Source organism: Amblyomma americanum, chromosome 5 (genome assembly GCF_052857255.1).
Source record: "Amblyomma americanum isolate KBUSLIRL-KWMA chromosome 5, ASM5285725v1, whole genome shotgun sequence".
NCBI lineage: Eukaryota > Metazoa > Arthropoda > Arachnida > Ixodida > Ixodidae > Amblyomma > Amblyomma americanum.
Genome location: NC_135501.1, coordinates 132,300,301 through 132,444,479, shown reverse-complemented (window position 1 = coordinate 132,444,479; position 144,179 = coordinate 132,300,301). Strand labels below are relative to the sequence as shown.

Below are 144,179 nucleotides of genomic sequence, written 5' to 3'. Positions count from 1 at the left end.
GCCAATTGGTTTTGAGAACTTAGTGGCATCTTGTGAGAGCATGATTTTCTGAGGGCGGATTTGAGACAAATTGAAGCAAGCCCCCTTTTAATTAGCTTGGAATGAGCAGAGTCATATGGCAGAAGCTCCTTTTTTGCGCGCGGAGCATACGCCCAACAAACCTGTTCCTCACAAAACTCAGTACTAGGATGTAAAAACTGCAAAACGTTACCTTCAGGTACTTCACAAGTAAAACTTAAGCGATTTCCATGTTGTCTAAATAAGGATGAAACATCGCGCGCACATTCTTCGAAGTTCAAACTTCCGTCCTTAGTAAAAATGATTAAAAAGCCGTCCACATACCTTAACACTTTAAAAACGTTGCTAGCTGTTAAACTCTGGTGCAAAACTTGATCCATCTGGAAAAGAAAAATATTACACAAAACAGGGGTTGTCTATGAAATTACCCTCTCGTGCGGACGCTCTTAAAAGGGGCAAACAGGGCGCCGCGTTAAAGAGCAAATCAGGGAACGCGAAAGAAACGTTGAGCAAGATGAAGATGGCTCAAATATGCCTAAGCATATAAGGTCCTGCCTGTCACGCGCTTGTGAGCCATGCTTTTCCGGTGTGCGAATTCGATCAAAAAGCAAAGATACAAAAGCCAGGGAATTAATAGAAGCTTTTTACATTGCAATGAAAGGAAGCATATGCGTCAGCGACACGCCCATATCTTTGTACAAGGCTGAAAACAACTTTCTCACTCGTTCGCTATCATATCAATTTTGAAGATGATAGTATTCCTTGCGTGGAACATGGTATATATTTGTCCGTGATGCCTTCAAATAAATGAGTTGTGAGTGGAGCTCCGTCCCGTCCTTCTGCCTTGTGTTGTGTCTGTTTTCGCGCCTGTAACCAAAGAGGTACAGTTACCAACTTGTCCAGCAAGACGTTCTTTTAAGCCACTTATAGATGCCTTGGTATTTAGGAAAAACGGCAATTTTCCATTTTACCTCCCATAAAATTTAAAAAAATTGCGCGCGTCCTGAGGAAAGACTAAGACCATCAAGTGCGTGCAAACTCTTTGCATTTTGTTCCTCAAGCAAGCTGCGCAAAAACTAGAGGCGAATTCTTGAGCGCTTTCTTCTGGTCAGTAAAATGCAGATAGAGCAAAGATAAATAAAATATATATTTTCCCATAGTATTCATCGACCATTATTGTAGACGCAGTCGTTTATAGCGTTGCATATCAAAGCGGCCATAAAATATTTTCTTTCGCACGGCGTCAACAGTACTAGTTAATCAATAGGTAAAAGAGTTCTCGCATTTCAGTGCTTTGGTTCCGTACTCCCAGCCTAAAACACCGCAAAGGGACCAAAATAAAAAAAAGACTATAAAAGGAAAACAAGGCTAACAACCACAGTCCCTTTTATTAAACAAGTAAAACTGATATACTAAATCGAGTGTGCGCGCACCATGAAAAAAAAAAACACGCGAAATGCGGGTATTCTCAAGTTTATTCCTTCCGGAAGCTCCCATCCAGAAAGACTGTTTCCTGTTGCTGACCAAGGACAGACAGCTATGCGATGCACACGTCATGTTTCCTCGCAGTAAAAAGTTTTTATGATGAAAGTATTTTCTTATTTTTATTTATTAGAAGCCTCACTGATTCTAGGCCCGGGAGAACTGCTATTCAAATTTTTAGAAATTTTCGGGAAGTCAACAATTGATGGTCGGAACCCACCGCCAACTGCACTCATCTCTTCCACTCCACCTCATACAATCTGTGAGGCGAAGGGTGAGAAACTTCAGTTTTCTCATAGCAGGCTCTTACGTACGAATGCAAACACTCAACTGTTCTGTAAATTTATTCTGTTAAAATTCCAAGTTACAGAGTATTATTGCGTCGTACTTTTTTTTATTCAAGAAATTCGAACACAGTGCGTTGGTGCAGAGGGCGAACAAAGGGCGAAAATTGTCCGCCTCACTGGGCCCTAAGCACCACTCGAACACAACAGTAAGCAGCACTTTTATACACATACATAAACCATATAATGATCACAATGTAAATGTTTGCATAACACAACTTTCTAATATAAACTTTAACTCTATTCTTATTATTCAGAAAACACGTTAAAAAATAAAAAAGGACAGTGCAAGAGAAGGAGGAGGAGAGGTAGGGAGGTTAACCAGACGAATAGCTGGTTTGCTACCCTGCACGGGGGGAAAGGGGTGAGGGGAGAAAAAGATGACGGAGAAAAGACAGTTGCAGGAAATTTAAGTCACTATGTAAAGTCCCAGCGTTCAGTAAAATCACAGCCTATCGTGCACACCACAAGTCTTCAAAGAGCGGAGCAGTGCCTTCGACGCTTTCATCGCCGACGACCACTGCGGCCAGTGGCCGATAATCTTCGTTTCCTTCAGTGGCGCAGGTCGAGATGCTTCAGTGCACGGCAGAGAGACAGTCTTTCGGCGCTGTAGGCAGGGCAGCCACAAAGAATATGGGCTATTGTCTCATCACACCCGCAGATGGCACATGCAGGGCTGTAAGACATACCTATTAAGAAGGAGTAGTGCTTCGTGAAAGCTACACCAAGCCACAGGCGACTCATCAAAGTTGCTTCACGTCGTGGTAGGCTGGATGGAAGCCAAATCTTCAGATCTGGGTGTAAGGTTTTTAAACACGAATGTGAGAATTCGCCTGAATTCCACGCGGCAAACGTGATGTCCCGCGACAGTGGTCTAAGCCTATCCGCTGCGTCGGCTCTCGAGATGGGGATGGACACGTAATCACCCTCATGGTGAGCAGTTCGCACGGCCTCGTCCGCGTGGTGGTTGTTTGCGATGCCGCAGTGTCCTGAAAGCCATTGGTAAACAATATAATGCCCTTTGTTGATGGCTGTGTGGTGGAGTTCTCGGATTTCGGCGACAAGTTGTTCATGGGACCCATGACGAAGAGCAGATTGTAACGCTTGAAGGGCTGCCTTTGAAACAATGAAAACTGACCATTGCTGGGTTGTTTTTTCACTGATATGCTCAATGGCGACACGAATAGCAACAAGTTCTGCGCCAGTCGATGAAGTCCGGTGTGATGTTTTCACTTTCTTAACTATGGTCCTTACGGGAATGACTACGAAGCCCGAGGAACTGGAAGGGGTCACTGAGCCATCGGTGTATACGTGCAGTCGGTGTCCGTGTTTCTCTTGCAAATATTCTAGGGTTGTCTGTTTTAGTGCTGCCGTCAATAAATAAGCCTTCTTTTTGATGCCCGGTATGGAAAGAAACACACAATGTTGTTGCAGACTCCATAATAGAGAAGACGGTCTAAAGGCTGGTCTAAATTGGGTTGGTAGGAAGTCGCGATGGACATCAATAATTTTTGCAAACGATGTACTCGGCCGGTTAGCAGGAAGACTGGCAAGATGGTGCATGGGAATCCGAGGGAGGTGACGAATATGCACTCTCAAGGCTTCGATTGTGACATAGGCAGTCATTGGATTCTCCTGAGCGATGAGTACTGTTGCGGCTGTAGACGCGCATTTTGGCAGTCCTAGGCACGTCCGCGGAGTTTGAGCCTGAACACTTTGCAGACACCGTATGTTCGTTTTCCTCAAGTCTCCTATTGCAGGGATTCTGTGCCGAAGGAATCCCATGAATAACGCGGTCTACACCTGGATCATCGACTGCACTGATGCTCCCCATGACTTCCCTCTGAGAAAGGAGAGAACGTGAACAATCGATGTCAGTCGCCCTTTCATGTACGAGACATGTGGACCCCATGTTATATTACGATCGATGGTTACTCCGAGGAAGCGATGGCTTCTTTCATAGGGTATTGTTGACCAATTTATGAGTACGGGGTAGTGGGACGTGTCCTTGCGTGTAAAGGCAAAAAAGGAACATTTTTTTTCAGTAGAAATCTCCAGGCCTTGCAGGCGGATGTAGGCCGCAAGAATGCTTGCCGCCTTTTGAAGCCCTGCTCGAACTTGTGGTCGCGTAACTCTTGATGCCCAGATACAAATATCGTCTGCATAGACTGAAACCCTCGCCGACAGTGATAGTACATCGACAACGCAGACAAGCGCAAGATTGAAAACCGTTGGGCTGAGTACTCCACCTTGTGGGATCCCACGGGAAGTGTAATGTGAAGATGTTGGCCCGTCCTCAGTCTGCATAAGTAGTGATCGGTTGGATACATAACTTCGTATCCAGCAGAACATGCGATCACCAAGTTCTGCAGCTTCCAGAGAATCCAAAATAGCTTGATGAGTGACGTTACCATACGCCCCTTTAACATCCAGAAACAACGCCGCGGTCAAGCACTTCAGATGCTTCTGATGTTGAACTGATGAAACCAGGTCAATCACGCTATCAATAGAAGAACGTCCCCGCCGAAACCGGGACATTACATCTGGTTATATTTGATAGCGCACCAGAGACCACTCAATTCTCGTAAGCACCATCCTTCCCATGAGTTTGCCCACGCAACTAGCCAATGCGATTGTGCGGTACGATGCTAGGTCAAGCGGCGATTTTCCATCTTTAGGGACTGGAACCAGACGACTTCATTTCCACACGTCCGGAACTGTACCCGCACACCATGATGAGTTGAAGTGGTCTAAAAGAACACGTCGAGCCTCCAGACCAAGGTTTGCAAGTGCAGAGTTTGTTACTCCATCGGGCCCCGGCGATGAAGACCATCTGCACCCGGCCATGGCGGCGTCTTGTTCTTCCATGGAGAAAAGAAGGTCCATTAGTGAATCCTTAGATCTAGGCACTTCGCAGCAATTCAGACTTGTTTATTGGTTCCTGGGACTTGCTATTCTTGCGCAAAAACCTTCACCAATCTCCGCTTCGTTACGTCCTTGGTGAAGTGCGAGAGACTTGAATGGTTGGAGCTGCAGAGGAGATGTTCGCAAACCACCCACCACACTCCAGATGCGTGAGAGAGGCTTTCGAGTATCCAGTGATTCACAGAATTCTTTCCAACGGTAAGCTTGCAAGATTTGAATTCTGCACTGAATATTCTTTTGTGTGCGCCTTGCACCCCTTAAATCGTGCAGCGACTTTGTGCGCCTGTAAATTCTCTCTGCTCTTCGACGAACTGATCGGAGGCGCTGCAGCTCCACATCGTAGTCTGTGAACTTTGGCATTGGAGTGAAGAAGCATCTGGCGTGTTTCATACCCTCCTTGATGCGCTCTTCAATTCATGTAATGTCTTCTCTGCGGGCTTCTTCCATACAGGTTTTAAAAATAGACCAGTCTATTCGGTGCAAACGTTTGGCAGATCTGCATCCAGCGAGACCAGGAACAATAATATATGTGGAAATGTGGTCACTTCCATGCGTTTCCACGTCGACAAACCACCGGACGCGTCTCGAAAGGCACCGACGCACAAACGCCAAGTCCACACAACTACTGTAAGACAGCCCGCGAATGTACGTTGGAGAACCGTCGTCAAGGAATTGTAAGTCGTGGTCAAATGCAAAACAGACAAGACTTCTCCCTTTCGAATTCATCTGGATGCCTCCCCACATCGCGTGATGCGCATTAAAGTCACCAGTGACAATCCAAGGCCCAGGTGTTGCAGCCAACAAGTCCCTCAGTCTGTCGGCGTCAAACCTTGTTGTTGGAGATAAGTACGCGCCCACAAGCGTAAATGTCAGGTTACGCCTTTTCACCGTCACACAGACATACTGGTTACGGTCGTGAGGGGGAACCGTATGGTGCACGTAAGCAAGCTCGCTTCTAATGTAGAGGATGACCTTGCTATTTCCCCTGCGCGTGGTGGATGCAAACGCTTCACAGCCAGAAATTCGGATGGGATTTTGTAAATTGGGCTCACAAATCACAAGGATTGGAAATCTGTGTTTATAGACGTATTCGCGAATGCCCGAAATGCGGGAATTGAGTCCACGGGCATTCCACTGCAAAATTGACGCTTCTCTGACTTGGCTTTCAAATGGTAATGCTGGGAGAGCCATTGTGTCTGCTATTGGAAAGCTGGAAAAACTGGATTTAGCGCGTCGAGTACCTGCAATGTATTCCGTGCATCTGGCGAGTGAAAGCTAGACAGCATCGCACGCATGGCGTTCATAAGAGACCTCAAGATGGTGAACACCTGCACTTCCTCACCTAGGGCTGGATCTATGGCTTGGGCTCGCTCAGCTGTAGTCGTGGGAGAGTGGGGGCGTAGTGCCTCTCAGACACCAAGGTCGAGGGTGGCTTCGGCAATGGTCGTCATGTCACCTCTGAAGCATTCGTTCCGGCTTTGCCAGTCACCGGGCTTACATTACTCAGTGGAGGGGGAGGACAAGTAGCAGAACCGATGGGGGCTTCCCTGCCGCTGTCGGCCCTTTGTCTAGCAGATTGTCGACGACGCGAACGACGCCGACGCACAGTAGCTGCAGCCACTCTATGTTTTGAATGGCCTCGCACCATTTCATTCAATACCGCCCGTTTTTTCTTCAGGAGGGGACAGACTTGCGAAGAAGCGTCATGAGGGCCACGGCAGTTGGCGCACTTCAAGACAGTAGCGCGGAAACTGTCACCGCTATGTGCTTCAGAGCAGCGCGCATGCTATGGTGTTATTACAAAAACCACTTATATGCCCAATTTTCATGCACTTGCGACACCGAAGTGGCTTCGGGACGAATGGGCGAACTGTATGTCGAAAGTGGCCAACCTTCACGTGCGATGGAATACAATCGTCCTTAAAAGTGTGCTTGAGGCACCTTTACTTGCCGAAGCGCTGAACCTTGCTTTTTTCCATGCTGTTCATGGCTTTTTTAATGAGTATTGTCAGGTCCGAGTCAGGGATGTTCACATCGATGTCGTAAATGACGCCAGCGGTTGTGCCATTGTCTTCAAGAACAAGAGAGCGGACGGGAATGTCTCCGATCTTCTTGATGGTGGCTAGACTTTCCAAGGCGCTCCGCTCCGTTGCATCGATGGCAAGGAGGTTCCTTCGGCTGTTCATCCTGGCGTCCTTGATCACCCCTGGGATGCGAGCCTCGAGGAACACCGACGTAGCCTGCCTGTTCAGCAGGTTGAGGTTGTCTGTGGGCGATTCAGGCGCAAACAGGACTGTATGCGCCGATTCAACACGCGTCGTGATGACGGTAGATGTGCTTGATGAGGATGAGTCCTCACTCTTACGCAATCTTCTCTTGGCTTTCTTGCTCATCACTGGGACGAACCCGTGGTACGCCGAAGAGTCGTCGCTTGTGGCTGAGTGCAGCACGGTGGCCTGGCTGCTTGCCTCGCTCGATTGGGGGAAGCGGTTCCTCTGGGTGGCTGCCGCCTACCCGCCGGGTTCGAGAGGAGGCCTGACGTCTTCCACTTCCATCGCCGTCACGAAGAGGGAGCGGCGTCTCCCTGATTGTGGAAAAAGAACGATAAAACTTCAGAGGCAAAGAGATAGCGTTCTGATCTGTAACAACTTCTGACAGTGCAAGAGAAGACAGATTAAACATATTATCGCCACGCCTACTCTTTGTCAGTTTTTTTATATTGTAAGAAATTTGCTGTACGTAGAGTACAACAGCCAGTTTTTTGGTACGACCCCTTACGTTGGTCGGAGAGTGCTTGCTGAATTTCTTTGTTTTTAACGTTGCCTGTTAACGTGGTGAGTACCAGGATTAAAATTCTCTCTGCACCTTGTTCAGAAATTCGGTCTGTAGTCCTCAAATGATTTCGTTAACGCGTTATTCAAAGCAGATTGCACAACAGCTCGATTAACTACTTTGCGTGAGCGGAGTCGTACGGTGGGGCAAATTTTGCTTTGTTTGAAAGACCCAGCACACATGCCAAGATGAAAAAGGGTAGCTTGGGTTCCAGGAATGGGATGAAGCTATTTGGCGAACTTATGCTTTTTTGCAGTTTAATATACAGTAAGGGACACTTTACTGATATCACTACTGGAACACGAAAGCTTGACTAGGTTTTACCGTGGCCGCAATTTTTTTACACTCACTTTTTAAATTGGATAAAGCTACCTTTATGAATTTGTCAAAGCAAGAAACTGGCGCTTAGAAAGCGCTCCAGATGTACACAGCAATTCGCAGAAGTGCAATGCCAACCTCCTACTTCACCGTTTTAGGGGGCTGATTGTTGTTCCTCACGTAGACTTTCCATGGGAAGGCCTCCTTCTGATTTCACAATATCGAATTAGTACATTAATGCCTTCGGTTAAACAGACTTAGTTCAGTTACAGCAGCTTACTTTGATAGTCAGTAAACTTGGAATGGACTGCCTTGGTTCAATGGTGAATTGGGACCATGCTGGGAAAAGCACGTGATTTCCTTGAGACAGTCCTTGACCCTCCTACTGCATGAACTTGATTATTGGTCGCTGTTCGCTTTTTCGGTTAAAAAAACTCAGTATGCTTCGAAACCCCTGGAGCCAAAGGAGCTTCATGATGATATCGAGTACGCGCGAGAATTTGAGCCGCTTATTCCACGAGGCGGACGCAGTGGGTTAATGGAACAGAAGTTGTCAGCCGATTTTCACCGTGCAGACTGGCAAAGTGCTGCGATTTCGACCTCATTCTCTTGCAAATTCGTTTCGCATTGCTCGCTGAGGGGTATCAACAACACGGAAGCCCAGAACTTGAGGCGGCAAGAACCTTTAAGGGATGCAGAACCAAGGAATCCGGGCCTTGCATGTTGCTGTTGAGATCAGACTGCGCGAGTGAAGAATGAATGATGAGAAAGGGTCCGCTGTACAGTAAATTCACTCAACAAGGGGATTAGTTGCCTATGTGCTATAAAACCCACACAACAACAACTTGAGAAGGGTGTGTCGCAGCACTACGTGCTTAATTAATATGGAATATGCAGCATTGGCAGACAACGAACATGGATGAAAAGGAGACACAACTGCGCTTAACTATCAACTTTATTATGGAAAGCAATATGCATCCTTTATACTTCGAGCACCCTTTATACTCTGCAATTTTTTGGGAATTTGTGCTATAATCAAGGAGGCGCCGCTCCCTTCTTGCCACGGCGATGGAAGTGGAGGCTGCTAGGCTTCTATTGGAACCCGGTGGGGCGGCAGCAGCCGCCCAGAGGAAGCGCCTGCACCGCCAGAGTGACTCGAGCAGCCAGGGCACTGTTGTGTACTCGGTGCTAAGTGAAGATTCCTCGTCCTCAGGCGCCGAAGGTTTCATACCGGTTGTTGGCAAGAAGGCCAAGCGCAGACTGCGTAGACAAGCCGAATCGTCTTCATCGAGCAAGTCAACGGTGTCCTCATCAAGAACGCCAACGATCATCACGGCGCGAAGCTCCTCGGAGCATACAGCCTTGTTTGCGCCTTGAACCCAACAGACAACTTGAACCTCCTTAACAGGCAAGCCATTTCTATTTATCTGGAGAGCCTAGTACCGGGAGGCATTAAAGATGTCAGAATAAACCCGTTCAAAAACGTCATTTCCATTGATGTGATGGATCGAAGTGCACTAGAAAGTTTAACCGCAATCACCAAACTCGGCAACATCAGTGTACGCCCCCTTATTCTCCAGGACAGCGGCACTACGGCTGTCGTAATCTACAACGTCGACATCGCCGTCAGTGACGCAGATTTACCGATGTTGATCAAGCCGGCAACCGGCGGCATTTCCATCATTCAAGTTCAGCGGTTAGGAAGATCTACATGAACCAAGCTGACCTTCAAAGGTGACTGCATAGCATCGTACGTGAAGGTTGGAAACTTTCGTCATCCAGTTCGACCGTTTTTTCCTAAGCCCCTTCAATGCAGGAAGTGCATGAGGATCGGCCACGTGAGCGGCGTCTGCATCAACTCCATCGTGTGCCCGCGCTGCTCCGGAGTCACACAGCGGTGACGTTTGCCGCGCGACTACCTTGAAGTGCGCCAACTGTCACGGCCCTCATGACTCTTCCTCGAAAGACTGCCCCCTTCTAAAGACCGAGCGGGCGGTACTGAAGCAAATGGTGCGAGACCATTCTATGCACAAAGTAGCCGCCGCAAAGGTGTGACGATGTCGTTCGCACCGCCGAAGGTCGTCAAAGAAAGCAGTCACATTTGAGAAGAATGCCCCAAACGCAACTGCAGCTTGTCCGCCTCCCCCAAAAAACCGTACCAAATCAAGGCAGCCCGGCGCTTGGTGAGGCTGGACCTGCTGCCTCAGATGCAATTTGGCCACCACTGCCAAAGCCTTCTACGCCTACTGTGTCAGGGATGTTGGTGCACTCAAGGCAGTGTGCAGCGCCTACGACTGATCCAGCCAACAGGCACGATCAAGACCATGACCCAGATATGCAAGTGATTGCAATGCTAACGTCACTAATGAATGCCATGCGTGATCTGCTTTCCAGCCTAGACACGCCAGCAGCAAACAGCCGACTTCAAGTCCTGGACGCGCTACATCCAGTTCTTGCGGCTCTACAGCAGAAGGCATCATGGCTCCTTCGTACCTGTCTTTTCAAAAGATAGTCAAGCAAGCTTGCATTTTCCAATGGAATGCTCGTGGACTACAGTCCCGGATTTCCGATTTGCGGTACTATGTCTACGAGAATAACTTCCCCATTCTTGTGATTTGTGAACCGAACACCCCGGCAATTTTGCGAACATCCGGTTATGAAACATTTGCATCACCCACGCGCCACAGATCCAGCAACGTCATCGTCTACATTCGGTGTGAACTTACATACGTGCAACATTCAGTTTCTCCGAACGAAGACAATCAGTACGTTTGCCTGACAGTGAAGAGCCGAAACCTGACGTTTACGCTACTGGTGGTGTACTTGGCGCCATCAAGTCGTTCGACGCCAGAAGTTTGAGTGGTTTGATGGCAGCTACACCTCCTCCGTTGGTCATTATGGGTGACTTCAACGCTCATCACACCATTTGGGGAGGCGTTAGGACGGACGTTAGGGGAAGACAGCTTGTGTCCTTCGCCTCTGACCATGACCTCCAGTGTCTTAATGACGGAAGCCCGACCTATATTCGAGGGGTGACTTTTAGCAGCTGCTTGGACTTGACTTTCGTTTCACAGTGCCTTACCAACAGCGTCCGGTGGTTTTCGAATGTAGAAACGTATGGCAGTGACCACATCTCAACCTATCGGATTATTACCAGCCATTCCACATTTTCCCAAGGCACGTGTAGGCAGCGCATTGACTGGAAAGTTTTTAAATTACTTATGGAGGCTGCTTGCACAAAGGGCTTCTGTACCGGTCTTGAACAAAAATTAAGGAGGTCATCGAACACGCCACCTGCCCCTTTATCCCTGTCGCTAACTACACCAATTTTGACTTCGAATTGCAGCGACTGCGATCACAACGGCGCAGGGCAGAGCGCAGATACCGACGCACAAAGTCGCGCCTAGACCTAAGTGATGCTAGGCGCCTACAGAAGAAGATTCAGGGCAGAATTCAGGCACTGCAAACACAACGCTGGATGATATTTTGCCAGACACTTGATCCGCGGAAGCCTTTGTCACGCATTTGGAGTGTAATTCGGGGTCTTTGCACACCCCCTCAACAGCGCTACCGTTCAAATCCGCAGCGCTCCACCAAAGGCGCAGTGTGGTTGAGGCAGCCGAAGATTTCTGCGCAAGAATAACAGGCCCTCCAAATCCAGGCGCACCGCTGCACTGCAACAATGTTCCATCTTCACGGGATTCTCGGATGGATGTACTATTCTCCATGGAAGAACTTGATGCTGCGCTGGCTTGTTGTAGACGGTCTTCATCACCAGGGCCCGATGGTGTGACGTACTCCGCACTTGCCTACCTTGGCCAAGAAGCTCGACGGGCTCTTTTGGACACATATAACAAGTCATGGACTGCTGGCATAGTGCTTCATGACTGGAAGACCAGTCGTATTGTTCCACTTCTTAAACAGTGGAAATCACCGTTCGACCTTTCATCATACAGTCCAATTGCACTCGGCAGCTGCGTCGGCGAAGTCATGGAAAGAATGCTGCTCACACGCGTGGAATGGTACTTGGAACGGTATCATATTTATCCAACCTCCATGTCTGGGTTCCGACGGGGCCGCTCTTCTATCGACAACGAGGTTGACATTGTAACGTCGGTGCAACACAGTAAAAGTTTGAAAAGATTGACGGTGGCATTGTTTTTGGATATCAAGGGCGCGTACGACAACGTAACGCATCAGGCCATTTTGTGCGCAATGGCAGCTGCTGAGATCAGAGGCCGCATTGTCAGCTCGATACGCAGCTATTTTTATCAGAGAGGTCGTTTTTTGTCCTCACTGCGGACGGACCAACGTCCTTACACCGAAATTCGCGCGGAGTCCCGCAGGGTGGAGAGCTGAGCACAGTTCTCTTCAACCTTATTCTCGTCGGCCTGGTCGACGTATTGCCACAATCTGCTCAGAAGTCTCTATATGCAGATGATATTTGTATTTGGGCATCAGGGGTGACCCGCCCTCAAGTTCTTGAAAGACTTCAAAAGGCGGCATCGATATTGACACCTTAACTTCGCTTGCATGGCCTGAACATTTCGACCGAAAAGTGTTCACTTGTGGCGTTCACCCGCAAAATAATGTCACGTTACACCATTCGCAGCAATGGCGAAGCCATTCCCTATGAGAGAAGCCACAGATTCCTTGGCGTTGTCATCGACAGGAACCTCTCGTGGAGTCCAGATATCTACGACATGAGAAAGAAACTAATTGCGATTGTCCACGTCCTCTCCTTCCTCGGGGGAAAGTTCTGGGGCGCATCAGTGTGCTCGATGCTACAACTGTACCGTTCCCTATTTTTGGGCTACATGCGGCACAGTCTTCCGATATTCAGTTCCATAATAAAGACAAATATCAAGACTCTTCAAATTGTGCAAGCGCCAGCTCTCCGTATCTGCATTGGGCTGCCTAAATGTGCATCAACAGCAGCAACTGTTCTTGTTGCCCGGGAACATCCTGTTACTACATACATTGCTGTTGACACCATGAGAACACATATTCGGCACCTCACACGGGTTCCCTGACATCACCTCGCAAAGCTCCCAATAAATAGGCCGCTTACTTCATTCGCCAAAGTCATTGAAGCCCATCGCGCATATCTTCCATTGGAGTTCACCCCTGCCTCAAGACAGTGCTCACCCTTATAGAGCCTTCATGAACCTCGAGTTCACCTCAGTATTCCTGGCATTACGAAGAAAGCTGGTGTATCACTGCCCGCTCTCAAACAACTGACATTGGATCAGCTGCATTCATACCACAGTCACCGCATACATGTTTGCACAGATGGATCAGTTCACTCGACCAGTTCTGCGGGGTCGGTGGTGATACCGGCCAGATCTATCTTCATGAAAGTGAAGTAGACCTATCCAACATCAACTGGTGCGGAACTCGCAGCCTTACGGGCTGCGGCAGAGTTCATCAGCAAAGAACCTCCACATGACTGGACGGTTTTCACGGACTCTAAAGTAGCCTTTCAAGCCCTGCAAGCTGCGCTACGCCGCGGGTCGCAGGAACAACTTGTTGCTGAGATCCGTCTACTGTACCACAGCACCGTATCAAAAGGTCTCGACATCATTTTTCAATGGCTGCCAGTACACTGTAGGTATTAACGGTAATCACCAGACCGATGCGGCTGCGGGTTGCAGTTTTTCCACCTCCGCCTCAAGGCACTGGACCTTGGACTGTGCCTTCGTCTTCCACGTAACTTATCACGTCGCGAAGCAACATTGTTATGCCGTTTATGGATCGGTGCTGCTTTTACCAACCACTATGCTTTCCAGATGGGGATTGCCGACAGTCCTGCCTGTGAAAGCTGCGGTTGTGAGGAGACCATCGCTCATCTTCTATGTGAGTGCCATGCATTTGCGAGTGCACGATATACGTTGTGTTGTGCCCTGGACCGCCTGGATCCTCGCCCATCAACAGAGCAAAAGATCCTCGGTCCGTGGCCGCAGCGGTCGACTGCCCTCAAGGCATACAAGGCACTCTTTGCCTACTTGAGTGCGACTGGATTGAGTGACAAATTGTGACAGCGTTCTGTGTGTGTGTGTGTGTGTGTTATGCCTTTTTCCCCTTCTCTCTTCCTCCTTTTAGTCACCTAATTACTCTTTCCCAGTTCAGGGTAGCCAATCGGAACCCCTTTCTGGTTAACATTCCTGCCTTCCATCCTCCTCTTTATCTATCTATCTATCGAGCAAAAAATTGGCCAGTGAGGATCGGAAGCGTGTTGCTATGCAAAAAAAAGAAAAATGATGCGCAGATAAATATCTTTATTTTTTGTGCGTATCAAATAACGTGTGGCCGACTTAAATTGCTTTTGCCTTCTTATTTGTTTGGCCATGAGTATTTAGTACGCTGTGAAAAAATATGCGCAGATTGGTCACTGGTTTCTTTTTACATTAGTTGAGTACAAACTTGTGCCCAAGTATCACTGTCTAATAATCTGGTCTCAGTATTAATAGAGCGCATGGATCGTCTTGGAAAATATTTACATTTAAGGACAGCTGTCTGCCCTTCGCGTATAGCTAGAAAAATTTATATTCCCAGATCAAGGTAAGTTAGTCAACTTGATTAAACACTACAGCTAAATTTATTCCTATGATCCCCCGAAGTATATAGACGATTTTTTTTTCAAAGATGTGAGGACTCTGACATCTTGCCTGAGCGCTTGTTTTCCACAGCTTACGCTTCATATCTTAGTACCACATCCCGTCAAATAATAAAAAAATTGGGCTGAAATTTGTATTGGGACAAAACGCTTGTTCGTTTCCACAAGATAAATGCCAAGGAAAGCAGGTGAAATAGTTTCTGTACAAAGAATAACAGTCGTGAAGCACCCGGACAACCATGCTGACTTTTCAACACCTTCAAAAGGGATAAAAAAAAGCAAAGCTATGTCGTAAAATAGCATTTTAATTGACTAATGCTATAATAATTTTCTGTAATGATTAATTGTTACGTGTGTAAACACAGCTTCCGGAAGCTCTGAACAAAAAAGTCTTGTTGCGAAAGCTCCTGCTAGCATGACAGCGTGAGAACAAGAGAATATATTACTTCCAATCACGCATCGATCGCAAACATCTCAGTCTGCCCTATTAACCTCTGACCGATCTGGAAATTTCTTCTTCAGCATTTTATTTGCTTTTGTGTCAGGTCTGGAAACTTCTTCTCGGAGGCTTATTTAAGGACCAGAGGTTGCAAGAAGCTATTCGAAGCATTGGAACTGCTTCCTCAAGAATTTCAAGCCACTTAGGTTTTTCTAGAATTCACCCTTTTCAGCTACAAATAGGACAAAACTTTAAGGCTTCAGACGTGTGCGGTATGTAGATACAGGAATGCACACAACGACAACCAAGCAGTGCTGCTGAAAAAATAGACAAGAAAAAAAAAACTTCCTGTGCATTCTGACAACAAATCTCCCAGGTTTTTATGCAGCTATATTCGAGAACAGAAATAGGAAATGCCTCATTGAGATCGCATTCCGATAAGCGTTTCGAACTACTTCCATTTCAGGGATACTTATAAAACAATTTCTGCCGCTTTCAGAAAACAAGAGCCAAGTTACGTGCGACGTGTGATGTAAGAGCTGGCTCAGTTTCGAAATGCGCCAGTGGCGGACGAGCTTCGGCGAAAAATAGTTTCGAAAATCCATTGCGCACTTCCAAACATTGTTCAGCTGACATCAATATAAAGACGACCGCTTTCGTGCCATACGAATAAAACTAGTAAACTTCTCGAATGAAGGTCTTTCATCCTTCAAAAAAGTGGCTTTGAAGGATAAAAGGAACCACTAGACAAATTTTCTTATGTGACTTCTTCGGCCTGCACCCAAATAGGAACTGGGATAGAGAATTTGTCCGTGTATAATAGCCCTAAATTGAATGCCGTGATATTAATTTCGAATCGAAATATTTATCTTGGGCTGAAAGCCGCGACGAAATACGAGGCAGTATTTAGGTAAAATCGAACACCTTTTTTTCTTTTCGTCTCGCTTCAACTCCATCCAAACTGCCAGGAAGCAAACACGCTTTTCTACTAAGTGAATAGAAATGATAGATCACGTGTGACTTTTATTATCTGGCACTTTCAAGGGAGCGCCTACCAGCTCTGCTACTCATTGTGCTCGTCGGTGCAAGAATAAACTTATCAAATCTGAAATTTGCGCGAGATTCAGGAAACACGGGTGTCTTTAAAATAATAATGTACATTACGAAATACGATGTATGGACTGCATTTTGAGGCTTCGTTCGCGGACTGCTTCAGATTGTATTTCGTACCGGGATATTGATTATGAAGGAAATACAGTTCAGCATCAAAAAATAAGACGCCAGTTTGATAAGACTGTTCTTGCGGGAGTACAGAATTTGGGGGGAATAATTCCCATTGACTTGACTTTCGTGACAGCTAATGAAAGTTTTCTCTACTCAATGGAGAACTGCAATTTATAACGGCAGCAATGCTAACAGAAACACTATGAACCAACGGTCGTAATTACGTTATTGCCTGAGATATCGATGCTAATGCTAGCACTTTTTGACATGCTGGTAGCTCGTTGCTCTAGCGGATGGTTAAGAAGTCAATATATTCAGATTATAGAAGAGCTCACAATAAGTTATGCGTAACAGGGATATTTTTTCGCTGAGATTCCATTTTACTAAAACTATATTGATGTTTTTCTCTAACTGCCTGTCCCCTTCACTGTTTAATTATTACTTCAGTAATTCACCATTGCACAGGACGTTCAAGTATAAGTATCTCGCCGTTATATACACCACTAACATGCCCTGCTGGGCGAAACATAATAATTTCATTTGCAGTAAAGCACTAAAAATACTCGGGTGTTTGACGAGAACGTCAAGTAATGCACCAAACGAAACTAAGCTCTTAATCTACAATTACTTAATGCGCCCGTAGTTGAATACGCGTCTTCCGTCTGGCATTCTCATAAACAATGTGAAATTGATAAAATCGAGAGCATCGAAAGGAAAGCCATCATGTTCATATATCATAAATATGATCGCTATCCTTCACCTTCTCATGCCTTGTTCGCTTTGAATGTAATTCCCTTGTCCGTGCGCCGACACGTGGATTCAATGAAGTTCTTGCACTGCATCGTCAATTCATTCTTGTCACGTCACATCTAATGTCTATTTTACCCCAGATATTATCCGATCAATCAGGAGTCATCACGGCCTTCATGTTAAGGCGTACTTCGCCCGTGCTAATAATTTCAAACCCATATTTTTTCCTCTTACTATTGAACCATAGAACTGAAATTCTGGCATAACGCGGTCCCTTTCATTAAACTTATTTTTAACAGCTATCGGTGCCACATGATGTTTTCTTTGTGTTGTGTTCATTGCACATTTTTTAAGTCACATTAAAGCATATCAGCCTCTCACATTGTTCGCGCTATGTAGTCAAATGTTAGATTCAATTTTTTATGTGTGTCTGTCGTACATTGCCGTTTTTTCACGAACTGTTAACCCCCTTCTGCAATGGCCACGTTATGGGCTGCAGTATGTGATAAGAAATAAAAAAATAAATGTATGAATATATAAACAGGGAAGGCTAAAAGTACGCATGGTTGTCTCATGCAGGGAAGTCCCTATATTTATTAGTAGACCGTACATAACATGAATTTAATGAGCGTATGCAATGAGTAGGCAAGAACATCGAGGAAAGAAAAACTCAAAATTAGAGAGTGCGACTCACTTAACCGCCGTTGGCTGCATGCCATAAACTCTTACCTTTTCATATTGTTTCCACCGAAGCATAATTGACACCGGATCACAGGGACGAAAGCTATGCCAATGAAATGATGTGACGCGCTACAGATTCTTTCAGTATAAAATCTATTCTATTCCAGAACGGTACTGCTGTTTGACAGCCTACTAAGCTGATGGCCCTTATAAAGATCGTCTTAAGAGGGTCTATAGACAATTTATAGACTCTGTTGCCTTTGTATAGATATTTATTTCCGTATATTCACAGTGTACATACTCTCTAAGGAAAAAAAGTCTACTAATCTTGTGTGGCCATAAATCTCTACATTGACTATCGACAATTAATTATCTTTGTCTATAGAAAGTCTACTGAGTTTATATATGGAAGTCGATGGACAGTCTATACACTGTGTAAAAAATTTTTGTAGGGTCAGGAAGTAATATATGAGAGCGCATGGCGCCCAAGCAGAACAAAACACACAAGTGCCGCTCCGCGCTCCTCATGCAAGCTATGCATTGCATACGCTTTATGGTTAAGCATAACACACAACATAGGTATGGCTGGAACGAGCATAAAAAAATGATCTAAGGACGCAGTTTCTGCGGATTATCTCAGTACGCGCTATGCGAAAGATAATGGAGGTTTAGTTTCAGAAAACGATCTGGCGTCCTTTGGGTAATGGCATGCATTCGCTTTTCCGGCTGCTGCATAAACGTTGACTGCAATGCTGCTCGTAAAGCGTAGCGTGTAGGCGTGCTTTCCTGCGCTGCAAAACTAATGCCGGAGAAAGAAGAGTCCCCTGCGCCATCTAGAATCTAAATTACTGAAGTGAAGGACCCCATCAAACGAGAAGCAGTCACCTTGAGGTTGTCTGATTCCATCAAAATAATGTAAAACAGTCAGAAACGACTTCGTTGAATTGTCGATGGAGAGTTTGATCACATATTCTGAGTGGCTTTCTTCTTTGCACGCACTCTCTGGGAAGTATTCCACGCCGATCTCTGTGAAAAAATACCGCTGTGTAGTCATCTTCTCCTCATGTTTTTTTTTCGCATTTCGTGCTAACCATACAGGGTTATATCATTCCACTTTACACAAACAACAGAGAATCAATTTTTGATGTTTATGTATCCGCAGTTCTGCCTTCTGACAATAGGCAACAATGGCTCTCACCAGCCTCTGCAATGAAAATGGCAGTTCGCGGAAGCCAATGCTGAGTATCTAGAAAGTCTTCGTGGATGTTAAGCAGGCTTCGTCTGGCAACCGCCACTGTTGGCTTAATGACTACGTGTTGCTGTTACGGCCGCCAACGAGATTTTGTGCGGAAATTCGCCCTGAAAACATTGAGCTAATTATCTGTTGACGTCCCTGACGCCACCATGTGACTTCACATATCACATTTTGAGCGATGAAGGAGTCTGGCGGCGGCAAAGTTGCAGTTGCAGACAGCCAATAACTTAGGGCATGCTAGAGAGCTAGAGTTCAAATGAAGGAAGAAGTTGCGCGATAACCACCAATTGAAGCGAAGGTGTACTACGGTCTGTACTGTACCTGTTCACATCGTTTTTAAAAATAATATATTTTTCACACTTTCTGCACTTGCTTGTCCACCACGCTAAGTATTTGATTGACATTCCAGAATTACAAAGGTTTTATGATATGGCCATTCTACGCTTTCAATAAAGTGACAATGTTTCAATTGAAGGGCATAATGTTTAGGCTTTATGCTGTTTTAACGTCCCAAAGCGACTCAGGCTATGAGGAACGCCGTGGTGAAGGGCTCCGCAAATTTCGACCAAGTGGGGTTTTTAATCGTGCACTGATGTCGCACAGTACAGGGCCTTTAACATTTCGCCTCCATCTAAATGCGATCGCCACGGGCCGGAAAGAACCCGCGTCTTTCCGGTCAGCAGCCGAGGGCCATAACCACTCAGCCCCGCGGCGGCTTGATGCCCATTTTAATAACACTTGGTGCATGTAATGGCTACTTGGTTAGACGTACTTTTAAAAAAGTTAGCGCCAAAAAAAAGACAAACACAAGGCGAGAGAACGACGGCACGACACAGAGGAGCGCACCTAACAACTGGTTTTATTTTTCGCTCCAGGGTACTTATTTCAAAGATTGTCACATCTGGAATGGAGAAGATGAACCAGCCCCGAAGCCATCGACGACGAAGCGCTCGCGCCGCCGGTTGAATGCTCGTGCTGGATGGAACACTGCCGCTTGTGTCTGGTCTCTCGGCTCTCTGCCTCGTAGATTGCCTGTGCCAAGGTCTTCGTAGCTGGCGCTTCCATCGTGCCAATAAACCGCTCTACATTTGGTGGAGGTTGCTGTGTTCCCCTTTTCACCATCACCGTGGACCTTCGCAGCCGCACCATCCCGATGTCCACTACCAAGGCCAGTCAACAGCCCGCCGCCACGTCGCAGCCAGTCATCTGCTCCGGTGCCGTCCGGCAGCGCGACCCCACTGTCTTCAGAGGCCATAGCGACCAGGACGTGGAAGATTGGCTGGAATCATACGAACGGGTGAGCCGCCACAACAACTCGGACGACCGCGTCAAGCTTACCAACGTCATCTTCTACCTCAGTGATGTCGCGAACCTCTGGTTCCGCAACCACGAGGCCGACATTCCCACTTGGGCCGTTCTAAAGAGCACCCTTGCGGAGGTTTTCGGCCGTCCTGCAGTGCGGAAACTGCGCGCTGAGCAAAGCCTGCGCGGCCGAGCTCAGCACACGGATGAGACTTTCACCAGCTACATTGAAGACGTAGTAGACCTCTGCAAGCGTGTTGATCCGGCTATGTCCGAGGCTGACAAGATCAAACACATCGTGAAGGGTATCGATGACGATGCTTTTCAGCTGTTGTTAGCGAAGAATCCCACCACCGTTACCGCGGTGTATACCCTTTGCCAGAGTTTCGACGAGTTGCGCAAGCAACGTCTTTGCGCTCGTCGGCCTCCTCCGCCTGCCGACTCCATCTCCGGCCTGGCCATCAATCCAGATCTACTTGCTACCACCAAATACTTTGTGCGGGACGAGGTCGGCTGGCAGCTCTCGCTCCTATCTCGCCAACATCAGACACCGACCCCCCTCAGCGCTGAGATCCGGCACGCCATCACGCAGGCGGTCGCTGACGCCCTCCCTCCTCTTCCACAAACACCCACCTTGAATCCCCAGGTCGGCCTTCCCCCGACCCCGCCACCGCCTGTTGCTGCTCCGTTGAGCTACGGTCCTCCAGTTGAAGTGCCGCCTGCCCCCACTCCCGTGCCTCTCACGTATGCCGAGGCTGCCGCGCGACCACCGCGACCGCAGGCTTACACGTACGTTCCTCAAGTGGTGCCTGCGCCTGCTGCTCCACGGACCCGCTTCATGCCCCCTACCTACAACCCTTGGCGCACGGCTGACAATCGACCGATATGCTACGCCTGCTGTCTTCCGGGCCACGTCGCGCGCCTCTGTCGACGTACTCTGCTTGCGCCTATCCACCCTCTCCCAGACTACCCTGATGCAGACCGTACCTTTCGCCCACGTTTCGGACCACAACCTAAGGAGACCTCCCCTGACCGCGAGCACGGTCGCCAGCCCTACGTTTCCCACCGCTCGCCTTCGCCTCGCCGCCGCTCATTGTCGCCCATGAGGCGTCGCAACGTCCACGCCGATTCGGAAAACAAGCAGCCGCAGTTCCGGGGGCACGAACTGCGCACTCATCGCCCTGCTTAGGTCCTCGCCTTTCCCCGCCAAACCTTCTTGACGTTTTTGTCGACGGAGTCAAGACACTTGCGCTTGTGGACACTGGGGCCACCGTTTCTGTTATTCACGAAAACTTCTGCCGCTCGCTTCGCAAAGTTACAACCCCATCTTCTGGACTCTCACTCCGTACCGCCAGCGCCGATACCGTTCATCCCTCTGCCGCTTGCACAGCACGCGTCGTCATCACCGATGTTTTGTATGTTGTAGAATTTTTAGTCCTCCGTGCCAGCTCCCATGACGTCATCCTTGGATGGGATTTTCCCTCCCTGCACAGTGCCGTCATGGACTGTGCCCTTGCGCACGTCGTCTTTTATCCACTCTGCGATGCGGTCCTCGACGAGCCTCCGATTCGTTGTGCTGCTAAGCTTGTTGTCGCCGAGGACACTGACATTCCCCCTGACAGTGCCGTGCTTGTCCCTGTTTGCGCCGCCTCAGTTTTTGACGCCACCGTTCTCTTCATGCCTTCCCCTGTACTTGCCTCTCGCCGACACCTATGTCTTCCCTTCGCCGTCATCGACATTCAGCACGGTGCTGCCGCCTTCCTCGTCACTAACACCTCATTCTCCGCGCTCTCCCTGCTCCGTGGCGAGTGCCTCGGCCATTTTGAAACCGCTGCTTTGATCTCTTCCTTCGACACTGATGTAACCTCCTCCAGTGCCGAAGTCGCTGCCCTCACCCCACGTGGTGCTACTCCAGCTTTGTCATCGGACATTTTTGACCGCTGCATTGACCGCGCTCTCGACACTGCTCACCGCGCGCAGCTCCTTGCCCTGCTCAACCAGTTTCGCTCATAGTTTGACCACCAGTCGACTTCTTTGGGCCGTGCGACCACTGTCGATCACCACATTGACACCGGAACCCATGCCTTTCTCCGTCAGCGCCCCTACCGTGTGTCGCCTCCCGAGCGCCGCGTCATAACTGAGCAAGTTGACGACATGCTACAACGCGGCATTATTCAACCTTCCGCCAGTCCTTGGTCGTCCCCAGTCGTCCTGGTTAAAAAGAAGGATGGCTCGATACGATTTTGCGTGGACTATCGCCGGCTCAACAAAATTACGCGCAAAGACGTCTACCCGCTACCACGTATTGACGACGCCCTTGACTGTTTGCAAGGCGCCGAGTTCTCCTCCCTGGATCTCCGTTCGGGCTATTGGCAAGTCCCGATGGCCGAGTCCAACCGTCTTAAAACGGCGTTTGTCACCCCTGACGGACTCTATGAGTTCAACGTAATGCCATTCGGCCTCTGTAACGCTCCCGCAACGTTTGAACGAATGATGGACAACATCTTGCGCGGCCTGAAGTGGACTGTTTGTCTCTGCTATTTAGATGTTGTTGTCGTGTTTTCGCCCGATTTTCTGACGCATCTCAAGCGCTTGCGCCAGATACTGAGCTGCCTCACCAATGCTGGCCTTCAACTTAATCTCAAAAAATGTCTTTTTGGTGCCCGGCAGCTGACAATACTCGGCCACCTCGTCTCCAAAGACGGCGTCCTGCCCGATCCTGACAAACTCCGTGCTGACGCTGACTTCCCTAAACCGACTTCTAGAAAACAAGTGCGCCGATTTGTGGGTCTCTGCTCCTATTTTCGGCGATTTGTTCCCAATTTCACCTCCATCGTCGCGCCCCTGACGAAACTTCTTAATGGTCCCGCCGACCTGTCTACGTGGGACTCGGCCTGCGACGACGCTTTTGCTGCGCTCCGTCGTTTTCTCACCTCACCACCTATCCTTCAACGCTACGACCCCAGTGCCCCTACTGAAGTGCACACCGACGCAAGCGGAATCAGCCTCGGGGCTGTCCTTGCCCAGCGCAAGCCCGAATTTCCTGAATACGTCGTTGCGTACGCCAGCCGTGCCCTCACCAAGGCTGAGTCGAACTACACCGTGACGGAAAAGGAGTGCCTCGCCGTAGTGTGGGCTCTAACAAAATTCCGCCCATACTTATATGGCCGCCCGTTCACCGTCGTCACCGATCATCACGCTTTGTGCTGGTTGGCTTGACTCAAAGATCCCTCTGGGCGCCTAGGCCGCTGGGCCCTCCGTCTTCAGGAATTCGATATCACCGTAGTTTACCGATCAGGCCGCAAGCACTCCGACGCCGACGCCTTGTCCCGCTCCCCACTGCCCTCTCCTGCGCCCTCTTCGCCAATATCTGCATCCCTACTCGCAGCGCTCACTACCATGGACATGCCCCATCAACAACGCCAAGATCCATGGATTTCATCGTTGCTCGACGTACTTCGTGCACCATCTGCGGCCTCCTTCCCTCGAGCACTTCGTCGCCAGGCTTCCCATTTTGCCCTTCGCGACGGTCTTCTGTACCGGCGCAACTATCGTCCAGATGGCCGCAAGTGGCTTCTCGTGATTCCTCGACATCTCCGCACTGAGATTTGTGAACACCACCATGCCGATCCTCAGAGCGCTCACGCTGGCTCGCTGAAAACGTACGAGCGACTACGCCAGAGGTACTATTGGCGGGGCATGTACAACTTCGTTCGTCGCTACGTTCGCTCCTGCACGGCCTGTCAGCAGCGGAAGTCGACACCTCGCCCTTCGACTGCCCCGTTACAGCCAATACCGTGTCCGGCTCGCCCTTTTGATCGTGTGGGCATCGACCTATATGGGCCACTTACTTCCCTTCACGACCGCTGGGAATCGCTGGATCATAGTCGCCGTGGACCACCTCACTCGGTATGCTGAGACCGCTGCCCTACCTGCGGCTACTGCTCGCGACGTAGCCTTCTTCCTTCTTCATCACTTTGTCCTGCGTCACGGCGCTCCCCGCGAACTTCTCAGTGACCGCGGCCGTGTTTTCTTGTCTGAAGTTCTTCACGAGCTTCTCGCTGCGTGCCACACAGTCCACCGCACCAGTACTGCTTACCACCCTCAAACCAACGGCCTCACCGAACGCTTCAACCGTACTTTTGGGGACATGATCGCTATGTACATTCACTCCGACAGCTCCAATTGGGATCAAGTTCTTCCGTTCGTCACCTAATCATATAACACCGCCTCTCAAGCAACCACCGGCTTTTCCCCATTCTTTCTTTTATTCGGACGCGAACCTTCTTGTACGTTGGATACAATCCTTCCCTACAACCCCGACAGCTCGGAATATGCTTCCCTCTCTGACATCACCCGCCATGCTGAGCAGTGCCGCCAGTTGGCTCGCTCCTTCACCGCCGAACGTCAAGGTCTCCGTACCCATGCTTCCGATCAAGACACACCCGCGGTTCACTTCTCCACTGCCTCACTGGCCTGGCTCTCTGTTCCGAATACGTCCAAATTTTCGGTCAAGCACATCGGCCCTTACCGCATCTTGGAGCGTACGTCACCGGTCAACTACATTATCGAACCGGTGACACCTTCTTCGGACCATCGCCGCCGTGGCCGCGACGTCGTTCACGTCAGCCGCTTGAAGCCGTATTACAGCCCCCTCGTAGTCTCCTCTCTTTGAGTCGCCAGGATGGCTCCCTCTTTCCGCCGGGGCACTTGGAATGAAGAAGATGAACCAGTCCCGAAGCCAACGACGACGAAGCGCTCGCGCCGCCGGTTGAATGCTCGTGCTGGATGGAACACTGCCGCTTGTGTCTGGTCTCTCTCTGCCTCGTAGATTGCCTGTGCCATGGTCTTCGTAGCCGGCGTTTCCATTGTGCCAATAAACCGCTCTACACATCAAACGCGCACAACCAGGGGACGTAGACAATTTTTCATATGAAATGTTTTGATGTATCACTCGCTAATCTTGAGTTTATGGCACGGCAAGCAACAAGGAATGAAAAAAACACCAGTATTGAACAGGTTGAATCTGTTAAAAGCATATCTGTGTCGTGTCGTCGCTCTCTCACCTTGTGTTCGTCTTTTCTGGCGCTAACCTAAGACTGATACCCATAACTAACGGTATGATTTATGAAGCAGTGTTTAAGCATATGGTTTAAAGATTGTGGTGAAAGGCCTGGTTTGGTACAACAGAAACGTCGACTTAACTTCTGATATCAATGTCATGTCAACAACATCAATAACACATTTCTGGTTCTTCCAATGTGCCTATGAGCTTCTGCCTACTGAGAGCTCGAGCTTTCGTTTTTTGCAACCTTATTACGCGGGGTTGTATGAAGCAGTTCTTAACTGTAAATTTGTCGAGCTGAAGTAATTTATACCTGTTACTTACTTTTGACTAATAAAAGGAACAGAATAAATGCAAACCATGGAAAAGGCTACTTATTATATTTCCTTTTCATATTTGAAAACTCGCAGCGAGATAATTAGAGCAACGTTTGGTTGCTTTACAAAACTTGAGCATGAAACAGAACCTGCTTAAAATGAATGAAGTAAAGCAACTTAGACAAAACTCTAATCATCCTATAAAACAAAAAAATCATGGCTACGTTATTGAGCTCGATATGCCAATATCACCGCCTATTTCATGACAAAACTAGAAGATTTAAAGCAACACGCTATACATTAGTCAGCCTTTTTGCAAAATGTCTGCAATATAATCTGAAGCCTACTTTTCTCTTACCTTTCACTACGGTTTAGTGGCAAAGGCGTGCGGATGCTGAGAACTTGCACATGAAATGGGATACTGGCTGTAGCAGCCGCATTTGTATTGACATGAAATGGAGAAACGACCTTTTATTGGGCATTGTCAGTGCACGTTAAATAAACCCGATGCAGCCAATGTAACCCGGAGCATTCTCATGTGGCTTCTATCGAAGCCTCCGTTCCGGATTGGGAAGATTATTCGATATCTCACATAACACAAAATCTTTTATCTTAAACTGCGGAGATCGACGCAAATTCCGGGACGCAAAATTTGAAACAAAAATGCTTCCTGAAGTGAAAAGGATTGTTTTAAGGGAACCCAGCATACTTCACGGCAATTAACGCTTCTCACTGCATGCAAACACATCTTCGTGCCTACGCACCTGCGCTCGAATTCACTGGACTCCAAGCTTTCGTGATGACCTCATTAGGGAAGAGGACAGTGGCGTGCACGGGACACTGAGAGGCGAGCGCGCGGACTGGATTTAAGTAATGAGCGCCTGTATTCGTTAATTAGGAAGTTGTGCTTCAATCCATCGCTGCCGGCTTTCCTCAATCGCTTGTTGGTTAAAGTTAGCTATCAAGTAAACCACAAGTGTTGCCGACAGTTCTGCGGATCCACCTACGGTTCCCGCCTATAGTGCCCCTCTGTTTTGGCCGTTCATTATCACTCTGAGAAAATTCGTTTTATGACCAGGGATTTTTATGGCTGGTTTAGAATGCCATGTTTTAATAAAACCTATGGTTCGAACTCTCGGCACTCATTCCTGCTGGTATCTAGAAGCTTGTGTTCTTTGGGCGCGTGATTTAGTTTCATTTCCCTTTTTTTCGGTGTGATCTGACCGCACACGCAAAAACTGGGTTCCTCAAGCAGATAATTGCTGCGACATGACCAATCGGACATCCACCGATCTGCCTATGGTTGAGCCAGTAGAATTGAAAGCACACAAAAATGCATCAGATTGCGAGCGTACCATAACGCTCCGCACTGCACATTCATTCATTTATTAGGGTAAGCATTGAAGCGAGCACGTTAGCCTTCTTACCTCAATTTCATGATTTTTTATTCCACCCCCAATATTTAGTCATAGACCACAGCTGTACTTATTGAGGCTCGGGATCTTCCCTAACACTTCAGTGTACTGTATGTACAGGATAAAACTATGTACAGGATAATGAGCAAGGGGCGGGTGTTTGAAGGTTACCTCCCTGCGTTTCTCTAATCTTAAGCCTCTTTATATTTTCTAAGAACGGGATATCAGTCCTCTCATTGCGTATTCCACATTTTCGCAATGTTTAGCCGGTATGAAACGGTCTAAATTTTGTTGTCACGACGTATAATTCCATTCTAGAGCAGACGTTGCCCTTTATTTATAAATAAAAATTTTCATGACCAAAAGTTCATTGCCTGACAATTTTAGAAATCATTTTGGTAATCAGAAACTTACCAAGGAGCACAGGTAATTGGCCCAACATTGGAAAAAAGATGGTTTCACGCTGGTACTTTGTAGGACCAGCATTCGCCAATAGATTTACAATAATTGGCGGATTACCTGTGCTATTTGGGTTAAGCGCGTATTCTATTCTAGAGGTCAGTAGTGTTCCCTCTGCCCGAATAACGGAGGCGCGGATTTTTTGGCTCCTGGTATCAACGTCGCTTACTTTCCCAGGTTTTAGAACTTGCGCATGACGCAAACAGAAAAGTGACTGCTTTGTTTTTCGCACCTCGCGGTTTCGTGGAGGAGAGCAAAAACAACCGACCAGAAGTTTCGGAGGCAACAGCTTAATGGCCTCCCTCGCAAAGGTTATAAAGGTTAGCACCGCACCCTACTCAGATAGAAGCTCGAGAAAACAATTAAATCTATCGCGGATATGTAATAAGAAAGTGGAATGTAGCAAACAGCTTCTGTGATTTGCTGGATTCAAGGAGTTCGGAAATTATTGCGATCTGCCGCAAAAGAAAAGAGCGAGAGTTTCGAAACATAGGTCAAGAAATTACAGTGAAGGCGCAGCGGTGGAACAAGCCTGCAAAGAACGAAGTGGAACAGTTCAGAATAGAACGCGGAACATTATAGAATGACAACTTCGGCGAAAATGCTGGAACCTGGCTCTTACGACAACTGCAGATATACCACTTACTTTGCCAGCCTAATTTATGTTCTCTTGGATCTGGGAATGACACTTTTATATGTATGAAACAAACAGCGGCGAGCCGGAGGAGTTCAAATTTCGCTTTTTGTGGTTGGCATATGCCATATGAAACCAAAAGTAATAGTGATCGAGTACTTCAAAAAGGAGCACTCATTACTTGGGCCCTCCTATTCTGAATGTGCCGGCCTTAAATATTTCTTCATGTTACCATAGTGCCACGTTTTTACAGTGTTGCAAGACATTGAAGTGTGCGCCCGAAGGGGATAGGTGGCTATGTTGATTTTCTTCAAAGTACTAGCTGAAGTCGAGAAAAGTATATCGGCGGCAGGAATGCGAACGGGACAAAATATTACTCATACGTTGAAAACAGAGGCGGGTGATCAAGAATTGAGGAATGATTTTATTGTAGTGCTTCAAAAGTTGGTCTATTCTTCTGCCCTAGAACAGACAGAGACACACACAACTATAGTTGAAAAAAGGCGTTTATTTGGCTCATATTAAGATAATAGATATCCCACTCCTATAGCCAGCGCTGTCGACAAGTCCGGGCGAGTGAAATGGCGAGCCAAGTTTGAGCGTACATACTGGTTGCCGCACTTAGAACCCCCCCTTTCGCTTTTCCCGGCAGCGGCATGAAGGATAAGTGGCAGCCAAAGAAATCCGGAGGCGGAGGACTGTGGCGCGTAGTTTGAATAGTTGACGAGACGCGGGCTCCACAACACAAAAAAGCTTCCGATCTTACCGCATAGCTCACACACTGCATGCTCCATCGCGTCGATTGCAAGCAACATGCGCAAAAAGTTTTGCACTAATTTTTGTAAGGAGTCTGCTCGCTGGGAAATTATATTTAAGGGTGAAAGTATTTAACATTTGGAGCCAATGGTTGTGGAATATGCGCTGCAGTGAACAGACAGAGTAGTAAATTAAAACAGAAACTATGAATTTTATTCCAATAGCAGCAAAGTCCTCGTTCACCAGAAAATCGGGTGTTGCAGGTTGCACTCAAATTTTGCATCCCTTGAGTGTTTGCGAAGGTGTCCCTCTGATTCCGTAGCTTCGGCTCGCATATTTAGCTTTTTTTCTTGGCAAACATTGTGAAGGAGATTATAGGACACCAAAAAAAATGTTTTGCATGTTTGACATATCGCGATGAAGTTTCAGTCCCTGTAGCTGAGCGGACTGTATTGGGTGATAATATGCGCATTGATTTAGCTCCGATTAATAGTTGAAAAGAAGAGTGCGTATGCCTCACATTCATTCACTATTAAAATCATTTTATAGCCACGATAACCCTGAGAATAAGACTCTGCTAGAGCTGTAGCTTACTGCTGCCTTCTGTCTCCTTCTTTAACTCTCTTCATCCATGCTCACACAGCTGGTTCAGGTGTCCTTCTGGTGCGAGGAATCTTTAGCGCCTTTCTTTCCCCTAAAACTAGAACTGAACTTCTGCCAACCCTACGCCCCACATCATAGTGCCAGACATGTATTTTTCTATCTAACATTTCCTCACTTTACTAAGCTGAAATCTCTCCTTTCCCTCTCAGAAAGCTTATGCAGCAGCACTGAATAAATGATATATTCCCATTGAAAGCGCTGTTTTATAACGACGCCTATATTTTCGGAATTCAAAAAGAACAAAAGAAAAAGCTGCCTCATGCCCTTGGCCCGCACTACACTTAATGCTGCATTCTTTCTTTGTTTCACCTCCCGTCTGTTCATAGCTGAACGTAACTTTCGGCGCCATAAGGGAAAACAAATCTCGTATACTTTTCGTGCTCTTTTTTTACGGCTCAGAGGTTGCAAAAGTTACTGCACCCGGCTGCAAGAAACACCCTCGACGCAATGTGTATGCGGAAACTCGAACATGGGGCAATCTGAAACCACAAACGACACCACACCGGCTCAACGAAAGTCCCCCCCATCTCCTCCATTCTCACGGCTGTTTATCTCATTATATGTGCCTAAAATGGGCCGCATAAAAATAACCACAGCTTTCGCTCTGTGGTACCTTCTTTGCTGTTTCAGTATGTGACAGCGTTATTTATTACATGGCCGCGTTCAGCCGGCGAGAATTCGCGAGATTAATGCGTGTAAGTCTCATCTTCGGGAGTGGATTGCAGTTGCAAAGTTATTACAGTGGCCCTTGACTGTCTGGGAAAAAAGAGCCGCGTATGTTTTCTTGTTTAGCGTGTTCTTGTCTCAGGAGATGCCCGAAGTTTCCGAATGAATTGTTTATCAAGATAAAAAATGACACTCCAAGCAACGCGCTTTATAATTGGCGTGTTCGATCGTGTTCGGATATGATACTTGGGATACGCCGTGCTGGCAATTAAGAATTTCTGCATTCATTCTGCGCCATCGCACAGTAACCATATCCTTTGCCGGTCCTCTGAGTTACAAAACCTAAAAAAAATTTTAACTTTCTTAAACTGCGACATTGCCGCCAATTGTCCACCGAGATTTTTTGGTACAAGGTAAAGGAAAGAAGCACCAAAGCACTGAAACTTATGATACTTAGTAGCAGCTAGCGCCTTAGCAGTATTGTAAATCTTCGGCATATGAAAAATACCTATTGTCACGTTTTTGATTTCGGCGACGTCTTGTACCTTGTTCTACACCTATTTTAATCTTTTCTTTTTTCGCTTCGTTAGCAGCACAAAGAGTAACTCAATGTGATGAAGAAGAGGATTATAAGGCGATTTTCATTACATGTTTCACTTGTACTAGGTTGATACCTCGCATAGAGAATGTGTTGTTTTACATGTATCTTCTTCATAGAAAGGTAATACTCAGGTGCACTTTTCTGCTTTGTGAAAGAACGAGTAGGTGTTACTCTGATTCACTTTTCCTTTGTGTTGTTTTTTTTGGGTAGCTATGTATATTTCGGGGTACTGCAGATGGTGCTTCCCCAGTCCAGTCTGTACTCGCAAGTGCCCAATCGCACCCCACACATCGTAGGGGCAGAACTGCTTTCCCTTGTGCTGAAAAGAGACAATTCATCCTAGGAATTCCCTGACGTCAAGCTGTTTCTAGAAAAACGAACACCCAAGGTACAAGAAGATAACCTTGCTGTCGTAGCTTCAGCTACACAGAAGATGGCTTCTCTGGCACGTCCAGCACCGTATCTATGAGACGTTCCTTCGTTGCACCTAATGTAAACGAAGGCAAGTCTTCGACGCACTGCAGAACTTGTGTCGTGCGTTTTAGGTTCTTGTTAGTGTCACATACATGCCCAGAAATCCTTGAGATGTGCAGTTTTCCAAGGAGAAGTTGTTTATGAACATAATTTTTTAGCATATCGCAAGATCACGTCATAATAATCACTATAACCACCTATCCTTCTCGGGACGCTCTTCGTTTTCAGCCGTTCTTTATGATAAAACGCGCCATAGGTCTTTACGCAAGTTGAATTACTCGGTGCAAACGCCGGACAAACTTTAGGTGAGAGCTTTTATTATGCAGCGGAAGGATAGTCCACTTACATCGGTATGTTTGAGAGTTTCTTTCCATATGCCACAACTGCCACATAAATAAAATTGATGGCCCAAAAAGTTACAATTCTCTTTATCGTTATCCACATTATTGTTCACAAAAAAAGTCTGAGTTGACGACTGCATTGGTATCGTATGGCACTTGCTGAAAGATCTCGTGCTATCGACTTAAGAACATTCTTCTAGGACAACGGAACACAGCTACGCATTTCAATAATTTTATATTCCTTTCTCCTCGCCCATGTGCAACATGTTGAAAAGGTTGACCATGAAGTGTGTGTGGCTCAGTTATCACTTCTCTGAGGAGTAGAGTGGTAAATCATGAAGCCCATATGACACAAGCCGGAACTCGTACCTTTGCTCTCGTCTTTGTTAACGTCATTCATTGTCTTTCTCTGCTCCTTCGACCAGGCACCGACGAGCAGGTCATAAGCTGCATATCAGTGTGAGTGAACTCGCGAGACTAGCTGCCGTTGAGAGCCAGTGAGAATTCTGCGCTGATAATTTCATCGTGACACTTTACCATATTGCGAAGATTCTGTGATGCATATGCGCCTCACGCTACAACAAACTTCATAACTTCTACTGTAAAACAGGTGTAACTATTTGACATGAACACACCGCAAACTAACTGCGCAATAAAGCTACTCACTATCTGTTTGAAAGCATTTGTCTCATGCTATCTCTTTTTTCACTCAAAGGTGGAGAATGAGTGCCACGATTTTATCTGTATATTGTTTTTCCACGGCTCCGTGCGATGAGCTCCTGAAACACGCATGGAGAGGAGTGTGTATTAGAGAGTATAGGGAGAGAGGGGAGGACTTTTGGAGTGCTAGGATGGTACCCAGGATGATGTCTTGGCTTTTAGCCCTGAAAAGGGGGAAATTTATCTGGGGATATAAATGAGAAGGGGAAACAGAGCTTAGTTCAAAATGAACTACAGGTTCGAATTGAGGACAACGCGCAGCGAAGTCATAGCCTTTGTCGCCAGCGCGGCGCCCTCAAGAAACAGAACCTGGTAGGCCTTCAATATCAAAACACTGCTGCCATAGTCCGATGATCTTCGTAAATGCCAGCGGGCCAGGGTGGAGCGAGTCGATTGGATAGGACAGTGGTCGTCCTTCGCCTCCAAGATTTGGGCATGCACAGAAAACGCGTCCGATCGTTTTCCCACACCTCTGTCTAATGAGGGAAGGGCTATCCACAGTGTCGATGAGAAAATAGTACTGGTTTCTGAACGCAACGCCACGATACACGTCATACAGGAAGGTTGTCTCACCTTGTAGTGGGCAGGGAGCAGGGCTGTGGGGAGGGGGGGTGGTGGCAACAAATCAGCCTCATCCCAAACGTCAAGTTCTCTGTGTACAAAAAACAACACCCAGGGAATTCCTTCGAATTTTATGAAGCATGCATGGTCCCGCGCGAAAGCATTCAAATGCATCGCACTTTGTCTTTGCTCTTACCGACACATATACTTCATCGGGATTATCCACTTAACCTTGGAAGATCCCCCTGCGTTAGTATGTGCCATGCTTACTGAAGAAGAAGAAGAAGAAGAAGAAGAAGAAGAAGAAGAAGAAGAAGAAGAAGAAGAAGAAGAAGAAGAAGAAGAAGAAGAAGAAGAAGAAGAAGAAGAAGAAGAAGAAGAAGAAGAAGAAGAAGAAGAAGAAGAAGAAGAAGAAGAAGAAGAAGAAGAAGAAGAAGAAGAAGAAGAAGAAGAAGAAGAAGAAGAAGAAGAAGAAGAAGAAGAAGAAGAAGAAGAAGAAGAAGAAGAAGAAGAAGAAGAAGAAATGCGATCGTTGAGGGCCCATAGAGTGGCTTCGTCCGCACGGTGGTTTCCTGCGATGCTGCAGTGTCCGTGCAGCCGTTAGCCGGATATCCTCTTCATGGCCATTATCATAGTAAGCCTTGCGAAGCCCACTGCAGTGCAAATCCCTCTCCTATATCTCTCCTAGTAAGCCCGTCCTATGACAGCTGAGCCAACCTCATCCCCGCAAAGTTCCTAATCACATCTGCGCATCTAACTTTCTGCCACCCCCCTACAGCATTGGACTTCTCTTGGAATCCAGTCCGTTAGCGTTAACGGCCATCGGTTATCTCGCGTTCGCATTACATGGCCTGGAGATTCCCATTTATTTTTCATTTCGACGAGGATGTCGTCAACTCTTGTTCGGTCCTTTTCCTCGCTATTTTTCAGGGCTATGTACCAGCTAACCCAAATTTCAACTCTCCTCATCCAGTTCTCATATTTCAGTGCCCAGCCTCGTATCCAACAGCGGCGAAGAATAAATTGTAAGCCTTGGAAGGCCGCCTTTGATTAATAGAAAATTCACCACTGCTCAGTGCCGCGGGCCTGAGGTTACAGGGCTCCTAAAGTCGTTGTTTGAGGACGGAGCATTGAGGTGCTGGGCCATTTCCTGAATGCAGTATAAATAAAATTGAAGCATTAAATGGCGCACAGAGCGTGGGAAACTGAGCATATAATAAATTACTGCCTTGGAGACTGATGATCACTACACTTCGAACTGTACTTCTTCCGGTCAACAGGCTGCACGCTCTCTTACTCGCAAGAAAAGAAAGAAGTTCCTTTCAGAAAGGCATCCGCGGGACATCATGAGTCTTATTACCGCTCAGCGAACACGGAAAGAGGACAGATGGTGGAACCAGCGAAACTGACGCAGGACAAGAACAAGTAGTTTCGCTGGTTCCACAGTCTCTGCATTCTGAATAAACTAGCCGAGTAATTTACTGTTAAGGAAAGACGAGCGCGCGGTCTCTTTGATAACATTACAAAATTCCTTCGAGAGTTTCACCCAAAAAGAAGTCGTCAGTTTTTTCACACGCATGTCCTATTAGAAACAGTGCTCAAGGAAAGAAGTGAATATGCTTTCTTCGGCAAGTCCACGAGTGACAATGCTTCACCTCATTGCTATTTCATAACGAAGACACTTCACCATTGATTTCCATTGCTTTGCAGCTTATGGCAGTTGGAGCTCAAACATTTGACGTGAATTCTTCGGCAGGGCAATGCGGCACGTTTAAGCCAATAGCACTTACTTTCCTCTTGTTTTCATGCAAGCATGAATGAAGTGCTGACGCGAAGCATACAAAGTTACACTTCATTTTTCTCTAGAAATAGGTCTATAGACTTGCCAAGCGCCTACATTCTGTACCATTGCGCACATAAAACATTTCTTGCAAGAATTTATTGTTGCTCATAGGCGATAAACAAAATGAGCACCAAAATAATGTGCCGAACATTCATGGCTTTAGTGTAAATGTTCGCAGCTAGGTACATCAGCGCGTCTGCTGTACTAAGTCGCACAAATGCAGAATAAAGGTGGTGGGAAGGGGCCTTGTGCGCGTGGGCTGCTTTCTAGTGATAATATTTTATAATTGCTTTAAAACTGTGACCCAACGAGTTCCGTCATATTTTTCGACCGATCAGTGTAGCATGTTGCTATGACGTCGCTAAGTTATAACTAATCAACTTGGCTTGTGGAACTTGTGCTACGCCGTCGAGAGCACGGAAACGAGAAGCGGAACCTTAACAGCTGTCTCTGTAAAAATCTTGTCACACGCTGGACACTGCCCGTAATTGATGTTCTATGGGAGAATATTGATGACATAAATTTATCTCGCTTTCCCGGGCAATAGATGGCACCTCCCAGTGGCACTGAGAAAAGTGCGGCAGGGGAGAAGCGAAGCATGACAGGCGAGGCTCTTCAGACACATACAATCGCCTCATCATCCATTTTGCGCAGTATTCTACTGGGCTTATATTATCCCTTCGGATTCCAATTGCCTGTCTTACCTTCTGCTTTATCACCTATTTACGGGCTGCTTGTTATCAAGGCGAAAATATTTCAACGCACCGTTTATGCATAAGTACACGCTTGCCACACCACTGACAAATTTGTTTCATAGCAGCAGTGGAAAGTCTTGCTGTATGGACAACTGAAAGCACGCCGAATGGTGGGGAGTGTGAGGTACGAACTCATTTTACTTTAATTTTAGAATTTTTGTTGTTGTGTATTAATAGGCTTCCATTTTCCGCCTTCTACAGCGCTGCTAATGTCACGTCATGTCACTTTGAAACGTGAAGGAAAACATGCCTGTCTTCGTTGTTTCGTCTAGATGCGGGGGAAAATATTTTTCTTCTGTGTCCTCCATATATATTCTTTGCTCGTATCCACTTACTCGATAGTAGTGCTGCCGCCGTGATTTCGTTTACCCTAACAGATTGGTCATGCACCTACAGGAGGCCGGCTGGGACGGCGACTGCCACTCTGTGCCACTGAGAGATATATATTTTTTTTTTGTTCTGAGAGCAGCAGCAATAATGAGCGGCGGCCGAAGAAGCTGGATTTTACGCGAAAGAGGTTCCTACTATCAATTCAAGGCTTTAGAACGGACTCGGCATCGAGTTGGAATCTATGTGTTAGCGAATGCTTCAGCGTTTCTTCGGTATTACTTCGGTCGGTGTCATCCGTCAATCAACATAAGGCGTGTGCGCCGGACTGTAGCTTGACAGGGCTTAGGTCGAATCTGTTTCATCTTGTGAAATGGAGCGCAGAACGAGTCAGCTCCTTAGGGTATCCGCTTTCAAAAAATTAAACGAAGGCGACGGTACGTTACCAAGAACAAAAGTGTTTTATAGGAAAAGAACTCCTGAAGCTGGGTAAAAAGGGCTTGCGTCTCCTTGAGCAACAGAGAAATTGAAGCTTCGAGCCTCAAAACAGGGAGGCTACGATGTGAACTCTTTTCGTTCATTGCTTGTTCGAAAAGAATTGCATTATTTTTGAAGGTTAATAACGAAGCCACTTTCGTGTCCGCTACGTGGACCAGCTCTGAAAATGTATAATTTCAAGTACACGAGCACAACATGTCGAAATAAAAAGCTCCGAGTGCCTGCAATGGCACTTGTTATTATATTTATTGCGGCCAACGAAAGCATCCGCATAATGTTCATTGAGCCTAGCTGTTATGTTGAAAAAAGTGAGGACCTGACATTCAGCGTTCGTTAAAAAAGCTAGGAGCAACGCAACATGTCTGTGCACTATGACATTCAAGTGGCAATAATTCCTACTGAGCTGTGATACTAGATATACATGAAATGAATATGTCGACAAGGTAAATATTCTGGAAACAGGCGCCTGGTGCCAGCTCGTTGATAGAGAAGAGTTATAATGCATTTGTGTCGCTATTGCGATTATGCGCACTTTAAGCTTTCTAATGACAGGCCGTCTCTGTTGTGGCCATAAAAGAACAAATAATTGCAACTTCATCATTCGTACCAGAAAGCATTTTCTTTTTTTTTGTCATCAAAATGTACTGGCAGTTATACAGAACAAGCAACTCAGGTGCCGCATTTGCCGCCCTGCTGTTGGGAGGCAGCACGTCTAAGGCAGCCTTTCATGAGTATAGCGCGCCGCCTTTTGCCCTTGAAACGTACCGAGTTTGGTATAACCAAGGGAACGGAAGGATCATGAGATTGCCCCCATTGACCGGCAACATTGACTTCCGTCCGTTTTGTAAGGTCTCCAAAGGCTACCTGTCAAGGTGGGACAGTTTACGTGATGAATAAACAATAAGCTGAACTGATCAGAAAAGACGCTTTCATTTGCGCGATTCTTTAGGAAACGCCCGTGTCTAATGCGTGAAAAGTTTTTGTCAGGATTTACTTCGAAGAACGTAGAAAATAACGTGTTATTTGGTGAGATCACGAAAAAAACTTGCCGTGGTTGCTGTTTTGTGTGTGTGTGTCAAATGGTAGAAAATTTCGATAAAAAAAATGATCGTTTCAAACTGCCCCTATGTCGGACGAACATATGCTCTAAACGGCGTGCTTGTAAGAGCATAAAAATATATTTTAAGCTGTTGCCAACAACGCCACTTCAATCTTTAAAACAGGTTGCGACTTCTCGCAGGCATTGTTTGGCTATCCCTTTTTGAACGAGAAAAAACAATGAAAACTTATATGACTTTTCTTTCTTTTCATAAACTATGTATAAAATGTAGAAAAAAGGTTGGAAATGTTGGAAATGTAGGAAAGGCGCACGTTTTGGGTAAACCACTATGCCATACAGATATACTGTGTGATGTGGTGCTGCACTACGCACAGAAAACCCTTGATAACAAGGCAGAATTTGCGCCCTCTTCAAACAGCAAGAAGAAAAAGAAGATAAAGGAATTTCCTAGGAACGGCTTCATAGCGATGTGCAATGAAACGGCGCTGAAGACTATGCACAGTCCTAACTTAGGAAGTTTCAAGACCTCGCTAAATTTTGACGATAATGATGATGTGAGGACGAACGTTTATGGTGTATGGGCAGATTTTGCCAGATAGCCCGAGGACACAAGGTATTTTCGCCCACACAAGGTGAGATCAAAGGCCCATTTTCCATGTTTTTCACCCCAGGTAAGCAGAGGAACAAGCCAGGAAAAGCCGGCGGTACCTATTGTCTCACCGGTAGGCACTCGGCGGCGCCCACCTTCTGCACATGAGGTGGCTGCTCAAACTACTAGTCTACTGCTATGTTCGAGGACAAATTTTAAAGGGAAATTACTGAGAACGCATTTCTTGTGCAGGTAGACAACATTTTATTCGAAGCGTACCGTTTACCTTAATTTTTTTTTAAAATTTACTACATGCATAGCACTGTACTCAATTTTCTTTGTTAGGATGTTTTTGACGTTTTGAACTGGTTTGTTTTTAGACGAGTTGAAATATTTAATTTTTTGCAATTAAAACAGTATTTTTTATTATCGATGAAGGCTTACAACATTACCTTCAGTAAAAGCGCACACTTTTGGGGAACAAATGGCACATTGAATGGAGCTTAAGTAGCCATTCTCGATATATTCCTTAATTAGTGCAAAAAAGCTTAAAATATTATCGGTACGTATTGATGTTTTTTTTAAACTCTCTAGGTGCGATTCCGGAACATATTGCAAGCGCTTCGAAAAACCTAATTAGTTCCCTGAGGCGCAAGCACATAAAAACGGAAATAAAATTCAATGTTAGCTTGCTATCTCTAACATTCGAGTATGTTTTCTTTATATTGTCACATCTCAGTTGACAGCAGCAGCGAGCTGACCTAAGAATAATCAGGTGGTAAACACCTTACTTCGAAAATTTTCAATGAGCAAAACGAACAAAGCATCTTTTCGCCAGCAGCACCGTTCACGCAGAGAGCGGTCTTCGGTGTTTGAGCAGTCATCACTGCTAGGCACATTACGTTTCGAGATGAGTGGGAAGCTAATAGGAAAGTCGTCTAAAGCACCGAAAAGAATGCCAATCACGGAAGGAGCTATCAGCGGGGATATGATAGGTCGAACGCTATCTCTACGTGGATTAGAAAGCAGAAAAGAAAAAAACTTATAATGCTTGATAACATTACATCAATCTCAAAGAAGCATCTTTAGGTGATCGGAGAAAGAATACAACGTAAACAGAGCAAGAAATCAAAAATAGGAACTGTACTGAAGTTGTGCTGTACTTTGGGCAAGAGGTCATGAACTTTGTTGAATGAGGAAAATTGCCGCAAACGGGCTGAACATTATTCCATACGTAAACAATGCTCATGTACAAAAGAACATAACATAGTAAAATCTTTCAAGTGCTGTATAGTATGAGAAAAAGACTCTGCAAAAGCGGATTCAAGTCAACTTAAAAAAAACGAAAACCTCAGTACAGCAGATACATGTTTGCAGCGGCCCTTGTGAAATCTTTTTTTCGCTCTTACACTTGTTCCTGGTGTTCTTCCTGAACTGGCGAAGAGTAATTTTGATTTTGGTAAGAGATTTCGTATTTTCGAAGAAAAATGGAGAAAATAAAATCATGGAATAGGACATAAGCTTGCGAGAAAGGCTCCTATTTTTATTCTGTGCATTTTTTTCTCGTCTGTAGTCCTTCAATTTTCAACTAATATGCAAATGGCATGGTAATGTGTTCCTTATTTCATCTAATCTCTCCTTCAAACTTTCTCTCCCTCTCGGGTGCTCTGTATGAGGCTGCTACACCATCATGTCGTTGATTCACTGTTCTTCACAAATGTTTAGCTTTGAGAGAATTTTACGCAGTCCATTGGCATGTGTTTTCATTCTGAGGTACCACGCCGGACGGACCACCATTCATATGGTAGGAAAAACGCAACTTGAGCGGCCCACTCGAACAGCGAAGATAGACAATGGATTAATGTCTGCTCAATCTTTGGTGCGAACGGCGTCCACAGGTGCAGGAACGAGTCGTGTAGTTTTGACGCGGCGTGTGACCTAGTGGCTGGGTTCCTAGATGGTTCTGCACTCTACCTCTATTCAGTGTGGTCAGACATTATAGGTTGGTTGTCAAAGCACATTAATAGTATGTCTAGAATTAAAGTATAATGGCGCAAACTGCCAGAGCAAAGCTGCATCCTGTTGTAGGTATTTCACAAATACGGTGCTGTTTTCACGTGCACGACTTGAAAAGAAAGCAAGAAAAAATTGGCACTCATTTTTGCTTTGTATCTGTGGCTGAGCCTCAAAAGTGTTGGGCATATTTATCTCAAAAAAAGTGCAAGACGACCTCACCCAGGTCAGCAGAGGTTCCGAAAATGTTCCATTTTTTTTCTTGCCTGCAGCCTGACCTTTCACGTGGAAAGATTAACCACTTTTAGCAGTGGATACTTATGAGGTTTCAACTTCCAACGATATATGAGACAAATACTGCGCCATTTCCTTTCCACAAAAACCAATTATTATTATATTTTTCCTTAGACGAGGAAAGGGCAGTGATGGAAGTACCATAACCCTCAACGAAAGCGCCCACCTCTCTGTCATCATAGTGCTCACGAGCAGGAAAATGCATTCCCAGTTTGGTTCAGCCGCCGTCTTGTTTGCATGTGCCAAATCTGACTTGGTCACACGCACATGAGGAACTAGGTAACGTCGTTGTCCTGAGTATGAGAAGATCGGTGGCAACACGGGATTACTTTCCTTCTTCTAACTTCTTTCTCTATAGTTAATTATGAAGGCGTATTAAGGGCAGTCGTTTTGAGTTCTTTCAGAGCAACAATCAGCTTGTGGCGAGTACGATAACGTGAAAGGCTGTCGACAATCCTTCATCGAATATAGGTAATTGTTTAACATTAACGCTTTACGGGACAAGTTTTTCCTAAAAAAACAATTTTGCAGTTGCCTGGTGGTCTGTTCGCCCACTATTGAAACTAGTGGATGGCAAAATTGAAGTCCCTTGATGCACTTATGCGTTTCGGGAGATTCGCTTTAGTGTCTGCTCCGAAATATATTTTTTTCTGTGCACCTGGAGACAATAAATTTCTCTGTCAGCAGTAAACAACTGTGCAATGTAAAGTTGTAATATTTACTGCCAGTGTTTTATACCTGACTCTGATTTAGTAGTCTGAGGGGAAACTGGTGTCCCTCATAACGCGAATGCAATATAATTAGTATTGGTGAAAATTCTGTTTTTGAGCACATCTTTTATCGTTTTCGCGCACGTAGATTTATATGTAAGCAATATTAACAAGTGTTTGTTGAAAATACCAAGTGCCATTCGCAGCTTCACGAAGAGCAGTGAATTTTGTTGTCGCCGGGATTGTCTTTGACAAAACTTAGGCCTTGATGTATTTATAAACAGGCAAATATTTCCTTGAAATAAATAACAAGTGGCGCACGAAGACGATAATCATGCCTTTCTTCAACCCGCCGCGGTGGCTCAGTGGTTACGCGACTCGTCTACTGAGCCGGAGTACCCGGGTTCGCACCCGGCGACGGCGGCCGCGTTTCGATGGAGGCGAAACGCAAAAGGCGTCCGTGTGCTGTGCGATATCTGTGCACGTTAATGATCCCCAGGTGGTCGAAATTATTCCGGAGCTCTCTCCTACGGCACATATTTCTTCTTGACTTCCTCCTTTATCTCTGGCCTTACTGCGCGGTTCGGGTGTCAACTGAGATATACGAGACAGAGCGTCATTTCCATTAAAAAAAAAAATTTCAATTTTCTTTCTTCTAAACAATGAGGTGCATTTAGCATTTTACATCCCATGATACCTCACGTGCAGTAGGAATTGCTACTCTAATTTAATAAAACTTTGCCGCAGCACAAGAGAGCTCTTGTCTAGAGCGGACATTGACGCACTATTCTCGCCTCTTTCTGCATTGCACTGAGCGCCCATCTTTTTGTATTTGTCCGTTGCAGCATTTCAGTGGCGTGCACATGTTCTCCGCGCATTGTAGGAAAACTGAATTATTCGCCAAGCTTGAAGCACAGTTGAGTTTCATGCAACACGATAGTGCTTTGCGCATTTTTCTTTCCCACATTACGGCTCGCATTCAGAATGGTCCTACCAATCGACCGCATGCTGCAGGCGAAGAAATCAATAAAGGAATCATAAAGGAATATGCAGCGCTGGCCATCTTCTCGCATTTTTTACGTGCCATGAAAGGAACGCTTGCTTTTATGTATCCGGGTCTTTTTCGTTTTCAATTTTCTGTAAAAAATCAAAGCAGGCGCACAGGGCGTGGCGAATATTATGTGCAATTGAAGTTGCCGTGGTTACTCTCTTGGTTACTTAGCGCACATATCTGCGACCGATCGATGGGGGGCAGAAAAAAAAAGAATTGAAACTGCAGTCTTAATAAAGACCTTTGATGGAAAGCGCAAAAACATTTTCTGTAGCCGCGTAGTAATATGATAAACTGTTCTAGCCAATTTGGTCACAGGGTTTGCACTTAAAGGGAAGCTGAATTTTTTTTTAAGTTCGAGGTTATTGAAAAACTCGAATGTATGAAGCTTCAAGATCTAGCATGCCAACCAAGTTGGTTTGCGATAGCATACAGAATGATGAAGTAATCGCGTGTAAGAACCACGACGATGCTCAGGCTTCTCATCACGACGCTCGAAATGTGCAGCGAACTCGTAATGACGTCATTGTTGCCGAAATTTAACATGTCCGTTGCCTTCCTTCATATGCTGCCATTTGTTGTCCAGAGCTGCCAAATAATGCTTCGGTTGATTTTCTTCGTGTAAAGTACCGTTTCTTTGCTAGCAACGCAGTGCCGTCGTTGCTAACGTCATCATTGAGTCCTCTTTACTTCGTTGCGCGCTGCAGAGAAGCCTGAACGCGGTCGTGGCTTTATTCGGCGAATACGTCATCAATTCAACTGCTAGAGCACATACACTTCGCAGTCTTTACCTGAACGTTTGACGCAGTCGGCCCCTTTAAACTCCTCGAAGTCTATAATATGTTCAGTGAGCTTTCAACAAACCTTTCCTTTACGAATTTGTTGGCAGCCATCGTTAGCAGCTTCGCACCTATATTTCTGAAATTCTATTATTTTCAATTTAGCGAAGAAGGAATGAAAACAATTGTAGCTAACAGCGCAGTGAGGTTCGTCGAGATGGTCTTGGGTGCATGCTAATAAAATGGAGAAAATAAGAAGGTAATTAGTTCCCTGGCATATTAACAAAACGGCGTCAAAACTGTTGACGGGCAATTGAAATTTGCGTATCAAACAACCATTACGGGTCATCGGGAATGCCGTCCTGCCTAGTGCCGTAGTAAGTTTGGCTATCCAAGATACGTTATCACGCACCCTAGCCTCTGTGCAGCGTTTTAAAACCCATATAAGCAGGAATCTTTCAATATTCATGCTCAAAGTTCAGATATTTTCTGAAAGCCAGAGCGAGTCTGGTCTATAAGAAAAAGAAAAACGACAAAACATGACATTTTTCTTTTTTGGCAATCTGGAAAAATCAGTGACTGCTGATGACACATTTTGAGTCCGACTGCATTTTTTATTGTGCAATATTCCGGGGGAAACCGAAAAGGTTTGCGTAGAAGCGGTGACATTTCAGGAGGCGTTTCCGCGCTGGTGGCTGTCATTGGCTGGTTTTCGTAACGCTTGCACGATCGCTATGAACTTCCGGTTTGCGCTGGTAAGACATGTTATAACCCAAAAAAGAACGAAAATACTGGCGTTTCACCGGTGTGCATTTCTGTTACCTATGAGCTAAGTTGGCACATGTGGAGAAGCAAAATACGCGGTGCATACTTAGTATTTTTGTTTGACTTGCCTGCATTTCAGCCATTTTCGGAGAAACAATCCGCTCTAAAGAGGGCTCCTTGTGCGGAATTCGGAAGTGTTCCCAGTTTTGTAAATTCGCGAGCGGTTTCTGGCTCCATTTGGTAGTCATGTAGAAGCGGTGCTCTTAAATGACTCAAACTAACAAAAATTCCGCATATTAGTGGTCCTAGAGATCCTGATACACCGCTGAAACGCAAGTAAATTTATATCTCGTCCATTTCCACCGCCACAAAATTAGAAAAACTTTTGGACACCCAGCTCTTAGTCATCAAACGTTGGTACCAATCTATGCCTTGAAGTCTTGTCAGTTCGAAACAATTAATGCTTCGATCAACTCTGCACGTCATATAGATCACATGTGAACAACTACAGTTTACTGCAGTACAGCCCGCAAGAGCTGGGGGGTGCTAATAATTCTGAGTAAGCTGTTCTTAAGGCTGCTTTTCAACGGGAACGCAAAGGCACTTTACGCATAGTTATGGTTACTTTGGACAAACCATAATTATATTAATAAATAAGATAAATAATGCGTCGACTGGGATTCGAACTCGTGGCAGCGCGACAGTCCAGCTTCACCGGTCAATGCACGAAAGCGCTAGGCTATCACCGCATCCTGTCAAGATTCGTGGTAAACTGCAGCACACTCTAGTGATCTGCATTGCACATCATCTTCTTCATCAAGCAATACTGCTATCAAACTAATATTTTCGCTTGGAGCTATACGGCGGCATTGACGGAAGGATGTGAACTGCATGTGCTTGCGTGCACAACGTTGTGGCAGAAACACGGCACTACCGGTTTTCCCGCCGAATTTAATCCTAGTGCCGACGGAAATAATATAAGCGCTGGCTGACATAATATGCATTCCATGTGATTTAATCCGAGTGCAGACCATTTAATCTAAGCGCCAGCGTATTTAATCCAAACGCCAACCGAGCAATGCCAGCGCCAACCAATTTAATCTGAGTGTCGATGCAATTAATACAAGCGCCATCGGATAAAGTGTAGTGGAGATATTTTTTTCGGACCATGCGACGCCTAAGCGGAGCATCAACATATTGCATAGCTTTCATCATTATTATAACCAACCCCGTGATGACGCAAGCGTTTTAAAGCGCCGTGTAAAGCACACAATCTCAGCATTAAAAAAGTGCACGAGGGCTCAGTGCTATGGCTTACGGGTTCTTTATTATGCCAAGAAAACAGAGGAGGGCACAAATGTGCGCAGTTCTTTACAGAAAATTTAATGAAACTGTCTTCGATAAATTATACAATTATTTCTCAGACCGTTAAAAACTTTTTATTAAACCGTACCTTAGTTTAGTCCTATGTAATGTCTTCAGAGAAAAAGTTACACAGCCAATGATGGAAAGTTCCAAAGCAGATGGCAAGGAGTGTGCCTCGGTGTCCTTGCTGCTGGATTGTCATCTGCTTTTGCGCTATATGCTAGGACAACGGAGGAAGGCACATGTATGTCCATTCATTATTAGAAATGAGTGAACTTTCTTTTGCATCAAATAGAAATATTTTCTTAGGGAAGTAAAATCCTTGCTGAAAACACAGACGACAAGAGAGTTCCATAGCAGACGGGAAATTTTGCGTCACCGTTGAGTGTGCCGCGTTGTCGGCTGCATTTGCACAATGGAGGACAGCCGGACGGTGGTGGTGCGTACTCGAATACTTCCAGCAGGTGGTAGTGTAGGCCTCTTCATTCACTTCGCATGAACATTAACGCGCAGCATTTTCTTCAATAGAAGCCGCGAGCTGTGCCCTTACGCTCTAATTGGACGCAGAATACGAGCACCACCGTTCAAGCCTCTAGGTGCACTCAGAAGAAAGAACAGAAAAGTTTCCGGACATGAGAGGGTCATAATTCTCGATGTGTCAAAGCGTGGAGGAGATGTCAGAAAAAAATGGCTGACATGCTGGGCATTATTTTAAAGACAGGATGATTCATTGAAGCAGTCGATAGAGAAGCTTTGAAGAAAGGTGAAACTTCGAAGAAATTGGGAAATGAGGTTGTAGCGGCTCTAAAAAAATATCGTTGACAACAACCCTGCTTTCACGCTTAAGCAGATAAAGCAGGCGGTGGAAGAAGAATTGCCCGGAATTGCCATAAGCACAACAGGCATTAATCGCTTACTGAAAGCGCACGGCTACTCTATGAAGTTGGTGACTCAGAGGCCGGTCGACCGCAACAGAGATGATGTAAAACGCACCCGCAAAGCATACGCGCATTGGCTGCAGTGTGAATGATCCCACTTCTGCTGGTGTTACGTAGATGAGATAACTATAACACATAGTGTTCGACGAGCTTCGGTCGTGCGGTTAAGGGCCAGCCTGCGGCGCAGACGACGACTGGCAGCAAAGGAGCAACCCTTTGCATTATCACAAGCCGCCGCGGTGGCCGAGTGGTTATGGCGCTCGGCTGCTGGCCCGAAAGACGTGGGTTCAATCCCGGCCGCAGCGGTCGAATTTCGATGAAGGCGAAGTTCTAGAGGCCAGAAGGGTATATGCTTGGGCTTGTTGGTTCATAACTTCAAGGTGAAAAACGTAGCGCAAAGAAACGAGGACACAGAAAGACGGACAACACACGGCGCTTACTTCCAACAATGGTTTATTTCAGAAAGAAAAAGTGGTTTTATAACGAAATCACGACCAACACGCTGACAAACCATGTGCTAGCAAAGCGTATCAGACAGATATGCGAGCTCTTTCGCCATCAATGATACAGAGGGGGTACTTACACAATCATCTTTCAAAAGTGATATCCATTCAGCTTCTATGATTTCTCGTGTCAACCGGTTATTGTGCACTTTTAAAACCATGCATTGTTCAAGAAGCGGTATGCAGTGACATGACCGGCAGTGGACTGACAACCCTTTTCCACGCATATCATCTACGTCACGCCCATGCTCTCGAAGCCTATCATTCAGGCATCTGCCGGTTTGCCCTACATACTGCTTGCCACAGGAAAGAGGAATTTGATAAATGACATTTTCAATACAATGGACAAACTTTTTCCTATGTTTTTTTGTACAACCAATACCGTTTTTAGATTTTTTGAAATGTTTCGTACACAGATGACTCAACTTCTTAGGCGCCGAAAAAACCACTCTGGCTCCCGAACGTTGCGCTATTTTTTTGAGATTATGAGAAAACTTATGAAAATAAGGAATGACGGCAACTTTTTCTTTCTTACTCATGGCATCCTGGTTATGCTGGCCTTTTTTATTGCAGACTTTCTTCAAAACACCTTCCGCCACAGACACTAGGACATGGGAAGGGTAACCAGCATTCTCAAGCCTCTTACATTGCTGAGAAAAACTTTCATGCATGAGGTGCGGGCAAGACTTCTTCAAACAATTAAAACATGAAAGGCTAGCAATAGATCTTTTTACGAGCTTAGAATGGGCTGAATGTTGTCAGTGCACGTTAAAGAACCCCGGGTGGTCAAAATTTGCGGAGCCCTTCACAACAGCGACTTTCATAGCCTCAATCGCTTTGGGACGTTAAACCCCCATAAATCAAACCAAACATTATCGCCTGCATTTCGGCAAATGGTGTCATACATTGGACGCTGTCGACAAGGTTCACTGGGTCGTTTTCAAGGAATATTTGAGCGACATATCAGCCTGTGTCGAAAGTGAAGAACCTGGTTCGGAAGCTGTTTTTATTTTTGACAATGCTCCCGCTCACAGCCATGCAGAACTGGCAAGCCTGGCCAGTCAGATGCACTCGATCAAGCGGCTGCCTCCACACAGCCCATTTTTAAGCCCTATAGAGGAAGTATTTTCGAAGTTCAAGTCAGAAGTTGAACTCTTCTTCAGTGAGCGAAGAGACTTGGCGCTCATCACTCCGCCCGGAATAGATATAAGGGAGCTCGACACCCTATGCAGCAAATAGAGCGGGTAGAGTGCGCTACTTTCGACCGCCATAAAATTTCTTTTATACCAGAAGCTTTGCGTGAAGATGATATGTCAAAAGTGCGTGGTCACACTTTGAGCGACCCAATGTCCTCCAGAAAATAAAATTGCAATTGGATAACGGCCTTTTCTGTGCATGTATAAGTCTAGGTTGTTAGTAACCTAAACCGCTACAAGATAGCCGCCAGTAGCTATTCTTGACCTAGGCTGTAAGCTCCGGTGTAGGTTCGCTCACCTGAGAAGCTGAAAAAGCGGTAAGTGAAGAAGCGTTACTCCGGTTCTATGACTCGCCCCACCTGGAAGAACTCTCCTTTAAACTACGCCCTCTTGTTTTTGCTAGCGGTGATAAATCGTTCTCAAAATCTCCAGAAATCATTTTGCACCGGTTGCAATTCCAAGAAAACAGCCGGCAGTATGAAAACCGTATGAGGGGCGTAATTGTCATCAGCATGCAGATTAAGCGCATATGAGAATCCATAATAAGCAGTGCTTAACCCGCTAATTACAACACGATAGTGAAATGTTTTTTCTGGTCATGCGTATCAGCTGAAAGCCGCAAGAGTTGTGTCAAATACTAAGGTTTTAGAGCTGCTCGTCACTCTTTGATGTTGCAAGATATGCGATGAAAACGAAACAATGCATGAGGAGGCGACTCTTAGGCATCGCATGTCTCAGAAATTATCTCAACTTAGTGTTACTTCCCCCGCCGCGGTGGCTCAGTGGTTAGGGCGCTCGACTACTGATCCGAAGTTCCCGGGTTCGAACCCGACCGCGGCGGCTGCGTTTTTATGGAGGAAAAACGCTAAGGCGCCCGTGTGCTGTGCGATGTCAGTGCACGTTAAAGATCCCCAGGTGGTCGAAATTATTCCGGAGCCCTCCACTACGGCGCCTATTTCTTCCTTTCTTCTTTCACTCCCTCTCTTATCCCTTCCCTTACGGCGCGGTTCAGGTGTCCAACGATATATGAGACAGATACTGCGCCATTTTCTTCCCCAAAATCCAATTATTATTATTATAATAATGTTACTTCTGGCATTCGTGTTCTGTGCTTTGGAGTCTTCTACCGAATTCGTTTTCAGCATGTGGATTAAATTGGTTGGCACCCGGATTTTAACCTCTGGCTCTTGTATTAATTGCGTTGGCACTCGGATTAAATTGGCTGGCACTGGAATTGTTCTAGTTGGCGTTTGGATTTAATACTCTGGCGGTTAGATTGAGTGCTCAGCACTCAGATTAAATTACACGGCGCCGAGATTATATCTCTGGGCGCTCATATTATTTCCACTGGCACTATGGATTACATTCGATGGAAAAACCTGTAGAGCTATAAGCGTTGGCGTTAAGAATACTGCTGCAAGAACGCGGTGCTGAAGAATGCGAGGCCGGCCTGCATTGGCATTTACGGTTAAAGACTTGAAGACGCGCATAATTGGCTCCCTGGATCAATGGACACCTCAATCTTGCTTTCAGGTACGTGGCACTGGTGCCTACATGAAACAAACTGTTCATACCAACACTAAACCGCCAACAAATCTTTTTCTTCTCCTCAAAGTCTTTGCCACGAAAATTTGATTCCCTAATGCTTTCCTTAGTTTCGATAACTTGACTTCCTTCCGGAATTGACTTAACTTCCGTTGTTGTGCTCTCTCACCTCGAGTTCATTAATAATCTCACAGTATTTTTTTTCTTTACGACATTAAAGTAATGTGAACGCCATCGTAGTGTTGTACTAAGAATATGCTTGTGAGAACTTTTCGCAACGAGGGCTTCGTTCTCGGTAGACAGTACCTTAGTGCATTCCATATTCATGGTATCTAAGACCTAAAGACAACACAGCCACCAACATTTATTGCACCATAAAGTTCTGCCCTCAGGAAATGTTATATTCATCAGGCCGTGATAATCGCCATCATCAAGCTTATGACGCCTACTGCCCGGCAAAAGCCAGCCATATTACAGCATAATCTCAGATATGTACCTCGAAAACGCAATTACGTCCGCCCATGCAAAATCTCCGCGACCTGATTCCATCTCATTTGAGGGGGAGCATGTACAAATGCCAAACAAGTTTTTTTTATTTTTAATACACGGATGGCTTTTTAATTGAAACCTATATCTGAAGTTCAGGTTTTTGCAGTCCAGAAAAACTGGCGTTTTTTAATTGAGCATATGCATGACAACGAGCTGGGTTACTAAAGTGCAAATAAACTGATAACCAACTTGACGTTTCTTTTGCTGGACTCAATTTCCCACCGGCGCAGAAGCCATGGTACAATATTACAAAGTTTCGTAAGGCTGTCACACTGAAGTAGCTATGCCTGTTATAAAGACGGTCCAGGAAAAGCGCACTAGGAAAGGATGCTTTCGCACAATCTCAGTCGAAGATACCTTCTAAAGTGATGCACACTGTAATAAAATATTCATATCAAGAAGCGCGCAGTTTAGCTACTTTTTCGGAAAAAAATAAACGCTATTCAAATCTCCACACATCTTATTAACTTGCAAGACCAATACCGACAACGTGCCGTACCTCTCAAAGCATTTTAACTCGGGCTTTAATTCGTTCGCCGGCCCCGTATCCTTTCCGGTCAATATATATTTTCTGCCCTGCCAGCTGCAAGGAAACTGACTGCCAACCAAATTGACAAAAAACTCCTTACTTTGCACAAAAAAACTCGAATTAGCTTATCCATTTCCTCCAGCCTGTCCGCATTTGTTGTATGAATATAAATGAGTATTTCAGCTTCAAGCCGACAAAGCACCTGATGACGTGAAAAATGGGTGTTCTGCACTATTAATGCTCCTTAGATTTGAGATAGATTTTTGTCGGGCTGAAAAAGTCCTTTAGCATCCCGTAAAATTCTGCGCTTCATTTTATTGCCTCAATTTGGTAGTGGAGTGAGTCTCGGTGTGAAAACACAGCTCTCGCCGTCATGTGTTTAGCCAAAGGCAAACTCGGTTCACACAGATCCAATCGTAGGCCTCCACATTTAAAAGCGCAGGACAAACTATGTGACAGCAAAACGATTGTGAAACCATCAAAGCTAATAACTGAACTTTCACAGATGTTTGCACCTTACCAGAGCATATTCGAAAAGACTGCTGCACTTTGTCGAATCTCTTACGTCAATGTGTACAGCACCTTATTGACTTTTTTAACGATTAAGAGTGGCGCTACTCCCTAATCGACCGGACGCACGCAAGTTTGTTAGCCTGTTGTATTGACGACAACCAGAAAGAATGTCTTCATGCGCGATCGCAAACAACGTGAACAGGTGCCGTTAGGAGCTTTGCTGACGCTCGCGCCTCCAGAAGGCACGCACACTTCCGACTCAACGGATGAGGCTGTCGTCTGCTACAGTAGACAGCAGGACTCACCAGATGCAATAGTAGTGCGAAGGCACTGAAATTTATGAGAGGAGCCAACAGCCATAAAAACCAAGGACCACAGGGGATTTTTTTTTTAATTTGGGGTATTGATCAACAGCAATTATTATTGAATATTTAATGGCTTGATTATAATTGATTAGAAAAGCAGAACAACAACCACATACCACCGATGGGAACCGATCTCTCGACTTGCGAATTGCGCGTCCGGTGCTCTATACCTCTCTCTCTCTCTCTATGTATGTATGTATGTATGTATGTATGTATGTGTGTGTGTGTGTGTGTGTGTGTGTGTGTGTGTGTGTGTGTGTGTGTGTGTGTGTGTGTGTGTGTGTGTGTGTGTGTGTGTGTGTGTGTGTGTGTGTGTGTGTGTGTGTGTGTGTGTGTGTGTGTGTGTGTGTGTGTGTGTGTGTGTGTGTGCGTGCGTGCGTGCGTGCGTGCGTGCGTGCGTGCGTGTGTGTGTGTGTGTGTGTGTGTGTGTGTGTGTGTGTGTGTGTGTGTGTGTGTGTGTGTGTGTGTGTGTGTGTGTGTGTGTGTGTGTGTGTGTGTGTGTGTGTGTGTGTGTGTGTGTGTGTGTGTGTGTGTGTGTGTGTGTGTGTGTGTGTGTGTGTGTGTGTGTGTGTGTGTGTGTGTGTGTGTGTGTGTGTGTGTGTGTGTGTGTGTGTGTGTGTGTGTGTGTGTGTGTGTGTGTGTGTGTGTGTGTGTGTGTGTGTGTGTGTGTGTGTGTGTGTGTGTGTGTGTGTGTGTGTGTGTGTGTGTGTGTGTGTGTGTGTGTGTGTGTGTGTGTGTGTGTGTGTGTGTGTGTGTGTGTGTGTGTGTGTGTGTGTGTGTGTGTGTGTGTGTGTGTGTGTGTGTGTGTGTGTGTGTGTGTGTGTGTGTGTGTGTGTGTGTGTGTGTGTGTGTGTGTGTGTGTGTGTGTGTGTGTGTGTGTGTGTGTGTGTGTGTGTGTGTGTGTGTGTGTGTGTGTGTGTGTGTGTGTGTGTGTGTGTGTGTGTGTGTGTGTGTGTGTGTGTGTGTGTGTGTGTGTGTGTGTGTGTGTGTGTGTGTGTGTGTGTGTGTGTGTGTGTGTTATACAGTTGAAAAAACAACAAAAATGGGGGTGAGGGGAGCAGACAGGGACACGATTGGGGGAGAAAAATTATATGCATTCACTAAAACATGATCATCATCATCAGCCTGACTACACCCACTGCAGGGCAAAGACCTCTCCCATATGTCTCCAATTAACCCTGTCCTTTTCCAGCTGCGCCCACCCTATGCCTGCAAACTTCCTAACCTCATCCGCCCACATAACCATTTGCCGCCCCCTGCTACGCTTGCCTTCTCTTGGAATCCACTCCGTTACCTTTAACGACCAACTGTTGTCTTGCCTTCGCATTACATGCCCTGCCCAAGCCCATTTCTCCCTCTTGATTTCGACTAGGATGTCATTAACACGCGTTTGTTCCCTCACCCACTCTGCCCGCTTCCGGGTTGTTAACGTTACACCTACTATTATTTTTTTCTTGCCTCGCTGCGTTGTCCTTAACTTAAGCTGAACCCTTTTCGCTAGCCTCCACGTTTCTGCCTCGTAGGTGAGTACCGGTAAGATACAGTTGTTCTACGCTTTTCTCTTGAGGGATATTGGTAAACTGCCATTCATGATCTGAGAGAACCTGCCGTGCCCTAAGTAGACGAATTCCTTTACCACTTCCAGCACCTCGCTGCAAATTGTGAACTTCTGTTTCCTTGCTAGAGTGTTGAACATTACTTTCATTTTCTGCATGTTAATTTTTAGACCCACCCTTCTACTCTTTCGGTCTAACTCATTGATCATGATTTGAAGTTCATCTCTTCAGTGAACCAAACAAGGCAATGTCATCAGCGAATCGCAGATTATTTAGGTATTCTCTATTACCTATTATCCCCAACTGTTCCCAATTAAGGCCTCTGAATACTTCCTGTAAACTGGCGGCGAATAGCATTGGCGAGATGGTGTCTCCTTGCCTGACGCCTTTTCTTATTCGATTTTTATTGCTAGTTTTATGGAGGACTGTGGTAGCTTTGCAGTTGCTATATATATCTGCCAGAATTTTGACATAAGGCTCTTCTACACCCTCCATGACTGCTGAGGTTTCCACTGAGTCAAATGCTTTCTCATAATCAAAGAAGGCTATATATAGAGATTGTTTATGTTCTGCGCATTTCTCTATCATCTGTTTGTGGTGTGTATATTAGAATATCTTTTACGAAACCCTGACTGATCATTTGGTTGGTTAAAGGCTAAGGTTGTCCTGACTCTATTTACGATTACCTTAGTGAACACCTTGTAAGCAACGGACAGTAAGCTGATCGGTCTCTAATTTTTCCAGTCGTCGGCTTCTCCTTTTTTATGAATAAAGATTATATTTGAGTTCCTCCAAGCTTCTAGTACGGTCGAAGTCATAAGGCATTGCGTATATAGGGTGGCTAGCTTTCTAGCACAGTCTCTCCTCCGTCCTTCAACAGATCTACTGTTACCTGATCCTCACCAGCTGTTTTTACCCTTTGCATTGCTCCGAAGGCTTTCTTTATTCCCTTTTTTGTTTCTGGCGGGATGACGCATTGCTGTGCGCTACTATCTCCAAAACATAAGCAATCAGTTTGCAACTTGCGCAGTTGTACTAGCCGCTGGAATTATAAAACTGTGCCGCTCGTAAAAAAACAGTCTTTGGTGATTCAATTAGCGGGTTAGCGGGAGCCCGAATTTTACACAGTTAATATGTTGCTCAAGCGGATGATAATCCGAAACTTCTTACTGGCCTAAACTTTTCGCAGCCCCCTCTTCCCGCGGGTTTGAAGCAGGCAAGCGATAACGAGAAAAACACGTTCCCTGCAATTAGGCATTCTTGTGCGGCTGCATGGGATAACGAAATTTCTTGTTCCACGCATATGCTCGTTTAAAGTGCTACTGGGCGCACAATGGGCGTATGTTAATTAAGGGAACCACGGTCGTTTGGCAAGGCCAGCTGTATTGGATGGCCGCTACGTTCTCCCTCCCATCGTCGTTTGTCAGAAGTCAGCGTGAAAACTTTTCGGGAGCCTTCCCGGAAGCTGTCCTGATGGCATGCGTTACTTGCTTGCACAGAAGTTCGGAAAGCCTTGCTTATTTACTTTCGTCTTCTCACGACAACTTTCCCACCAGCCTCCATTTTTCGTGTTTCTGATGGAGCCAGTAAATGAAAGGCACGTGAAAATTGCACATCTCCTAACCGACAGCAACCACGACACAAAAGCAGATTTGCAAGTTTAGGAAATGTTGTGAAGTTTCGTTAATTATCACTTTGAAGAAATCTTTAATATTGTTTGCTGATGGGTCTGGTCAAAGAAGAAGGCGTAAGTTCTGCGTAAAGAACGTGTGATTTCATCCCTAGTAGTACTTTCATGACATAGTTTTTGAACATAGCCTTAGTGCTTTGTATTAAGAGATTTATAGAGAAATACTAGACACAACCCTTTTTATGAGCTGCACACCACGCACAGAACGAATTTTCGGTGATGCTTTCAACAAAATAATGGGCAAAAATGTTATCAGAATTAATGCTTCCTTTGCCGATAATCTACAACAACTTTAGAATTGAGCGTGATAATTAAACAAATCTCAGCCCACATATCGGAATATTTACAGATAGCGTAGCTTAGTTTACCCTTAGTAAAAGGGGGGTCAGTCAATGGAATCTGAGAATAGAATAGCTATACGGGAAAGATAATCACGAGGAATTAGAACTACCGCAAAAGTGCTAATGGTGTTACAATAATTACGATAGTTAAACGTAGCAAAACTAGTTAGGTCCTTAGTTTTGCATATTTCATTTTGGGTCATTTTTTTCGTTTTTTTATTTATTTAAAAGATACTTTACTCATGAAGATCGAACATGAGGATTATACAGCATAAAGTACATAAATGCAAAGCAGGCTACCGTGAGCAAGCCGCAAAACAAAAACAAAACAGGACTGTATTAGCCAAAGAAGACCGCAAAAAGTGGAAGAAATAATCAAACAGGCTATTCAAGAGATTCCTTTCCGTGCTTTTTCCTCGAATGTGTTTGCATCAGCAGCAGCGAAAGCTTCTATTGGGATCCAGAAGAACTTGCTTTGGGGCTAGTTGGTTCATGATTGAAGTTCTGACTTAAACGGTTAAACTGGTTAAACGCAGCATCGCCATCACGCACGTGCCTACACGCAGCTCTCTGGAAAACCTGTGATCATTGTGTGCAGGCCGGCTTCGACAAGCAGCTGCTGAGACTGGGTTGCGCTGGCTACCCGTATCTGATGATAACTGCGATATGTGAATCTCTGCTACAAAGAATCAAGGTCACTTCTAGCGGTGATACGCAAAGCAAGCAGAAAGACAAGAGGCCTACGGTGGTAATACCGTACATGCATAAGATAGCGCACAACATCAAGAAGGTAGGGGGTCGATATGGTGTAAATGTGTTGTTTTCAGCACCATGCAAGCTTGCAAAAATTTGCTCCATGATGAACAGACGACCCCGAAGATGCGCTATCAAACATCAGATACGGTTCACCGATTGCAAGTCCGAAGTCATATCGCATACCGCTCAGCTGTGGATCTGCTTACATCGGCCAGACTGGCCGGTGTTTCAACGAGAGAGCTAGCGAGCACAGAAGAACAATTACAAACAATGACAGGGGCAACCTGCCGGATCACTGTAGGGAATGCAGAGATTGCGGACCGGTGTTGGAACAGGCAACGTTTATCGGCAGAGGCAGGGAGCGATTTGAAAGAGAGATTATCGAAGCCTATCATATACAGAAAACTAGGTCCTCGTGCATTAGCACTTCATCGATTAAACTCTGCCGCTAGGAGCTGGGTTTCTTAGACGGCCACGTGTAGTTCTAGATTCTGGTTTTTTTGTTCTTGTGGCTTTTCTTTTCTGCCGATGGTGTTTTGAAATGTGAATTCAAACAATGATTATGTGTTTTCCTGCTTCCGGTTCGGGGTTGATATGTCTTGGCTTACAAAAAGAGGGTGTTTCCGCAATAAACTCGGTCGGTAGTAGGCGCTCTTCGTGTCATCCCCCTTTTTTCCTTTGTGTGTGTCTTTTGCGCCTTTCAGAACTTCATTCAATCATGAACCAACTAGCCCCAAAGCAAGTTCTTCTGCAACACATTTTTTCTACTCTGGGCTCTTTTCTGTGTTCACCACTCGCACATACGCCTGTCATATCCTGCACGAACCTCATCGCAGTTTCCACATGTCATGCCAGGATCTTTACCTGCTGCCTCAAGCATCGCATCATCCTACCAGAAGTACAAGCCGTTTTTGGTGGAGTGCAACCATCATGGGGCCATACGAGACGGATCTACAAGATCTTCAAGTCAGAATAGTGGAGACAGGTGCGTATGCTACAGGAATGGATGTTAATCCTGGTGCATGATGCCCGCAACCCTCAAGACACTGAGCGCAAGCTGCAGGCTTTCAAGAAGCAGGCATCCAACATCAAAGAGTTCATCTGGCAACAGGCTAGACTTCACCTTCCTAAGAAACCAAAAATACCCACTGCTCCCTGCCAAGACACCGTGCTCGGCAACGCTGGGCTTCCCCGTGATGTTATGAACACTTTGCAGCTAGGCCCTAAATTTTCTTTCCAGCCATCTGCTTCCAGACCGCATCTCCTTGGTTTGGTTCGGCAAGTCGCCGGCCGTGCAAGCCACCAACAACGTGAGAGAGTTATAGGCGATGGAGTGGACGCTGTTATCCGATCCGTGAGTGCAAGCTATTGTAAACAACCGCCGTTGAAACATATTGTTAAAACTTTGAAAGAGGCCAGTGTTTCTGTTATTGAAGCAGATAAGGAAGGAGGATTTGTAGTTATTCATAACGACATAATGCGAAGAAAATCGGAACAAGCCATTGCAAAGAATTTCGAACCTATCAAGTTAGGTTCTAATAAGCAGAAGAAGGCTGCTTTGAAATTACTAGAAGATATGCACCTAGAATCTTTGCATAGGCTTGTAAACTCAGCTAAAAAAGGTGTTTTAGAAGTGTTTTTCAATGGGAAAACCCATAAACCTGAATGTCCTTTCGAGTGATTGTATCAGAAAGAGGAACGTGGCAATCCCATATCTCCCATTTCTCACAACGATCTTTGAAGCATCTTTGTGTGGATGACCCTTTCCTTATCCGGAACTCTGACTCCGTTTTGACTGAAATGAAAGCAAGGTTGGACAAGGCATCGTGTGCTTTTTCAATAGATGTAGAAAACCTTTATTGCTCTGTTCCTCACGATGGACTCTTTACAGCTATTCGTGAGAAGTTAAACGAGTCTGACGAAGTAGATTTTCAGAACGCCTGTGGCATAACCAGTGACCATTTTATATCGTTGCTAGAATTTTAGCTTCACTCTACAGTATTTGATTTTAACCAGAAGTTTTATTTGCAAAGAGATGGAATATGCATTGGCTCGTCTATTGCCCCTATTTGAACTGACATCTTTCTATCATTTATTGACAAGCGCATTAGTGCGCAGTTGAACGGGACTCCTGTTAGACGGGTTTTCCGTTTTGTTGATGAATATTTTATTCTTTTTCACGGGACCTCTCCCTTTATCTTGACGATGCTGTTGCTGAAGTTCTTCACATTTTTAGAGACAGTTCTCAAGGTTTTACTTTTACTTGAGAACTGCCTCAAGAGGGCAAAATCCGGTTCCTGGACATTCTGTTTGATTTCTCTAGAAAAAACCATGTGTGTTGGGTGCACAATCCTCGATCTAAGAAAAGCCTCATGCCGTTCAGCAGTGCCCACTCCAAACTGGTTAAACGCAGCATCGCCATCACGTGCCGACACGCAGCTCTCTCGAAATCCTGTGGTCATTGTGTGCAGGCCGGCTTTCTACAAGCAGCTGGTGAGACTGGGTAGCACTGGCTACCCGTATCTGATGATTACTGCGATATGTGAATCTCTGCTACAAAGAATCAAGGTCACTTCTAGCGGTGATACGCAAAGCAAGCAGAAAGACAAGAGGCCTACGATGGTAATACCGTACATGCATAAGATAGCGCACAACATCAAGAAGGTAGGGGGTCGATATGGTGTAAATGTGTTGTTTTCAGCACCATGCAAGCTTGCAAAAATTTGCTCCATGATGTACAGAGGACGCCGAAGATGCGCTATCAAACATCAGATACGGTTCACCGATTGAAAGTCCGAAGTCATATCGCATACCGCTCAGCTGTGGATCTGCCTACATCGGCCAGACTGGCGGGTGTTTCAACGAGAGAGCTAGCGAGCACAGAAGAACAATTAAAAACAATGACAGGGGCAACCTGCCGGATCACTGTAGGGAATGCAGAGATTGCGGACCGGTGTTGGAACAGGCAACGTTTATCGGCAGAGGCAGGGAGCGATTTGAAAAAGAGATTATCGAAGCCTATCATATACAGAAATCTGGGTCCTCGCACATTAGCACTTCATCGATTAAACTCTGCCGCCAGGAGCTGAATTTCTTAGACGGCCACGTGTAGTTCTAGATTCTGGGTTTTTTTTGTTCTTGTGGCTTTTGTTTTCTTTTCTGCCGATGACTATGTGTTTTCCTGCTTCCAGTTCGTGGTTGATATGTCGTGGCTTATAAAAGAGGGTGTTTCCGCAATAAACTCAGTTGGTAGTAGGCGCTCTTTGTGTCATCCCCCTTTTCTCATGTGTGTGCGTCTTTTGCGCCTTTCAGAACTTCAATTCTATTGGGAGCGCGTTCCATAGGGTGACAGTGCGGGGGAAAAATTTAATTACAGGAACCAGGAGGAACACAATATATAAATACACCTTAAAGCTATCGCGTTAGTATTGCCACCGAAAGTTTCAGGGTGGGCCAAACCCATTCCCTGGGTGTCTCAGGTCGGTTCTGAACATGGGTCAACTTAGTTTTCAAATTTTCAGGGGAGGGGCACTGAAATCTTAGGGGCTCAGCCAAGCTCATTTTGGGGGCGTCCAAGGTCAGTTGCGAACATGGGTCAATTCAATTTTCTTATTTTAGAGCCCAAGCCAACGAGGTTTCGGAGGTGGGGTAACCTAATCTTGGAGGGGGACCTGTTCTGTTTTGAGACTAGGCTAAGCCTGTCTTTCATCGGTACACACCCAGATTCATTGGCAGTCAAATTCGACCAAGGACAATCCGAGGGCAAATTTCGAGTCGTACAGGCCATATTTTGGCATCAATCGTGCCAGCGTATGCCATAGTCACATCAACCAACCTCCCGGGTCATTGCCAAGTCTCTTCACAGCTGTATTAACAGCTACTGCAAATTCAGGTAAACTCCAGGTTAGTCATTCCACAGCTTTCGCCGAGAATGCAGCTAGAAATGCTTCCGCACCGTGATTACCGTGTCCTGTGCAATATCAGCGCAGGTTAAAGATCACAAGACGTTCTAAATTATTCCCGAGCATTCCACAACGGCGTTTTGTAGCGATAGCTACATTACGGTGGAATTTTGAGCCTTCAGGGTGGCCACCGGCACGCTGTCATGCGGTTGGTCACGTGGTGCAGAGCAGCTGCCGGCGGCGCGGCGCCGTGGCTGATCACCTGGTTGGTTACGTAACCAGCCGCGTGGTGCGGAGCAGCTGCTGCTGTCGGTGGCGCTGCTCGCCGGTGAAACCGAGCTGCCACAGCTGTGCGCATGCGCCGTGTCAAGTGGGACAAAGATGAAGAAAGAACGCACAGCGAAACGGAGCGCCGAAAGACTGACTTTGCAATTAAACTCAGCAAGTTCCACTCGGCCAGCTTTAGCTATCGCGTCAATCCAGGTTTATCCAGAGCTAAACCACCGCCAATTTATTTAGTTCCCTACCTGTAAGGCTTCCACTCCGCTCAAAGATCTTTATCTGTTCGTCTGTACAAAGCCTGCTTCTGGTAGCTGGCTGACATGCCACGATGGGCGGGTAGCAACCTTTCTGCTTTTGTCTGTGTGGTCTCTCCGCGACCTGGAAGAGCTGCCAACGCCTGGGTAACAAGTGGGCCCTTTAGGTCACGGGACCGTTTGACGTCTCAATACCTGTTTTCCGGATTGTGAGGAAAGTTCTGACTATGGCAGGTCGCAGATGAGTTAATTATTAGACACGAGATGTTCCTCAGGAAGATCAACCTGGGTCTCACAAGCCCACCCAATGGCAGCACCTGCCATTTCAGGGCACTGGCCCGTCGCTTAACAGCGTCACTACGGCGCGAAAAGTGGTACAGGGGCTCCCAGGGATTTCGGAAGGTAGAGAACGACCATTTCTACTGCAGTACCAGTATAAAATGATGCAATATCACGCAAACGTACGTCATATGTTAATCAACCAAAGTAAGCCAGTCCGAATGGAGCAATATCATCTAAAGTACAGACAAACCATGCAAAACCGGTGCTAACCATGCTATCGCACGATAATTCGTGATTAGCTCCAAACTTGGCAACAGGAGGCTTAATCCAGGAAGGGGGGTCCGTACAGAACGCTGACTGCACGCTGCCGCCAGGGCGAAGTGGCGACGCCGAGCCGTTGCACAAGTCTTATTCATTCGAACGTAGTCATAATGATCGCGTCTTGGAGTATCTGAAGTGCCGAGCACGTCACTTTGCACCCTAGAGCTGAGAACTATCACTGTGGAAATAGCTGAATGCACAAAACACGACAAGCGTCGACTGCCACCGCTGCGTCTCATCACCGCAGCGCGCAGAACCACCGTTCGAACAGTCAGCGGGGCTGTTTTAGGGAGTTCGGTAATAAATAAAACTACATCCCGAGGTGCACACACCCAACAGTCCTTACAGGGACCTTCCAGCATGGCAGAAAGGGTGATGCTGGTTGCAGCATAGAGGGAGTCTTGTAGCAGCGCGGTACCAGAGCTGTGGAGAAAGACGGTTGACCTCGAAAAAAACTACGCAGAACAGAAGCAGCTTGGGGAAAGATGGGTCCCACAAGGGCGGGCGTCATGGTCATGGCTGGCGCGAGCTGGGAAGGGGGCGAGGAGCCCAAGATGATAGGTGCCGGCCGCCGTGGAGTTCATCTCACGACGGGTGGGACGAGGCTCTTACTTGCAGGTCCGCACTTGCAAACATCCTTGCAAGCGGCGCAAAAGTCCCATCGAATCACACACAGGCTTTCTTACCTTTAAAGGAAATCGCGTTTTTAATGAATTATCATCAGTGACGTTAGGTACGGCTTCGCAGGCCATAACGTAAAGTGAATGCCATCGAACCCACTGAAACTCTTCTCTTCATGTTGTATACCGTGCTTCACAGAAGAACGTGGTTCCTCTGACGTTATTATAATACCTGCACACAAAGAGCATTTTAAATCGCCACAAAACAAGGCGCAGTGGAAAACTGTCGAGCAAACGGCTGAACCCGACGAGTGAACTACCATATTAACAGCGCCGGGTCAGTGGCGATACTGATGATGATGGTAATGGATTTTGATGGCTCAAGGGCATCTATGGCCAAAGAGCGCCATGACACACGGTATTTTCTTTTTCTCAAGGTGGGGTCAAAGACCCATTTCCCAAGCATTTCACACTAATAAGCCGAGCACCAGATGAGGGGAAAAGCTTGTACCCAAAGATCCATGCATGGGTTCCATGCGGCACTGGGGATCGAACCAAGCACCTCCCGCATGCGAGACGAATGCTCAACCATTTGGCCACCGCTGCGGTTCAGTGGCAATGCACTGACCTTGAAAGATCCGGAAAAAGTTGCGGCGCTGCACGCCGTACATCGCGTGGTTTTTATCAATTCTCGCTCATTCCTGACCAACATTCCCACACTTGCCTTGCATATCAACTTGGACAAGAGCCTGGCGTACAGCACAGGATATATTGCAATGATACTTTATTATTTCAGATGCTTCCCGTGCAATTCAGCTCATAAGGCTAAAGTGAACACATGGACAGGGAGACGTAAAGAAACAAAATTGCTAGTTTCCCGAACCATGATGACATCAGAACAACGGTGAGTTTGTGGTTCGCACTCAGAAATATCCAGGGGGGGGGGGGGGGGGGGGGAAGCTTTTGTGTCTATGTTTTCGCCAGAAACAACTTCTAAAAGATCGGGCCACTCAGGGATACGGCTAGCGTTCAAATAGACCAGGTGGAGGGAGATTAGAAATTTTATAATATCAATTGTTATTAAATTTTTCGTCTCCCTCCCCCTAATCTATTTGAACGCTAGCCGTATCCCTGAGTGGCCCAATCATTTAGAAGTTGTTTCCGGCGCGAAATTAGAGACACAATCTTCCCCACTCCCCCTGGATATTTCTCCTTAATCTTTCTTCCAGATACTCCAATCGCTTACTCGCCATCACACTCACGAAAAACCGCCGCGGTAAGCTTGTGCTCATATACAACGGCGCGTTCATTTCACAGGCAATGATTATTTATCTCATCTGTTTAGAAAGGCACACGACACACCTTTTTAAGCTTGTTGGAGTTCAAAGCGCGGAATAAATTTTCTTGCCATAAATAAGTGATGGATTTCTGTATATATATTTATAGCGCTCTCACTGAACAGTTTTCGCGTTATTTGTTTTCATGAAACAAGCTCTTTCGCCATATTTAAACATTTTATCAGACCCAAAGACAGCTTCACTGGGCAAAAGGCGCAGGTTGCGCAACTGAATTTTTTTGGAATATATCTTTTTTAATGCTTCAGTCTGTGTTGACATTTTGCTAATTCCCTTTCCTAAATTTTTCCAAACCAGCTGAATTTCGCAAGCTGGGCCGTCGCAATGGAAAATGAATCCATTCAGAGAAAGTGCAAAGACCGAAAGAAGGGTTAGATAAATTACCCGTTTTCAACAGATGAATGATCGCCTGTTAGCCGAACTCTGCTTTGCACTTTTGCTGCTCCATAGCGCCCATCATTTCTGCTTTAGATGCCCTTATAAGTTATTTGTAATACTTCTTCAAGGAAGAAAACGTAATTCGAGCAGGTTGGCACAAGAACACAGTCCTAGTATCAATCGATGTTGATATTCTGTTAGGTCTCTCTCTTTTATCTATCAATACTAATCTCGCCGCTCTTAGTTTGGCGCCAGTAATGCTTTCGCATTCCCACACATAAGAAGTCGTAAGTGACTGTGCCAAAATCTTTTTACTCAATGGACGGTTAAGGTGCGAACTGATAAAGTGAGCCAGTTATGCGCCTTTCCTTTCCTCAAAACCAGTGGGGGCCCCGCGACGCTGTCTCATTGGCTCTGTGGCTCAGAAAAAACGCCACGCTGTTAACTGCTAAAGCATTCGCACCTATTTTTGAAGAAATGTGCTACGTACTTCTAAAAATATCTGATACCTGATTTAATATCTGCAGCGGGTCCTTGGCCCTAAGATATTAAACTTATTTTTGGAATGTGGCGCAGTGCTTGGCTTGAAGCACTGTGGCGCGGGTCGGCCCGGTATTGCACTGCCTCCGGGATCGTCCCGGGGCATATTAGCGCGGCGCGTCTTTTCTTTCACTCTCTGCTCTCCTATCCTTTACCCCTCCTACTTTCAGCGCGAAGCAGCGAGCGTGGCTCGCCTTGAGCCAGTAGGCAGGTCCGTGCTCTTTCCTTTTCCTTCTTCCTCTCAGCAACAACATACTTTAAAGATATCGTGTTTCTTTATTCGTGAGTGCAACAGAAGGCGTACTAATGCAGTTCCAACCGATCACTTTATGTAAAAGGCTTTATAGATTTCCCTCCCTTCTTTTGTGGTGATCCTTGCAATGCTGGCGTATGTTTCCAATCAGATATGCATTTTAGCCTTTACGCTCGGCCCTGTGTAAATTGTGGAATTGTTTCGCTTACCTCCTTTGACTCGCAGTTTTAATTTTTTTTCATGCTGATTGTTTACAGGACGTATTTGCCTGCCACTACCTGTGTTTTCTGTTTTGCAATTTTCCTTATGCCAACTCTTTTAGATGTGTGAGTAGGAGTGTTTCACCGAGCCCACGGTTCGACGGTTGTTAGGTTTTACACGTGTCTTTCAAGTGGATCTTTATAGCCGACAATCACATCACATATTTATGGCCTCTCGGCTCTACCGTGGTTCTAACTTGTTTATCTTTTATGCTTCCCGAATATTAGATGTTCGTGTCTTCCGTCATGTAGGAGATCTCTTCATTTCTGTCAGTATTTTTTTTTCAATTCTGCTTTTATTAGGTTTACTCGTGTTCGCGCGCAAGACAGATCTCGTCATTCACCTTGGGGTGTGCTTTTGGGGCTGTTGGCTTTCATTATCTCCACTTCACGCTACTGCAGCAGAGAGGTGGTACCGGCTGAGCGAATGTATAAGTATGCCCGTCCCATAATAACATATCACTTGCAAGTCTAGCGTGTATCTTGTGACATCTTTCTGTCTTCTTGTATTTTTAGCGCTAGTTACCTCCTTATCGGCATCCGTAAAGTTACCTTATCGGCATCCGTAAACCAACTAGCATAATTAAGATTCTTGGAGCGAGAGGTCGTTTGTGAAGAGCAATTTGGGTCTCATAAGCCCCATCGGGGGCTACACCTGCGTTTGCAGAGAAGTGACGCATTGCTTAACCGCTGCACTATTGCGCCAAGAGTGGCATGAGGACTCTCAGGGAGATGTAAATGATGGTTCGATAACAACGAATTCCGTATCTATAGGCCTCAATCCTTGATCGCCATCCGAACAACTGCCATCCGTGAACAACTGGTCCACACAATAAAGCCGAAGTGAAAAGCTGAGTGCTAGCGCACCTAATTCGCATGTGGCCTAACAGCGCAAAGCGACTGTCAATTCTTGCTTGCATATTACAGTGTGCGTAGTTCTCCTCATGCCCCTTTCTCGTACATTATGTATATTTCCTGATACTTCAATGTCACTCCTTTGTAATGGTATTGTGGGCATCGCAGGCTGCATATGCAGCTTATTGCGCGGAAATCTTTCGATTTGTTCTAATAAAATAAATGCATTTCAGTTCATTTTAGTATGTAAGAAAGAAGCCAACAGTTACAGAAATGAAGGAAAGCGTAGGGGTATTGTTCTCTTTTTGTAACAATTTTTCGCTTTAATCAATAATAAATATTTAGTGCAATCATTTTATGTGAGAAAATTAATTTATTAGAAATTGAAAAAAACAGCCACATGTTGTTTTGGGATCTGAGCCCCCATCCTGTGAATTTCTCGCCTGGTGCTCTACGAACTGAGTTACAGTGGCGGCTGTGGAGTCTCCTTTTTTCGGAGGTATTTATGCAGCGAATGAGGCGGTCTTGAAGGTGTTCACCAACGCACCACCCTATATAACGGACCACGTAGTACGTCCTGCATTCCCACGTAACACGGGTGTGTATGTCATACAAGTGTCTTGTCAGCACGTTATCTGTAGCTGTCGCATTCTGGTCGCAGTGTTTAGCGCCACTATGCAGTATTACTCTTTTTAGTGCGAAATCACTAATGCAGGACGTTTAAGGCTAGCACAATCGCATCTTGAAATGTTTGTGCGCCAGAAGAATAAAGAAGAACAACAGAAAATCAGATCAATTTCCACGCCTTGAAGTCGAACCCGGGGCGGCACGAACAGATCAGCCTCAAAGGCCGCGGCCGGACACGCCTCATGTTAAACTGCAGCACATTACCGCGCTCTGCATTTCATAGCGTCGTCTTCATCAACTTTCAGGTCCGGCCCCACAGCCGTCTTATACGTAGCACAAATCGCTGCTTTCGCACAGATTCCAATGAAGTAAAGATTTCCTGTATTTTTTTTCATTTTCTGTAAAATAGAGAAACGAGGGAAAATATTTGTTCGATGAAAATGTGCCTAATTTCTCTTCGTCATCAATGGTTCATTCAAGACCTACGATCCGGTTTTTCAAGATGTTTGGTCTTTGTGCACAAAGTGCACAAAACTGTCTTGCTGATTAACTACATACCAAGCTCTCAGATTTTAGCAGAAATAACAAGATTGTGTTGCTGACCTTTGATTGTGGATAGAGTAGCTGGTATAATTAAAGTGTATTGACTGTTCTGAAGACATTCCTAGTAATTTCAGCATGAAAGTAATAAATGGTTAGAATTTGCAAACTTTTCCGCCCCATGCCAAGAGCGGTGCGTGCGTAGTGCGTCTCTAAGCTCTCGTAAAGGTGAATGCACTTTTGCTGAGTCACTATCGAGAATCTCCGTCTCGAAGGCAAAAGTAACTGAGTTGTATTCGTCAGTGGAAAGTATGTTAACTTCTCTTTTACTCGCCACTATGGAAGCGGAATTACATCGCGCAGATATGGGCATGCCTCGTGCGAAACTATACAAATATCCCATTCATAACTCTTACCGCTCCACAAATTAATGAAAAATTCTATTCTAAGCATGCAAATCGTCTTGTCTATATTGTAACTGCAGCCTCCTCCTCTGGCTTTTGTGTATCTTTATATCCGGAAACAACATATCTGCAATCAAAATTGCAAGATTGAAGATAACTTGCAAGCCCGCTTCCCATCCTTTTTTAATAATGACAATGTCACGCAATTCAAAGATCGAGCCGGACGATCGATGACGCGCTCTTGGAGGTCATGCGGTTGATCTGCCACCTGCGAGAGCATAGCGTAAGTAGGTAACAGACAGAGAACTCACGGCGCAAAAGTGTGCCCTTTATTCTGGCACGCGTAGCACTCGCGTCCCTCTATTTACAACCCCAGGATCTCTGAATGTGAAAATAAAGAGACAAACCTACCAGGAAACTGCTGAAAGTTGATGAGATGTAGTGCACATCTTTATTGGTTGCAATAAGAAACACAATCATTCCGCGAAATTGAACGCGTTATGCAAGGGTAGCTCGTCGATTCATTAGATCAAGACGGCTGATTCAACCATCGGTCCGGTTGGCACTTGTTGATATTATCTACGATATTTTGGCATAACGGTTAGCAATGTTCGCAACTGACTGAGGTTCGAAGGGTGTTCGGTGCAAAGGTAACATGAATATAATTACCAGATCACCAAAGATCTCCTGCGGCAATTCTGCTATGGCAGTCAGATTAAACATCAGGAATTCATTGAATATTTTTCCTGAAATTATTTTTACTCTCAGCCGAACCGCTACACACGCGACAGAATTTTACTGAAGGGTGTTCACGGGCACCGATAGGAAGAGTAAGGAGGTGTCTCGTGGGTGGTGCTTTTGGAGAGCAGCTGGCTTTCACATTATTTTAGTGCATTCTATCTTGCTTTCGCTCCTTCGTTGCACTGCTGGGTGCTCATTAAGAAGGTGCGGGGCGTGTAGAGGGTAGAGGTTGGTGGACCGGCGATTGGTGGGGCTCTGGAGGGTAGAGGTGGGTGGCTGGATGGAGAATGGCGCTTCTAGAGGCTGAAGGTGGACAGTTTGAAGTGTGGTGGTGAGGTGGATCGAGGGCGGCGGTTGGTGGGTGGACATCTATTCAGCTAGGTGCGTGCGTTGAGGACGTGGCTGGTGGTAGGTGCTACAAGGCGGGCACAGGCAATCAGTTAGCTCATTGGTTTCTACCAATATTGGCCAAGCTCAAGAAAAACGAGGTAAACTGAAACAAATGCCAGATATAAAACAAGCAATAAAAAAGTAACCGACTCTGAAAAGGAGTCTTAATATTAAGATAACCAATCAGACGCTAGAACCCAAACTGAAGTTTGCTTTGGCCTTCTGTAATATCTTAATTTGTTTCTTCTTCTACCGTATTTTCGTTTTGCCTTTTCATGACAAAAACTCACGCTAAATCTAAGTGCCTTAGAATCCCGCTCCCGTCTAATTGCTAGCTACAGGATGCAGAAATGTACGTTCTATTGTTATTTATTCTTTCTTTAAATGGCGTAGCACATTACTCCTAACTTGCCATGTGAATTATTCAAAGCTCCTTCTAAATGATTACTGTTGCGCGTTACTGTGATGCGCTTTGAACAGATTTCAGCTAGATTAATCACACAACAAATCTGGTCAGAGAGCGTGACTTGCCTATTTTCTTCCGGAAGTTTGCTTATGTCCAGGCGGCAGTCGATAATCACCAGCAGACATAGTGTCTTGAGGGATGGCGCTGAAAAACACCGATGCCGAGACATTGCAAATTGGATTAGCAACCAAAGCAGTGTTAACCGACGTCAAGAGGAATGGACAGACAGCGGAGTTCAGTGGGAAGAAAAAAGTGGTGTGATGGCCGAAACATTTTGGCAGACCAAAAAGAAAGACCCGACATAAGGCCACAAGCTGATGATGCCATCATCTACTAGCAGCAACATGAAATGTGACGGTAGATTCAAGGTTAAAAATGATGTGTGTTTTTACCGTATTAGAGGATGAGAAAAAAAAGTAAAGGCACTAAATGGTGCCAGTGAAAATGTATGTAGTGAAAAGAAAGAAAAGCTGCTCCTTTCTTATATTCAGGAAGCAATAGCTTTGTAATGTAAAAATTGAGTTCTCCTTACAATATTGCTTCCATCTGTAGCCCAGGACTGTGTGTGCGGGCTGTATAACATATAATTGATTGAAATAAGTACTATAAAATAAATTGTCAATCAATATTTCAGTAACTTGGCAGATGGGTTGGACAAAGTTATAGTTCTTTTTCAGAGCTAATGCACTCTGACGTCCAAGTACAAGTCGAAGAGTCGGACGGAAGCTTTAGTATATGTTGCGGACAGTATGATAATCTTGTGCTCAGTAATATATATCTTATACTTGTTGATTTATTTATTGCTTGGTTTTATGCTTTACTGTATAATCCGTTCACCGATGAAACCAACAGAACGGCTGGTGAACCGACGATAATAATGAGTGCGAACTAGTGACTTGTGGTGGCGTTGAAAATTCTGAGGCGCATGCAAACTGTACAAAGTATGCAAAAAAATAACCCGAATACTCACAAAACGAAATTTACGTGCTTTAGCAGGCCCAAACTGCAATTTGTGCTTAGTGCAGAGTGACCTAAAGGCTCACGATTCTGATGGCGTCCTGCGAATAGCGAAGCTCACCTAGTGCTTTAGCCAAAGAAAGCGAATTATGAGTTACTTTCTCTTGCAAAAATGTGCAAGTTTACGAGTGCTGTAGAAGATGTTGGCTCTTGTACTTTGGCGCACCCTCCGGGCGTGTCTCCCGATGCATTCGTGAGAATTTGCCCGCTTCCACCCCGTAAACCTTCGTTCCATCTCTTCATTGGGAAATGTATGCTCTGCAATGCTCACCAAATTCAAGGACATGCAGGTCTGGGTGGTCCTCAAGGGACCCGCTCTCGCTGGCTTCTCGATTTCTCTCCAGGATGTTTTGCTGGCTGCACAGGCAGAGAGATAGCAGCAGTGAAAGAAAAAATCACAAACGCATTCGATGGGCAAGAAAATGGCGACTTGGAGGTCCGTGAGGTAGCCTATATGTTTGTAAACATTTAGGTAAAGAAGAGGCCAGGGCCGACTGAAGCCTGCACTTTTTACGTAACCAGAATAAAACGTGGTGAACACATCTTTCCAACTAGATACATTTAACGGCAATAGACGGGTAGGTATGAGGGTTTTAATGTCCTGAAGCTGCAAGGAAGCTATGCCCGAGGATCAGCGTTATGAGGGCCTCCACAAATTCTGACCGCAGAACGATGGTAACGCGCACAACCCTAGCTTAGAGGAGCTTTGTGCAACTTTGCTCCTGTGAGAAATAATAATCTAAGGCTAACTTCCCACCCCATGATGTTCGCGCAATCACCCGAGCACCAATGCTAGGGCGTCGCTGCGGCGGGTGTTTCACATGTGGTGTATTGCCGTCCTACCAGCGCCAAAAAATCGAAGCCATATTGTTAAAAATGATGTTGCTAAAAGGCAGCGCACACGTATCGCTGAAGCTATGCTGCAAGAGGGAAGGTGGTATCATACGCGGATATACTTGACGTTTCACCTAAGACTTCATACAAACTCTAAAGAAAGCCTTTTTAATTTACAAAAGCATTTTTCCCCATAGCATTATCAGTGCTGTAGTACATCAGAATACAGCTAACAAATGCTAACTAGCAGGCGCTTTTTTCGGCACAGCATTGTCGACGGTGCACTACATCAGAATAAAGCTCACAAATGCTGACTACAGGGTCGGCTAACTAATGTAGAATACTTAACTTGTTAACTAGTAATGTTAGGCTCCTTGAGTTAGAGGCGTGTACCCAACGTTAAGTGATATCGATATCAGTTTTCAGAATTTCGATAATGCGGTTACCCTCTGCGGTGTAGCCTAATAAATATTGGCTAAATCATGTCAAAATACATGCACTTCCGAGAAGCTTGCAGGCAAAGCAACTTCTCCAGTGCACGCAACTCGTCGAGATAGCCGAAATTTATTCCTCCACAGCGCCGAGGGTTACCGCATTGTTCGCAATTCCAAAAACTGATATGAATTTTACTTATGGTGGGCTACACGCCACTTAATAATTAAGGAGCCTAACGGTAATAGTTGAAAAGTTAACTATTAAATATTAGGTAACCAGCGTGCTAATCAGCAACTTTTGACTGCATTCTGATGTACTACACTGCTGAAAATGCTATGGAGAAAAAAGCACCTTTCTAACTCAAAAAGCCAATTTTAAAATTCTGTAAATTTTTGATTAACACCTTGTACACGTATGCACAAAAACAGCTAGAATACGTACCTGGTGCCACCGAAAAGGAACATTCGGTCACCGACCATGCAGCAGCAGTGGCCGCGGCGGGGACTCGGTCCCTTGCGGAGCAGCTTCACCTCGCTCCATTGCGAGCGCTCTGAACAAATGTAAGCGTGAGCGCGTTATGTATCATATAGTGTAGGTTACCATGGAGTGAAATGTATCTCCACTCACTTCAAGAGGCAAACCTAATGTAAGGCGCCATACGCCCCAATAAATCAAAATATCTACATATTAACCTAATATAAAATACTACGATATCGTTTTGTTCTTTTTTACCGGATTGTAAATATAAATACAAAAAGAAATCACCTGGAATAACCATACTACCGAAGAACAGCTGGTTTAGGGTCACCTTTGCTGTGATTAACCGAATAAGAATGGTGTTCATCTGTTTTAGTGCCAAGAAATTTGGTCGAAGATGGAGCACAAAAGACAGAAAGAGCAAATAATTATAGAGAGGAGCATTTAGAGATAAAATAACACTGCCGCGTATAAGAACATGGGACCCACGGCGCCAACTGTTCCTCAAAAACGAATCTTGCCGTGAACAGTGCTAAACAGTCGGCGTTGCTCCCATTATTCAAACACTAGACAAAGAACTGCGGTGACGAGGGTCTCTTTCTTGCTTAGGAAAGAATTTCCATGATATTCCTTGAGTGAAAGCTCACCCACTTTAACTCAAAGAGAAGGCGGCGTCTTAACACACATAGCTGTCTAGTCGACTGTGTTCACGCAGGAGGCGATCATAATACATGTGAAGTATTATGATCAGAAACTCATTTCGCGAATGTTAATATAGCGCCAGAGTGAAATGATTACTTTCTGCTTCTACGAAGTAAGATTTCGGGTCACTCGTCTGCGTCGGTGAAAGTAGCAGCCATATAAAGTTTCAGCGAAGCCCCTCGCCAGATTTTAAAAAATAGAAGAGCGAGTTGACGGGCTAGTTGGTATTGCATGGTGAAGGAACAGCGCTAAGTACGGGACAGGAGACAAACGTGTTTGTGCCTCCATGTTTGTCTGCTGTCCCGTGCTTAGCGCTGTTCCTTCACCATTTAAAAATAGGCTTTTAGACGCAAAACGATGGATTTGAGGCCACGCAAAACGTGTGTTGGCGAATGTGAGCAAATGAGTTGATCATATTAACTAGTAAGACGGTTAATTAAATTCCAATAGTTATCTTTACTATTAAAGATAGACTTCTGCTTGCGAAATAGAGATATGCTGCTGACCATTCGTAAAGCCATATCTTTTGTCTGAATTGTAGAAAACACGAATTCTCTGCGCGCAGTGGCTGATCAAATTTCATCCATTTCTCTCGAAATTCACAAGTCACGTGGCTGAATTGCCCGCTGAGCGTCACCCATCAGTGAAATTTACTCGTGGGCACACGAGCAACGTTACCATTTCGTCGCCACCTAGAGAGCAATGGTCAGCCACAATTCACTAATTGAAACCAAGAGCCTAACTGTGCGACTCAAAAAATTACTATTAAGATTTAGTCCGCTTAAGGGAAAAGCTTGGTGACTGAGTTGCGCGCAAGTACCTGGATTGTACTTGTGCATATCTCCGAAGAACGTCGCCAGGAGGCCATTGTAGCCTCCGAACACGTACATCTCGCCATTGTGGACAACTGCAGGCGAAAAAGTGCGGGAAATTAACTTTAGGTGACAGCGCCACATTGAATATTTTGCGTGTGGTACAAAAAGCGCATTAGGTACGCGCTGTAAATCCATGTAAGCCAAGACCAGTTTACCATAGTTACCAGTGCAATCTAGACTAGTGTGAAAACACTGTGAAGTGACTGCTGATCATCGTCAATACGTATATTGGGCAATAAAGAGCATTTTTGAGGCTCTTATATTATACAGCCCTCTCCTGTTCGTGAAAGAACAGGCTCCCGAGCGTCTCAGGCGATATCTATGACCGAGATAGAGATTTAGCGACTGATTGTTACATCTCCTAACTAGCACACAGCGCTTCGGATGGTTTTAAAAACTCTTCAAAAGCGTTAGAGCTATCACTTAAAACCAACCTGACTCGCAGCGAGCAAGTCTGGCCTGCAGGTTGTTACAGCATTTCGCTTATTAAAGCTATTCATCTGGACAGCATAAGTTTGCCATGAAAACACCAACAAGGTAAGTGCCAGAATCCTTTGTGAATTCACGTGGCTCATTTACTTGTCACCTAAATTACCTTGGATACTTTTTCGTGGGTTTCGTTGCACTCGAATTATTTGCCAGCTGCCAAATAAAATAGCTACACGTCACAGCGCAAGATAACCTTCCGTGAGGTTAGTATGTCCATAGTTGGCGACACCTTTTCAGACTGTTCTCCGAACTTCATCGTTAATTTTGCTCTATCGTTAACTGCTGCTTCTCGTTCACCAATCAGCGCTGTTTGAAGAAAATGGGGACATTTCGCTGTCTCACGAGGCGAGGTTGCATACTAACTTTTCCTGGGCAAGAGCTACTTGCTAAATCTCTTAACCTTCATTAGCGAAGGATCACCTAACGCCGCGCGGACGTCTATTCTTGTAATCGTCAAAAAAAGTCAGAAAGATAGTGCACGAACATGAAGATTATCATTGCCGTCTCTTCCTCCTCGCTAGAAAATCAATACTTATGAATTGTTTCCTGCGCTGACACAAACTCCTTTCGACACATATAAAAGATCAATAAGATGTACCGAACTTGTGCAGTGCCCCTGGCGATTTGAGTGTACGGCGCTACGCGGCACATGATAAGAGCCGTGTAAACTAAAGGGGTTTATTATGATTTCCTGGGTTTGTTGCAGAAATGCTTGCACTAACCTCCGCTCAATTTGACCAGTACATATAAGAGAGAAAGCTATCTAAGCTTTCATCAAAACATGATTGATGTTGAATGTGATCTGATGTTAAATTATTTTCTGCCCTAAAAATTGCTTACCTTAGTTAATTGAAATAGAACTTTAGACAGCCTTACTCGGCGAAAAGCCCGAAGCCACTGAATTCAACCTGCCCAACCAGGGGCGTCTTGGCTAAGCTGCATAACTGAGCCTCACATTGAAAAAAAAACTTGCCGCTTCCTAATTTCATCCTGAAGAAAATTCGTCAGGATTTAGAAGTTGGCCTGCCCCTAAATATTCCAAAGGACCCCCCTACTGTTAAAGCAGCATCACCCCTGAAAACGCACGTGGTGGATAACTGGGGATGAGCAGGTGAAATAATCCGATTTCGTGGGTGCATTATAGTGATTAGTGATGAATCAGGATGGACAAAATTGGATTATTAATGTATTGACATGGAAAAGTGTGCCGGGTACGTATAATGCAATATGTTAATCAAAGGGAAGGTACTCGAACGTAACGAACATCAGATATTCAGATTGGTCGGCTGATGACATCACGACCCTCTCGGCAGCCAGAGAATTTCGTTACGGAGAAACCGGATGGTTTTTCTCAGTCTTAATAACACATCATCTGCCTCGCTTAACATCAACAGGCCTTAGAAAACAAAGATCTTTCGGAATCATCGTGATGTCATGTCAAGGATATCAATCATAGTAACGTTGCACTTCTCTGAACCGAAAAATAAAAGATTTTTCCTGCTGTTGTCAGCTGAGCGAAGCGCAAATTATTTTTGTGCTTTTCATATAGTTTACACTCCGTAGCTATTGCTCTTAAGTGGCTTTTACGTTTCCTTTCTTTTCACAATATTTTCTTTCGCACAGAGTGGCGAAGAATTAAATTCCGAATAGATTTTTCTCTATTTTTGAGCGCTAAATACTATTTGTAATTTCGGCTTGCGTAACGAAATTCTTGCTGTATTTTTCTCGGTTCATCACTTTCTCGGTTTTAGCGGGAGCGATGCTTTGGATGAAACATGATTAGAGAAATCCTAATGAATTTATGCGATAGGTGCGCTTCCAGCGTTTCTAATCCGAAAAGCAGTACTGTCTAGCTGCGATCGTCATTAAAATTCAGGGGGTCACATTGTGGACCTAAAGTGCAGGGAGGCAAAAGCCTTTATTGCGGTGTTGCTGCTTGTGTCGCTGTTGTGTGGTTAAGATGTTGATTAAGTACACAATTGTTTGTGAATCCTGAATGCTGGAGACACTAAAGGCCGTTCGGGAGGCATCCGTCTGATTCGACGCCTTTCCGCAAACACTCTCCAGCGTCCTTACGCTTGACATATATCAGTGTAGGCAGAGAAAAAGAAACAAAAATAATGCTGCTCTACCCCACCGCCTGAGGCACAACGGGCTAGACAAATATTGGTGTGGGCAGAGAAAAAGAAAGAAAAAATAATGTTGCCCAGCTCGCAGCACCTATATAACGAATTAGCATATATTAGGTTGGGGCAGCCTAAAGAGATTGTAAAATAATAAGCCCCTGCCTGCAACAAGAACTACATATGCGTTGGCAGGGAGTAGCGTAGTCGTTAGCACGCTCGGCTGCGGAAGGGAAGGATGGCGGTTCAAATCCCGCCGTGCATAAGGATTTTCTCCTACCGAGTTGACGCTATTTGATTGAGAGCTATAGTGTGACAGATTTAGCGGACGGACGGACGGACAACGATGACCCATTACAGGCTTCCGCCTTAAAATTCCGTGACCGGTATTTTCAGTGAGTTTCTTAAACTGCAAAGAGCTGATACTTTACACAGGGGTGACTCAGCCGCTTACACGAGGAGTGGCTGCACCTGGCGAGCGGCGTGGATCCCCGGGTGACAGGGTGAACCCACGCGCCTTTCGCCGTGTCCAGGTAGGCGAGGCGGTCGCTGTATGCAAAGTCGTCGGGCAGGTGTGCGGGTGCCGCGTCTGAGCCGCGCCGGCCGCCCCAGACGTAGATGCAGTGGCCGATGGCCACGGCCGAGTGAAAGCTTCGCCACTCTGGAGAGGCACCCTGTCCGGAGGGAAGGTACGCACAAACAGGTCGTCATCGTCGCCATCAAATTGCGGATATTGCACTTGAAGAAGTCATGATCATCATCAGCCTGACTAAGCCCACTGCAGGGCACTCTGGAGAGGCACCCTGTCCGGAGGGAGGGTACGCACAAACAGGTCGTCATCGTCGCCATCAAATTGCGGATATTGCACTTGAAGAAGTCATGATCATCATCAGCCTGACTAAGCCCACTGCAGGGCAAAGGCCTCTCCCATGTCACTCCAAATAATCGTGTCATTTGCCAGCTGCGGCCACCGTATCCTCTCAAACTTCCTGGTCTCATCCGCCCGCCTAACTTTCTGCCGCCCCTGCTACGCTTGCCTTCTCATGGAATCAACTCCAATGGTATGGTTCAGTGGTGGCCTCTCATGGAACACCCACGTGGATAGCCTTAAGTCGGAATTATCACAGTTTACAGGCTGCCTCTACCGAATTCAAAACTTCATTCCATCTTGGTTGAAGCTGACATTATATTATTCTCTGTTCTACTCTAGGATAAGCTATAGTATACTATTTTGAGGCACAACAACTGCCTCAAATTGCAACAAATTAATTACTTTCCGGAAGAAAGTGCTACGCATATGCGAAACTTACTATGAGGATAAACCGAAACTAAGAACTCACCCAATTTTTAGTAAGTACAATATTCTGAGGGCAGACCAGGTAGACTACTTCAAGCTGCTACAATGGACACATAAGAACAGACTGCATAACGCACCTACGGAGAGTGTAAGCCCGTACGACATCAGAGATCCGAAAATAAGAATGCCAATAGTTAGAACAAACTATGGCCGGCAAACACTACCCTTTCAGGTTACCAAAATGCTTAATAGAAGAGACATTCCCGTTAATTACAATAAAAAATACAATACAATACATTCCCTGCCCTCAAAAAGGATTGTAAAAGAGCTCTTTTCTTCAGTCATGTTGTCTACTCTTCTCACTAATATCTTTTCCGTGGAAGTATAGCGTATAGATGTTTTGTCTCTTCTGCAATTAATCATGTTCCCTTTGCATCTCCTATTTTTCTTACTTGCGATGCCTGTACTGTTCGTATATTTGTTCATGGACATATTTTCTTTCTGTGCTTGAAGGGGAAGAGGAAAAAGGGAAAATGAGGAAAAATCTGTTTTAGTGTATTATGTTGCATATGTATCATGATTCTTAACATTTTTATGTTGTACCCATTCTATATTTATAGTGCAATTTTCTGGTTGAGTGCCCTTTCCTTTTACAGATGTATCTTTGTGTTTCTTGTATGCAGCGTATGCGTTTGGGTTTTGACCAATGATACTGTGTTTGTGCCGCCCAGCCGCACTGTTATATGTATGTATGTATTTATACAAATTTTTTGCCTCTTTGTCATGCACAGGGGGCTGAGGCCTCGTCAGGCGATACCAAGCCTTTAGTATCAGCCCTCTCTTAGGCAAATATCTAAGAAAAAATAAATAAAGAAAGAAAGAACTCCGTTAACGTTAAATGTGCACTAAAGAGGAACCTGAACTCGTCTTGTTACCGCGGGAACTCAGTCTACATGTTTCGAGCATTCTTAGAAACTTCGAATTATTGGCCTCTGCTCCCTAATTTAAATCGGAAGAAACATCCCATCCCCCACTTTTTTTTTTGCATTCAACCCTGAAGATATGAGGAGTCAACCAACGCGCGCAGTAACTTTCAGGCAGTCCCGGGGCGGCTTCACTTCCGTTTTTATTTTGTTTTTTAGGTTTCTGTCAATAAAATCTCTCAGTTGCAGACAACATAACCGTAAATTAACCAAAGGAAATAAAAATACGCGTGGGTTCTTTCATTTACGTATCAGTCCTTCGATGGCAGAGCTGCAAGCCGCCGCGGGACTGGCTGAACGACATTCCACGCGTATGTCGACCCCTCCTACCTCCAGCGTTGAATTAAATAAGAAAAGCGGGAGCCGACACGGTTAATTTGATTTAAATTAGGAAAATCTACCGCACAGGACAATAATTTGGAGTTTCTAAGAACGCTCGAAACATCTAGATTGTGTTCCCGCGGTAAAAAGACCAGTCCAGATTATTCTTTAGTGCACCTTTAAGGACCAGTGGTTATCTTTCCTCGAAGGGGTACACACAGAAAATTTCAAAGGCGAAAAGAAACGACTACCCGCCGGCCTGGCTCCGTGTTTGGAGCACTCGGCTACTTAGCCAGAGTACCCGGGTTCCAACCCGACCGCGGCGGCCGCGTTTCGATGGAGACGAAACGCAAAAAGGCGCCCGTGTGCTGCGCGATGTTAGCGCGCGTTAAAGATTCCCAGATGGTCGAAATTATTCCGGAGAGCTCGACTATGGCCCCTCTTTTTTCCTTCACTCCCTCCTTTATCTCTTCCTTTACGGCGCGGTTCGGGTGTCCGCCGACATATTGTAGAAAGTTGCTGCGCCATTTCCTTTCCTCAAAAACCAATTTTCAGTTCCATTTCAAAAAACGACGCGATTTGTTCGATGGCCGTAAGGATATGAAATTTAGTCAGTTTTATTCGCAGGCGTTAGCTGAGCATAATTTAATACGATTTCGAACGTTGTTCGAGCAGCCGATCCGCATTTTCAGCCCTATCAGGTGACGTCAAGGTGCATTTGCCGCAATTGTTGTGACGTCACCCAAAGCAGAGGATGTAAACAGGAGAAACCAGTTTTTCCCGGTGACGCCGACGGCACCACAACGTGGTTAAACCAGGTTGGAAGGTCGAATGTGACGTCAAGGTGCATTGTAGAGCTGGCTCTGAAGCAGTTTGAAAGTGCCGGTACAAAATATTTTAGCACTGACTATTCACACCATGCACTGGTGTTTGCAGCTCATTTTCATGTTTGCTATGCATATAGGCCGTTTTAAACGAAAAGCACCGATAACGAAAAACTGTGTCTGCACCTATTTTTCTCGCTACTCGGAATTCACTCTGTTAAAATAATAGTGTATTCCAATTGGCCATCAGGAGCAAACTCTCATTCTCCGCGAAACCCTTGGCCGTGTTTCAATGGCCGATTTGGATTCAGATGCTGAGAGTTCAGATACTACTTTAAGAAGTGTTGCGCTCCTTCCGAAATTCATGGCGAAGGTTCGAGTCGCTTATTACAATGTTACTTAAGAAAAGCAGAGATTATTTATTTATTTACGCATGCCCCCAGGGCCCAAGCATTATAGGGGAGATTATTCATTTGCATAGACTTTCAGGTCCAGATCATAATACAGGAGATTATATGTATATATTCTAAGGGCCGAAGCATTGGTCTAAGTTCTTCTTAATATGTGCTCCGACCGGACTCGTTTCATTGTATTTGTCTCCAATAAATTACATTTTAACTCGAGTTTCTTCCTTAATTCCCAGTGCTAGATCAAAGAACGGAGCTAGAACCAAAGGTCCCTGTTACTCACCCTAGTGACCAGGAGGTGCCACTTCATGGTGTCCAGGTCGAGTACGTGCACATCCTGGGAGAGCCGCACATCATCTTCTTCGACGCCGCCAAACACGTACATGCGGCTGCCCACCACGCACGCCGAGTGGCCCTCGCGCGCTGCCGGCGTCTCGCCCAAGGTTCGGGGACGGAGCCACGTCATCGACGCTGAGCAAGTGGAAGGTGAACAAATCAGTGCCATCAAGAGGGCGAAGAACTTGAGACGAGCAATTAAAGGACTCCATTCGAAACTCAGACAACACATTGCCTTTATTAAGAAAAGCAATTGGTGCACATCGTCAGGTCCCACAACGCTATTCTTCCTTGCAATATGTTAGATCCGGACCACCATCTCTTCGTACCGTTCTGTATCTGCAATTTGCAACGCCTGTGGTCGGAATGGTAGAATATGGTGTGTGGCTTGAACATGGCAAATCTGCACGTGGGCATTAAGGTACACAATTGTATAGGGCGTCTAGGAACCTCACATCACCTCATAATGGCATCCCACAGCACACGCCCTTGTTTGAATGTTTCTACTCTGGAAATGCAAGAGCCGTGGCACAATTTCGATGAAACGACATTGTACACAGAATCCAATTGCTATAACGATCGAACCTACTTGCATGAACAGGTGGGTCTGTCTGAGTAACAGACGAAATATTAGTACCTCGATTTGAGGAGAGATCTGGGCCCTCCTTCCGAACCCTAGGCGGGCTCTAGCCATCCCGACAATAAACTAAAGTAGCTGTTTCAGCTTGCTGGTCTGTGATCAAGGTTAGGAAATGCAGCGCGACAAGAAAAGAGGACAAACGAAGAGGTCAGCGCCTGTGCTGTGAAATTTTTCGTTTGTCCTCGTTTTTATCGCGCTACACTTCCTAACCATGCCCTCAATAAAGGAGCTTAAATTTGAATTTTCTCTAAGAGTTCCACGCCTTCAGCTCGCGTAGCTGGAAAAATGTAGACCGGAGAAACATATTAAGTGGAAGCAGTTTATTCATCATCTCTCCCCGATAAGAGCCCAGTGTTGTCGTATTTTGCACCGCTAGCTCTTATCAGCTCGGCTCTCAGCTTCGCGCCGTCGTCATCGTCGGCATTCCACCTGTCCCAGGTGGCAACGTAGAGAGACAGGGGGAATGAAATTTAATAATAATAATATTTGGTTTTTTGGAAAATGAAATGGCGCAGTATCTGTCTCGCATCTCGGTGGGCAACTGAACCGCGCCGTAAAGGGAGGGATAAAGGAGGGACTGCGAGAAGAAAGGGAGAAATAGGTTCTGCAGTAGAGGTCTCTGGAATAATTTCGACCACCTGGGGATCTTTAACGTGCATTGACATCGCACAGCAGACGGGCGCCTTTGCGCTTCACCTCCATCGAAACGCGGATCCCCATCTCCATGTTTAAAGAAGATGGGTGAACGGGAATGTATGAGATTGGAAGAAGCGGGTGGCAAAGCGGAGAGAGGGAAATGGTCGTCTCCACATTGAGGGGACAAGAGGGGGGGGGGGGGGAGTATGAGTGAGACGAGAATTGAGAGAGATTGAGAGTCGCGTGTGGCCAAGTTGGTAGGCGTTCGCCTCCGCTGCGAGAGGTGGCTGGTTGGAAATCTCCCGCGGACAAGGATGGGTGCAAGCGATCCCCGGCCCGCCGCCAGGCGTCATTCTTTGCTCCCACACCACAGCTAATGCAAAAATATTCGCGCTACACACTCGTAAGCGTCTAGTAATTTTTCATCACCCATAGGACGAAACGAAACAGTTTTTCTCACACGGACCGAAGTGGGCCCTTTTCGATGCTCCTGTAGAAAATAGTACTCTTTTTGTTTCGCTATTGCCGTTAAATCGCATAAGCGGGCGGCTATTGGACCTGAGGCTAACAATCAAGTGGTTTCTGAATCAGAGCGGTCGCCGGCTCTATACCATGAATTAATATGAGCATTATCATTATTAGACTGACTGCGACAGCTTCAGGACAGTGACCTTTCTCACATCTCTCCAACTGACAGCGTCTTGTGCCAGCCGTGGCCACCTTATCGACACAAACTTCCTCATCTCATCGGCTCGCCTAACTTTCTGACACCCCTGATTTGCTTGCCGGCTTCTGGAATCAAACCCGTTGATCTCAACGATTATCGCTAACCCTTTTGTACATTAAATGCCCTCCCCAAGCTCGATTCTTCGTTTTGATCTTTAGTAACATGTCACTAACCCTCGATTGCACGCTTCCAACACATCTACAAAATTCGTTTCTGCATAAAATAGAAAAGAGACCTCTTTAGTTAGATAACACTGGCAAACAGTCACAGTAATGAAGACAAAACTCCTGTCCAGTCAAAACCGAGCGAAGCACTCACGGATGGCATCCATTTTGGGCGTACATTTGTCTTCGTTACAAAAATGAAAGCTGCAGGAATTCAGTCCTTCTGCGTTCAATGTAATTGCTACAGGTATTTTTTTGCAAAATGCAATGGCAAACTTGCGCGTCTTCGGTATTTTAGGCCGCAACATGGCACTTATTTAATACAACGAACTGCGAAATTCCGTCTGCGCACCCCCTAATTAGCGGAACTCTTGAGGGCCCTTTTAAAAAAAAAGCCATACATGCATATATACGCAACAAAAACCTTGTCTAGACCCATTGAGCCCCAGGAGTGCCCTCATTTTCAAGGCCTTGAGAAGCCAGTAGCCAGAATGCCGATCTGCCGTCACGCAGTCCCGAGCGTGGCTTGTCTTTCTTCAGCATGCAAGCTATCGACTCGGGAACCTAGCCTTCCACTGAACTGACCGGTGTCGAAGCGATAGAGGATGTTGCAGGCTCCGTCCTCGTTGCGTCCTCCCCACAGGTAGGCGTACTCGCCGTACGCTACCACGGTGTGGCCGGACCGCTGGAAGGGAACGCTCTCCAGGTTTCTCTGCACGGGGATCTGCGTCCACCGAAGGGAGGCTGCGAAGGCATACCAAAACGGTTTGCTTCACTGCATGAGTGATTCGCACTATTTCCCTTTTCCCAGAGGGTGATAGGGAATTGACATCAGTGATAGCACAATACTGTGAACAAGTGCTTAGACGTACAGAGGTAATTTTAATGACTCTTATTCAGAATGATAAAAAGATATTGCTTGGCATTCTTACGTTTCGCCTCAAATTGCGATTGACCGAGGCTGCCACAGAGTCTAGCGAAGAGACGCGTCTTTTGATCTCACTGTTAGATCCAATAACAGCTCAGTCATGACGCCGTATCAGCTGACGAGCTTCGCCTTTTGCTAACACAGTGCCAGCGACGAAGTGCTGGATAAACTAAAGACATAAAACGGCACATGCAGGACACCGAACACTTTGATCCGCCTAGAACGCTGATCTCTAACTACACTTAGCCACAAAGTATCCGAAAATATTTCGAACAGACATGCGCGCTTCACTTCATGCAGTAGTTGATTTCTCGAGAGTGCTCCCTGTGCATTAAAGAGAAAAAAACATCACCTCTTCTCATTCAGTGGCTTCTTGAAGGCCTCCTGACACAACTTCCTAACGTCTGCGCGTTTCTTAAAGACGCTCACGTTTGTGTTTCAGGCTATAATCCTCATAACCTGTCCGACTTTAAACACCACATAAAAATGCATGTAAGGCTGCAAAGACATAATAAAGCCTAAAGTGACGCATAGAACTCGTGATATATAGAACTCGTCATATGGTATCTTTCAGTAGGAAAGGCAATATCGATATGTTTTTGGTGGACATTTCGCGCCAGTAGACATCAAGACTCCCTCAAGCACAGTCCTAAACAGCGTCCTTGACTCAGGGGTGAGGACAGTGAGTTTACAAGCGCATAATAAGCTCCTGAGCACGCTGTGAAGTCTCAGTGATGCAGGACTGCGCGATATCTCTGGCGCAGCGTGGACGGCAACCACCATGTGCTGCTCGGGTGAACTGGGGGGGTGATGCGAGAGCTTGAAAGGCACGCTCCAACGACGTTCAGATGTTGTTCTGTGGCAACACAATACAACCTATAGGCATGAGACCTTGGCTCCATTGCTGTATGCATGACTCGTGAACGCGTGGCATGAGAAACGCATGGGATGAGTGCGCTTTTGAACGATAGATGCCTTATTTTGCTTGGCACAAGATAGCCTTAGTTGCTTATGGGTCAATAAACACTAGGCGGCAATGTTAGGTGCCTCAATGGGGAAGCTCTGCATCGGCGCCCACTAGTGGCCACTGCCGCCTTGATCACCTGCCGTGGTTGCTCAGTGGTTAGAGCACTCGGCTACTGAGCCGGAGATCTCTTGTTCAAATCCGGCCGCGACCGACGCTTTTCAACAAAAGTGAAACTTCCTCCCTTTCCTCAAGGTATGGTTGAGGCATCCATCGAAAAGTCGGCCAGTTACTGTGCCTCCCTTTCCTAAAAATCAGCCTTTGAAAACCATCTTTCGCTCTGAGCTGGAACTGCAGGACCAAAGAAAATACGTTTAGACTGAACAGCACACATAATTGCTGTCCCAGGGCAAAGCTATGCTTAGATGGGAGAGGCCCTCAAATGAAAAGTGCAGTTTCTCGAAGGTTGTTGACTACAACATTCTTTGCTTGCTGGTAAAGGAGCTACAAAATTTGAACTTGCGCCTACCATGTGGCAACTTTCGTTTAAAGAAAACAGACGAGATGTGTAATTTATTATAAGCAGATGCTAGCCAAAGCTTTGGAGCTACTTTAATGCGCGAATCAACAGTGTAACTACTGTTATCTGCGTTTTGGAGCGAACTTCGCTATGAAAACCGCATTCTGAAAAATCAACAGTCGTAGCCTGTGCTTCTACGCTTCCTAAAGAACATGGCTACAATGGGATCTGCTGAAATAAAACTTGGTTCAAAAAGACTAAAAATATATACTGCATACATGAAAACAAGCGCTGCAGCGGCAGATGAACTTGTATTGGCCGCGTTTTTCGGCAAAGCTCCGCCAGGTGTCTCAGCATCTAATGTCAGGGATTTGCGACACGTGGCACTCCAAGGTTGCAGCACTTCTGAGACGACACGTACCCGTGTTGAGAACATGCACGTCCATGGGCCGGCGCATCGTCTTGACCTCGTCGACGCAGTAGCCGCCAAACGAGTAGATTTCGTCGTTGACTGCGACCGCCGCGTGGTTGGTGCAGCAGGGTCCACCCTCGACACGCGCCGTCCACATCCTTGGTTCACCGCAACTTGAGTATCCCGCTTCGGAAGGGACGCGCGCACATAACGCCAGTGTTAGTTGGGTATAAAAAGAAACACTATCGTACTCGGTCGTACGTACGGTTTGCTAATTTGCGCCTCTTTTCAAGACATTTTGTGGAGGTAAAATTCAAACCGCTTATGCTCTATTGTAAGGAAACATAAAGCAGCCCGCGGTTGTAGGCCCGAAAAAAACGTTCAGCTTCGGTATGCGCTTCTCCCTAAATGTAAGACTGGACATTCCCAGTAAAGGAGGCAGAAACGTAAAGTTGGTGCTGTCGTGACGGAGTCAACACCGAGCACAAAAGTGCACAGGCCGGCCGCGACTAGAAATGGTTCAATGTAACGGTCGAAAGGTGAGGGAACAAAAATTTAGCGAAGAGAATTAGAAACGACAAGCCCTCAGCAACCACGTCGGCCGAAGCGGCGCATTTTCAGGAATCCACAAAGTGGGCTTACATGAACACTCAAGGCAGCGCGGGCCATCGGCAACTGATGCCAACTTTTCCAAGCTTTGCACCACATGAACACTGCTTCACGGGGCTTGTCAACTGAGTCAAATCTACGGAGGTAACAACACGCAAGAAGGCCTATCTTCGCAACTTTACCACTATCATTTCCACGCCTGTTTTCAGCCCAGAATTCATGTCCTCTACACCGAAAGAAACCATTTATCTCCTGGTGCTTTACATGCCCTATTCGGAACCATTTCTTTCTCTCTCGACATTCGCCAGAGCATCATTGGTAGAAAGCATCTATCCGCATACACAGCGCCTGTGGAGGGCCAGCAGTGCTGAGATTCTCTCAAACAGCGTCTGGGGTATTGTAGTTTGGTAAGGGGCATGGAAGCTTTTCGTCTAGCGAAAACGTTACGCTTGAGTGTGGACTCGTCGCCTACTTACGTGATGACTGGACGCTCTCCGGGCCTACTTTTCACGGTCTTGAGTCGTCGTGGATTTGGCTTACCGCCCTGAGCAGCTCGGGTTGCGCCTTGAATCTTCTCACGGCGTTCCGAAACGTGCGCTTCTTCTTCTTCTTCTTCTTCACCCCATGTATATGGCACATACCCACGCGGGGGGATTGGCCAAGGTGTAGTAGAATAAACAAAGAAGTTTTCATGGAAGATGACGACAAAAGTGTAGCACCAATCGTGAATTTTGAAAAATCAATGAGTAAAAACAAAGATTCCTCTTCTTCTTCTTTGACGGCTGCCTTTAATCTACGGGCTTTACTTCTTTACTGCCTGAGGACTGCAGACCGTAGAAAATACAGCGAACAGGGCGTGTATTGGGTGAACACATAATGCAGCATCAATTATTGAAAGAAAAGGTAACGAAAAGAGGAGCACTTATAAAAATGGCTGTGGTTTAGCTCTGGTTAAACTTGGAGTTACGCGATAGCTACAGCTGGATGAGTGGACTCGCTCAGTTGAATTGCAAAGTCAGTCTTTCGCCGCTCTCGTCTTTGTTGTTGCCTTCCTGACGTGGCACATAACCACGACGGGGGATTGGCCAGGGTTCAGTGGGGAGACCCCATTGAATTGAGTAAACTGGTGCCAAGCTAATGATTGTGCCTTGGGTGGAATTTCAGAGTAATTAAAAAGAAAAGGAAAAAAACTAAATATCGGGAGAGAATATTTGAGAATTAAATATATGAAAATACCCAAACGCGCTCCCGTTTCGCTGGGTTTTCCTTCTTCATCTTTGTCCCTGGACGTGGATTCACCCTCTCTCCTTCTCCCTGTTTCCACTCCCCCACTCAGTTCCCCCCCCCCCCCCGCCGGCAGCTTCTCCGCGCCACGTCACCAACCACGTGACCAGCCACGGCGCCGCCACGCTGAAGGCTCGAAATGATAGCGTAATGTAACTATCGCTACAAAAAAAAAAATGCCCGTGGTTTAGCTCTGGTTAAACATGTAAGGATGCGATAGCTACAGCTGACCAAGTGGAACTCGCTCAGTCGAATTGCAAAGTCTGTGTTTCGCCGCTACGTTTCGGTGTGCGTTCCTTCTTCATCTTTGTACCTGGACGTGGATTCACTCTCTCCCCCTCTCCACTCCCCACCCCCATCTCGGTTTCGCCGGCGCGCCGCTCCGCCGGCACCTGCTCCGCACCACGTGACCAGCCACGTGACCAGCCACGTGACCACGTTGCGGGGCCGTGGCGGCGCCTCTACACTGAAGGCTCGAAATGCTAGAGTAATGTAGCTGCCGCCACAAAAGGAAAAACTAAATGGTCTCTTCTGTGGTACGCCAAGATTACCCCACTGAACGAATGCATGCTTGCCGATCAATGTTTTGATCTCATAAGTATAGAAGGTAGAACGCAAGGAATGTTATCACTGAAGAAACATTTATGCACTTATTTTCTTGGTCAGCTGTTTTCAGGAATCCCCCAAGGTGTAGTAGATTTGCAATAAGGGAGTAATTATTCACTGGAATCCATCTAAGCGCCGACATACGGGTACAAAGGAGAACTATACAGCTTCCACAGAAACTTCTTTCTTAGTTAAAATAAAAATTCGTCCTTGTCCGGGGTGAACCCGGGACGACCACAGCACCGTAGCCGTCACTTTACCACTGAGCTAAACTGGACTGCTAGCATATGGTTGGGCGAGAGCGAATTGATCAGTGACTTGAAGCTGGAACAGTGCTGGGGAAATGTTTACGGGAATCCTTTACATAAGTTACAGGCACACAAAATTTATGACTCTCGAGCAAATTGACTGAGAGAAAACATCCTTATTTTACCGAATCTTTTTATAGAATAAGAATGGGCCACCTGGTCGCGGCCCCGTTGGCCTTCCCCACAAGCTAGGGCTGGCTGTTAGAGTCATCGCTGAGCACTACTGCCTGCCGCTGCTTATTTGAACTGTTTGAAATGGAAAAAAAAAGCAGAAAGCCGAGAAAAATATCCCGCTCCACTTCCTAAAGGTGCACAAAGGAGGATTTTGTCTTCGTCTTATTATCAGAGGATCTTTGTCCACGCGGTGTGAAAATTCTTAAAAACTGCGAATTACTATTCTCTGTGACAGATGTTCCTATTAAATAGGGTTTAATGGCACGGCGCCCACCTTCATTTTTCTTTTATTTCACTGCAGCGAGTTGGAGGAGCTATCAAACATGGTTGCCATGGCGAAAAGCACGCGCGGGGTGCTTCCGCCCAGTCGCGTGGTAGATTGCTGCTCGGCCGTTGGCGGAGAAATACGTGAAGTATTCTTTGAAAATGTGCGGGTTGCGGGTCGACGTTCTGCAGCCGGATCTGACAGTAGGGCGCATCACCGCATGTCCTTGATGTGGCGAACTTTCCACATTCACGCACGTTACATGCTCAGTTAAGCCGAACCACTTAAAGTCGCACAACGCGGCGCTGGAGCAGTGGGAGGTGACGATGGCCAGCGCCAACCTGGAAGACCAGGAGGTGCTAGTCGCCATCGCTAAAGCGTCTGTGGAAGCCACTGAAGACTTGGACTGCGGACCCCACTCACAATTCGCTCCTGTTTGTTTTTTTTATAAAAATGTTCATTTCTCTCTCTCGGCATTATACATAGATCGCTTGTTTCTGGCTTGTTATTTGGGCGATACGTTTTCTGAACCAAGCTAATTGTCTCACGTCACAAAAGGTGTTGAAGGTTGCTCTGGGATAGTTCACGGATAATAATATTTTCATTCGCCATTACAGAGGGTGCAGGCTGATTCTGACTGAAGCAAACAGTGCATGTGTTTTTTTTTGCTTTGGGCTTAATTGCCGAATTACCGCATTTTTTCTTGTTTGCAACCGCAAGGTTACATTAATGTAAACACAAAAAACAAAACAAAAGCGAAAACTAATTTTTCTAGAACGCTCTTTAGCCACCTTTAGAGTACGGCCGACGTGGTAAACGCGGCAATATGTGTGTGCGTGCGTATGTGCGCGCGCGCGTCTGTCTGTCTGTCTGTCTGTCTGTCTGTCTGTCTGTCTGTCTGTCTGTCTGTCTGTCTGTCTGTCTGTCTGTCTGTCTGTCTGTCTGTCTGTCTGTCTGTCTGTCTGTCTGTCTGTCTGTCTGTCTGTCTGTCTGTCTGTCTGTCTGTCTGTCTGTCTGTCTGTCTGTCTGTCTGTCTGTCTGTCTGTCTGTCTGTCTGTCTGTCTGTCTGTCTGTCTGTCTGTGTTTACGTGTGCTCTCAGTTGCCCGAAGATGCTGTTTTTTAAGAAACCAGAAAACAAGCCTTCTTCCAGGATAGACATCTTCCCAAAATAAAATTGCTTAAAAAGTTGAGGGTTCTTAATTTTTGCCATTGTGCCTAATGTTTTCAGACACTCAAAGAACGAAGGCATCAACGACTGACGCAGATCAAACACGTCCTTAGTACAGCCATCCTTCCACTTTTACAGGGAGCATGTAAGCAAGGCGGGCAAAATGGCTGCAAGTACCTTGCAAGTGCGCGTACGTCTATTGGCCACTGAAAGGAATGATGGAGCGTTGATTTCAAACACGGCACTACTTTTGTAGCGAAAGTTTATTATCCACGAACTCGCAGTTTCGCTGTGCTCGCATTCCCACCGTGCTCGCATTCTCGCGGTGGTCGCACCGCACCACGTGACCAACCACGTAACTGGTCACGTGACCAACCGCGTGACGAACCACGTGACAACTAGCCAGACAACGAGACTAACTTGGAGTTGCAATCAAGACTAACCTAGGCTAACACAGCTATGCCTTAGCTTTCCCAACGTATACCCTGGCATAACCGAGCTAAGCCACTGGCAATTTTTTTCCTCTGTTCCTTTCAATTTCGAGATGACGATGGACATGCACCGTTATTCGGGACGTGGTCTTGGACGCACGTCGCCTGTGGCAGGAGACGACACTTGGGCTTCGTTTGCGGAATATAATTCACGGCACGTCTCCCCATCTGCAGTGCTTCTCTGTTTACTTCTCGCTGTGGGAAGACTACTCGATGGCCATTAGCGCATGCTCCTTAAATAGACACAAGGTTTGATTAAGGCAAGTGCGTGGTCAAGTAGGTGTTGTTGTGCGTCATGTAAAGTTTAATTTACTGATCTAGGCGCTGCGCTTGGCTTTTCCCTAGGAATGCGTACTGCTTAGGGCGGGCATATAAAATGGAATCCAAGACCAGTGGCAGGCAACGGAATCCGATAGCTCCGCTATTAGGCGCTGACTCGAGACATCGCGTGGGTGAGTGTCCGACATTTTTTTGCGATGTGTATTAGCTGGAGGAGGCGATCATGAAAAACCGCAAAACATCTGCCTTCATACTGCTGCTCTCACGTCCCCGATACAAGTCTCTTAAAAAAAACAGTAACAATTTAAATACGTGATATCGCCCGTGTGTTTTGATATAAGTTCTATGTGACTGATGTGACGTGATGCGGAGTTCTTATGTGTTTAGTGTGTACTAATGAGCTGTCCATATTGGCCACGCAGGTACCGTATATTCAACATGGTTTCTCTCCAGTCACACAAAAGAGATACGGATTATGTATGGTATATCGGATTTTAATTCCGAAAGCAACACGCTCTATGAGGAATCCAGTAGTGGAGGACTTCCGTTTCATTTCGGCCACCTTGGGTTCTTTAACGGGAATGGCATCGCACAGTATTTTAATAACACCTGTTTTATGGGTTACTGCAGGCTAACTAACGCTGTACGTTTAGATACGTGCTAGGCGCCCATATATCTTTGTTGTAAACTCGTGGCAGTTCAGTGGTGATAGCCGTGTAAAAGTCGAGAAAACAACTCCCCTTAGGATAATTTTGAGGCGTACAAAGGTAACCCTGATACTGTTTAGACTGTGTGCCGTGCCCAGCTTCGAATTAGCTGCCGTGTTGGGTGACATAATATTGCTTCCCGCTACATCATGAATTACGTACTCGAAGCGCCAAGCTGATATTGCGATTTGCGCGCTTCTAGAGGCAGAACAAAGCATCCCGTTTTCGCATGATACAATATAATTCGTGCTAATAGTTCATAAGCTCGTCGTAGTGTATAGTGTGCAAAGCGTGTCTGGCGTCGTTGTAGCTGTCGAAAAGCGTCGGTGAAGCCGAGTGGGACCTGCAGCAGTGGTCCAGGGTTGCATTCTGCATGGGGTGCCGCCCATAGAGTTGCGATCACGCCACTGCTTAAATATTATGAGAGAGAGAAGGAAAATTTTATTATCGGCAATAGCAGGCAGGAGGTCCGCATATAGCCTGTTGCTTGCACTTTGCTGGAACTTTCCCAAGCCAAACCGACCGAACGCTTCCGCAGAATGGGTAGTCAAACTCATAATAATTTCTCATTTGTGTATCGGAGTGTGACCGCTGGAAAAGAGAGGGAGTCGAGACCCCGCATATCTTACGTCTTTTTGTGCATAATAATTGTATAGTATGTCGGCTGGCGCTCATATCCGGCATCATAGTTTGTTTAATGGGCCTTCAGTGTTTTTTCTGTTTTATTAACTGTTCTCTTTTTAGACTCCCTCAAATAAGCAAATTTTAATAAATTGCTACAATTGATTGTAAAAAGAAAACTACCTAGGCAATGATAAACGGCAAGCAGGCCTAATCAAAGCTCACTTCACATTAACTAAACAACAAAACAAAACAGGAAGAATTAGATTAATTGTACAGGCCGTAGATATTGGCCACATAGCCACACCACTGACTCTTGGGGGCAACTCCTTCGCACCGTGGCATGCAATGTATCTCCCGGCCCCTTGGGCCAGTGGCACGTCTTACCTCTTGACACGTCTCACCAGTAAGGAGCTGGCCAGTCTTTAATGGGTGGTTGCCCTCTCCCACGAAGCCATTTAGGCTGCCTGAGCTGATATACCGCCCTTTAGAAAAAGGCTCGCCATGCAGTGGCATGTGCCATCTGTCCTATCGCAGTTTTTGCCAATGCCCTCTGTCATGGAATTAAAATATGATGAGTTTTCTACATAGCTTGTTCTCTCTTCTATTGCTCTCACATCGAAAATCCACCTGAAACTCTAGCCATGAATAATGCATCAACACATTCTAAAGAAGCCAAACTTAAATTTGTTTGTATTGCCGCGCAGCCCTAATTCTTCGTTGATATTTGCATGTTTATTGTTTATAGCCAAAGGCGCACAGATTTATCTCTTTTTCCCACTTCAGAGGCGAAGGATTTTTCAGCAATGATATAATTCACGGGAAACTACTTCTGAGAGCCTCGATATTGTCGCAGGTGCTTTGAGCGCCTTATTTTAAAAGGTCATCCCCATCTTTCAACCGTATGCAGCCTAGACCGATCATTATTCCTACCTTCGTTGGCTGCAAAGAACTGTTCTTGGCATCGCCATAGCCGAGTGGAGTTTTTTTTTAGCTTTCACAAGATCTCCTCAAAAACTGTTTGTGTTTGAAGCAGATGTGCCTCTACTTTTTGCGCCTGCCTCCCATCGCCGATTTGAGTTGCTACAATGAAAGCTCTCGCTTTTTCTACACCTCCCGTCCCAAAGGGGTCGTCCTTTGGGATCTGGTTCGAGAACATAGATGTTGCAGGGCTTTATTGCAAAATTTTAACTGAGGATACCAATATTTTACTCTGAGAGTACGAAGGTATCTCACAAATGTATATATTACAGTGACATCAACAGCTTCTTCGCACAGCTTGCTCCTCCCGTTTCTTGGGCGTGCTTACGAATCTTGCTCTCGCTCGTGTACGATGGGGGACACCGGGGTGACTCAGAATTTCCATCTTAAAGAGTTTGGAACAGGAGAGCATGAGGTCGACCTCAGAGACGTTGTAATAATGAGCTCAAAGTGCAGCAGCAAGCTCGACTAGTTCGAGGAAGTTCATCTTGATGGTGGTGGTACTGCGGACAACTTATTCTTCTGTTACCCCAGTTCTTAAGCGCAGCAACCTGATTTTCAAGGTGAGCACAAGAAATAACGCGAATTTGGCGATTGGCATTGTTCTACGGTATATTGCACTACCGTGAAGAAGACGAGTAATTTCGGAACACGCTTGAGAGACGAAGGAGAGGAAACGGTAGCATCCGCGTAGCACGCGCCTCGAGCTAAGTCATCGCCATCGGGACCAAGGGCCAGCGGAGCTTCACTCGTCTGAGCAGACGTCATGTTCTGGCACTGCGGGCTGCTTCCTGGCGGCGTCTTGACCGCAGACTGCCGCCTCCGCACGACGGACGGCGGCGAATTCCGGGCGCAGCGTGGCTTCCTCCGCGTGTCGAGCCCCTACTTCCGGGCCCTTTTCGCAGAGGACAACGGCTCGCCCAGGGACGTCCTCGTCTCCGGGGTCACGGGCGGTGCGCTCGACGTGCTGCTTACGTTTTTGTACACGGACCAGGTCAGTGCTCGCGATATGGAGGGCTTTGCTGCGCTCGATGGGAAGGATGATGGCATCTTCATTATAATCATCAGCCTGACTACACCAACTGCAGGGCAAAGGCCTCTCCCATGTCTCTATAGTTAACCCTGTCTGTTGCCAGCTGCGCCAACCCTATCCCTGCAAACTTCTTAATCTGATCCACCCACCTAACCTTCTGCCGTGCCCTGCTACACTTGCCTCCTTTTGAAATACACTCCGTTACCCTTAAGGACCAGCGGTTATCTTGCCTTCACATTACATGCCCTGCCCAAGCCAATTTCTTCCTCTTGATTCCGACTAGGATGTCATTAACACGCGTTTGTTCTCTCACCCACTTCATCCGCTTCCGGTCTCTTAACGTTACACCTACCATTTTTCTTTCCATGGCTCGCTGCGTTGTCCTTAACTTAAGCTGAACCCTTTTCGTTAGCCCCCACGTTTCTGCCCCGTAGGTGAGTACCGGTAAGATACAGCTGTTTTACACTTTCTTGAGGGATAGTGGTTCTTGATCTGAAAGAACCTGCCACATGCGCTCCACCCAACTCTTATCATTCTAGTTACTTAACTCTCATAATTCTGATCAGCAGTCCCTACCTGTACTATTCCTTTATCACTTCCAGCACCTCGCTGCCAATTTTGAACTGCTGTTTCCTTGCTAGAGTGTTGAACATTACTTTCGTTTTCTGCATGTTAATTTTTAGACCCACCGTTCTACTCTGTCGGTCTAACTCATTGATCACGATTTGAAGTTCATCTCTTCAGTGTCTCAACAAGGCAATGTCATCAGCGAATCACAGATTATTTAGGTATTCTCTATTAACTCTTATCCCCAACTGTTCCCAATTCACGCCCCAGAATACCTCCTATAAACTGGCGGCGAATAGCATTGGCGAGATCGTGTCTGCTTGCCTGACGCCTTTCGTCATTCGAATTTTATTGCTGACTTTATGGAGAACTATGGTAGCTGTCCAGTTGCTATATATATCTGCCAGTATTTTGGCATAAGGCTCTTCTACACCCTCATTCCACAATGCCTCCTTGACTGCTGAGGTTTCCACTCAGTCAAATCCTTTCTCGTAATCCCTGCAGGCTATATATAGGGGTAAGTTATATTCTGCACGTTTTCTATCACCTGACTGTTAGCGTGACTATGATCTATTGTGGAATATTCTTTACGAAAGCCTGCCTGAAAATTTGGTAGATTAAAGTCTAAGGTTGCCCTGACTATGTTAGCGATTACCTTAGTAAATACCTTGTAGTCAATGGAGAGTAAGCTGATTGATTTGTAATTTTTCGAGTCCTTGGCGTCACCCTTCTTAAGAGTTAAGAAAATATTTGCCTTCTTGCAGGCTTCCGGTACGGTCGAAGTCTTAAGCCATTGAGTATGCAGGGTGGCTAGTTTTTTCCAGCACAATTTACCTTTCGTCCCTCAACAGATCTGCTATTAGCTGATCCTCACCAGCTGCTCTTCGCTTTTGCATTGCTCCTAAGGCTTTATTTACTTCCTTTTTCGTTGCAGGCGGGATGACGCATTTCTGTGCGCTAATTTATCTATCATTAACGTTCTGCTTACATTTACTATTGCGTAGATTTGTGTAGAACTCTTCGGCTACATTAACCATCTTATCCATATTGCTAATGACATTGTACTCCTTGTACCTTAACGCATACATCTGGTTTTTACCTATGCCTAGTTTCTTCTTCACCGCTTTTTGGCTACCTCCGTTCTTTAGTGCATGCTCGATTCTCTTCATATTAAACTTTCTTATGTTGGCTAATTGGCGCTTATTTGTTAACTACGATAATTCTGCTAGTTATATTCTGTCTGTAGGGTTATACGCCCTCATACTTTGACGTTTCTTAATCAGATCTTTCGTCTCCTGAGATAGCTTGCCGGTATCCTGTCGAACCATCCTACCACCTACCTCTACTGCGCACTCCGCAATGATAGCTGTCAGATCATCGTTTACTGTATTAACATTAAGATCGTCTTCCTCAGTTAAAGCAAAATATATGTTCGGCAGTGATATCCTGAATTCCTCCATTTTCTCTCTTGCCACAGCTCTTTAGTGGTCTTCCTTTTCACTAGCTTCTTCCTTTCCCTCTTCAAGTCTACGCTAATTCGAGACCTTACCGTTCTGTGGTCGCAACAACGCACCTTTTGGAGGATGCTGGTTGAGTGCATAGTATGGAACTATATCATGAATAATGAGGAATCCCACACCTATTTCTCGTCTATCCAGGTAGCACATAACAGCGGGTCAATATTAGAAAGCTACCGGCAAGGCGTGGCCCTAAGTAGGCTCAGAGGTGCCAATGAGGATCTGATACTGGCTGTGCCATCAAAAAATCATGACTATGATGGGCCATGTTAGCCAGAGTTCTCCCTATCATTGCCAGAATTGGCTAACCCATTTTTGAAACATGGCTATCATGGGCCATGTTAGCCAGAGTTATCCCTTTATTTGCCAGAAATGGCTAAGCCAATTTCGAAACCTGGCTATATTGACCTTGGCTTGCCACCTCTTATCCAGTGTTAAAAGCATAATGGCAGGTGTTTGTGAACATTGCAGCATCCAGTGTACTGGGTAGAAGATTGATTTTATAATTTATTATGTATAATAGTTTATAATTTTCGAACGCGCTAAAACTCATTTGAGCTCCTGGGCTGCGCTTGGGCGAGTTCAAGAATTTGAAGTTTTATTAATCTTTTTCTTACCGAACACTTTTGCGGTATATGTGTGGAGTTGGACAAACAACGAATAATTTTCGACTGCGCGGTCGGAGATAGAGGCATAGTTACGACGAAAAAACTCAATGAAATCGAATTAAGCTGTCAGCAGGGAGCTCTCGCACAGGAGAAACTTAAGGAGGAGCGTGTCGACGCCGTCGAGGCACGGCGTCTCGACGTCTGCGAGGGCTCCGCCGCTGATGAATTGTGTTCTAAGGTGCTTCCCAACAATTCCCAAACGCATTACTAAGCATTCCAAACGCATTCGCTCGCTGTGTGCTGCCGCCATCGACTTCTGTTCGGTCCGTTCGCTGATTTTGAGTTGTGCAGCGACGTGACGGCGACTTCGGTGGTGGTCAGTCGAGTGTGCATATTCCGCCACAGAGGAACCGCTCTGTCGCATAAGGCCCGTTTCACATTCTCCAACTAGAAAGAAAACAGTCGGCATAGCCGGTGACGCCGCAGTGCGATTTTCGGCCAATGCTTTCACATCCAACTCCGCAGCGAATTCCGTCAAAGGGACACTCAATGTTTCTTGATGTTTGCAAAGCCAATCGATGATTAAACGCGACAGAAGCGCTACACGAAATGTGTTGATGATGTTATGACGAGTGTATTTTAAGATGTGGGGCATTATTTCAATGTTTTGATTAGAATAAGCAGTTTTGCTTCCACCGCGGCAACAGCTCCCACGTGGCAGCACGTCGCACGCAGTCTCGGCGCTCCCCATTGTTCAGTCGCTGAGCGAACACACCGAAGCTACGGCTGAATACCAACCGGACGGAACTGGATCGTAAGCCGTCTGTGACTTGACCGACGGCCCTCCCCAGTCGCAGACCGACGGAGTTCGCAGTGTCGCAGGCGAAAATCGCATGCATGTGAAAGGGGCCTAAGGCCGAAGACGACACCATCCACACAGACAACTATGGACCTGTACAATTCTATCGTTAATACAGGGAACTAGATGCGGCTGCAACTAAGCACTAAAATTTCTTTGAAAAGTTCTGGTAAATTTAGTAATTAACTAATATGCGCTGGCATGACCCAGTTGTAATGATTCGTGTAACTATACATGGCTCAGCCACGCACCTAATCAAAAAAATTCTTTTTTTTTAGAAGTGCACAGACAGAGCTCACGCTGTCGCCTTTGTCCGATTTCTGGGCATAAAAACCCGCCTATTTCTATGACCTTTATGTATTTTAAGGCGTTTTTGCACGCTCAGCTTGCGCGAGTATCTGAAAACCAGCCCAAGAGGGCTTCTATCTAAAAAGAATCAAATGACTTTCATTTCATGATTTTTTTTAAAGAGAAAAGCGCGTTTTTGCTTCACTCTAGAGAATTCACTGCCACACTGCGCAGTGGTTGTCTGCTTAATACAGATACTAAATCAAACGTAATAACTTAGTGCAAGTGCATTCCTTAAGCCGACTTTGTGCGCAATTTTAGCAACGTCCAGAAACGAAGCAGGACCTTAGTAATTTATTTACATTTATAAGCTGCGCACGCGCGAAACACTAGGCCGCCGCTTCATCACGCGGTAAGAGATTCGTATACGCTTCCGTACGGCGTTCCGTGTGATTGCTCCTTCCCCTGTGTTTTCCGATTTTTTTTCTTTTCTGCAAATCGTAGTGTTTAAATATGTAGTTTTTTGTGCATTTTATTGTTTTGTTGCGTAATTTCATTGAGGGTTGAGGGCTATAGCTCTTGCAGACGACTTTACTTATTTTCTCGCAAACTGATTTTTTTTCTTTCGAACATTATCTTTATTGGTGAAAAGCATCGGAAATAGTTGCGAGCCACAGTTCAACACAGTTTCGTTTCTTTTAGCTTTTTCTGTGAAATTTCCACACCAACAAAAAGCTGGAGGATTCTTCGACGACCAGCGAATATATCGACTGATAAATGGTGTTAGACGCATGTTAACCTAGCTTGTTTGCCACATGTCCCATATGTAAATACTATGAAAGATTGCGAATTTGCTTGCATATTATTTAATATATTGTTTTATGTTTTTGTTATTTCATGATATCATTTAAGCCATCCTGAAATAACACACGGCCCCACAGAATGCGCGAGTGTCTGAATTTGTTTTGGTGAAGTCCATCTCGAGCTCCACATTTTCCGCTTCAAAGTTTTCGGTCGCTGGACATGATGCTTCTCCAGCGGCTTTGCAAGAATAGTTTGACGCTTCCACGTTTTCCACACCCTTACATTCAGAACTGCTTATGACTCATTCGCGGAGAATGGTAGCGCTCAGCGTAAATGCCAGTGTAAGACCGATGTTCGTGCCAGTTTTTGCCAGTGATAGCCCAACGTTCGACCAATGCTGTTGTGCTGCCTGAGTATCCGCTAATCCGCAATAGCACAGTATGTGCCCATCCTTTAGTACAGTATACGCCTATCCGGTCCACATAACTTTACTAACCACTATAACATACCATTTATTGCCCGCTAGTTCCTCGAACAGTACTGCTGGGCTAGCCTCACTAAATTAGGTTCTAGCGTTAAACGTTGCCAGGTTTAGATTCCAACGGCGGCCTGTCCAGAGCCAGAGATTCTAAGTACCGTCTGCTGCTTCACAGGTCTGACCGCCGCCTTGGTAAGTTGCTTCGCAGCCACTGGGGACTGAGGGCCGAGGGTTAATCGGTTTGTTCGTAGAAGGTTGTGGCCAAGCAGTACACGAGGGTGGCCAAATCCTGTTCTGGTGAGGGAGTGCGTTGTCGGTTCTGGTCACCAAGATCAGGCCGCATCCAAGCCCTGCTTATGCAATTCCATAGACACGCGCAGTTTTGTGGCCAAAGTTACATTGGCCACCAACTCGCAATTTCGCGGTGCTCGCAGTCCCGCCGTAGTCGCACCGCACCACGTGACCAACCGCGTGAGGAACCACGTGACCAGCCACGGCGCCACCTCCTCGCCATCTGGCGTGACGTCAGAAGAGAAACCGTGCTATGCCTTAGCTTTCGCTACGTATAATCCTTGCATAGCCGAGCTAATCCACGGCCATTTTTTTCAAACTCGGCGGAGAATTGCGCGGCACCGGGATTCGAACCCCTGTCCTCTTCCACGCGACGCGGACGCTCTACCTCTACGCCATCGCTGCATCTGATAACATAATAGCCATTCCCATTCGCGAATCTGCATGATATACATCTTGGGCACAATCTGCATGCGGGATATGTGGCCCAGTCTCATTTTTAAGGTCCTTCTGGCAGCGCAGGTCGGCGAAACTGCAATAACAGTAGCGTCCTTTCTGTCAGCAGTCTTAAAACACATGGATGTGTAATTACAGCAGCAACCCAGTGCAGTGGACTGGAAGCTGTTAACGCAGCCTTCACTGGATCCCACGGCATTATGCTGCCATGGAATGTGCACCGAAAAGGATGTCCCCCAAATAAACATTGCACTAAAAAAATGAAGCAGGCAGTGAAGGCAAAGTTTCGATATCGGCAGGGCCTTTAATCTCTTCTGTTTAGGTATTTTTAGCCTTGCTGATGATAAATTGGTAGCAAACTCGTGGCATGTTGGCACATATCTAGAAGAGCGCGGGAAGCCAAATCGTGGAACAAACAAGAACCCAAACATGGAATCGCCCTAGTAAAACAGTACCGAATTCGTACGAGCTCCGTGTAAAATATCATTCCCTGGAGTCGCGGCCCCGGGAACCGCACAGTTGCGGATTGGAATGCGCGAATCGCCATGTGAGAACAATCTGATTGAGCGTTTCCGGAGGTGGCGCCAGAATAGCCTGCAATCATGCGCTGCAGCTGTTCGTGAGCGGCCGCAATGTCCTGGACGTCCTTCAGGCCGCGGACATGCTACTTCTGGACGTGGTGCGGGAGAAGTGCTTCCATGTGTTGCTGCGGTCCTTGGCGCCCGAGAACTGCCTGAGCATTGCGCAGCTTTCGCATCGCTACAAAGACCCGAAATTCGTCGATACCGTAATGGCCTATGCACGCGAAAACTTCGACGAGGTGAGGACCCCACATAGTCTACATCTGGCCTGTTTTTTTATCAGTATCAGTTGCGCAACTGCGTCCTCTGCAGTTCAATGGTGCTTTCTATTTTAAAGGGTTCCTGAAAAAGGTGTTTGAGGCGATTATAAAATTATCGCACAATATATAGTACAGTCCAACGAGCGTTCATGCCGCGTACAAGACCTCAAAAGCGAGCCCATAATTTACAATGCAATTTTTAAAACTGCCGCTTCCGCGCCTAGCGGTGACTTGCGGGGTTGGGCTTTCGCCCGAATCCGCGCTCGTTTCATCATGCAGCGCTCGTTACGTCAGCAGCGGACTGCTAGCATTGGGTCGCGCGCTTTGGCTGCCGGCTGAGGAGCGCTGACATTTCAGCATGCAAAAAATGACGAGAGGAGAGCGAAAGGCGCGAAGATAATAAGGTTGATAATAATTGGTTTTTCGGGAAAGGAAATGGAGCAGTATCTCTCATATATCGTTGGACACCTGAACCGCGCCGTAAGGCAAGAGATAAAGGCAGGAGTGAAAGAAGAAACAGAGAGGTGCCGTAGTGGAGGTCTCCGGAATAATTTCGACCACCTGGGCTCTTTAACGTGCACTGACATCGCACAGCACACGGGCACCTTAGCGTTTTACCCCCATAAAAACGCAGCAGCTGCGGTCACAAATTCAAATTTTGACTACACATAACTCAGCTTCCACAAAACGTGTCTAAAAAATTCTTGCTGGAGGATAATTGTGAAGCGGCGTCCTTTAGCATCTTAAGCACATGACATCTTTGTTGCGACCTCCTTTCACAGCCCCTTTAGGTTCTCCTGTGCAAGAAGAGGTCCCCGTATCCGTGCTATCAGCATGAGTCTTACCTGCTCAATATACTTTGTCCACCTGGCTACTTTCCTTAGGACCTCCTCTGTTATCCTAAGCGGCCGTAGGTCATATTGTCCTCGTCTTGGATTCACTTCCCATGCCCCTCTCACCTTCGTGATCTGAGTTAGGCTGTTATTGACACGCACTTCTTTCCCTAACCCAGTTTGCCCTCCTTTTTTTAAAAAAATTAATTGTTCAGAATGCCTTTTCATAGCTTTCTGTGCTGTTATAAAATTATTTTGGTTTCGTACTTATCGAAATTTGACGGAAGCGATGTGAAACCACAATTGATTTCATGACCCACCATTCCCGTAGCAGTGTGTCGTGGTTGCCGCGGTCCTATTACTGGGTTCTATTATGACACATGGGCATTATGACAACGTCACCAGAACTTTGGCACTCCAATGTTAATACAGAATTGGACTGCGCAACCATCATGCTCCTGAAACATGGTGAGAGTTGTGTGGGTTGCCTTTCTCTTTCAGTCTGTTGGTCATATTCAACGTGCTCTGACCGAAATAATAAAAAAGTAATAAACAAAATATAAAAAGATGAGCATGAATGAAGAGCCACCAAGTAAAATGTCATCGAATTACACACGTGGCAATAAAAAAGAGCTGAAAGCCCCGCCTTTATAACTGAGCCAGGCTCAACTCCGCACCGGCTTCAATGAGCACGATCTCATGGGCTAATGATGATTCGTTAGCCACGGCTTCAATGGGCGAGAGGCCTGTGCGGGAAGGTTATCTCCTGCACGGAACGAGCAACCATTTTTGTACGCTGCCCATTGGAGCTGTCTATGCCCTCAAATTCACGATTGTACACGTTTTCAATCCTAACGCAAGTTTAGTGGAGCTTTATAAAACAGGACTAAATTTTTTATATTCCAAATACTTTCGTGGGGTGTTAAAGTGGGCATCCGCAATTTCCTATCCCTATCAAATGGAGTTGTGCCAGCTGAAGGGAGGCAAGGTATTTTTGCGGCGTGGACTTTCTGAAATTGAAATTAGTTATTGGGGAAAGGAAATGACCCAATATATGTCTTGCATCTCGGCGGACACCTGAACCGCGCCGTAAGGGAAGGGATAGAGGAGGGTCTGAGAAAAGAAAGCAAGAAAGAGGTGCCATAGTCGTGGTCCTCGGAAAAGTATAGACCACCTGAGGATTTTTAACGTTCACTGACATCGCACAGCGCATGGGCGCCTATGCGTTTCGCCTCCATAGAAACGCGGCCGCTCGGTTGGGCTCGAACCCGGGTACTCCGGACCAGTAGCCGAGCACTCTAACCACTGAGCCACCGCGACGGGTGGCTTTTTTCCTTGTTTCGGTTTGTTGTGTAAACAGCGCTTGGGTCTCGCTTTCAATCTATTTTCTTTAATGGCAACATTTGGTAATCTTGAGAAATTGCTAGCGGATGCGATGGCTGGTACCCATGCTTGATTAAATAGCAGCATCGATTGAGGAAAAAACCCGCGGCAAGTAAAGCATAGCTCGGATATCTAAGTATCATCGCGACGACCTTCAACAACTCTTTGCACCGCTTAGAAAAGTAGTGTGTTATCCATTGGCTTCCTGGAAGCTTGTCTAGCGCTGCACTGCGAAGATGGAAGAGCACAAGTTTCTGAATAAGCTTTTTTTTTTGCAGCGCGATACCTTAGAGATTGGAGACAGAGCTGCACCTTCAGTTGATGTGTTTACTTGAGACTACAATACCGAATGCAATGAGCAATTGGCTGAAAAAAAATACTGTATTAAGTAAGGAAAAGAGCTTGTACACAGCTCCAAAAAATGTTGAGAAATCCGCGCTTCTGGTCTACCACAAGCAAACAAAGAAACGTAAAAAAACCCCTATGCCCCCTTTTTAGAACGGCTTTTACCATTCTTGACAAATAGTACGGCGACGCAGGTGTGGCGCCGCAGCGACGACTTCGGTAAGACACCGTATTGGCTGCTGTATGACCTGCTGGCGTCTCCGGAGCTGAATATCTTGCACGAGGAGGACGCGTTAGAAGCGATAGCATCCTGGCACTCCACCGCTGAGCCAAGAGACAGCTCCATGTTGCTGGAGCTCCTGCGGTGTGTCCGGATAGGCTGCTGCAAGCGAGAGTGAGTTTTGGTTAACGAAGAACTAGTTGAACAACCATCCGACTGTCGATGGGGTCTACGGTCGTAATGAGGGCGAAACGCTTGTCTAGAACACGCTCTGGGCGTGTTTCGTGCTGAACACGTGGTATGAATCGAGAACATTTGGTTAAAAATGGTCCGTCTGTAAGCATGTGCAGTTAAGCTAATAATAGTTATTCGTGGTCGCAGCGGGATTGCGACCTGCGGAGCATGCAATTCGGTTGTTCTAGGCACGTGTTATGCCCTCTGTACTGTTCCATTTATCACTGAATAAAATGCCCTGTGGGTACATTGGCAAACGTTGTTGGCGATGTGGCTCTTTCACAAATATGAAAACTCCCGAGTTTGCCCAAGGTTAATGAAGGATAGCTTGTTATGCGTCTTCATCATTGCCCCTCGAAAGTGAAACATATTCACGGTAACCTTTCCAGGAGTGCTGCCCGGGGAAGTCATGCGGGAATTATTCCCTTAGATTATGGGCTGAATCATGCAGGCGCTACAGGAGTACCAATGCTATCATTCGAAAGAACACTATTCGCTGTTTTTATCAACAAATGCCGAAAGTGCTAGGCCTCCGCTGACGGCGATATCCGACGGTTCAAAAGGAGTGCTTTTGAAGTGTACGCGTCCATAGAGATCCGACCTCTAACAGCCTGCGAAAAGTTCGTGGAGACTTTTTGGTTGTGCACGACAAGTGGTCGACAGGCTCTACCGGAGAAAGATAATTCCGCACGGTATCTCAGTGTTAATGCCCAAAAACAATGGTGTACACGCAGAGGTTCATGAATCAATTACGGCGGTCACAATGCAGGCTTCTCGTATTGTGACAGACTTCTGAATTAGCCAGCCCGAAGCGAAAATAGCTTCCACTTGAAGAAAGATGCAAGGTACATGCCAAATGCACAAAAGAACTGAATATGTTTTGTATGTAAAAATGAGTTTTGCGACGAAAAGCGCAACGCCAGTATTTATAGCGCACCGGCCAGAATGATTGAATCGAAAAATATGGCATTTGGCTTAACTGTTGAGAGAACTGTTCATCCTGGGTTTTGCGGCTGTATTTCGAGAGACGAGATCTAAAAACATCATGCAATTTGAGAGTATGTGCAAAAAAATCCCCCAGGCCATCTAAATCAATCGGGAGCTGCGTATGGTAGTGCACCTCTTGTGTTTTATTCACGAGCTGATTGTCGGTACGCTGGTTGCGGTACAACCGTGAGAATTAGACGCGTTTGAAAGTGAGTGTTCGAGCTGATTACGTTGTACATGAGCAGGTTGGTGCGCCAGCTACCAGGCGGCGATATTGCGTGTAACACTTTAGTCCGCAGTGCTGCCTAGAGTATGAAAAACATGCAGCGCTGAGCTAGAGATCAATCTACTTATACAAATGTGTACAAACGCATCTTGTCCACTCGAATGCAACCTCATGCAAGGCGACGCTGAATACACAAACCACCGGGAAATTTTTAATGATTGCTGCATGGCACTGGTTTATGGTCATGTAAAAAAGTTGTGTGAGCGCAGGAAGTATTTTATTGGCCAGACTTCGCAGCCAGGTGGACGCTGCTTCCATAATAATCTTAATGCACGCGCAGAATCTTACTACTCTAGTTTAAACGTCTAGTTAAAAATTACCTGCTTTCTTACTTATTGTTCGCTACTAGCATTTATGAAATTAATTTCTTGTTTGAAATATACCCGTTTCCTTAGGTGGTGTTCGCCACTGGCAGTTATCAAATGACCCTAGTCGGTGATCTGCAGGAAAGAAAGTCACGGAAGAGTAGCAGGAGAGCGGGAGTATGGTTTTCCAACGCCAAGTACTCCACGGAAATGTGTGCTTATGAGGCCTGTTGGGATGCCCGAACCCTTCTATTTTGATTACTCATACACAACTTTTACGCCAATAACAGATTGGAAGAGGCCACCAGAATTAGGCATCGTACTCTTTCGGGTCTCCTAGTGTTCTTATATCTTGAGCAATCTGTTCTTGTGTCCACTCGCAGGACCTTCGACGTGTTCCGGGAGCGCTGGCCGACGATGGCTAAGAGTGCCGATTTCCAGGAGGCAATTACCGAGGCACTGAATCTAGGCCCTTGCAGGTGCTCCAAGAACCCGGTCTTGCTCAAACTACGCGAGCCTGAGAAAGAGCTGCTGCAAACAGCTCATTCCAGCCTCGTCAAAAACCCAGCTGCTGCTGCTGCTGCAAATAATCCAGGCGCGGCTGAAGAGGCGTTTCTCGCCCTTAACGCCGTCACAGCTGCTGCCACAGCCCTACACGAAGCCGCAGTCGCAGCCGCGAATGCAGTCGCACCTGCGGCTGCTGCCAGAGCAGAAGCCGATGGCCTGGCCGCTGGAACCAACGTGCAGGGGGAGCCTGCACACTCGGATGAAGATCGTTCGAAAGGTTCAGCCACGATTGCTCGTGTTTTCTTGCGAAAGATCACGAAGTTAACTGAAGTCAGTAGTGGCACTGCAGCAGCGGATTGGAACTCCATTGCTCTTGTTTGTTGTTCGCGAACACATTTATCAGTCTGTCAGTTATTTGTGCCCAATGAATGGTTCTTACTTTTCCTCCAAAAAAATATATATACTTAACAGCAGTATTGCACTCGTTTCTTGGGGCACTTGAAAATTTCATGTACTATCGGCGTTTCTTGTAATTCATCAGTTTAACTACACATATATTTCCGGCAGTCGGAACTCTTATTTATTGCGTAAGTCGGTGTTACTATCTCGGTTCCTACACAAACCGGTTCCTATGTGCGCATTTCAAGTTTTCTTGCTCTATTTCTAAAAAACGGTGCTAAACCAACCTACAGGACTAATCAGTAAAAGCCTGCGTGGTCTGGTACATCCCTTGCACGCGTGCTGTGGTTTACCGGCTTCTAAGGTCACCCATCATCGCTGTGCAGTTCGCGTCTCGGTTCTGCTTGAGCACCCCGTGTTTCCTACTGCAGTTCTCTGTCTGTCTGATATATTCTGATTTCCTGCACCGCCTCCTCCATTAATATATTGAACACTATTTTTGCAAGGGCGTAAAGGCCGCCTAAGTTCCTTCATTTAAAACCATCGCTTTGTCTCGAGGCTTTATAGTTTCTTAGCGTTCATTATGAAATAGTCACCATGCTTATCTCAATTCCAAAGCTTACACTTTACTCCGAACAGTTGCTGCATTCTAACCAATATAAATTCAGAGCCTGGTGTTCATCGGCCGACAATGATACGCCCTGGTGGTCAACGCGAACGCATTATCCGTTCCGTAAACTATTCCGTGGCATTTCCACAAAACTTTAGTGGTTGCCCCTAAGGGTACATATACGTACCAGGTAAGCGCGGGGTGGCTGTAAAATTTGATCATTAAGCCTTGTTGATACCTCGACTAAACCTGGTGTCCTCGCCATATGCAGAAGTAGTCTACGGTGGCGCCGGTATTCTCAACTTCTAATCAATGGGGGACACTATTACCACAGGCCTCCATTATTTTTGAATGTACAGAGTCGATCTCACTTGTCTAGAGCGCTAGAGCGGTGCAGTCCAGTGGAAATAAAGCGAAATTTTAAAGTAGGAATTGACATTCATCAATAATACCTGCGCTGAAGAGCAGCCGAATACACATATGAGCCGCACAGGCACCAGCGCCTTACCCTCAGCAAAGCAGCTACGATAAGATTTGACTTCATTTGCTCCCCAGCACATCGCTTGAGCGCTCTAGACAAGTGTGATCGACGCTGTACGCTTTGAGTCACTCTTGCGTATGCGTTCGAGTGGTGCACTTTTCTGCAAACAAATGTCACCTTACCACACTGACAGCTTACCGGTTCGTTCTAGGCACAACCTTTGGGAAGTAGATCCACATAGACGTGCAAGCAGTGCGGGTTTTTTTCATTTTGCCGGAGATGCGTGGTCTCCTCTACAAATTGGGCTGTACACTGGGGTGACTCAGACAGTACGTGTTGGTGCTCACCTGAAGCTGCTACGTATCGCACCACAACGTAATTCGTAAGACAGGCGCTGACACAAACGAACACATTTTCTGGTCCAGACGCCCCATAACGTTTGCTTCATAGAAAGTTACGCACTCATGCGCTGGCTCAAGCATTATTTTAATGGGCTCCCAGGAAACAAGGGTCAAGAGCGGATGTATCCTTCCGTTCGACTTCACTATATTTCTTCCAGCTCTTCACCAGCCTCAGCCCACAGGCCTATTCCTGTATACGCCACATCAATAACTGGCAGCCAACTGCCTATAGGCGGTTGCCTGCCAGTGATTGATGCCTATAGGCAGTAAAATTCGCGCATTCTTGCTCTGTGTTTTCAGCGTTCAGTGGCGCCTCCCGTGACCGTTACAACAGTGTCTAATGCCAGAACACGCTGTGTTGCTATCACCGCTCTGAGCCCGAATTTCCATCTTGGATGACAGACGCCTTGCCTCTGAAGCAAGCCCGCTGCGGCACCTGCGGACTGGCTAATCCGGAGCGGTGGCTGCCGCGGTTGCCGTCTGAGCTGATCTTTGTGGTTGGCGGCTGGAGCAAAGGACGAGCGCAGTCCACCATCGAGACCTTCGACCACCGGGTGAACCGCTGGTTCCAGTTTCAGAGCAAAGAGGTTAAGCCCAGGCATGTCGCAGGCATCATTCAATTACTCTAACTTGGCCATCATTATAGTATCTTATAAGAGTCTCTCTGTCCCGAAGTTTAGTATATTTGTGCTCGCAATGTGCAATGGCTTATAAAGTCGTGTACAGATATTGCGTTTGGCCATCGAGCCTGCAATGCTCACACATCGTTCGCATCTTGTTGCACGCATATGAACATGGAACTCAGCTTTATCAGACTGGTCTCCGATAAACTTCTCGCTTTTGATGAAACTTCGCAATGAGGTGGGCTCAGAGGCTAGGCAGACAGTTAGCGTAATCTCTTCAACTTCGAATGCATTATTCCAGACGCGCTAATCACAGGAAAAAATATTTTATTGTCTTGTGCTCCAAACTACCCCGAGTTACACAGGTTACACGAGTTACACAGTTCAGAGGAGCGTCGCGCAAGCTGTAGCGAATTCGAGGAGGGTGTCGCGCCAGCTAGGTCACGTAACCTTATGGCATCATCACAGCCTGCCTACTTAATTGTGAGCAAATTGAGCACTGTGGTAGGAGACAGTTAAATTAATGATTGTTCGCTAGAGGTTGCTCGGCAATAGAAAACATGGGTCGCACTACCCCTACCGGTGGCGGTGGTAGAAACAGCCACCTGGCAGTGCAGTGGCGCATCGATTAATCGCTGCGCCACTACACTGGTAGTGGTACGAGGACTCGCCGCGATCTGTGAATGTTACGTAATGAATGACCAGTTCTGCATATATGAGCAATAAACCTCTAAAGCCAATTAGTCGGACCTTGTCTCCTGCTTTAGCACCGCTAAACCCATACAACTTTTTTCAGCCCACCTAAAAAGGTGTGGTTGCGGGTCTCTTATTGAACGCGTACATGCATTTCAGTGGAGCAGCAAGTTTGGTTGTATGGGGTTTAACGTCCCAAAGCTACTCAGACAATGACGGAGACGTAGCTGAGGGCTCCGGATAATTTCGTTCACGTTGGGTTCTTTAACGTGCACTGACATTGCACAGTACACGGGCCTCTAGCATTTCGCCTCAACCGAAATGCTACCGCCGCGTCCAGGAACGAACCCGCGTCTTTTGGGTCAGCAGCCGAAGACCATAACCAATGAGCAACCGTGTCGGCTCTGGATCGGTATGGTTGCACCAGACAGGCCCTACCTGATGCAAGCGTTCGGTGTGTTCCTCGTACATGTCATCCTTCCTTCAGAGTCGAAGGGCCTGGCGGCCAGTTAGGTCTCGTTTGCCACCCTCCACAGAGTGCCTTCTTGGCTCTGTTGTTCGCGATTTGAACCGTAATGTTCAAGGAAGCTATTTTTCAATGTTCTAAGCGTGTGGGTTGAATACGCTGGTCTCCGCCTCACCAAAACCTCACATAGTGTATAATCGGCGATCTAATGGGAACAGGCACATTTCGACAAGCTAGGGCCAGAAAACAAACTGCCTGGGAGGCATGCAAGAGCTATATTTTGCAGCGCAACGTGTCCGACAGCATATGGAGTGTAACATGAAGCTCCTGATGATTGGGCTCTCGTCACATCACAACCTATTCTCAATAAGCAGCTGCACTTGAATCACCACCTGTGCCTAAGCGTTCACAGGTTCGTTGCCACCAGAGCAAATGACACTACGAATATCGATCGACCGCTCATCGTCTACTGCACAGATAGCACTAAAAAAAAAATGAAGCGATCTTACATTGTCGATCTCACACGTTTTGCGGTTTCAATGTGTTCAATCTTTTTCGTGATGAAGCGAAAGTTGGCATTCAGAGCGAGTGCGGTAGACACTAGGTGGAGTGCGACGCTCTTCAGCAAATGTACCGCACTTGTGCAGAGCGTACCACGGAGGTGTGCAGTGGAGGAGGCAGGTGTTCGTGATTGGAGGCTTGAACTTGGCCTACTACCTTCGCTCTGTGGACAGCTTCGATCTGGACCGCTGCAAGTGGCACCATCACTCGCCCATGCATGTCACCCGTGCCTACGTGGCTACTGCAGCTCTGGGCGACCACATCTATGCCATAGGAGGGCACACTGGTAAGGATCGCTTTTTCATTGTCTAGGATTGATCTAGCGCCCATTAGGGGGGTGAAGAAAAGACTGCTGTTGTTTCGCAAGAAAAATTATTTTATAAGATCTATTGCCGTTGTTTGATCTCCGTTAACGAGCACAGTTTATAAGGATTTGCCTTTCAAGCCCAGGTGACGACAGCTAGCATTGATATATTGATTTAATGGCGTTGTAAATGAAATCAACGCAGAACGGGAGCATTTTCGACGCAACTTTTCTTTCCTGCAAGAAAAAAAAATTTTCACGTGCTTAAAATGCACTTCTTATCTTGGAACCCTCTCGCGTGCCGCGTTCTTCAACCTGCTTCGGTGATCATTACTTGATTTCGAATATTTTCCTTACCCATCTATTGAAACCGCTTGCAACCTCTCGTGCATTGCCAGCGCTATTATATTTGTACATAACTTTTTTGCCACCAACCAACGACAGTCCACTCTGCCGCCGAGGCGTTTTAAACCTACTCCTCTATTTTCATCCAGCTGGCATTACCTTGTAGGAAGTCAGTGAGTGAAAAAACAATATATATATATATATATATATATATATATATATATATATATATATATATATATATATATATATATATATATATATATATATATATATATATATATATATAACGGATGGCGTGGCGACCTTATGGGAATGAAGAGGGCGTAAAATAAGAAGTTTGAAATGCGTTCAGGTTTTTTTTTTTGGGAACTTTTGCTTTATTTTTGGTTCTGCCCACATAGTTTTTTTTTATTTCTCTATTCAAGAGTTACCCCGCATTTGCCCGAAGGCGTTATAGCAGGGGGGTTACAGATTGGCAAAAAATACATCTTCACTTGCAGAGCACACTTGCTCCTCGGAAAGCCGGTTCCACTGTTGCACTGTTTTAACAAAAAATGAATTCGCAAACAAGTTCGTCCTGGTACGGTACTCTCTAATTTTACGGGAATGGTCATGTCGTTGAGAAACGTAAAAGGGCTGTTTTAGGTAATTCTCAAAATCAATCCCCGTTTTTCCGTGAACTATTAAGTACAGCAATTTTAGCCTCAATTTTCTTGTACGGGAAGCGAGTGGTTCCCATTGCAATTCTTTTTTCATTGCTGTACAACTATCCCTTCGCCCGTACCTGCCCAAGACGAACCTTGCTGCTCTGTTATGGATTTTTTCAAGTTTTTCAATTAACACCCGATGTGCAGGGTCCCATACAATACAGGCATCTTCAATGATAGGTCGAACACAAGAGAGAAAAGCAGTTTTCTTGAGGTTTGGCTGCGAAGACCTTAAACTCCGCTGTATGAAATTTAGTGCCCTACCGGCTTTGGTAACCACATGATCCGCGTGAGCATTCCAGGAACAGTCATCCGTTAGTATAACACCTAAGTATCTGTAAGTACATTTCTGTGTGATCAATTCATTACTTATGCGATACTGAGCTTGGACTTTGATTTTTTTTCGTGAAAAACAAAGATGAGCGCATTTCTCCGTATTCAAAGACATTTTTCATTTCAGACACCAATCGTGGATAAGTGTTAAGTCAGTTTGGAGTTGAACGACGTCATTGGCATTGTTAATTTTCCTGTACAAAACGCAGTCATCTGCAAACAGACGTATACTTGAGGAGATACCGAGTGAAATATCATTTATATAGATTAAGAACAGGAGTGGCCCCAGGACCGACCCCTGTGGGACCCCTGATGTCACATCAACGTAATCTGAACATACACCATTAAGGACTACACGTTGGCGGCGGCCGAGCAAATAATTCTGAATCCATACTCTAACAGCTGTGTCCAGATTCAACATTTTTAGTTTATAGAGAAGGAGTGGGTGTGACACAGTGTCAAACGCTTTCCGGAAATCCAGAAATATGCAGTCTGTTTGGCCCCCGCGGTCAACTTCAGATACAAGTTCGTGATAAAATTCAACAAGTTGAGTAGTACGTGATAAACCTTTCCGGAACCCATGTTGTTCCTTCATCAACAAATCATTCTTTACCAGGTGGTTCATTATTTCTGTGTATAAGATGTGCTCAAAAATTTTGCATGAAACTGATGTCAGAGAAATAGGCCTGTAATTTGATACATCTTTTCTTGATCCGCCTTTGTGAATCGGGACCACATGAGCTATCTTCCAGTCGTGTGGTAAAAGACCTGTATCTAAAGATTTTTTATAAATAAGGCATAGATACTGTGAGATAGGATAAGCACAGTTCTTTAGCAACCGGGGTGATATGCCGTCGGGACCACAGGCCTTTGATTCATCTATATCCTCTAGGAGCGCTAGAATCCCTCTTACACTTATTTCGACTGGCGGCATTGCTGGCGCATAACTTGTGTAATGTTCGTGACTGTTGATATGGTTAGGGGAGAAAACAGACTTGAAGTGATTATTAAAACACGTTGCCTTCTCTAAGTCACCTGAGATGACCTGTTGATTATAAACGATTTCACCTACACCAGATGAATCTGTTCCACACTCCCTTAAGTAGTGCCAAAAAAGTTTAGGGTTTTTCTTCATTTTATCGTCCAGCGTTTTGAAGTACTCCTCTTTCGCAGTTTTTAGTTTTTCTTTGTGCTCACGCGTTAGTACAAGTAATCTGCTGAAGTCATCTTCACGTTTTGTTCTCTTAAAGTTGAGGTACGCACGCCTTCTTTTCCTTATCATTTTTATCAAACTGGCAGTCACCCACGGCTTTCTGCGTTTCTTCAGTCTAGCTGAATCTATACTTGGCACGTGTGCATCCCTCAGTTCAAAAAGTTTTTGCTCAAATAAACGCCATAATTCATGAATATCGCACTCATCATAAAAGCACTCAAAAACGGGCAAGTGATTTTGTAATTTTTCGGACATTCTAGCATAGTCACCTTTATCGTAAAAAAAGACTCGCCTTGACTCACATTTCTTTTGTCTACTATGCGATGCTTTTATGCATGCAATGACCGCCTGATGATCACTAATGCCTGGAATAACATGAACAGCATTAACTTGATCCGGAGAGTTGGAAAAGAAAAGATCTAAAACATTTTTATCCCTAGTTGGTTCCTGAACGTACTGTACTAAGCCAAAAGTATCTATGATGCTCTTCATTTCTGTATCGATTCCACAACCTGTTGTGGTTACACACATGCCATCACCCCAGTGCAGATCCGGCAGATTGAAATCACCCCCGAGCAATATCGGTTTTTGGGAAACCTCGGAAATGATTTCATAAAGTGATTGCAAAGTGCTCAGATCAGAACCGGGAGGGCGATAAAATGATCCAACAGCGTATGACGAGTTGTCGTGCAGCGTAAGTGTACACCATATTGATTCAACATCATTGTAATCGACATCTAGTAATGATGATCTTAAAGAGGAATGCACCAACAGAAAGACGCCCCAGCCAAACCGGGATCTGTCTTTGCGGTAAGCAATGAATTCTTTAGGAAACACCTCGCTATCCCTGATTGATGCATCTAACCATGATTCAGTACCAAATACTATGTCTGCCTTTACAGACTCTAGAAGACTATCAAACTCATCGACTTTATTTACAATGCTTCTGCAGTTAACGATTATGGCAACTAAATCTCGTTGGAGGCTTTTCCTTGGATGAATGGATGAATGGGGCGTCATTGTTTCATGGCGGGAACAACCACCTGCTTTTCTTTGTCCCATATAAAAGCCTTTCCGTTCAGAATAAGTTTTTCGTAGTTTAGTTTTATCTTGCTTTTGTCGGCCTCCTGAATTTTTGCGTATTCCCACAGTCGCTTCCGAACATTACGTGTCTCTGTTGAATAATCTTGATCCACGCTATACTCTGAACCGTTAAACTTTTTCGCGCAACTCATGACTTCTTGTTTCTCTTTATAGGAGGCAAAATTCACTATTATAGGTCGTTCAGTCTTATCACTGAAACGCCCGACACGGTGCGCCCTTTGTACAGTTTTCAATTCGATCCCTAGCTTTGACTGACAGATGCTTTTGATTAGGTTCTCAGATTCTTCCCATGTTTCTGATTCGTTGCTGTCCTTAACGCCATAGAAGACATGGTTTTGCCTCCGACTTTGATTTTCAAGATCGGTATTCTTGCTATGCAGATCCTTTACCTCTCGCGTTAAGTGTTCAATAACATTAGCCTGTTCAATAACCACTTTGTCGAGAGCGTCAATCTGTCCTCCAGCTTTGTCAAGTTTACTGCTCATATCCCCTATGATGGCTTCATGCTTAGCGATCCTCGCATCGATGTTATCTAACTTAGCCATAATAGCTTCCTGACCGCTTTGTAAACTCTTAAGCAGTTCCACTTTTTGACATTCACTAAGAGGGCCAGGATTGAGCTCAATATCTCCGGAAAGTAGCAGTAGAAGCACCAGGTACAACACCCGATTCACAATCAGGCGGAACTGCCTGCAACATACAAGTTTGCGTACTCGTCTGCTACGACCAACAGAAGCACTTGGCGTGGGTGGAGTGAATTTGGAGGCCACATTTAGGCCTGTTGCGATATTGTCGGCTGCTACGTGAACTGTACAACGCAAGTTGGTTGGAAGAATGGCGTGTAGGAAGAAAAAGTGGTCTTTCAGCTCTTGCGCCTGGATATATTTTGGACGAGAGTGCTCGGATTATGTAGAATTCTTTCTGACATGGTACACATTTGAGTGATCGCAGAGCATCATGACGCTTAGTGTAGCTAACAGGAAGTCTTATTCCAGGCTAGCTGCTTCCTGCCCTATAGTGTTTCCCTTGTCATGACTGCTGCATCCAGGATATGTATGCATTTGATCCAAGTTCCTGTTGACGTTTAGCTTTCTTAGGGGGCTCATTGGATACATTCAGTAGAAGCGCATGTTCATATGGTTCCTTGGTTTTTGAGACAGCATAGTGTAAATGTCTGCGTTTGTGTGTTTGGCTAAGGCACAGCAACCGAAAGAAATGAAAGCTAAATGCGGTGGTCAATTCACCAGCATCCTGGCTGGCGTGGAATATAAGAGTGACGCAGCAGGAGGGAAGCAGAGAGAGGAATAACATTTATTTCTGCTGCCATTCTGTGTGCCGGGTCATAAAAGCGCTTTTTCATAGCTAAGCTTTACCACTGCCCTGTATCAAGCTTTTTTTTACTACACGCGATCTCACAAATAAAAGTGATGTCCAAGAAAAGTGGACTTTCGAGAAAGGGGATCCTAAGAACCTTGAAATTTTATATTATAAGAAGGGCCAAAGCAATTTACTCTAATAATAATAATATTAATAATAATAATAATAATAATAATAATAATAATAATAATAATAATAATAATAATAATAATCAATCAATCAATCAATCAATCTTTATTTTTTCGGTGCCCAGGAACAACCCAAAGGTCTTGGTGCTGGTACACCATTCACACGCACAAAATGTACATTTATTTCACCACAAAGGAAGACACTAAGGGGAGGTAATCCAGCAGTCAAGGCGATAGAAAAAAAAGACATAAACTAGGCGTGACAGCAAGCATGAAGCAAAAAAGCGAAAACAGCGGTAAATGAAAACAGCTAGAACAGGCAACAGACATATAAATAACTAATGAAACAATAAACAAAGAGAATGAACGACCGATAACAGCCAAGTACAGCATATAGCAAAATACAAACAAGAATAAAGCCAATACTAATATGAACGAATATGAAACCTCTGAAATACAAACTAGAAATACAATCATACACAATAAGAAACGTAATTAGTGAACGCGTTACAGACAATCAGGCGTGAGTATACAGCATTAAAGAAATAATATTAATGACAACAAGTACACGTGATGAACAATTAAGGAGAGAAAAAAACAATATAATACCGGTGCAAACGCACAAGTGTAGTAAAGACAAAATGCATGAAAGGGGAAGTTATGTATGAGAAAAAGAGTGCTCAAAGTGGAACGTCACGGACATCCAATAAAAAGGAAGGGAGAGAATTTTCGAATATATCTAGGTGAGGACAAAGAGAATTAAACAACTTTTGCATTCTGTCCAGAGGGGAGAGGGAGTGCAGGAGCGCAGAAACTTGGAATGGTCTGAATTCCCTTATGCTCTTTCGCGGTACACGCAAAAGGATACGCGCTAGGAGCTGAGGGCATAGAATGTGACCATGAAGAAGTTTATACAAGAAAAATATATCTGCCCTCACGCGACGGCAGCTAAGAGAAGGAAGATGCAGTGAGTTACTCCGTCTGGGACGAGAGCTGGAAGTTTTGCAAGAAAACCGATGTTGAAATATGCGTAAAAACTTCAGCTGAACTCTATCAATTTTTTCACAGTTCGACTGGCAAGTGCCGTTCCAAACAACAGACGCATATTCCAAAAGCGGCAAGCATATGGAGAGGTAGAGCTTTAAGAAAGGAAGTGGGGATCGAAACTCTCTCGAAAGCCTGCAGATGAAGCCGAGTGTACGCATAGCCCGTAGAGCAATGCGTTTTGTATGAGAGGAGAAGCTGAGGCTACGGTCGAAAAGTACGCCGAGGTCATTAATTTCATCAACCCTGGGCAGCGGCCTACCATTCACAGAATAAGAGTAGAGAAGACTGTGCGTTTTACGCGTAAATGAGACAACCTTGGTTTTAGATGAATTGAGAGTGAGCCCATTCTTCAAGCACCAATCAGAGAAGGCGGATATGTCAGATTGCAATGACAAGCAATCGTGAAGAGTATGTATTGCCTTGAACATTTTTATATCGTCCGCATAAAGGAGAAATGAGGAGTTTTTGACCACGGAGGAAACGTCATTGATAAAAACAGAGAACAGAAGCGGGCCTAATACCGAGCCCTGAGGGACTCCGCTGGTTGGAGTGTAAACAAATGAGGTCTGTCCATTTACACTGACAAAGCAGGACCGATCAAGAAGATAGTTGCGTAGGAGGGCTACAATTGAAACGTCGATCTCAAACAGCAGAAGCTTTTGAAGAAGTAATGAGTGAGTAACAACGTCGAAAGCTTTGCTCAAATCACAGTACACAGCGTCTACCTGACTCCTCTGAAGGACTTCAGCTGATGTATACGTCATAAAAGTCACAAGGTTAGTTGTAGTAGAACGACCTTTTATGAAACCATGCTGATTATGAATGATTACATTTTTGAGGTGGAAGGAAAGTACTTTGTGCAAAGCTAATTCAAAAAGCTTAGAGGTTGCACAAAGAAGAGAAATGGGGCGGTAGTTCGAAACATCAGATTTGTTTCCTGATTTGAAGACAGGGAAAACACGCGCCGTTTTCCACACGCGGGGAAAGGCAGAATTTTTCAAACAGTTATTAAATATCGTGGTTAAAACAGGGTCGAAGGTACTATTGAAGGCTTTTATTATGGCGGCTGGAATGCCATCAGGTCCAGGGGACAAAGATGGTTTCAAACACTTAAGACTCTCACTAACTAACTTCTCGTCGAGAAGAACGGAATTATGTGCGCCAGCTGGAAGGCACACGGAGTCACAACGTGGAGATTTGTACACGGAGGAAAAGTGTTGAGCAAAGCCGTCAGCGACATTCCGAATTTCATTCCCATGAGAGTCAACTAAGTGAATATGACTATCAGATTTATTCGAACGCTTGCGAACGTATCGCCAGAATTCTGTAGGACGATTAGAGGCACTATTCTCTAAATATTCAAGATAGGACTCATGATCCCGCTTGTACAGGCGTTTGCAAAGAGAACGCAAGCGGCGAAATTCATCCGCCCATGTATCCAGCCCAGGGAGTTTCGCTTTATGGTGGGCCCGCTCCTTAAGTTTCAGCGCTGTTCTAAGTTCTTTGGAAAACCAGAACGGAAACTTGCTGCGAGTAGGAGTGTGCACAGGTATGTACTGGCGCATACCATTGAGAACTATTTCAGTGAAGCGACTGACTTGTTCGTCAACATCGCTGATTTCGCCTAAAACAGACCAGTCGACAGAAGAGAAGAAACCGAAGAGACCAACATAGTCGCCAAGTGCGTAAGCGAAACGGGGGGAATTCCCCGCACGATTTGAACTAGCAGATGGTGGGACAGAAACCGAAGCCGTTATTAGAATTGGAGGATGAAATTTGTCACAGCGAGTAAGTGAGATGTCAGATGACGAGACTCGGACATTTTCAAAATTAGATAAACAAATGTCGAGAACATTACCACAACAGTTTTCAATTAAATTGTGTTGCTGCAAGGTGTTAAAAGCTATGAAATCTAAAAGCCGGTTGCACTTACTAACTACATAATGATTGTTGTGCGAATATGTAAAGGTATTCCAGTTAATACCTGGAGTATTAAAATCCCCTAAAATGAGCAGTTTGTGCTTGCTATGAGAAGTGATAACATATTCAATAGAATGTAGTACATCATCGTAGGCTGGAGGAGGCAGATTAGGGGAAATATAGAAAGCTGCCAATAAGAGTTTTTGATGTCGAGTTAAAGTGAGCTCTAACCAGACAGATTCTTCGATGGTTTCAAGGTCGGAACGCCGAACGCACTGCACGGAACTGTCAATAGCAATGAGCACTCCCCCTCCCTTTTGTTTAGAAGCTGATTCAGGGCGGTCACTTCGAAAAACAGAATAGTTATTAGGAAAGAAGTCACCTGAGTTAACTTCGCTAGACAGCCAGGTCTCAGTAATTACAACAGCCGAGTAACAAGAGGCTAGTGCATTAGAAAAAAATACAGGTCCCTTAGTCCGAAGACCTCGGGCATTTTGATAATATATATCCAAGTTAGGGTTGACTGCGATCAACCGTCAGCTCGGAAGGATGCAACATACCATCCAGGAGTTTCCACGAAAAGCCTTGAAGATGCAGCCCGTAGGCCACATCGAAGGGTCAACAAGCTGATCATAAAATTCCGCGCTGACTGTGAGGTAGAAGGACGAGTAGGAGTCATATTTCGTCTTCAACTGCCGGCAGGTTAGGGGGGTGACGTTCACACACTTCAGATGGTTCACACACTTCAGATAATAATAATAATAATAATAATAATAATAATAATAATAATAATAATAATAATAATAATAATAATAATAATAATAATAATAATAATAATAATAATAATAATAATAATAATAATAATAATCAATCTTTATTTTTTCGGTGCCCAGGAACAACCCAAAGGTCTTGGTGCTGGTACACCATTCACACGCACAAAATTTACATTTATTTCACTACAAAGGAAGACACTCAGGGGAGGTAATGCAGCAGTCAAGGCGATAGAAAAAAAAGACACATAAACTAGGCGCGACAGCTGCATGAAACAAAAAAGCGAGAACAAGGAAACAGCGAGAACAGCGGTAAATGAAAACAGCTAGAACAGGCAACAGACATATAAATAACTAATAAAACAATAAACAAAGAGAATGAATACAAGAACGACCGATAACCGCCAAGTACAGCATATATCAAAATACAAACAAGAATAAAGCCAATACTAATATGAACGAATAAGATATCTCTGAAATACAAGCTAGAAATACAATCATACACAATAAGAAATGTAATTAGTGAACGCGTTACAGACAATCAGGCGTGAGTACACAGTATTAAAGAAATAATATTAATGAAAACAAGTACACGTGATGTACAATTAAGGAGAGAAAAAAACAATATAATACCGGTGCAAACGCACAAGTGTAGTAAAGACAAAATGCATGAAAGGGGAAAATATGTATGAGAAAAAGAGTGCTCAAAGTGGAACGTCACGGACATTCAATATAAAGGAAGGGAGAGAATTTTCGAATATATCAAGGTGAGGACAAAGAGAATTGAACAATTTTTGCATTCTGTCCAGAGGGGAGAGGTAGTGCAGGAGCGCAGAAACTTGGAATGGTCTGAATTCCCTTATGCTCTTTCGCGGTACACGCAAAAGGATACGCGCTAGGAGCTGAGGGCATAGAATGTGACCATGAAGAAGTTTATACAGGAAAATTATATCTGCCCTCACGCGACGGCAGCTAAGAGAAGGAAGCTGCAGTGAGTTACTCCTTCTGGAACGAGAGCTGGAAGTTTTGCAAGAAAACCGATGTTGAAATATGCGTAAAAACTTTAGCTGAACTCTGTCGATTTTTTCACAGTTCGACTGGCAAGTGCCGCTCCAAACAACAGACGCATATTCCAAAAGCGGCAAGCATATGGAGAGGTAGAGCTTTAAGAAAGGGAGTTGGGATCGAAACTCTCTGAAAAGCCTGCAGATGAAGCCGAGTGTACGCATAGCCCGTAGAGCAATGCGTTTTGTATGAGAGGAGAAGCTGAGGCTACGGTCGAAAAGTACGCCGAGGTCATTAATTTCATCAACCCTGGGCAGCGGCCTACCATTCACAGAATAAGAGTAGAGAAGACTGTGCGTTTTACGCGTAAATGAGACAACCTTGGTTTTAGATGAATTGAGAGTGAGCCCATTCTTCAAGCACCAATCAGAGAAGGCGGATATGTCCGATTGCAATGACAAGCAATCATGAAGAGTATGTATTGCCTTGAACATTTTTATATCGTCCGCATAAAGGAGAAACGAGGAGTTTTTGACCACGCAGGAAACGTCATTGATAAAAACAGAGAACAGAAGCGGGCCTAATACCGAGCCCTGAGGAACTCCGCTGGTTGGAGTGTAAACAAATGAGGTCTGTCCATTTACACTGACAAAGCAGGACCGATCAAGAAGATAGTTGGGTAAGAGGGCTACAATTGAAACGTCGATCTCAAGCAGCAGAAGCTTTTGAAGAAGTAATGAGTGAGTAACAACGTCGAAAGCTTTGCTCAAATCACAGTACACAGCGTCTACCTGACTCCTCTGAAGGACTTCAGCTGATGTATACGTCATAAAAGTCACAAAGTTAGTTGTAGTAGAACGACCTTTTATGAAACCATGCTGATTATGTATGATTACATGTTTGAGGTGGAAGGAAAGTACTTTGTGCAAAGCTAATTCAAAAAGCTTAGAGGTTGCACAAAGAAGAGAAATGGGGCGGTAGTTCGAAACATCAGATTTGTTTCCTGATTTGAAGACAGGGAAAACACGCGCCGTTTTCCACACGCGGGGAAAGGCAGAATTTTTCAAACAGTTATTAAATATCGTGGTTAAAACAGGGACGAAGGTACTACTGAAGGCTTTTATTACGGCGGCTGGAATGCCATCAGGTCCAGGGGACAAAGATGGTTTCAAACACTTAAGACTCTCACTTACTAACTTCTCGTCAAGAAGAACGGAATTAGGTGCGCCAGCTGGAAGGCATACGGAATCGCAACGTGGAGATTTGTACACGGAGGAAAAGTGTTGAGCAAAGCCGTCAGCGACGTTCCGAATTTCATTCCCATGAGAGTCAACTAAGTGAATATGACTATCAGATTTATTCAAGCGTTTGCGAACGTATCTCCAGAATTCAGTAGGACGATTAGAGGCACTATTCTCTAAATATTCAAGATAGGACTCATGATCACGCTTGTACAGGCGTTTGCAAAGGGAACGCAAGCGGCGAAATTCATCTGCCCATGTATCCAGCCCAGGGCGTTTCGCTTTATGGTGGGCCCGCTCCTTAAGTTTCAGCGCTGTTCTAAGTTCCTTGGAAAACCAGAACGGAAACTTGCTACGAGTAGGAGTGCGCACAGGTATGTACTGGCGCATACCATTGAGAACTATTTCAGTGAAGCGACTGACTTGTTCGTCAATATCGCTGATTTCGTTTAAGACGGACCAGTCGACAGAAGAGAAAAAACCGAAGAGACCAACATAGTCGCCAAGTGCATAAGCGAAACGGGGGGAATTCCCCTCACGATTTGAATTAGCAGAAGGTGGGACAGAAACCGAATCCGTTATTAGAATTGGAGGATGAAATTTGTCACAGCGAGTAAGTGAGATGTCAGATGTCGAGACACAAACATTTTCAAAATTAGATAAACAAATGTCAAGAACATTACCAAAACAGTTTTCAATTAAATTGGGTTGCTGCAAGGTGTTAAAAGCTATGAAATCTAAAAGCCGGTTGCACTTACTAACTACATAATGATTGTTGTGTGAATATGTAAAGGTATTCCAGTTAATACCTGGAGTAATAAAATCGCCTAAAATGAGCAGTTTGTGCTTGCTATGAGAAGTGATAACATATTCAATAGAATGTAGTACTTCATCGTAGGCAGGAGCAGGCAGATTAGGGGAAATATAGAAAGCTGCCAATAAGAGTTTTTGATGTCGAGTTAAAGTTAGCTCTAACCAGACAGATTCTTCGATGGTTTCCAGGTCGGAACGCCGAACGCACTGCACGGAACTGTCAATAGCAATGAGCACTCCCCCTCCCTTTTGTTTAGAAGCTGATTCAGGGCGGTCACTTCGAAAAACAGAATAGTTATTAGGAAAGAAGTCACCTGAGTTAACTTCGCTAGACAGCCAGGTCTCAGTAATTACAACAGCCGAATAACAAGAGGCTAAAACATTGGAAAAAAATACAGGTCCCTTAGTCCGAAGACCTCGGGCATTTTGGTAATATATATCCAAGTTAGGGTTGACTGCAATCAACCGTCAGCTCGGAAGGATGTAACATACCATCCAGGAGTTTTCCACGAAAAGCCTTGAAGATGCAGCCCGTAGGCCACATCGAAGGGTCAACAAGTTGACCGTAGAATTCCGCGCTGACTGTGAGGTAGAAGGGCGAGTAGGAGTCATATTTCGCTTTCAACCGCCGGCAGGAAAGGGGGGTGACGTTCACGGACTTCAGATGGTTCGTTAAATCAGCCGACGTTGTCTCGGGGCACAGCTTGGAGACGAAAATAGCCTTCGGGCGCTTCTGAGGTCTGGCGACGTTCAGACTGGATGAGCTCGACGAGCCAGTGATAGCTGGGCTACGGTGCTTCTTCTGCGCCTCAGGCGAATTAACTACAAGTGGGGGGACAGATACAGAAGTCGGGCAGGTGGCCAAATCAACGGGTGCCATCCCACTGTGAAGGGCAGCAGAGTAGCTCTTGGATGGCTGGAGCATACGGGAAGGACTGCTCGCGGACAGGGGCTCGACGAAAGGCGGATCACGCTGCGATGAAGCAGGGCGCCTCGCAAGCTCCTCGCGTAGGCTGCGAACATCAGCCCGCAGAGAGGCAACGACGTCGGCCTGGAGAGCGAGCGCCCGCGAGTTGTCACCATGAAGGCGCTCATTCTCCTCCCGCAGCTGGGCGACCTCGTCGCTCAGAAACGAGAATCCCTCAAGTGGGTCGAGGAGAGCCCGAAGCGAGGCAAGCGCACCGTCAGGTTCGCCCGTCGGGGAGGAAGCGAGGGAACCGGTCGGGTCGGTCGGGTGATGGGGCTGGTGGGCCGTGGAAGAAAGGAATGCAGCCGCTGGCACGCCACCGTCGCTAGGCTTAGCACCGCCGCAAGACGACAAACACAGATTGCACATGAATGGTCGCGAGCCGGACTTCAAAAGCTGCAGCTCTTCGTCACTCCAAGTGACACACTTCGCGTGTACACGTTTGTTGCAGTCGGCACAACGAAAAAACTGCTGCTTACCAAAAAACGGACGGGAGCACAGCACACATGCGTCCTTACTGGGCGCCATAATAATAATAATAATAATAATAATAATAATAATAATAATAATAATAATAATAATAATAATAATAATAATAATAATAATATTAATAATAATGTAACGGGGGGTTTGTTACGAGGTACTGGGGCGACGGGAACGGCAACGGCAGCAGTCTGGGATCAGATCGGCAAAAGACACACAAGCGTAGCGCTGGCAAAAACTCTCGAGAGCACTGTCACCTCGTCTCCGTCTTTTTAAATCATCAGACGCATCTTCTTCTTTAGCCTTACAATCACCCCGGGGACAAGAGGAGCCATCCTGGCGACTTAGGATGATGGCAAGACGGCGGGGTCGTAGTAGGGCTTGAGGCGCTGGACATGAACGGTCTCCCGTCCTCGGCGGCGGAGATCAGGAGACGGCGTGAGGGGTTCCACGACATAATTAACCGGAGAGGTGCGCTCCAGCACACGGTAGGGACCATGGTACTTCGCAAGAAATTTTGAGGAGAGACCGGGAGTTCCTGAAGGGATCCAGAGCCACACAAGTGCACCAGAAGTGTAGTTCGGTGGGGTTTGGTCTTGGTCGAGGCGGGAGCGCTGGCGATGCTGGGTGTCAGTGGTGAGTGACCGGGCAATTTGGCGGCAGGCTTCGGCGTGTTGCGCGGCGTCGGAAACAGGCCGATATTCGGATTCATCAGGGCGGTAAGGGAGGATAGTGTCGATAGTAGCAGAGGGTTGGCGGCCGTAAAGTAGGAAGAAAGGAGAGAATCCGGTGGTAGACTGCGTAGCGGTATTGTACGCATAAGTAACGTACGGAAGGACGAGATCCCAATTCGTGTGGTCAGAAGTGACGTACTTGGAGAGCATGTCTCCGAGTGTGCGGTTAAATCGCTCAGTGAGGCCATTGGTCTGCGGATGATAGGCGGTGGTAGTTCGGTGAATCGTGTTGCACTCTTTGAGAAGCGCCTTCACCACCTCAGATAAGAACACGCGGCCTCGGTCACTGAGCAGTTCACGAGGTGCACCGTGGCGAAGGATGAATCGGTGCAAAATGAAGGAGGCGACGTCCGTCGCTGTGGCAGCCGGAAGGGCAGCAGTTTCGGCATATCGTCTAAGGTGATCCACTGCTACTATAGCCCAACGGTTGCCGTCTGCAGTGTATGGAAGCGGACCGTATAAATCAATGCCAACGCGGTCGAACGGGCGTGGAGGGCATGGTAACGGCTGCAGCTCAGCAGCAGAACGATGGGGAGGTGTCTTGCGACGTTGGCAGGGAATGCATGCGCGCACGTACTTCATGATAAAGGTGTACATTCCGCGCCAGTAGTAGCGCAGCCGTATGCGGGTGTAGGTCTTGAAAACGCCCGCGTGACCGCTGTGGGGGGCAGCATGGAAGTATGCGCATATCTCCGAGCGTAAGTGACGTGGAATAACGAGCAGCCACTTGCGACCTTCGGAGTTGTAGTTACGGCGATAAAGTAGGGTGTCACGGATCGCAAAATGGGCAGCTTGGCGGCGGAGCGCACGTGACGGTGAAGCAGCCGTCGGGTTGGCGAGAAAGTCGAGAAGGGAAGCGATCCAGGGATCCATGCGTTGCGCTGAAGGCATGTCGCTGAGGCGAAGCAAGGGCAGAGAAGCGTCGGAGGTGGAAAGTCTGGCGATCTCGGCTGGAAGGGGGCAGCGTGACAGTGCATCGGCGTCTTGATGCTTGCGGCCGGTGCGATACACGACGCGGATATCAAATTCTTGCAAGCGAAGGGCCCACCTAGCGAGGCGGCCGGAGGGGTCTTTCAGGTTGCAAAGCCAACAGAGCGCATGGTGGTCGGTCACAACGTCAAAAGGGCGCCCATAAATGTACGGTCGAAACTTCGCGAGGGCCCATACAATCGCCAAACACTCTTTTTCAGTGACGGAGTAGTTGCGTTCTGCTGGTGTGAGTGTGCGGCTAGCATAAGCAACGACGTATTCGTCAAAGCCAGGTTTTCGTTGGGCGAGGACAGCGCCGAGGCCAACACCGCTGGCGTCCGTGTGAACTTCGGTAGGAGCGGCCGAGTCGAAATGGCGCAGAATGGGCGGCGCCGTGAGGAGACGGCGCAAGGTGGTGTATGCGTCGTCGCACGCTGGAGACCACAGTGATAAATCCGCACTTCCAGACAGCAGTTGAGTCAAAGGCGCAGCAATGGACGCAAAGTTGCGAATAAACCGGCGGAAATATGAGCACAAACCCAGGAAGCTGCGCAGGTATTTGATGGAGGTAGGTTTGGGAAAGTCAACCACAGCACGAAGTTTCGCTGGGTCGGGACTGACGCCCCGCTTAGAGACAACATGACCTAAGATGGTTAATTGACGAGCGGCAAAACGGCATTTTTTTAAGTTCAGCTGCAGGCCGGCGTCAGAGAGGCAGGTCAAGACGTGCTTCAAACGGGAGAGGTGGGTGTCAAAGTCCGGGGAAAAGACCACAATGTCGTCGAGGTAGCAAAGGCATGTCTTCCACTTAAGTCCGCGCAAAATGGTGTCCATCATCCTCTCAAAAGTCGCGGGGGCGTTACGAAGCCCGAAGGGCATCACCGTAAATTCATACAAGCCATCCGGTGTCACAAAGGCGGTTTTGGGGCGATCGGCTTCTTTCATAGGAACTTGCCAGTACCCGGAACGCAAATCAAGAGATGAAAAGAGTTCGGCCCCTTGCAAAGAGTCCAGAGCGTCGTCTATGCCCGGGAGGGGATAGACATCTTTGCGCGTAATCTTATTAAGGCGGCGGTAATCTACACAGAAGCGTATGGAGCCATCCTTCTTTTTGACGAGCACCACAGGCGACGCCCATGGGCTGCTTGAGGGCTGAATGACGCCGCTCTGGAGCATCTTGTCGACTTGGTCTTCAATAACTTGGCGCTCGGCGACAGACACACGATAGGGACGTTGTCGCAGCGGTGCGTGGTCACCTGTGTCGATGGCATGGGTGACAGCGGAAGTTTGGCCCAAGGAACTTTGATGTGAGTCAAATGATGAGCGAAACTGATTAAGTAAAGTGAGAAGCTGTGCCCTTTGCGGCGCTGGAAGGTTGTCGTCGATGGAGCGAAGGAATGCTTCGGTTGAGGAGGGATCGGGCGCAGCAGTAGGTGGGCTGAGTGCGGCTATGGAGAGGTGCGGCGCGTCGTCCGTCTCTTCGCGGATGAGCAGAGACGCGAATGGTTGTACCGTGCCGAGACATTCACCTAGGCGCAAGGCGTTGGGGAACGAGAATGGGTTAGACACGAACACTACGGAGAGGCCAGCGGATATAGTCAGTACAGCGTATGGCAGAGGCAGACACTTGCGGTGCAGAAAGATAGGGGACGGAGTGAAGAGGACAGTGTCGTCGCGAAGAGGGCCGCAAGAGAGGGGTACGAGGACTGAAGAGCAGGGAGGCAGGTCAATGTCTTCGGCAACTAGGGCCTTAACACAGGCACCAAGAGGGGCAGTGTCCAAGACAGCTTCGGGCAGGTGAGAGAACTCGACTTCAGCTCGAGCACAATCGATGATAGCAGCATGGCGCGATAGAAAATCCCAGCCCAGGATAACAGCATGAGAACAGCAGGGCAGTACGACGAATTCGACGGCATAAATGGTCCCCTGGATTACAACGCGAGCGGTACACGCTGCTGACGGCTGGATGTTCTGAGCTCTGGCGGTGCGCAGTGAGAGTCCAGCAATTGGCGTCCTTACTTTTCTTAAAGAACTACACCAAATGTAACGGGGGGTTTGTTACGAGGTACTGGGGCGACGGGAACGGCAACGGCAGCAGTCTGGGATCAGATCGGCAAAAGACACACAAGCGTAGCGCTGGCAAAAACTCTCGAGAGCACTGTCACCTCGTCTTCGTCTTTTTAAATCATCAGACGCATCTTCTTCTTTACCCTTACAATAATAATAATAATAATAATAATAATAATAATAATAATAATAATAATAATAATAATAATAATAATAATAATAATAATAATAATAATAATAATAATAATAATAATAACAACAACAACAACAACAACAACAACAACAACAACAACAACAACAACAACAACAACAACAACAACAACAACAACAACAACAACAACAACAACAACAACAACAACAACAACAACAACAACAACAACAACAACAACAACAACAACAACAACAACAACAACAACAACAACAACAACAACAACAACAACAACAATAACAATAATAATAATAATAATAATAATAATAATAATAATAATAATAATAATAATAATAATAATAATAATAATAATAATAATAATAAAATAATAATAATAATCAATCAATCAATCAATCTTTATTTTTCGGTGCCCAGGAACAACCCAAAGGTCTTGGTGCTGGTACACCATTCACACGCACAAAATGTAAATTTATTTCACTACAAAGGAAGACACTCAGGGGAGGTAATGCAGCAGTCAAGGCGATATAAAAAAAAAAGACATATAAACTAGGCGTGACAGCAAGCATGAAGCAAAAAAGCGAAAACAAGAAAACAGCGAGAACAGCGGTAAATGAAAACAGCTAGAACAGGCAACAGACATATAAATAACTAATGAAACAATAAACAAAGAGAATGAACGACCGATAACAGCCAAGTACAGCATATAGCAAAATACAAACAAGAATAAAGCCAATACTAATATGAACGAATATGAAACCTCTGAAATACAAACTAGAAATACAATCATACACAATAAGAAACGTAATTAGTGAACGCGTTACAGACAATCAGGCGTGAGTATACAGCATTAAAGAAATAATATTAATGACAACAAGTACACGTGATGAACAATTAAGGAGAGAAAAAAACAATATAATACCGGTGCAAACGCACAAGTGTAGTGAAGACAAAATGCATGAAAGGGGAAGTTATGTATGAGAAAAAGAGTGCTCAAAGTGGAACGTCACGGACATCCAATATAAAGGAAGGGAGAGAATTTTCGAATATATCTAGGTGAGGACAAAGAGAATTAAACAACTTCTGCATTCTGTCCAGAGGGGAGAGGGAGTGCAGGAGCCAGAAACTTGGAATGGTCTGAATTCCCTTATGCTCTTTCGCGGCACACGCAAAAGGATACGCGCTAGGAGCTGAGGGCATAGAATGTGACCATGAAGAAGTTTATACAAGAAAATTATATCTGCCCTCACGCGACGGCAGCTAAGAGAAGGAAGCTGCAGTGAGTTACTCCGTCTGGGACGAGAGCTGGAAGTTTTGCAAGAAAACCGATGTTGAAATATGCGTAAAAACTTTAGCTGAACTCTGTCGATTTTTTCACAGTTCGACTGGCAAGTGCCGTTCCAAACAACAGACGCATATTCCAAAAGCGGCAAGCATATGGAGAGGTAGAGCTTTAAGAAAGGAAGTGGGGATCGAAACTCTCTCGAAAGCCTGCAGATGAAGCCGAGTGTACGCATAGCCCGTAGAGCAATGCGTTTTGTATGAGAGGAGAAGCTGAGGCTACGGTCGAAAAGTACGCCGAGGTCATTAATTTCATCAACCCTGGGCAGCGGCCTACCATTCACAGAATAAGAGTAGAGAAGACTGTGCGTTTTACGCGTAAATGAAACAACCTTGGTTTTAGATGAATTGAGAGTGAGCCCATTCTTCAAGCACCAATCAGAGAAGGCGGATATGTCAGATTGCAATGACAAGCAATCGTGAAGAGTATGTATTGCCTTGAACATTTTTATATCGTCCGCATAAAGGAGAAATGAGGAGTTTTTGACCACGGAGGAAACGTCATTGATAAAAACAGAGAACAGAAGCGGGCCTAATACTGAGCCCTGAGGAACTCCGCTGGTTGGAGTGTAAACAAATGAGGTCTGTCCATTTACACTGACAAAGCAGGACCGATCAAGAAGATAGTTGCGTAAGAGGGCTACAATTGAAACGTCGATCTCAAGCAGCAGAAGCTTTTGAAGAAGTAATGAGTGAGTAACAACGTCGAAAGCTTTGCTCAAATCACAGTACACAGCGTCTACCTGACTCCTCTGAAGGACTTCAGCTGATGTATACGTCATAAAAGTCACAAGGTTAGTTGTAGTAGAACGACCTTTTATGAAACCATGCTGATTATGAATGATTACATTTTTGATGTGGAAGGAAAGTACTTTGCGCAAAGCTAATTCAAAAAGCTTAGAGGTTGCACAAAGAAGAGAAATGGGGCGGTAGTTCGAAACATCAGATTTGTTTCCTGATTTGAAGACAGGGAAAACACGCGCCGTTTTCCACACGCGGGGAAAGGCAGAATTTTTCAAACAGTTATTAAATATCGTGGTTAAAACAGGGACGAAGGTACTATTGAAGGCTTTTATTATGGCGGCTGGAAAGCCATCAGGTCCAGGGGATAAAGATGGTTTCAAACACTTAAGACTCTCACTTACTAACTTCTCGTCGAGAAGAACGGAATTATGTGCGCCAGCTGGAAGGCACACGGAGTCGAAAAGTGGAGATTTGTACACGGAGGAAAAGTGTTGAGCAAAGCCGTCAGCGACATTCCGAATTTCATTCCCATGAGAGTCAACTAAGTGAATATGACTATCAGATTTATTCGAACGCTTGCGAACGTATCGCCAGAATTCAGTAGGACGATTAGAGGCACTATTCTCTAAATAATCAAGATAGGACTCATGATCCCGCTTGTACAGGCGTTTGCAAAGGGAACGCAAGCGGCGAAATTCATCTGCCCATGTATCCAGCCCAGGGCGTTTCGCTTTATGGTGGGCCCGCTCCTTAAGCTTCAGCGCTGTTCTAAGTTCCTTGGAAAACCAGAACGGAAACTTGCTGCGAGTAGGAGTGTGCATAGGTATGTACTGGCGCATACCATTGAGAACTATTTCAGTGAAGCGACTGACTTGTTCGTCAACATCGCTGGTTTCGCTTAAAACAGACCAGTCGACAGAAGAGAAGAAACCGAAGAGACCAACATAGTCGCCAAGTGCGTAAGCGAAACGGGGGGAATTCCCCGCACGATTTGAATTAGCAGAAGGTGGGACAGAAACCGAAGCCGTTATTAGAATTGGAGGATGAAATTTGTCACAGCGAGTAAGTGAGATGTCAGATGACGAGACTCGAACATTTTCAAAATTAGATAAACAAATGTCAAGAACATTACCACAACAGTTTTCAATTAAATTGTGTTGCTGCAAGGTGTTAAAAGCTATGAAATCTAAAAGCCGGTTGCACTTACTAACTACATAATGATTGTTGTGTGAATATGTAAAGGTATTCCAGTTAATACCTGGAGTATTAAAATCCCCTAAAATGAGCAGTTTGTGCTTGCTATGAGAAGTGATAACATATTCAATAGAATGTAGTACATCATCGTAGGCAGGAGGAGGCAGATTAGGGGAAATATAGAAAGCTGCCAATAAGAGTTTCTGATGTCGAGTTAAAGTGAGCTCTAACCAGACAGATTCTTCGATGGTTTCCAGGTCGGAACGCCGAACGCACTGCACGGAACTGTCAATAGCAATGAGCACTCCCCCTCCCTTTTGCTTAGAAGCTGATTCAGGGCGGTCACTTCGAAAAACAGAATAGTTATTAGGAAAGAGGTCACCTGAGTTAACTTCTCTAGACAGCCAGGTCTCAGTAATTACAACAGCCGAGTAACAAGAGGCTAATGCATTAGAAAAAAATACAGGTCCCTTAGTCCGAAGACCTCGGGCATTTTGATAATATATATCCAAGTTAGGGTTGACTGCGATCAACCGTCAGCTCGGAAGGATGCAACATACCATCCAGGAGCTTTCCACGAAAAGCCTTGAAGATGCAGCCCGTAGGCCACATCGAAGGGTCAACAAGCTGATCGTAAAATTCCGCGCTGACTGTGAGGTGGAAGGACGAGTAGGAGTCATATTTCGTTTTCAACTGCCGGCAGGTTAGGGGGGTGACGTTCACGCACTTCAGATGGTTCGTCAGATCAGCCGACGTTGTCTCAGGGCACAGCTTGGAGACGAAAATAGCCTTCGGGCGCTTCTGAGGTCTGGCGACGTTCAGACTGGATGAGCTCGACGAGCCAGTGATGGCTGGGCTTCGGTGCTTCTTCTGCGCCTCAGGCGAATTAACTACAAGTGGGGGGACAGATACAGATAATAATAATAATAATAATAATAATAATAATAATAATAATAATAATAATAATAATAATAATAATAATAATAATAATAATAATAATAATAATAATAATAATAATAATAATAATAATAATAATAATAATAATATTAATAATATAATAATAATCATAATAATAATAATAATAATAATAATCAATCAATCTTTATTTTTCGGTGCCCAGGAACAACCCAAAGGTCTTGGTGCTGGTACACCATTCACACGCACAAAATGTAAATTTATTTCACTACAAAGGAAGACACTCAGGGGAGGTAATGCAGCAGTCAAGGCGATAGAAAAAAAAAGACATATAAACTAGGCGTGACAGCAAGCATGAAGCAAAAAAGCGAAAACAAGAAAACAGCGAGAACAGCGGTAAATGAAAACAGCTAGAACAGGCAACAGACATATAAATAACTAATGAAACAATAAACAATGAGAATGAACGACCGATAACAGCCAAGTACAGCATATAGCAAAATACAAACAAGAATAAAGCCAATACTAATATGAACGAATATGAAACCTCTGAAATACAAATAATAATAATAATAATAATAATAATAATAATAATAATAATAATAATAATAATAATAATAATAATAATAATAATAATAATAATAATAATAATAATAATAATAATAATAATAATAATAATTTTATTGCCATAACATCTTGTTATACATACAAACTCGGGCCTGTCAAAGCCAAGAGAAGGCTTGCAGGACTAGGCCCGGCAGCAACGGTGAGCGAAAGTATAAGCAATAAAATATCATGGTAAGCGTACACACACTGAAATGTAACTACTAAACAAATTATATAGTAAGAAAGAAAACCCACTGTAACAATGACGTGCTCTCTGCATCATTTTTCCTTATAACATCGATTTCAACATCCGTTTCAACGTCGCTTTGGAAGTGGCAGAAAATACATGATCAGGAAGACTGTTGAATATTGCAGGGACATATACACCTCGTCTTGCTTTGCCGTATCTGGTTGAGTATTTAGGAACTATGTAGCGCTGACCTTTTCGTAGGGTTCTGGTAGCAACTGATTTAGTCTTGAAGGCAGGATTCTAAAAGTGTCGGAGAACTGTTTGTTTATATAAACTTTCAAAAGACGGAAGGGCCAGAAAATTAAAAAAAGTTTCCTCGAGGGGGAAATGAACGTTCGTAGGCAGTACTCTTCAACATGATTTTTAAGGGTATCTACACGGTCTTGCCACCTTTGCGAACAGTGCGCAAAAACTGTGATGCCGTACCTTATACCACTGTACGCCAGTGCAGGCATGATTGTCTTTTTTACAGATACAGGAAGGAAAGATTTAATTGTAAACAATAGCCATGCAGTGCTACGTAATCTGCTACAAATATATGCCATGTGACTGTGCCAAGACAGACAACTGCCGAAGTATATACCCAGATATTTTATACAATGAACATTTTCAACAGGAGCGCAATGGCAATCTTTACCGTTGTGGCAGTGTAAGAAAACAGATTCAGTCAGTACAGTTTTCTTCACGGGGTTTCTAAAACAAACTAATTTTGTTTTTTGGTGGTTTACCAAAAGACCATTCAAAGAAAACCAGTGCATAGCATTACCGATATTTTTTTGCAGTAAGGAAACCGCAGTTTTGTATGAAATGTGCTTTGTTAGTAACACCGTATCATCGGCGTACTGAAAGACCAGGGAATTTGTTATCACTGACGCGAAGTCATTTATAAATAGATTGAAAAGTAAAGGTGACAGAACGGACCCCTGAGAAAGCCCAGCCTTCAACATCTGACGGCTGCTCACGGCTTTGGTATTATCAAGGGCTACGACTTGTGAGCGACCTTGCAAATAACTTTTTAAAAGGTTATGAAATGGACCCCTAAATCCAAGTAGGTACAATTTTTGTTATAATATTTCGTGATTTACTGTATCAAAAGCTTTGGCGATATCTAGAAATAGGCAGCAGGCAAACAGATTGTGATCAAAAGCAGTATACAATTCATCTGCAAATTCTTCTAAAAGTAATAGCGTTCCACGGCCTTCTATGAACCCGAACTGTCGGTGAGACAGAATAGAAAACTTTTTCACAAATGATGTCATGCACTCTAACAAATTTTTCTATAATCTGGGAAAGTATTGGTAAAACGGATATGGGCCTATAATTATCAAGAAGCTCTCTCTTGCCACCCTTGTATATTGGTCTCACAATCGCCGTTTTTAAGATACTCGGTATTTCTGCAGTCTCTAAGAATCCGTTAAGGATAGACAGAAGTATGTTCTCCAGCGCTTCATAATTTCTCTGAAGCAGAGACACTGGGATACCATCAAGACCAGGTGGTTTTTTACGTTCGAAGCTAAAGATTATACGGGCCAGATCACCTGCCGACAGCTTCGGTAAAAAGGCGGACGCAGATACCGTATGTGTCAAGGAACATCTATCGTGTGGCAAGGATGAACAAGGCTGAGATACACTTGCAAAGTGTTTGTTAAATAAATCAGCTGTTTGCTGAGGATTACACGAGAAAATGTCTTGAAAAGATGACTCACTTCTGTTAACGCCTCTCAAATTATTAATTAATGAACAAGTTTTGGCGAGGTTTCTGGTAGCTTCTCTAAATTGCTCACTGTAGTACTGCCGTTTGGCAGAACGAATAAGCGCGACAACTCGGTATCTTGCGGCTCTGTATTCGGTGCGCAATTCAAGATTTTTAGGGGAACGCTTACAACGCTTCCACAGCCCATCTCTGTGCAGAATTGCTTGCAAAATTGCTGCATTGAACCAGATATGATTGTGTCTTTGTTTTTTACGGATGACCCGCTTCGAGGCTTGTTCAAATATCCTTAATTGTTGGCAGAACAAAGAATAAAGTATATGAGGGGGGTTATACCCAACTAATGACTGCCAGTTGAAGCTACGAATTAGGTTATCTAACATGCGCTGATCTACTATAGTGACGTGAAAGTTATTTTGAGCGGTGTTTGAAGTTTGCGGCCCTTGAATTTTATCAGTATTACGGTCAGTGAAGCGGCAGACTGTAAAATAATGATCGGCCAAACGCTGCGTAATGACAGCTGACGAAAAATTGCAGTTTGGTGCACGAATGTCTATGTGATCGAGACAAGATTGAACTAATCTACCGCCGAGAAATTCCTCGCGAGACGGTGCGTTGATAACATTTTCTATACCAGAAGCTGAAAGAACGGCTAGGTAGTCTGCCACAGCCGTTTTTGTGGGGCGTAATGTGTCTATGTTCAGGTCACCTATTATGCAGAATTGATCGATTGTACTATTGGCCTGTAAGATTATTTCCAATTCTAGTAAGAAACGGCTGACACTGTAAGATGGTGGCCGGTAAATTGCCAGTAACATTAATGAAGTTTGCTTGGAGCAAAGTTCCAAAGCTAGGCATTCAGCGTGGACAAAAGATATATCTATTCTAGATGCATCAAACGTGTCACGGGCATAGACAGCAATTCCACCCCCTCTACGTGAAGAACGAGTCGCGAACGTTGAATGATAACCATTCAGCTTAAACAGATCTAGGCAAGAATCTTGAACATTTATCTCTGTTAGCACAAATATAATAATAATAATAATAATAATAATAATAATAATAATAATAATAATAATAATAATAATAATAATAATAATAATAATAATAATAATAATAATAATAATAATAATAATAATAATAATAATAATAATAATAATAATATTAATAATGATGATAATAATAATAATAATAATAATTGGTATTGGGGGAAGGAATTGGCGCAGTATCTGTCTCATATATCGTTGGACACCTGAACCGCGCCGTATGGTAAGGGATAAAGGAGGGAGTGAAAGAAGAACGGAAGAATGAGGTGCCGTAGTGAAGGGCTCCGGAATAATTTCGACCACCTGGGGATCTTTAACGTGCACTGGCATCACACAGCACACGGAGGATATGCTCTAACGCAGGCTATGAACCACAGCATTGGTGAGTTAAAGTCCAGTTAAGGACAGTGTACAATGGTCGTGTCTGAAATGTTAATATTGTAGGCATTTATGCCTCGTCTAAACAGTAAGGCGTTCTCCAAGGAGACCAGGTATAAACACATAAGCTTCTGACCGTATCCGACTTATCAGCTGTGTTGGAAAAGAGACAATAATTTCCCTGAAACTTCAGTTGCCTCGACAGTTGACAGGTGACTCACGGGGCGTTTGGCTTCAATACTCCGCCGCAGGCGTAGAGAGGACGAGAACTGTGGAGCGTTACGAGCCGCTCAAGAACCAGTGGACCATTGTGGCTCCCATGAACAGGCAGCGGAGCGACGGCTCTGCCTGCGTCTTTAATGGTGAGTAGCTGCGGAGTTAGAAACCTCAGACAATTAGGAGGCAATCTTTTTTTCAAAACATGCCCAGACGACATAGATAGAAAAACGATCGAGCTAAACTAAAAACGACTGCCAAGTAAACACTTATACCAAAATCGAAAATACATATTAAAAGCAGGACATGGACAGGCCTTTTAATGCCGCAAAAAGAGGACGAAAACGAGGTACAAAAGCTGTGTTGCGTACACGTGTAAACTGGCAAAGAAAGGTTCGTCAGAGAATATTGTTATTCAAATAAGAAATTGAGCATCAAGCTTCGGTAGCACGGGTGCTAAAGCGTCTGTCTTCCGTCTTTTGGCGCGCTATCATATGACAGCAGCCACCGCAGGCACGTCTTGAAGCTTCTTGTTCCTAAAATCAAGGCACAAATCTTCAATTCAACAGCATTCTTTGCGGGCACCCCATCACAATACCACTTACACTCAAGCTCTGTGGATGTTAACACGGCAGATTGGTCTTTGTTAAAATCAATTTGGTCCTATGTACGTCAAGACGCGCCTTGAATTTGCTGTTTTCTCCAAAGCTTCAATTTCGCCTTGAGCGCATTACGGTATGTTCGACAGATGCCGAGAAAGCGACGCTATCCAATTTATTTTCGCCCTTCACCTTCGTTGCCCTTCTTTCGCCTATATTTCTACTCGTTTTCTGGTTCTTAAATTTCTCCACACAGACAATATGTCGACTCAGCACCTAACGTCAGTGCTGCGAATCGAAACGCAGCGGCCAGAAGCGGCTGATAAGCCGTGAGGATACGAACCCGTCCTCTGCTTTCATTTAAAGTATACGGCCCCCCCAGAAGCCAGATATTGGTGCTTGTTATCCACGCAACGGAAGCACTTTTATTGTTCCAAATATGATGTCGTGGCCCAAAATCATTCAGGCACCACTGCAATCAGCAGACACCAATGCACTGCTTTGCGTTCGACTGCTTCCGAAAATGATTTGTTCACTTACGGGCCTCATGCTTTGTTTTTGTCAATGTGAATGCTTTAATTAGTGCTTCCGATACTATGTTCTAATATCTAAGTTTCGTATATTAAACTACGTGGTTGGTGACTTGTGGACCTTAAGAGAACTGGTGCTCTACATCCGTACGGCTAGCTCTATGGTGATTACATATTAAGATAGTCTCAGGTGCCGCCGGCGTGCTACAAAATATCTCTCGCAGTGAGACGGTGTTTTTTACACAATAAAACTTGTTGTAGAAACTGAAATAAGAGAATTTGGACAGCAGCTAGTTTAACCGCTTCGAGAAGCGTTGCTCATGAATGCAAGAATTTCGGCTTCAGTTCCTGACACACGTATAGAAGTTTGATGTCACACATATATCACACATGTATGCATGTGTGACACACATATGCGTGCACAAGTGTATGTGTATGTATGTGAGCATTGCACTTATTATTCTTGTGACGAGTGTACACAGAATGCCTAATATCGCTATCTGGGGCAAGAGCCTCTGTCAGGCCTTCTGCCTCTAGCTCCTGCTCAATTTTCTTTGTAGAGAAACAAAATAAATCAATCAATGTAATAGATAAAAAAGAACAAGATGGCGGGCCTAAGCGCAACCCTGTTCTATTAAGAAGCACATAACTAACTGTAGCTAGGTTAATGTCTAGTTCCATCTTATCTAGCAAAATAAGGTGGCTGCTGTGTTTATTCGGCACTTTTCTCTTTTTATACAGGCAACCTTTGTTTTTCGCGATTATATTTTATTTTTGGTTTTTAAGATATATACTTTTACATGTGGGCATGCTCGCGGAGTTTTCCCACTTTGCCTTTACAGCGCCATTATTCTTGTTACCTTTTACAGGTCTCTTCTAATGTACTTCCACTTTGCCTAAAACGATCGTGATGTGGCAAACTGACCATGTTTTTTCGGACACTTCGATGTACAGCTTTAAAGTTTAGAAGATCACTTTTATTTTCTGTACCTCGCCCGCATACATCACATTTCAATTTACCCTGCTTACGATTATTCTTCCTGGTTCTAATGCAATCTGATCCAGCTTCATAAAGAAGGTGACTCTCTTTAATTACCATGCAGAATTTTCTTCAGTTTTCTGCCTTTTCCGTTCCTTGTTCATTGAAGTTGGTCTTGCTCCCATTTGTTGTCTCGGTTAGCAGCTGCTTTCGGTTAGTTGTGATAACTTATTCTCACTGTTGCCTCTGCAGCCTTTCAAAGTTTCTAGAACCAATCGCGATAATATATGCCGGATTCCGTGCGAAGTTACTGCCAGATGAAGCACTAGTCGCCGTCTCTCATCATGAGATTCCTTTCTATTGCTTGTTTTCGTCCGTGGTTGTTTTCTGTTTGCCGGAAGCAGATGTCATACGACCATCTGAACAGTCGTCCTCCCCGCAGGTCGGCTGTTCGTCAGCGGTGGTTTCAACGGTGGCCACGTCCTCGAAAGCGTCGAGGTGTACACGCCCTCCTCTGATTCGTGGAGCCTCGTCCAACCGCTGCCGAGCCCACGCTGCAGCCACCGGATGGTGGCGCACTGCGGCAGGCTGTACGTCATCGGAGGCTTCGACGGACGACACCGGCTCGATAAGGGTGCGCACACGTGCGACTGCGCTGAACGTACACTCAAAATGGCCTCTTCTGTTTCCTGAGCCCGTATCTTTAATTGAAAAATTCCTCCTGGCCAGAGAAAGTCAACAGAAGCGATCCACACATGAGTAGAGTGCTGCGGATAATTTCGAGAACCCCAGGTGGTCTTAATTACACAGAAACCTCTACTACGGCGTCCCTCAAAGCTTGAGTAGATTTGAGGCGCTAAGCCCTATTTCTGTTTAGGCAGCATGCACTACTAATCACTCACGGGAAACTAATGCCTAATCATTTTTGAACAGGAGATTTCCTACTCAGTCACTCAGCTACTCAGTCTCAGGGACGCCATAGTCGAAGGCTCAGGGTAATGCAAACCAGCCGGGCTCTTCATCGAGCGCTGGCATCGCACAGTCAACGAGTTTCCAGCATTCCCCTTCCAGCGAAATTCGACCACCGCGCCGGAATCAAAACCGCGTCTTTCGGGTGATCAACCGAGCGCTATAACCACTCATCCAACGCGGGTGCTCACCTAAGATTTTACGCAATTTTTAAAAACAGGCTTTTCGAGTTAGTACAGCGCTTTTTTGGCATAGCATTGCCAGCGGTGTAATACATCAAAATTCACCTAAACTATGTAATGAACGGATATTGAATATAACTTAACAATTTCTGATATGCTCCTTAAATTCTGAGAGGCGTGTAGGCAACTGAGAGTAATGTTCCTGTCAGTATTTAAAATTTTGAGAAAACGGTTACACTTGGCGCAGTGGTCCATCAAATTTTCGCTACATCGCACCAAATTCACGCTCTTACGAGAAGCTTGCGGCAAAGCAACCTCTGCAGTGAACGTAACCCGTCGAAATAGCTAAAATTTGCTGTGCCAGAGCGGTCGCGTATCCGAAAATTCAAAAACTGATTTAGTTTACTACTGTGATTGGCCAGTGGAGTAACATACTACACCGCGGGCTGTGGCCAAGTGATAGCAACCGCTCTTTTTTTAAGCTGTATCCTATCTACTATAACACAAACAGCCTATTTTTATAAAGGTGTCAAGTCTTAGGTGAAACACCCTGTATAATTTGCCAAGCAAGGAGGACAGGTCTAGAATAACACCGAGGTATAGACGGAAGAATAAACGTGCATACGTTAGCCTGAAACATAATATGGGTTGCCTGCATTACTATGTATAACAAACACATTTATCCTATCAAAATCACATAACGCTCAGGGCCACATGCTGCTTTAGTGCACGGTAGACTTACCCAACGGTTACCATTCATGTAGAGCAGCTCACTCCGGTGATTTTTTCAGCCTTACTTTTAGCTGCTCTGAATGAGGCCGTGTGGCCGAATCGTAGCTGAGGCGACCTAATTTAATTTAGACCAGAAATTGAAAAAGCCGGTGTGTTATGCAACTTCAATGCGCGTAGATGAGAGACTAGCAATAATTTCATCTGAATTTGAAAATTACTGATAATGCATTTTGTGTTTGTTCGGCAGCAAAAAACGCGTTTTATGCTGAAAACGACGCTTATACAAGACGACGCTGAAAAAAAGAAGGCAACATGGCACGGATTAGCAACCATGTTCGGTCGCAGTGTTGCTAATGAAAACGATACTAGATTTCTTGGCCAAGAAGAGTGATGCAGGACACAATCACCTCTGTGTTCCTCGTGTTGTTTTCAACCTTCAAGGCGTCGCTTATTTAGTTTTTTGTTAATGAATGAAAGAAACTACTGTCGACGGTATCGATAGAGCCTCGATGCTCGTGGGAGTGTGCTTCTATTTGGTTCTCACGGCGTCTTGCGCGGGATCTTTCTTGTTCTCGGAGATGTTCAATCAAATATTGGCCGAGGTAAGCAGCGTAATTGAGGCGCTTGAAAGAGGTGCTTCATAAATTACGTTTTATATAATTTCACATTTATTTTCACATTCTCTTGCTTGCGTTTTCTTTGAAATGGCTGCTAGGCACACCTCCATGTATCTCGGCGTTCTCTGACATAATGGAGAGAGGAGTAGCATAGAGTGAAAGCGGGCTTTTTTACTTCTTGAATTTTTGGCTTACAGTGCAAAAGTGTAAGTCAAGAAAGTGCAGGCAAAATGCTTCACAAAAGACCTAAGTCCTGCCTTCCCCCCCAAAAAAAACTAAAATTTCTAGCGTCTGATAGAGCATTCCTATGTGGAACTGAAGGGAAAAGACTTATGGCAATCTGAGGTGTCTACTTATGTTATGCATATTACAGCGCTATTTCTTTTTGAGGTGGGTACAGGGTACAGGCGTACAGACTTCCGCGGAACTAAAGAAATTAGTGTTTTATACGTGGGTCGGGTGAAGATAGATGGATAAAGAGGAGGAGGGAAAGACAGGGATGTTAACCAGAAAGGGGTTCCGGTTGGCTACCCTGCACTGGGGAAGAGGGATTAGGGGGCTAAAAGGAGGAAGAGAGAAAGAGAAAAGGCCTAACACACACACACACGCACAACACTGTCACAATTTGTCACTCAATCCAGTCGCTCTCAAGTAGGCAAAGAGTGCCTTGTATGCCTTGAGGGCAGTCGACTGCTGTGGCCACGGACCGAGGATCTTTTGCTCTGTTAATGGGCGAGGATCGGGGTCGGGTGAACTGATTCGCCTTTATCCTGCGGATGACGGACATATCAATACCTTGGCGCTGTTGCTCTCCTGTCTATTCGCAGTCATATGCAGCGAGAACAGCCTGCCTCTGCGCTGGCATGACATGCCCAGTCTCAGCACACCCCGCAGCACCTTTGCGGTGGCACAGCTGGGCGATTACCTCTACGTCATCGGCGGCTACAACGGTGTGTGCCCGGCCCAAGGAATCACTGTACTCGATGATTACCGCAAACTTGTTTCCAGCACATTGAGGATGAACGTCAATAGCAGGGGTGACTAACAGAACGCGGCTTCCTAAAGCGCTCACAGTAGACCCTAAACTGAGTACTTCGGAAATTGTTCCATCTTGAGGTCATGTGAAGCTAGGAAGCAAATGTTCTGTTCTTAAGCTTGGTGAAATGATGCACACAAGTAGTGCTAATACGAACGCACGCGCAACAATCACGTATCATTTGTTGATAATCCTAATACTTAAGGCTTCCGTTGCAGCCAATTTGTGTGGCCATATTTGAGAGGATTTTTATGTATAGATCTCGTAGATCGCAGGGTGCATCTGAATTCTCATCAGTGACGGCGCTTTGGTCACATGGTCTAAGGGTTATCGGGGTGATGCGTGGGTTAAATTATGGATTAGATCGATGGCTTGCAACCTTGACGAATTTAAACTGCCTGGCACCTTCCCATCTTTCGTTAAAACGCAGTTCGTATTACGATCCCATGGCTTTCTTATTCTTCGCCCTGGAACGCAGGAACTTCCCTGATTGCTGACGTTGAGCGGTACGCGCCTGGTGACGACAGCTGGCGCGAAGCCAAAGCGCTCACCTGTGCCGTCGGCGCCCACAGCGGATGCACCGTTCGCGGCTTGGAAGTGTGCAGGAAGTTGTCAGCCCGTGGTGCAACCTTTCCTCTGAACGCAGAACAGTAGATAGGGTTGCGTTCTGAGCGCAGTTTCTCACAGGCAGCGGATCCTGGCCCTCTTGCACCATGGTGTGTCTACTAGCATAGGACTTCTCTTGGCTGAAGGACTGTTCCTAAGTGGCCCAGTGATTGTGTACGGATGGCGCTCAAGTGTCATTGTAATGACGTGGCTTTCTCTCTAGAGCCCTTTACTTGCATCCGCTGGCCCCAAACATTCGGTCGACGCCGGTGGTTGGCATATCTAAATCAACGAATGTAAAAAAACGGGACAAATATTTTCGCCGGTGTTCTGCATATCTAAATCAACGAAAGTAAAAAAAGAACAGCATAAAAACTTTCTGTTTGATTTCATTTTTCCTTAGGCTTTATTATGTTGGCAGGACGCTAAATGTATTGAAAATGAAGTCCTGACCAGCGTATGTCGAATGGGCAGATCGATTGGGTGTCTGGGGAGGAAAGGGCATATTGACAGTACCCTTTTCCACTGACCATGATGTACTCAAGGCCCGCCGCGCAGATGAAGACGAGAGAGACAAACTCTGTGCCAAAAGAAGAGAGTATCAGGAGTATCATAGCACTCAGCGAGTACTAAGCGATTATCGCAGTTTTTCTGTTGCTCAGCAGACTCCTTAGGACTTTTACATATGCCTGCTAACGCCTGCACACAAAAAGCGCTGATGAGTGCGCAGTTGCGTTTTAAATCGAATCAGCATTAATAAAATCCTGAATAGTAATTTTTTTTCCCTCAGGGTGTAATTCAATTTCTTCTTTATCCTTGCGATGTTGTTGGCAAGTATAGGCTCAGACACGGCGTAAAAGGCAAACTCCAAGCGTCTAGGGAAACAAAATAATAAGAAGCGTCAAAGTATGCGGGCGTCTAACGCTACAGACAGACGAACAAGCAGAGCTATCGAAGTTAAAGGTAGCCGAAATAAGGAAGTTTAATATGGAGAGAATCGAGCATGCTCTAAAGAACGGTAGTAGCCTAAAAGCGGTGAAGAGGAAACTAAGCATTGGCAAAAGCAGATGTACGCATTAAGAGAAGGGCAATGTCATTAGCAATATGGATAAGATTGTTAAATTAGCCGAAGTGTTATACACAAACCTATACAGTTGCCAGTCTAATCAGAACGTTAATAATAGAGACAGTAGCGCAATGATAGAGACAGTAGAGACAGTGGCGTCATCCTGCCAGCAACGAAAGAGAAAATAATGAAAGCCTTAGGAGCAATGCAAAGGGGAAAAGCAGCTGGTGAGGTTCTAGTGACAGCAGGTCTATTGAAAGACGGAGTGAGATTTTGCTAGAAAAACTAGGCACAGTGTATACGCAATAAATTAACTTCGATGCTACCAGAAGCTTGGATTAAAGCAAATATAATCGTAATTCATAAGAAAGGAGACTCCACAGACGCGAAAAATTAGACCGATCAGCTTGCTGTCCGTTGCCTGCAATTTATTTGCTAAGGTAATCGCTAATAGAGTCGGGGAAACCTTAGACTTTAATCAACCAAATGTTCAGGCAGGCTTTAGTAAAGAATATTTCGGGACACGTCATATTCACACTATCAATCAGATGCTAGAGGAATGCGCGGAACATAACCAACCCTTAGGAAGCATTTGACTCAAGGGAAACCTCAGCCGTCACACAGGCATTGCGGAATCAGGGTGTAGATGAGCCTTATGTTAAAATACTGGAAGATAGTAATTGTACAGCTGCCATAGTCCTCCATAAAGTCAGAACTGCACTTCCAATAAGGGAGGAAGTCAGGCAGGAAGACACGATCTCGCCAATGCTATTCACCGCGTTTTTACAGGAAGTATCCTGAGGTCTGAATTGGGAACAGTTGGGGATAACATTTAATAAAGAATACCTAAGTAATTTGCCATTCGCTGATGGCATTGCCTTGGCAAGTCACTCAGGAGATGAGCTTCAAAGTACAATAAATGCGTTAGATAAATGAGGCATATCAGAACAGTGGGTCTAAAACTAACATGCAGAAAACCAAAGTCATGTTCAACAGTCTGGCAAAGAAACAGCACTTCACAATTGCCAACGGGGTGCTGGAAGTGATAAAGGAATATGTCTGCTTAAGGCAGGTAGTGACAGCTGATCCGGATCATGAGAAGGAAATAACTAGAAGGATAAGAATGGGGTGGAGCGCATTTGGCCGGTTTCCTCAGATCTTGAATAGCAGTTTACCAGCTTCTCTGAAGAGAAATGTGTACAACAGCTGTATCTTACCGGTACCCACCTACGGGGCAGAAACGTGGAGGCTAACGAAAAGGGTTCAGATTAAGTAAAGGACAGCACAGCGAGCGATCGAAAGTAAAATGTTAGGTGTAACGTTAAGAGACCGGAAGCGGGCAGAGTGGGTGAGGGAACAAACGCGCGTTAGTTACATCCTAGTCGAAATCGAGAGGAAGAAATGGACTTGTGTATGGCATATACTGCGAAGGCAAGATAACGGCTGGTCTTTAAGTGTAACGGAGTGTACTCCAAGACAAGCCAAGCGTAGCAGGGGCCGGCAGAAAGTTAGGTGGGTGGATGAGGTTAGGATGTTTGCAGGCATAGTGTGGGCGCAGCTGGCAAAGGACAGAGTTAATTGGAGAGACATGTTAGAGGCCTTTGCCCTGCCGTGGGTGTAGTCAGGCTGATGGTGGTGATGATGAAGCGTATTGTCGCGATATATCCCAATAAAGAATTATGCCCATCATCTACAGCATAAGAAGGAAGCTGCCATTAGGTCAGAAACCCTGAAAACTGTGAGGCTATCGCTTCTAATCCCTACCCTCTTTCATGTAGCACCCCCGCGCTCTTTCATAGCGCTAACAATAGTAAGCTTGCCTTCGGCGACTTCGTACTCTCACGGGGCTTAGTGGGGCTGAGTCAACGATCGTGGACGGTGACGAGTCAGTGGCCGATATGGCTGACGTGGACAACGAGGGCTTCAAGTTGGTGAGTCATCGCAAGCAAGGAACGGTAGGGATCCCGGTAGTGGTTGAGCCCACAGAAAAGAAGGTTTATTTAAGAGAGAAGAATCCCATCTTACTCTTCGCGGCCATTCAATCACTGCTGGGATCAGCTCCGGTTCGAATTCGGTTCACCATGCACGGGGCTCTTCAGCTGGATGTCTCGACGGAAGAGCAGGTTGACGACAAGCTCCTGCAGAGCTATCAGATTTTTCGCATCAAATTTAACGTGCGGTTTCCCCATTCCTACATGAAGAACACCTGTGTTATTAAGGGTGTACC

At 45.5% G+C, this 144,179-nt stretch overlaps 2 protein-coding genes across 3 annotated transcripts; one reads left to right on the top strand and one right to left on the bottom strand.

Annotated features, from left to right (window-relative positions):
• Positions 1 to 66,324: 66,324 nt before the first annotated feature.
• Positions 66,325 to 82,435, bottom strand: LOC144134206 (kelch domain-containing protein 3-like). Its single transcript, XM_077667164.1, has 9 exons — positions 82,426 to 82,435; positions 81,731 to 81,889; positions 78,926 to 79,113; positions 75,265 to 75,484; positions 72,144 to 72,230; positions 70,586 to 70,694; positions 69,147 to 69,232; positions 67,924 to 68,002; positions 66,325 to 66,388 (listed from the first exon to the last, which is right to left on the bottom strand). The coding sequence occupies exons 1-9, from the start codon at positions 82,433 to 82,435 to the stop codon at positions 66,325 to 66,327; spliced, it is 1,002 nt and encodes a 333-aa protein (XP_077523290.1).
• A 9,724-nt stretch (positions 82,436 to 92,159) lies between these two features.
• On the top strand, positions 92,160 to 141,482 carry LOC144132686 (uncharacterized). 2 transcript variants are annotated; one of them, XM_077665281.1, is made up of 10 exons: positions 92,160 to 92,457; positions 98,978 to 99,184; positions 101,961 to 102,160; positions 104,182 to 104,582; positions 106,599 to 106,794; positions 108,626 to 108,825; positions 134,672 to 134,782; positions 137,187 to 137,378; positions 140,072 to 140,194; positions 140,759 to 141,482. In XM_077665281.1, the coding sequence occupies exons 1-10, from the start codon at positions 92,230 to 92,232 to the stop codon at positions 140,932 to 140,934; spliced, it is 2,034 nt and encodes a 677-aa protein (XP_077521407.1). In that variant the 5' UTR covers positions 92,160 to 92,229; the 3' UTR covers positions 140,935 to 141,482. The 2 variants fall into 2 exon arrangements, with proteins under 2 accessions (XP_077521407.1, XP_077521408.1); XM_077665282.1 differs by lacking the exon at positions 98,978 to 99,184.
• The last annotated feature ends 2,697 nt before the right edge of the window (positions 141,483 to 144,179 follow it).

Excerpts from the sequence above, each read along its gene's own strand:
- LOC144134206 (XM_077667164.1), bottom strand. Across the intron at positions 79,114-81,730 it reads CCTCTATCGCTTCGACACCG|CGTCGATGACGTGGCTCCGT; the intron begins GTCAGTTCAGTG and ends CCACTTGCTCAG. Across the intron at positions 68,003-69,146 it reads CCTGCATGTCCTTGAATTTG|CGCCATCCCTCAAGACACTA; the intron begins GTGAGCATTGCA and ends GGTGTTTTTCAG.
- LOC144132686 (XM_077665281.1), top strand. The coding sequence starts at position 92,230 with ATGTTCTGGCACTGCGGGCTGCTTCCTGGCGGCGTCTTGACCGCAGAC. Across the intron at positions 102,161-104,181 it reads ATAGGCTGCTGCAAGCGAGA|GACCTTCGACGTGTTCCGGG; the intron begins GTGAGTTTTGGT and ends GTCCACTCGCAG. Across the intron at positions 134,783-137,186 it reads CTCTGCCTGCGTCTTTAATG|GTCGGCTGTTCGTCAGCGGT; the intron begins GTGAGTAGCTGC and ends TCCTCCCCGCAG.